The sequence below is a fragment of the Lissotriton vulgaris genome, chromosome 4_1, assembly GCF_964263255.1.
Source record: "Lissotriton vulgaris chromosome 4_1, aLisVul1.2, whole genome shotgun sequence".
NCBI lineage: Eukaryota > Metazoa > Chordata > Amphibia > Caudata > Salamandridae > Lissotriton > Lissotriton vulgaris.
In genome coordinates this window covers 555,597,941-555,742,119 of record NC_141691.1, presented here as the reverse complement: position 1 = coordinate 555,742,119, position 144,179 = coordinate 555,597,941, and positions in this window count along the sequence as shown.

Below are 144,179 nucleotides of genomic sequence, written 5' to 3'. Positions count from 1 at the left end.
TTCCATCCTGAGGGAAATGGGATTGTGGAAAGAAAAAACCGGGACATAAGCAATCTAAAACGGCGAGGGTATTAGGTTCGGGTGATGGGTGGGTCCAACATTTAACAAGTGTCCAACGTAGTCTTAATAATCTGCCAAGAAATTCTCTAAAAGGTTTCAGTCCGTACAAACTATTGTTCGGTACTAGAATGCATATTCAGGACTTAGATAGTCAGACTTCAGTGGTAGAAAAAAATGCTTTGATATCAAAGATCGTTTGGCTGTTTTACAGGACTTAAATGAAACAAGAAAGCCCTGAGCAACATAAAGTTAAAACAGCAGCCAACAGCCACTGAAGATAAACCACCTGTCCCAGCAAGGCATGTCTGGATTCCAAAGATTGGGGATCTGGTCAGAGAGAAGATCGCGGTGAAGAAGGAATTTGGGCCGTCTCACAGAAAAGCAGTACCTGTCTTAGCTGTCAGCGGAACAAGATCAGTTGTACTACTGCCCCTTGCTGGTAAAAAGGAGAACCGAGTTTTATCCATCGACCTGGTAAAACCACAATCATGTGGCCAATAATAAGTAGTAGGCCCAGTGGACTCCCAAGAAATAGCAGAATACCAAAATTTGCTTCAATCCAAGAGGTTCAAACTGAGAGACTAATCACATTTGATAAACCTGCAATGAATAAAAAAGGACTATGCAACAATGCCATGGAACTTGTGCCTCTTGAAACACAAATTGCAACAGTTCATCAAGAAACACCTGTCTACAACGATGTAGCCTCAGACTCTGCTAATGAAAGAAAGAATGAAAAAGCAAAGGAAAATTCGGAAGCAATTCCAAAAATTGACAGAACTGCATCTGGCTACTTCATCAATTTCGATAACTTTTCTGAAGATCCAAGCGAACCTGAAGAAACGCCAACAACAAAAACTTTCAAAGACAAATTAACTAAAGTCTTTCATCGACTCGAAGAAACATATCTGATTTCTCCATGGATTGAATTTTGGATTGTGTTAGGTGTACTTTTCCTCCTGCTTTGGCTCATCATGGTACTTTGTTTGGGAAAATTAATTAAGGGAAAATACAGTACAATGGACAGAGCAAGTCTAAACATCAACTTGGTCCTAAAGCCACACAAGTCATCTCACATCGAGAAAAGAGAACTATTATCAGTGAATGTCACAGCCATTCCAATACCCGGTGGGGTAGCTTGGGACAAAACGGATTACGAAATCTATGGCCCGGTTGTACTCTTGAAATATCCACATCAGTTCAAGGTTTCATTAAGTGATTTTGTAAAACCAAGTACATTCTCTGATGATTGGGACTTTGAAAGCATAAATAAAATGATATCAGATTTAGTAATGTCAGCAAAATTTACAGAACATGATTACTTACAGTGTTCGTCGAATTATGAACAAACGTACTGTTACAATCACTTTGCACATCACTATTTACATAAATCTGCTCAACCTAGAAATGTTTTTAAGTATAATCAATGGAAACATTGTGCAACTCCACCTAAAAGCAGTTCAAAAACATTTTATGAGAAATTCCCATACTTCTCAGGGTTTAACACAAGTGATGCAGAAACATTTTATTTTAAACTGTTAATTAAGACAGGGATAAAAACAATGTTGACAAATACTAAATTGATTTATTCTGAAACATTTTATGAAAAAATGATTACATTTGGTTTTGAATTCTGTAAAAACAACATTGAAACGAAAACCATTTGGGGTACAAAAAATTGGCAGGTCCAAGGTTTAGAAGCATTATTTAGAGCCTGCATGACCCCAGAACAAATAATTTTCTTGAATGACACTATTCAACAGACTACTTGTCTTGGCCTAGCTAAGATTAAAGACTTAGACAAACCGTCTATTCCAAAGCCAATACCTGATAGTAATGCCACTACAGATGTTGAGATAGACGTATCCCATATTTTATACCAAAACAGAACACATCCTGATTGGAAAAAGTGGTTGATCTGGCCAACAGACACAAATAACTGTCAAGATAGATTCCTGAACAAAATACAGGGGTTCAAAATGACCAGACCAGACCCTAGATACTCCCAGAGACAACATCCAGGGATAGTAACAACATACAGTGTAGGGAAACTATGTCTTGAGTGGCTACAGAAATCCACACTGGCTGAAATTAAGCAACACTTGACTTTACTTAAAGACGGTGCTGACTTGCGTGATTTCATAATGGGACCACGCAAATAGCGTCAAAACGTTTCATAGCGGCCGTTATGTGCGCTGCATACAACGAAGCTTGGAAAGTAACTCAAATTGAGACAGCAGAAAAAATACCAGAAATCGATCGTATTAATTTGGAAAAATCACTTTCTGTTGTGGACAATGGGTTAATGACTCTGTCCTCCAGAATATATTCACTGGACAGTATTGTATCATCTGCTATCAATATAATAGATCAGAACTTACTAATTTTACAACACGGTCAGTCCCAATTACGTTCTATTGTACAGCTCGGCTGGACGTTGCAAAATCTGCGTTCAGGCTACGTGCCATGGCGTTTGATAAACACAACGTCATTATTCTCCATCTGTAACCTTACTGATAAACAAATCAGTTTGGCACAAAAAGGAGCAGACTATACGATTCTGAGCATTGAAAACTTGAGAGATTACCATTGACAATGTCAGAAAGACCTGTCATTGAATTGATAATACACTGAATAATTACAATTCCAATAACAACTTTCCAATTTAAATACTGCCAAGAGTATATACCAGTGGGCCAGTATGAAAGGTTGGGTAAAGGGTACATTAAGTCATCATGGAAATTGCCTTACACACACACGTTATAGTGAAAAGAAACAGAATGTATTTCTTAATGGTAACAATTGTAAACAATCACTAAGCGGTATACTTCTGTGCCAAGGTATTAATTTGCATGGGGCCTGTGAGGGGACTTCAAATAACCTTTCATGTCACCAGCACGGCACACCTGCAACACAAATAGAGCCATTCTTTAGACGGCTTTTGTAACGGGAGCTATATTCTAATAGTGGACCACAGCTGTTGTGGCATGGTGCCAGGGAAAGCCTATCTACTAAGCATTAGTTCCATGGTCACTTGCTGTATGCAAGTATTGTATCCAAACAGCACTCCAGATACGGAGGCGACGATTTGGCCTTCTTTGAATATCTCTACTATTTAAATTATATCAGACATAGAAAAAGTAGAGCTGCACCACCTCATTGTTTTACGTCAGTTATTACCATAATACCACTCTCAAAGCCTCTCCTGACATCTTTAACCCCTTCCATGCTGATGACAGCCCAGAGCCGTCATGCATGACGGTGCTCGTGTGCGGATGACGGCTGGGGGCCGTCATGAACCTGCCCACTCTTAAAATCGGCCGCACAGGCGCAGAATCGCGGCCGCGCCCAAGGGGTTAAAGCAATGAGCCATTTAACTGGGCCATTTTACCTTTTTCTGAACCTTGTTGTAAATTATTTAGCTTTTCCAATAACAGCGGAATGCATACTTTTTTAGGATGCTGGGGCATGGATTCTTTAGAAAAAATTGTCAGGTACATTTGCTACACAGGAAGTCAGCAGTTTCTTTTCTTACTGCTGGCGGGCTGAAATCTTCTTGGGGAACCAGACAGAATTCCTTACATTATTAACTCCAATATATCATCTGTGGCAACAAAGCATATACTGTAATTATCTACAACAATTAAGGAGTATTTAGCATGACAAAACTCGCGCACATTTTCAATATTTTGATGAATCAAGTTTTAAGTCCTGAGTTGTTCTACAGTTTTCACGACCCTTGGGGCATTGTTTGCAGCAGGCGGGGCGCAAACAATGAAAATGGAATGGATGTGCTGCCCCCAGGACAGCTGCGAACTAATGCTGCCCCAAGGGCAACGTATTCATGTGAAAACACATATTTTCACAGTGCAGGTTGCAACCCGACTGCCCTTTTGAAGGGGATTAGAGATCCTCTTGCAGGTGGGTGCAGTCACTAATTTCCCCGCTCCTGCAGGGGGATGTCTGTGGGGTTTATCAGACTCCTTTTCTCTACTCCAGAGGACTGCTTTCAGGATGCGCACCATGAGTGTGTCCCCTTCGAATTTCTTTGCCTCTGTGCCCACGTCTGTAACATGGAGCAGGAGTAGAAGCACACGAATTCCCTCATTTGCACAGGGCAATGTTTTCACATAAATGCGTTGCCCTCAGGGCAGCACGAGTTTGCGGCTGTCCTGGGGACAGTGCATTCATCACATTTTCATTGTTTGCACCCAGCACAACTTTTAAAAGGTGCGCCCGCTGCAAACAATGCCCAAGAGTCGTGAAAACTGTAGAATAACTTAGGACTTAAAAGTGAGCTAGCGCTATCGGTATTACTGAAGTGGATGCACAGGTTTCTGCACCCCCTTTTGTGATACCAGAGTGCCCCAAGGGCATGCAAAGCGGGCGCAAATGCCGGTTGTGCCCCCAGGGCACTTACTGTAATACAGCCCTAGGAGCCAGTACTGTAGGGGATTTTAATTTGGTAATGATTCTGAATGATTCCTTTAGTATGTTGTTGACCTTGTCAATGTAAACCATAATCACTCAACAATTAATCAATTGATTTCTGCATCGTGCTGCTCTTGAGTAAAACTCTGCCTTTTGCAATACTGCCATTTCCTTTCTGCTTGTCAAAATACATTTTTTTAGATGGATGGAAACATTTTGGAACCATCTCAAATTTCTAATCAACTTAATATACCTCTTTTTAGTGGGATAATAGAGTTCAGTAGTTTATTTTTGCCTAATAAAGCGCTCTCATATCTTGTTGTTTTATTTTATATTGGGGTTGCACAAAGGTTTCCTGGTTTAACTTAGATTTTGGTAACAATATTCATTTCCAATACATAAACTGTAATTAGAGTTTGGTTAGCCGAGCAGATGTAAACAGTTGTTTAGGGTAACCGTGGCTTCTTGTGTTTGCCTTGCATAAGACTATAGATTAGTTTGGAGATACGAAAAATGCTGACTTTATTGGGATTTGACATGTCATTTTGTGGAGTTCGTAAACACAGCCCAAAAATGGAAACCTGACAAAGTGATGACCTTATCAGAGTCAAGGTAGCATGCACACATGCACTCCGTGAATTCTACTTCAGAACTCTGCCTTAAATCTGACGCTTGGTAGAGTGAAGCTATTAACAAACAGTAACGGTGGTCAAATGAGATATTGAGTGCAAGACACATGTTTTTAATCCAAAGTCTTCCACTGGTCCAGCAATCTTTTTACAAAGGAACATTCTTTCGTATTTGCTTGCCTTTCCTGTTTGTGTGAACAAGGAACACAGGTTGAAACCAGAAGAGGTAGTTTAGACTCAGGATATTTCGAGTGTGTCATAAATTTCAGCCAAGTATTTGTGACCACTGACATTCACAAATAAGTTATGTATGTGAATTGAATAGTATAGAAATCCAATGAGAGTAGTCAAGTCAAGTCAAGTCAAAAACCACTTTATTCGATTTTGTTAAAAATCATAAAAGCATGCTACCACAATTAAAAGACAATCCAGATGCATATAAAAAATTTCATACAATGTAATATCAATATCCAATATAAAAACAATAAAAATATCAGGTTTAAAAAAATCATCGTGTGCAAAAAGGCGAAGTATACCAACATTCATCACAGACCCCAATGTTAAACTTGTAATTTCCTCTTCCTAATCCTAACAGCAGCAACGAGGTAATTTGCCACACTGAACATCACCAAGGGCGATTCTAGCATTTGTAGGAACAAGAGAGCTGGTTTTGCCTGTGTAAAAGCTTTCCCTTTCAATAAAGGTACCAAATACTTCTGTCTAGGAACATTATAAAAGGGGCAGAACAACATAAGGTGCATATTATCTTGAATGGAGAAGTTATCACATTTGCATACAGGTGCGTCCTCGGGCTTAAACCAACCCTGTCTATCACAAAGTACCAAATAAATCTGGTTAAAATGAAATTTAATCAGAAGCCACCTGTGAAACGGAATATTAACTAAGGCAAGGTACGGCTGAATGGCTATGCAAGTAATTGTCATATAATGTGCTCTAACCGTTGGTTTAGTTAGCTGATGTTGCTCTCTCTCCAAGGTCTTAAGTTTGTAGAAGTTTTCCTTGACCCAGGCTAGGTCTGCTTTTTTCAGGTCAAGCGGAGAGGAAAAAATCTCCGGACGTTCAAGTTCTACTGAGCACTTATGAATATATGACAGCCAAGCAATGTCTTTATATTTATCAAGTTTTAAACAATACATCAAAATTTTATGATATGGACCTAAGTTGTTATTGATCCAGACCCTAATCCATAAAAGGATAGGTGCCATAGAGAGGATATCAGTAATATACCCTACTCCAAGCTCCTGATGGACAGAAAAGGTGGCTGTCGACGAAGGGAGTCCTAACATAGAGCAGAAAAACTTATTAACCTCTGTTTGAATCGTTTCAGTTTTTACATAGCCCCACAGTCCAGCTCCATACCTTGCAATAGCCAATGTTTTCGCCCTGTACAAAGCTAATAATGCACCACTTGGTTCCCTCCAAGTCTCCTTGAGAAGCTTAGGATAGCGTTTACAGAGCTCCTCACTGCTTTAGTTTTTGCTGTTATCTGTGGTATCCAACTGCCTTGGTATCGAAAATAACACCGAGGTAAGTGAAAGCTTTAACGTTAGTAATCACTTCCCCCTTACAATAAAAAGATTTAATATTATTTTTAGCAGCCCCAAAAACCATGACGTGCGATTTAGAATTATTAACCACTAGGTCAAGAGAAGACATAAAGTCACTAAATGCATTTAAAAGTCTCTGGAGGCCTAAATGTGTCCTAGCTATTAAAGCGGCATCATCCGCGTACAGGAGCACTAGGATATGAGTGTCTCCTGCACGCGGTGTGTCCACAGAAGCAGCCAAAAGGTTTTTTTCCAGAGAATTTATGTATAAAGTGAACAGCATAGGGGCAAGGATGCAGCCTTGCCGCACACCCCTGCCTGATTTAAACCATGCTGTACGATTCTTCTCTTGATCCATTCTAATAGAGGCCTTTAGATCCTTGTGGAGTTCAGCTAAAAAGTGGACCAAAGGAGGATCCAATCCCAATTTTAACAACATGGCCCACAGCTTTGCTCTGTTTACTAAATCAAATGCTGTGGATAAATCCATGTAAGAAACAAAGATTGCCCCCTTTTTTGCTTTTGTGTATTTTGAGATCATCATATGCAAATTTAGGCATTGGTCCTCTGTCCCTCTTCCTGACCGGAAACCATACTGGGCATTGGACAAGATGTCATTTTCTAGTGTCCACTTATTAATTTTAGCCAACAGTACTTTACCCAGGATCTTCATAGAAGAATCCAGCAAGGATATAGGGCGGTAGCATTTGGGGTCACTTCTTAGCCCTTTTTTAAAGATTGGGACTATGATTGAGCATGCCCAGGTATTTGGGAAACCCCCTACAAGTACATGGTTAAAAACATTCATTAATATCGTTGCCCACACCTCGGGGTTTGATTTATATAGATCCAGAGGGAACCCCGTCAGGTCCAGGGGCTTTATTCTTAGCAGAACAAATTATCGCGACCTTGACTTCGTTTTCACTGAAATCTAGATTGGGTTGCGTATCAGAATAACAAGGTATATGGAATATTTCATAATCTAGATTGCTCCCATATATGACTGAAAAATGATTAAGCCACTATGATTCTGGAATGTTTGCCTCAAGGTCAATATTACGTGATTGGGCAAATATGGGGTTATTTATTATGGACCAGAATTTAGAGCTATGTTTAAGGGTGGTCGAGTCCATTAAAGCGTCCCAGGCTTCTTCTTTAACAGCTTTTTTACGTGTCTTGACCGCCTCAGCATATTTTTTCCTTAGCTGCGCTACCAGTAACTTATTTCTGGGAGAGTGTTTGAGCGCTGCCATCAATGCAGAGTGAGCTTTAGAACAAGTATGGTCGAACCAACCAGAAACTGGAGCAGGTCCCCTCTTAGGGCTAAGTGTGAGCTCTTCTTCCACCTTAGAGCAGATAGCCTCAAAGGCAGCAACTATCTCTTTACCCCCCATGTCAGGGTCCCTACAAGTCTGAAGTTCCACCATCATATCTTGTTCAATAAGATTTAAAAAGTCCTCTGGGCAAACTTTACACCATTTTAGTCGCCTCCCTTGATCTTTGCTCTTTATATTCTTCACAGAAGTGGCCAACAGAGCCCCTTTGAGCAGTCCAGGCGACCCATCCATGATTAAAGACACCGGGTTGTGGTCACTAAATCCACTTTCAATGGCATTATAAAACCGGACAGAATGGAGGAGTCCTGGAGACAAGAAAATGTAATCAATAATAGATTCACTACCCCTCGCATTATATGTGACCACACAGTCATTTGGGTCAGAAAAGCCCGGTTCATATAAATCATTTGCTGATAACAGATCTTCCATAGCTGATCCCTTCAAACTATGCTCAAAATGGGGAGGAATCGTAAGATCAGGCCCATTAAAGTCTTTAATCTGACAATGTGAACCACACAAATGAACATTAAAATCACCCATTAAAATGGTTTGTACAAAAGTGGTTTGTTTTGACATATAATCAGTTAAAAACAAACGTAAACTTTCTAAAACAAAATTTGGGGGTCCGCCCTGCAAAGGGTTATAACAGTTAATAAGAACTGTCTTGTTTTTGTCCGGGTGGAGGATTTCTAGGAACTGAAAATGATGTGAGGAGCTAGAAATTTCCCTCACACTTCCAGCTATATTAACAGACACCAGTAACATCAGGCCACCTCTGTCCCTTCCCACCGGGGAACACTGTGCTTTAACAAAGAATGAAGAGTAACCATCCAACCAGAAAGAATTATCCCTTGACCATGTTTCCTGCATGGCAACTATATCATGTTCTTTTAACTTTGCCAGGCAAATTGGATCATTCTGTTTAGCACGTAAACCCGCAATATTCCAGGACAAAACCTTAACTTTTTTACTACCTTGCTCTGTTGAAACCTCCCCATCATTAGATGGAATATTACAGGGGGTAGGAATGTTAGCATTGTCATCCTGGTCATTAGCTATCAGATTTATTTGCTTGGGCTCTAGTCAGTCCATATCGGCCTGATTGGCGAGTGCCGCAAATCTGTTTGATAGGGTTAGGTCATCTATATGTGCATTCCTTGCAGAAGTGGCTGCCCCGCTGCCCCTAGGTTTCTTTGTCACCCAATCATTCCCTTGAGGGGGGAAACTTTGTCTACCCTCTACCCAGTGATTGTTATTTTGCTGCGGCCTACTATACCCGCCGCCAGCTGACATGGGTGCAGGTGGATAGAAAAAACCCAGAGGCATAGCGCGCACACCCTTACCTACTGGATCCAAGGGAGAAGCATCCCAGAAAAGTCGGCTAGTGACATCACGAGATTTAAAATTGACTATAACACAGTCTCCTGCCACACATTTCTTAGTTTTTCCCACCCAATTAACTCTTCTACACATCAGTATATTAGCTGCAATGTTACTTTCACCCGTGCAATTCGCATTGCACCATTTTTCCGTGTGGTTGAGAAGTGTTTCCTGATGTTCTACCTCCCCCGCGCCTAGTTTAGGCACATTTACCAATACTGCTACAAAAGGAGTTGCATCTGGGGGTAAGTGCACCGGAGGTACCCCACCCACCCGTTCTCCCAGTAGACCTCTGGGCTTTTCCAATAAAACAGGGTTAGGCATTGTTTGCGGAAGGGGCGTGTATCTACCATTTACAACTTTCCCTTTGTTAGGCACAGAGTTTTCTGCGGGCGGGTTTATTACTGAGTTATTCGGGGGGTCAATTTCTATAGGCGCAAAAACCTGTGGGACAAAGGGACATGTCAGATTATGTGATGGCAGTGCAGGGGCCTGATTATTTAGAAAAACATTAATGCATTCGCATTTTTTCAACAGGTCATTAACACAATCCTTCAGAGTCTCAGTTATGTCCGTTGCAATCCGGATTAAGGCGGCTTCAAGTTTATCAGAAAAAAGTTTTTCCAGTAAAGACGAGAGTCCCTCCTCGGTGATGTAAGTAGCGCGCTGATCCCCAGACAGAATATTTGCCATATTTTCTTTAACACCAGTGTCCACAGATGTGGGAGGTATAACAGTAACAGGCAGCTCAGGAAAGGGCAAAACTGTGGGAGACTGCGCCATGTTAGGTCTGCATGATTCAATAATGACCCTCGGCTCCAATGGTACACAGCTAATGGGAGAAGTGTTTGTGGTGCTTGAGCCCGCAGGAGTTGTTTCCAGGCCCAGCGCACGTTCTGAAACCGCAATCTGAGTGGATAATTCGTCCACTTTTGTGGTCCGATATGTGATTATACTAGTAGTATACTTGGGAACCTTGGCTTTAGCTTCTCCCAACACCGGTGTAACTAGTTTGCGCTTACCCATGCTGTTAAGGATGTGGCCCGTCCCGTCCCTGGTCGTCCTTGGACGGCCTTAGACGGCCCGCCCTCTGCCCGGGCTCCGCCCGGCGTCGCCCGCGCACGTCCCGCGAGGCGGAGGGATCGTCTGGGCTTTGTAGCGCCTCCGGGCGCGAAGACAGCGGGACACAGGAAGTGCACGCAAAGCCCGCTGGGAGCTGTAGTCTCCAGCCGCTTTGGATGGATGATGGCGGCGAGACCTACAGCGTTCCCCACCCAGGGGCTGAAGCTGCGTGCTGGCGTGCTGTCCGGATGGTGAGTGAGCTCGCTGCCGGTAGACCCCCGCTCCACCGAGGGATCGTCTGGGCTTTGTAGCGCCTCCGGGCGCGAAGACAGCGGGACACAGGAAGTGCACGCAAAGCCCGCTGGGAGCTGTAGTCTCCAGCCGCTTTGGATGGATGATGGCGGCGAGACCTACAGTGTTCCCCACCCAGGGGCTGAAGCTGCGTGCTGTCCGGATGGTGAGTGAGCTCGCTGCCTGGAGACAGTAACTTAAAGCATACACACAAATTATATAAATAAGAGAAATCATAAAACCATAAATCATCCTTTGAAAAATAAATAATCTGTAGCACTTTTAATCCACGCCTATCTAATCTTCATCTCAATAAAGGTTTACATAGTAAATGTTACTGTATATGTCTTTGTAGTAATGTATTTCTTGAAACAGCATAAAAGCTTTACTTTCAATGCACCCATTTGTTTGCTCCTAGCTATTGATGTTCTGATCTTCTGGTCACGTTGACGTGAAGACATTTTCTCTCTCCTAATCTTGTTTTGGGAGCAGGCTCCTATTTGCACCAAAATGCGATCGTGATCATGATTCGTATACAAATATAAGGTGTTACCTCCTGCAATTTGTGGAAGGTGCATACATTCAGGGGGTAACAGGCTCTATTAGAGTTACCGCATGACTTCTCACAAGGCCTTGAAGTTCTTTGGTGGCATTGTCTATTACCTCTCTGCAGTCTAGAATATGCCAAACGTGGTATCAGTGATGGGTCACCACTCAGGTACAAACCCTCAGCTAGGATTGCCTCATTCAACTCAGGAGTACGTGGATCACAGACCATAGCGCTCTGCCGAGGATGAATGTACTTACTGTAGAATACATTAATATTTGTCCCCTTCATTTTTTTACTTTGCCTCACAAAGCATACAAACGAAACCGTGTGAGTATGTAAACATCATCCATCCCACGTCATACGTATAGCGTGCGTGGTGGTGTGAAGTGGTCTTTATGAGACATGTGGCAGGTGCAACATGTACTCTTACCATTAAAAAATGGTTGTAAGCCAACTCTTACCTTGTATTTCTACCCTAAACGCACCACCACGCGCGCTATAGATATGACGCTGGATGGATGATGTTTATAAACTATTTGTTTACATACTCACACGGTTTGGTTTGTATGCTTTGTTTTTGTTTTCCTTTCTATACAGAGTTACTTTTAGTGGTACTACACCAAGAGGGAAATATCCATTTACATAGTATTTTTACCCACAAACCTCTCCCCTGATCTAGCGACAGGATTTTCCTTCCATTTTCACTAGTTAAAAGGAAGTGAACACAGAGGGTATACACCTCCTTCCATCCCCCCTTTTTTTTAGGTCCTGAAGAATGCTACGTACCCTTTGGGGACACCTCAGCAGAAACATGTTGACCGCATTTAATACGGTGAAGGGAGAATAATATCCCACTTAGCTTTTAACCACCATACATTTACCATTTGAATGAACATAGCACATGGACTAATGTAATGGTTTTTAAATCACGTATCACTCCCCCACGGCCATCACTTAGATTTAGAAGTGCATCCCTGTCTCCAGGTTTATGCCCACCCTCTAACAAACAAAGTTTTTAGAGGGCGAGGACAGCCGATGATGAAGCATGACACCGGGTGGTGTGTGAGGCCAGTCCGTAACTTTTTATGAGATGCCCCCACTGGTAGTGCATCTCTACAGAACTCTGTAGATACACATAGGATTTGATTCAAGGGGCTGCCCACTTTTGTGTATTCATGAGATAGTGGAGGCTGGCTCGCCCTGTGGCCCAGCGCCTCTGGTTTGTGGACTGAAGTGCTTTTAAATGCCAAGTCGAGGTGGCAGTAAACTGCACAGACAGACCCTGCAATGGCAGGCCTGAGCTAGGCTTGAAAGGCTACTTGTGTGGGTGGCACAACCAATCCTGCAGGTCCACTAGTAGTATTTAGATTACCGGCCGAGCATATATGGTATACCACTTTACAATGGACTTACATGTAAAATAAATATGCCAATCAGGTGTACACCAATGTTACCATGTTTAGGGTTAGAAGCACATGGTCAGCAATGGTAAAGTGATCAGAGTCCTAAGGCCAACAAAAAGATATAGCAAAAATTGGAGGTAAGCAGGCAACCGTTTGGGGGAAGACCACCCTACGGATTACAGGTCTAACAATTCCTTACATTTTTGCACATTGATGAGCACCATCAGGTATCATTTGAGAGACATTTGAGAGATTAGGACCAATTTGTCATTTTACATAGGAAGGTGGCCACTTATGGAACCCACTGAGTACATATACATTGTTTTCAGCTTATTAACCATACTACACATAATTTAATTTAATTACTTCATAGTTGCATATGTCCCTACATCCCTTATCTTCTGATGTATCCCAAAGAGGGATAAAACATCAACGGCCTACCATATACATCAAACCACACGACATACTTTATCAATGCACGAATGATAACTGGGAAGATGTTTGTTATGAACACATAAACATTTACTGTGTTTTCACTTTTTCTTTGAGTGTTTTGCGGTTGACATTTTTCTTTTTCTTCACTTTGGACAGACTACACAAAAACCTTTAAATCACACAACATCTTTGTGAATCTGGTCCATACATATTTAGGACCTAAGGGTTGGTTTTGAGTTACCAGGCAGACTTTATGAATTTGTGAGGGTTGTACCTAGATCTTCGACAAGACTACCTTTTAAGAAATTATGTTTCTGGTTAAAGGGGGTGAAAACCCTTCCCAAACAACAACCACAAACCCTGTCAGGGCACATCATCAAATTCACTAAAATTACCTGTATTTCACCATATGGTAGTTTAGCACAAACACAGTCAGGCTTACATTTGAGGCAATGTCTAAAGTATTTTTGCAGCATTCAGAAAAATCACATACCAATTTAGAAAAATATAAAACATTCTGATAAATGAAATGATACCAATAACAAATTAAATCTAATCAGAACAGCAAAAATTATGAATTGTAAAAAAGTTTGTGAAAAATAGCACATAAAAGAGCAAAGCTCGAACCGCGGACATCTAGTTGCTCGAGACTGGGCAAAGGCAAAAGTTGTGGCTGACTGCAATGGAGTGCAGTTCATATACACAAAGTAGATTGGGGCTGATCTCAGAGTCCCATCAGACTTAGAGTAAATTTCAAAGACTGTCTGAGAAGGTAAAGTTCAGCAGGCTAAGGCCGCTGGTGGTGTCTGAGGAGGTGGCATCGCCAGGGAGCCACTCGACGAAGTTGCGGTAAAGATTTCTTCATTCAAACTTGGTCACTATTTGGAAGTCACAAATCTTCAGCAAGACAAAGCTGCATGTTGTAGCCGACGTGGGCTCCACAAGGTCGGATACCCTCCAGAAGAGGTCCCGCTGATGAGGATTTGCTGCTGCAGAGAAGAATGTAGCGGGAGCTGCCGCAAAGTCAGGCCTACTAGCAATGCACATTGGGCAGATCAGCCAGCAGGAAGGTCTCAGTCTTCTAAAGCTTCACAGGCCACTTTTTAGTGGACATTGTTTTAAGTCCCACGTTGTGGATTCTGGATGTTTGGGCACCTTCAGCACCACCTTCAGGGCTCCAAGACTTGGTGGGCACCACTTGAAAGGCAGGACTCAATTCAGGCAGGGTCCAGGTGCAGGTTCAAGGATATTGAAGCTTGTTGTGTCCCTGTAGCACAGAAGAAGAGGCAAGCCAACTAGCCCTTGGAGTCACTCTGGTAGTCTTGGGATCAAGCAGTAAGGCAGGCCTCGGGTAGCAGGGCAGTCCACTGGGGATACAAGGCAGGCTTCAAGCAGCAGGGCACTCCTCTGGTAACAGCAGGGCAGTCCTCTGAAGTACAAGGCAGGGACAAGCAGCAGGGCAGTCCTCTGAAGTGCTAGGCAGTCCTTCTAGGAGTGAAATGAAGAATTGACATGAGGGTCCAATATTTATACCTGGTGCCAGCCTTTAAAGTGGGAGAAACATCTAGACTTCCCCCACATTTGGTTTAGGACATCTCCTTCCTCCTCTGCCCAGGCTCCAAAGGTCTATGGTAATAAGTTCTTTGAGAGTGTGCTGGAGACCGCCTCTTTGAAATGTAAGTGGACAGGGAACAGTTCTGTTCATACCATCCTGGCAGAATGGCCCATACTGCCAACATCTAGTCCCCCTTTGTCTCACTGTCCAAGAGGACTACCCAAAGGCCAACTGCTGCTCTATTTACAGTCATGCGGCCCAGGACAGAGGCTTTAGTTACCAAGTGGTGAGGACAAGAAAATGCAAACTTCCCAAAAGTGCAATTTTCAGACTTGTGACTTAAAATCCGACAATAATATTTCAGAGCATTTCATTTTGAAACCAAACATGGCATTTCTTCCTGTTCCCAATCAAAAGTTAGCATTTATTAAATGCAATAAGGTAACACAATGCTATCCTATCGGACAGGTGGCCTCAAGTTAGTGAAAAAAGAATTTGGGAGTTTTTCACTACCAGGAGACTCCTGATTAAATTTGTCTTATGGTACAACCTCATGTAGCTTTAATTCACCATTTCACTTACCCCACACACCCTCACTCACCATTGCGACTTTATTTAAAAGATCTCTGCCAAACATCCCTCTCGCAGGGCCCGTAGGGTTTTGCAGCACCAACACCACAAGGATCTAAGCTCGATGATGAAGCATGACACCCTCACGGGTGTGTGAGGTCACTACTTTCTAATAAGGAAGCCCCCCCTTTTACCATTATCCATCCTGATGCACTTTCTTCCTAAGGAACAGTTACCCAGACTTGGTCTTGGGAGCGAGGGTACTGGACCTTTTAATAGCTTCCCCTCCCCCTCTCTTCTGATTGATAATAAAGTATTTATGCACCACACAAACAGTAATTAAGTGAAAAGACAATACAATAAAATACCACACCAATTTAGAAAAATAGAGTAATTTTAATACATTATTTTACACTAAAACAACAACAATCGAATCAGTAGATCTGGAGTTAAGAACTGTTAAAGATTAAGGTACAAACTAGCACCTAAAAAAATCAAAGCACAAACTGTGGATATCCAGTCTCCTGCTAGGCCAGGTTGAAGCCATAAAATACGGCTGACTGCGATGGATTGTGGGTTGGATACAAAAACTGGATTGGGCCCAGTTGGTGCTCACCTTCAGGCTTAGAAGAAATGTCTGAGAAGGTAGAGTTCACCAAGGTAAGGCTGCAGGCGGTGTCTGAGGAGTAAGAGTCATCTTTAGGGAGCCGCTGAACCAAGTCAGGGTGGCGATTTCTACGTTTTGACTTAGGGTCCGATTACTAGTTTGACGGATGGGATACTACATCACAAACGTGACAGAAATCCCATCTGCCTTATTACAAGTTCCATAGGATATAATGGAGTTGTAATTTGGCAGATGGGATATGCATCACGTTTGTGATGGAGAAACCCTGTCCACCAAACTCGTATTCAGGCCCTTCTTTTTTTTTCTTGAAGTCGAAAATCTCCAGTGGGATAAAACTGGTGCAGATGAGGGCTCCATGGGGCCGGATGCCCCATCTGCGAACAACCGCTGAATAGGATTTGATGCTGCAGAGAAAACCATAGCGAAAGATGCTGCAAAGTCATGCAGGCCAGCAATGCACCTTGGGTCGCTCAACGAGCAGGTAGGTCCCATTAGGTCTCGGTTCTCACAGCACTTTTTAGACAAACATTTCTGAGGTCCCAAGTTTGGTATTTTGCTATCTGGGCACTTCCAAGGGTCCAGGACAGGAGAGGCACCACTTGAAGGGTCAGGATTCACTCAGGCTGGGCCCAGGTGTAGGTTCAAGATGGTTGGAGCTTTTTCAGTCCCTGAGGCTCTGATTATGAGACTAACCAACTAGCCCATGGAGTCACTCTGGTACTCCTCCCTTCAAGCAGTGGAAAAGGGCTAAAACAGCAGGGCAGTTCTCTGGGGGTTCGAGGCAGGCTTCAGGCAGGCTCAGACAAGCAGTCTTCTGAAGTACAAAAGAGGCCACAGCAGCAGGCAATCCTCTCAGAGTCCTTCTGCAGGTCCAGAAGGTGAACTGAATAGTGGGTCTTAGGGTCCTATTTTTATACCTGGAGCCTTCTTTTAAGTAGATATTTGTAGATAATGCTTTTTACATGTTTAAGATTTTCTGGAACACTGCCCTGGCTCCAGCCTGACTGCAGGAACAATGGGCTAGACCTTTGTGTGAAGGCAGAGCACAGTCTTTTGACTTGCAAGTGTGGCTGAGCCCAGCTCCACCTACTCCACATCCTGCCAGGGAAGGCCGACACAGGCACACCTAATCACTCTATTATGCGGTTATCTAGGAGTAATATACAATATTTAACTGCCAACCACACCCATTTCATGTGTCCTAGGAACAAGCTACAGGCACCACATAGTGCAGGAAAATGCCAACTTTCTAAAAGTGGTACAAAAGCGGGCGGTGATTGGCCTGAATCAATCAAACACTCACACCCAGTCAAAAGATCTGGGTTTAATCCATCACCGTTCTTTAGCCCACTCTGCCACCCCATGGGAACAGTCAAGCTCGAACTGCCAAGCCACGTCTTCCCTGGGCCAGAAACAAGCTTCCGATGACAGGTTTCAGGCATTCCCGCCATCTTCAGCCCGGCTTGCTTGAATCCAGTGGCAAAGTGAGCAAGGGACTCACTTCTGAGCATACCCTGCCACACTTATGGCGGCCAAAAGCGGTACAAAACGGGGTGGTGATGGACGGAGCATCTGAATCATCAAACACTCACACCCAGTCAAAAGATCTGGGTTTAATCCATCACCGTTCTTTAACCCACTCTGCCAACCCATTTCAGACGTGGCTATATGCAAATCAGTCTGACCCTGTGCCTCATGGGAACAACCCAGCCCGAACGGCCAAGCCATGTCTTCCCTGGACCGGAAACAAGCTTCAGAGGACCGGTTTCTGGCATTCCAGCCGTCTTCAGCCCGGCTTGCTTGAATCCAGTGGCAAAGTGAGCAAGGGACTCACGTCTGAGCATACCCTGCCACACTTATGGTGGCCAAAAGCGGTACAAAAGGGGGTGGTGATGGACGGAGCATCTGAATCAATCAAACACTCACACCCAGTCAAAAGATCTGGGTTTAATCCATCACCGTTCTTTAGCCCACTCTGCCACCCCAGTTCAGACGTGGCTATATGCAAATGAGTCTGACCCTGTGCCTCAAGGGAACAGTCCAGCCCGAACTGCCAAGCCACGTCTTACCTGGACCGGAAACAAGCTTCCGAGGACCGGTGTCTGGCATTCCAGCCGTCTTCAGCCCGGCTTGCTTGAGTCCCTTGCTCACTTTGCCACTGGGGTGGCAGAGTGGGCTAAAGAACGGTGATGGATTAAACCCAGATCTTTTGACTGGGTGTTAGTGTTTGATTGGTTCAGATGCTCCGTCCATTACCACACCCTTTTGTACAACTTTCTAAAAGTGGCATTCTCAAAGTTGTAATTTAAAATCCAACTTTACCATTGAAGAGTGTTTTGAATTAAAATTTCTCAGATACCAAATATAACTTTCCTACCTGTTTCCAACCTAACATTAGCACTTATTAAATACAATGAGGTGCCACAATTTTATCATATGGGAGAGGTAGACCTTATAGTAGTGAAAAATGAACTTTTGAGTTTTTCACTTCCATCACATGTCCAACCATTTATTTACAATGCACTCTGCCCTATTGGCTGCCTAGGTACTGCCTTAGGGTGAACTATATGTAATAAATGACAGTTTAAGGCTTGACAACTGGGTTATATTGTCAAGTTGAATTGGTAGTTTAAAATTGCATGTAGGCTGCAATGGCAGACCCGGGACAAGTTTTAAAGGGATAATAAGTGAGTTGTGCAATAAGTGCTGCAGGCCCACTAGTTGCATTTAATTTACAGGCCCTGGGTATACAGTATACCACTTTACTACAGACTAATAAGTACCTTAAATATGCCAATCACGTGTAGGCCACTTTTGCCAAGTTTTAGGGGGTGAACACAAGCATTTTACCACTGGTTAGCAGTGGTAATGTGCACAGAGTCCGAAGGCCAGCAAAAACGAATTCAGAAAAATAGGGGTAGTGAATGTAAAAAGTTTGGGGGTAACTCTGAAGGGACGTTCAGGTCCAACACAAGGCATCAAATGTAAGGAATTATTCAGTGACTGTTGGATCAGAGATTCATCATGGCTCAGAACCATTCAATTACAATACAAATTAATTGCATAAATATGTGAGCACAAAACCGATATTTAAGAAGAAATGCCAGAACATTCATGTCTTCAAGAAAGGGGTTGCGAATGAGAAGGAATTTCTCTAGAACGAAAGTGTTTGTGTGGCAGAATATTGAGCACCAAAAAATGTTATCACCAAAATGAGGTAGCTAAAATATTGCCAAAAGTAAGAAAAGATAGGTTAGCATAGATTTACTATTCTTATGTCTAACATCTGCATACCTTGAAGTTATTACTCTGGTGGTGATAGCACCAGAGTAGCTGTAGTCATGTCAGACTTTCCATAGAAAAAGCACTTATTTAACTTTTTAATAATTGTGGGTCCATTCAATGTATTTGCGCACAAACCCTTTCACAAAAAAAGTTCATCACACTGATCCATAAAACAAATCCCAAGAAAAGGTGGGGGGGTGATTAATTTCCCATTTTCATGCTTTCCAATACAGACAAAAAAGCTGAATGAAAGTAAATCAAATTTGACAGAAAGTTAAAACATTACTCAGAAAGCATGCATTTCATTATCTGGCCTATATCTGTTGAATAGTTTTTGAGAAATTAGCATTTAAAAATATGGTGGAGTAGGTATGAAGGGTTAACTACCAGAAAAAAAGTGACTGACGTCTGCACCGCTGTTGTCCAGATATGCTCTTATTGATCAGTTTCAAGCAAGTTGACCAATCCTGACAGGTTGGCCACAACATGAATAATATGTTGTGGCAGCCATTACAAAACTCAGAGACATGGTTGCTGCATCCTAAAAAGAATTGAACTTAAATGAATGGAACTTTTAAAATGTTAACATTGTAGATAGTGAATTTATCTTCCTGCATAGTGTGCCCTTAGAATGTTGTTGTTTAAGGTGAGCGACAACTGTCTGCTCATTTAGAAGCACTCAAACAGCAGTGGAGCAGAACCTACAGTAACCTGTTTCAGGCGACCAACAAGTGGCAGTTGGCATCTACGGGGAAGGGGTGGGCAAATGATAATATTAAAAAATAAAACACTTACCAACATAATGTCCTCCACTCAGGTACTACTCTTACCAACATAACGTCCTCTGCCTCAGGAACTGTAACTGAATGCTGCTGCCTGCTTTACCAATTCTACCATTGCTCACATGCTGTTAACCAGCATAAGAGCAGCGTCCTAATTGGAGGGAGCGGCTTGTTTTGGCGCACCAGAGCTCATTGTAGGCCTGCACTTACTCTCAACCCAGCTGTTTTAAGACAAATTGCATAGCTACTGACAAAAAAGTGTACTTACCTGTGCTAAAATATTAACACAATTTGATTGCACAGCCGAATGTATCTTAAGAGTAGATGCAAAGGTCCATACACTGTGAGTAATGTTATTGTAATTCAATGTTGGTATGTAATAGCCAGTAGCTTTTGCATCCAGATCTCTGCTTGTTTTCTGAGAGTAATTACCCTGTGCTAGGAAGGGAGGCTTTAGTAGCAGCAAAGGGTGTGGATATTTCTATACATACTTTGGAGGTGAACATTTAAAGTTGCAAACGGATCACAAACCATTGCTCGGGGAATTGCAACCGGGGGTGGGAGAGAAAACAAGGTCTCTGCAGGAATGACTAGGTTTCCTTCAATACTGCAGGAATATCAATACATAGTGGAGTTATATTGAAGGGTGGAAAAATGTACAGGCTATTGTCAGGATTGCCATTTTTTGTGGCAAGTATAGAAAACAGATTGCGAGGAGGGAATTGAACCATTACATGTGAGGTCTAGGTACAAGCTGCATGAGTTGACATGTTTTTCAAGAATTAGTAAGAAGTGTATGTGAAGGGTGAAAGAGAAAGCGTAATGTAATTTCCTCATTACGTTGTTCTTTAAATTGCGGAATAAGTTGAGCTTGAGGATGACTGATGGATTAGTTATAAAAGGAGAGAGACACGTACCCCTAGAGGGAGTGAAGGAGAAGTTAATGGGACAATCTTAAAAGGGACACCTAGGACAATCTTTGACTAAAGAAGTTTCTATGAGAAAGTTTGGTGGTCAGACATGGCTAACGATGTGAAGATTGGATAGAAAGGTGTGTACTCTGTAAGGAGAGCAAAACACATTTTTAAGGATGGTGGAGTATCAGTGGGCTCCTTGGGTGATTTGGAAGGTGTATGGAAGAAGGTGTATGTGGATTTTATTGGTCTCATGCATTATTTGAGCGAGTCAGATCAATTTGCCGCTGTCGCAGTGGATGTGATTTTGGGATAGATGGAAGAAGAGTGTATGAGAAACATTACTACAGAAAACATAATTAGTCTTTTCAGGAAAGTTTTCAGAATGGAGGGGTGGTCTGGGCTCATTGCTATGGACATAGGAGCTCAAACTCATGCCCGTATTAATACAAACATTTTGTAAGGAATCACAGTATCATAATCAGACAAGTGAGGACATCATTTTATGATCCTCATGGGAATGTCATAGCTGACCGAGTGAAACTCATAATCAAAGGCACGATAGAAATGGCTGTGAATGGCAGCCAGTAACTGAAAAAAGCTGTGGGGAATGTGGTTTGGGAGTATAATACTACCCAGAATGGTGTGACAGGTAAAATACGTTTTGTAATTACGAGGGGAGGAGAAGCCAAATCAAAAGTCACCCCGCACTGGATGACAGACTGCAACATTTTTGATGCTTTGGAGAGTGGTATCAAAGAGGCAAAGAATTAAAGAAGGTGAGTACAAGAAAATAAGGTTGCGTAGAAGGAGTGATGGACTTAATACATTTGTGGAACTTATTGAAGTCGGAAATGTGCATAAGTGGCATGTTGTGTTGAAAAAATGATCAAGGGTGGAATAAAAGGAGAGTGGCTTTGTACTGTAAAAAAATGGGATAAATGGAATAGTGAAAGTGCTGGAAGGGTGAGAAGTCAAAGTGTGCATGGTGAATGTAGTAGTTTCATGTTGATGACTGATGAGATGTTGCAGTATGGATGTTTTGGTGGTGGGGTGATTTAGTAGACCAAGATGGGTAAGAAAAAAGCAGGGGAGAGAGGAGAAGTATAGTGCATGTGGGGGAAAGGTTAGAGAGCAAAATTTGGGGAGAAGGACGCAGAAAGCACCATGCACTAGTGAGGTTTCAAAACACAGGACCTGTTTCACAAAGGTAACTTACACTTTTGAACAATTTACAGTTTGGAGTAGGTGTACTGTTTCATGTCTCCTCCCCCGGAGTGTATAAATTGGCTCACTATTGCATGGGTGGGTGGTATCCCTCCCTCAACCCCTCTCTGGTCCTCCCTAAACCCATTTAACTCATCCCTAATCTCACCCCCTTTTGGAGTACGTATCCCCCTTTAACCACCCACTCCCACCAGTCCCACCTACATATACTACTAAAACGTATACCTATGTGTGCAAAAACTCGGCAGTGGTGTCGGAAAACTCAGCACACAAAGGATAGGCAATTCCGGAGGCATAAACTCCACATTTAGTGCTTAATTCACAAACGGCCTCTGCAGTTGCAGTGGAGGATCGCAATTGCATCAGGGGTCCCGCACTCACTGCAGTGAGGCCCCCGCTGTGACCTCAGAGGCCATTTGTGAATTAAGCCTGCAGTTGGTGAATCTGCTCCCATATATTGATTTGAGATAAGCTTATTTCATATATTTGTCTGCACTTTGGCCATGCCCTTTCTTTGTATTATTTGTTTCTATTTCCTACTTTTTTTCTATGGTACTGAAACAAAATATGTCATAATAGTTTTTTTTTCAATGTATCATTTACTTAAAATGTTGTGCTCATTGCATAACGGGTTTATCTTCCTGCATTATTAAGGACTCTAGGGGGTTAATTTATGAGCGGCCAGAGTGTCACTTTTTTGGATGCTTTGGCGGCGCCAACCTCTCAAACATATCTATCATGCCGCGCAAAGCCACTCTGCGCGGACTTACTTGGTATCACAGATATTGAGTAGGACTAAACAGCCCAAACCGCTCCTTTGTCTTACTCTGCACTAGCAAGGAGTTCCATGGGCTTTGCAGGGGGATTTCCCATGCCCCATCCATGGATTTTGAAGCTGCCCCAGATTTACTCATTCACGTAAACCTCGGGCAGCGCTAAAAACTGACTCCAAGCCAGAGCAGGCATAAAGAGGAGACAGAATTTTATTTCTCTTCATTTATTCCTATTTCCATATGTGATGAATTTTTCAGCACACACAGAAAGAGCGAAATGCTTCTCTGGATTGTTTTCATGCAGGAAGGTGCCCCTTCCTGCACAAAAACAATCCAGGATGCAACACAGACACCCGTGCACTTTGATGCTAGGGCGCCTGCATTGTCGCTAGGCAGAACATTGTGCGCCAGTGCAGGGGGAAAGAACAGGAAAGCAGTGTATTTCATAAATGTGGGGCATTCCCGCCCTTTCACATTGGTGTAGGGCAGCACTGCAAGACACATGTGCTGGTGCCCTACGCCAATTACCCAAAAAAGGGTTGACGGAGTGATTACAGAGCAGGCAAGGGAGTCTCCATATATGCTGGTGCTCACGATAAAGTTCAAGTACTTACCTTGCTTATCTCTTTCCAGTGCCTAATCTGAGGCAGTGATTGCCGGTGTGGCTTTCCGGAAGTCTTTTTTGGGACCAGCGCTTATTTTTCCCAATTGGACATTTCCTGAGAGCAAGAGAAGGAAAAATAAACAAGGGGGAAAGGAGGAGAAAGACTGACAAAATGTCCCAAAGGGAGAAACCACAAACCTGTCAGAGTGAGGTAAGGGGCAGGAAGTGTCTGGTAGTGAATTATAGAGGCATGAGGCGGATTCAAGAGTATGCAACCTTGGTATTTAGCACACTGATATGTAATAGCCCCAGTCACAGGCTTCTAAGCAGTGCTTCAGGTGCTGGCACTCATTTTATCATAAATTAAGCACTGTCTGTTTCACAGCTTCACTTTAGGAAGCAGCAGGTTAAAAATGTAAGGAGAGATGTGGGTTTTTACTAATTTGAGGTATCCTGATAGGGGCTAACAATAGTTAAAGAGGGAGATGTCTGCATAAAAAAAGCATCCCCTTTCCACAACTGTTTACTCACTTTTTCCATCTTCTCGGTGGCTTAACAGCTCTCTAATTTTAAAATACAAAAACGTTTGATAGACAAACTTTTGCACAGTGGTGGTTGGGCACCAGCAGAGGGACAACCACTGATGACCAGCCACTGACCCAGTGTCCAGCCCCTGCTGCGCACAGCCAGAGTCTGTTCATGATCAGGCTTTGGCTGTCTGCTGAGAGTTAGGTGCTGGTCCTGGCCTTGAGGCCATCATGATCGTCATATCAACATATGTGTTGGGTTAAGTGTGTAGTAAATATTTACAAATCTAGATACACTTACCAATCTTCACAATGTTTGGTGAACAATATTTTTGCAGCGATATTTGAAGCTGATATTCCGATTGTATACCAGTTGGAAAATATCGATCTGAGAAAAACAATACAAAGAAAAAAGGCGTTTGCAACTTAATCATAACACAGTCTTTTGGATTGTCCAGTTGCAGAAATATTTCTAGCTTAGTGTTGGGCGTAAATATGAGAATACGGGCTGGGAACAGCCCTGCTCTGAATCCCACAGAAATTAATAACTTGACAGAACTGTTGAGGAAAGCCTGCTGTTCCCAAAGTTACTGATCTTTAGTGTGTATCAGACGCATGAACGTGAAACCAATAAGCAGGATCAAATGTACAACTGGGAGAAGATGGAGGAAAGAAGCTGGAAGAGGAATCTGCATTGACCCTCAACTCCCAATCATCCTCTTAATAAACTCTCGAAAAACATGCCAATTACCCATATATAGAACTCTGTTGCCTCTTGCATGTTTCCTGACAAGGACGCAATTGACTAATCCGTGCATGAAAAAACAATCCCAAATATTAGGACTGTTTTTAAACAGTTTCAAGTTAGGAAAACATATATGAGAACATGAGAACCCTGAAACAATAGAATCATTTTAAAAACAAGAAACACAAAAAAACACCTGCCCATGTTCTCACATCTTTTTACCAGTGCAGAAAAATATCATCAGTCAAAAGCTACAGCCGTGCTAAAAATATAACACGTTATCACAGGCTCTTGGGAAAGTACAGAGTGTCACAAAATGGATGTCTCAGATGCGTCTTTTCCCAAGTTTCCAGCATGCGAGGACTGAGTCTCCCCAGGGCTCTGCCATTTCAATCCGCCAAACGGAGTGTTATATTTTTAGTACACAGCCTTAAGAGGATTTTTTATATTAATGCACCATTAATTGCTCCTGTTTTTTTATTGCCATTTCTCTTGATAAAGAGAAAGTGAGAATTATGGAGAAAGAAAACGAAGATGTAGGAATGGGTGAATACGATGTCAATGAATACCATGATATGTGAAGGCCCGACAATGGCAATACTAATAAATGCAAAATCAAAGTATGCCATCACCTGTGCCCACATGGCCATGCCAATACTTGTCTATGCAAAATCAATGTATGACATAGCCTGTGCCCGCATAGCAGTGTCGACAATGACAGTAACAATGTGAATGTATTCCATAATCCATGTGCAAATGGCAATGTAGTGACCAGTTGAAACATTGTTGATGTACTTTATGACCTATGTAAGCATAACCATGTCAATACCAATAAGGACAATATCAATGTACGCTATGACAATTGTATATGCAATGTGTATATTATAATTTTACCAATAACTGCCATATTATTTTCCGGAGAATTAATGAACTCTCATCATTGCTGTTGAATACACCCAAGGTGACCTCCCCATCAACCCTGAGTCAGGGATATGGGGTTATGCAGGCCCTATGACACATGTCCATCAAATACCAGGTCACAGGTGGGGTCTCTCTTAACCCAAAGACAAACGCTCCCCTAGGGAAAACCCTGATCGATCCCACAGATAGATAGTCGCACCACAAAATGGTCTGATGCAAATGGCCCCAATAAAGCACATTTGGCCAAAGGCTTGCATTCTCCAGAAAGACCCCAAAGCTAGATACCACATGTAGATAGAAACACTTAGCCAATCAGAACACGACATGCACACCACAAGTAGTGATCACACACTCCTTGGCAGGACATATTGACACATAAACACTGGCCACACTAGCTCTCCCAGAGGTCAAGAGCCCTTTGTGTCCTTAGCAGATGCCTGCCATTGTTAATTTATGACTGAGATGCTCTTTTGGAATGTAGAAATTAATTTATTGTACCAATTGAAATGTGAAAAGCCTTTTATTGTTCGATTACTTAAAATCATTACAATATACTAACAGTATAAAATAATTGTTTAAAAACAAAACAGTTACATTCCCTACTTGTTCCTACAACCTAGTGGAGCATTAAAATAAAAACCTTAAAAACAGTATCACATTCTAGATAAACAGTATGAGTGCAAAGTGCCTTTTTGTTTAAGCGGGTAGTATATCCGCAGCTCCCATACTTCCGGGCCGACTGTTTTCTTTATGAGGCTCTATTTTTGCGGACAGTGCGTCTCAAATTAGTTCTATGAATTTTCTCAGCCGTGCTACTGTCTGGGTTGAGATCGAAGAATAGCACAAGTCCGAGACTTCACTACATCGTGTGAGGCCCAGAGCTCTGCAGATAGGGGTGACCAAACAATGCCTTTCACTAGCTAACTTTGGGTAACAGCACAACAAATGGAGCCAGGATTCCTGATGGTAGTTGCAAAGTCTACATGCAGCTAATTTCTCCGGGAGAGCCCAGCTTTGGTGAAAATCCACAAAGGGCAAAGCGAGTAGCCTCATTTAAGTGATCTTTTTACGAGTTTGAACTGATAGTTCCTGCTCAGGATAAGGCTGTGGTTTTCCCACTATATAGGAGGCGTCTGATGAAGAGAGATTTAGATGATAATGTAAACTTTCCAGGTCTCTTGCGTATGAAATGTTCTTGACCTGTCTGTTCACCGCTCTTTTCCATGCAGCTATTGGGATGTTTGAGTTGTCAAGGTTTTGCACCTCTATTTCTAGCAACTTTGTGGCCTCTGTCAATTGCGCATGCCAAGAAGAACCACTTTCTTCAAAGATTGTTTTAATTTGCGCTTTCAAGGCTGTTGCTGGAGCTCGCAGGGTACTAATATAGTATTTTATTGTGTCGCCAAGACAGGAAATGTCTGGGAGAATTAGACCCAGCTCCAGCCTTACTCTGGCTCTCCTTGCCTGTCGAGAGATGCCTAATACTTTCTTGTATACAGAGATTTGGTAGCTCATGAAAATGTTAGTGAGGGCGCCAGGAAAGATTAAATGGCCATAGTTGACTGAGGGCACTTCTTTTGCTTTTAGGACTTTCAGAATGGGTTCAGTTGAAGGGCTGTGTAGCCTTCGGTTGAGACTTCTCAAGCTACAGTTGATTCCGGCCCCTTTGTTTCTTAGATATTTCAAGTGAGCTGATGGTTTTGCCCCTTCCGTTAGCCTGAGACTCAAATAGTTATAGCTTTTACAAGTTCTGATTTGAGGGTCACCTAGGTGCCATTGAGCTGTCTTCTTTCAGTGGTATTTCCCAAAGATAAGGATCTTGGCCTTCTCCTGGTTTACCAGTAGATTATTCTTTTGATTGAATCTGTGTAGCGCTTCTAAGGCTTTCTGTAGACCTGACCTTGTATGGTCCAAGATTACAAGGTCGCCCGTGTATTGGAGGATTTGAAACCGCTCATTCCCCAACTTTGGTATTGTACCAATTGGAATGTATATAATGACAGCCAAAACATTGCACACAACAAGAGACTTTGAGCAGACGCTGATAGAGCATGGGCTCACCTGCTTGTTTTACCATACTCACCTGGGCCCATAAACAATACACACTTTGAACAGGTAAACCTACGCCTAATCAGATTTTACTTAGCCTTTTAGAACCTATACCATTGACTTACCAATCCGAGTCACTGGTACCTAGAACCAAGGGATTAAGGGTGTTAGAATACTAGGCAGTAATAAACATTTGCATTTATAAAATAACCACAGACTCAGGAAAGGTTTAAACACTTTAGCTATGTAAATTTTTAAATGTCAGAGTCCATACCAATTCAATGAAAGCTCGTTCAATTAGGAAGAAAATAATCAAAGCAAGATGAAGTGAAATTATTACAAGACTTTCTTTAAGCATTGAAACATAGGGAGGGTAAGAAAAGGGAAACAATACAATGACATACCCACACTAATTTATATTTACCTAGAATGGTGTGAAAACCAACCCTGGCCATGGGCTGGAATGAAGGACAGGACTCCCGATAGTTCAGGTGCCAACAGGACGGGACAGTGTAGACCAGAATAAGGACAAGTACGGACCAAATTGAATAAGGACAGGAACACCGCAGGTCAGGACCGGCACCCACAGCTAAAGTGCAACGCCAGCGTCACACCCTCTCTGCAACTAACAGTCGGACCCCAATTGGGTTATCGAACTCCTTCCCAGGACCCTGATTGATTTATCGAATATTCTGACAGAGTGCTCCGCCAGCATATCTGCTCTCGATCGCCTATTAAGTACGTTGGGTCAGTGACAGGTCAGCTATTCGGACAAGTCGGACAAACTAACTAGCTAAGCCTACCTTATTTATACAATTTTCCAGGGCAGTGTACCACCCCTCAATGTTGCAAGTTTGAGTATTCCCTCAATTTGATTGGTCAAAAGACGAGGAGAGGTCATCCCACTATACCAGTTATGAGGTCATTTCATTCATATATTCAAATTAATGTTCCCTCCCATAGCTTTATTTTCCCATGCACTTTTATTCCACCCAGCAATGGATGTTTCAATACAAATACAATGTATACAAAGATTTGAAAGTTGTCTTCCTTTTTGAGGGTAAAAGTTCATTTTCCCAGGCACATTGCAGGCAAGACTGTCACTGGCACAGGTTCAATGCCATGGCTTGTGGACCCGAGGGAATTCAGCACATGCACTTTGAGAGTCTTAAGATGGAGTTCAGCAATGGCATATCAGGCCCAAATACTAGCTAGTAGAAAAGTCAAAGAGAAACAATTTTAGTAGAAAGAATAAATGAATGCACTGTATACCACTTATCTCTGCTCAATTCCCCTTACTATATTTTAACTATAGCTGTAAGGATTAGGCAGAACGAACAGGGTTTAGTACGAGCAGCAGTGCAAGCATCAGCATGTGAAAAATAGAGCAGCCATCTTTAGTTCTAGTGCGCAGAAGCAAAGATTTCCCACCAAAGCAGAGAATACGTCATATCACGTGAGTGTGACAGACACATGCGCAGTAAATATCCGGCATTGCGACGGCCATTTTAGATCACTCGAGGTACTGTTAGTAAAAAGCACATACGAAAGCTTCCCCTTGATACTAGAAATGTTGTGTGGTGCATTATTAGTAATACGAAACATGTTTGTTAGTGCATTATGTGTTATTTCAAGAGGGTTGAATCCGAGCAAGTTTCTTTACGGGCGAAACCTTGCTCCATCAATCCCCTCTTAGATGATATTTTATATCATATCATCACACATTACTGAAACAGATTCCAACTTTCAACATTTACTCAGCTCTATTTCTTCAAACATTCTCTTAGGCTTTTCCCCATTATTTATGTGAAAGTTTTTCATGTTCTTATATAAATCCCCATTTAATTCTTCAAGTTCAATTTCATTGATGTTTCTTTTCTTTCCTTTCTTATTTACTGCATATTTCTTTTTATGCTTGCGACATTTGCAACAAATTATTATCTCTAAAATCAGTAGGGCTACTTCCACAATTGGCATCAGTATTTTACCTACAAAACTCTTTCCTACGTTAGAAAACCAACTACCTATAGAAGAGAGACCACTAAGTAGTCTCTTCCATGCACTGTCAACCTCCAGTGGTTTCAATTCTTCTCTTAAATGTGTAATGTTTCTTGCATATTTTCCAATTTCAACACTTTTGTCTGGAATGTAAGTGCAACAATGTTGCGTCTTCAGCATTCAACAGACTCCGCCCTCTTTTGCCAATAATATATCAAGAGCAAGACAATTTTGTAAAACCATTGATCTTACCGCAACTAGTTCGGTATTGATAATTAGAAATTCACTAGCAGTGTCAGTCGATAAGCATTCCAGCACTGTTGACAATTTGCAAATCCCTTGAGTGTTCAGAACCACTCCCACTGAAGGTATTATTGCACTAAATATATCACCTACAATTTCAGCAAACATTGCTCTTTTACTATGTGTTAGTCCATTAGTTTCTTCTTTGCTTCCAGTGATTTCTCTACATGGTATACCTTTTGGAATACTATTCCAAAATAGCAACTCCCATACCAATGGTCAGGCAATTTAAAATAGGTTTCTTTCCCACAAATATAATAAATTCCAGGAGATACAGGTTCAGTTCCGTCTTTGAAACTCCAACCCCCAATTACTTTGAAGTAATGTTCACACTCACTGGAACCAATGAATATATTATTATAATAATATGTTTTCTCCCTATGGAGACAGAGTTTCCCTTTCCTTTCGAAATCCAGCAACATAGCAGCTTGAGTCTTGCCATTAGAGGTAAACTCTTTATTTTCAGCCCATTTAGGAATCTTTCGTTTCTGATCAGAGACTTTTCTATGGAAATCCTGACTCCTTTTCTCTACTAAATCTAAAAAAATCTTTTCTTTCTCATGTAATGTGCATGTTAGATTGTCTTTGTGAGCTTTAGCTATATCTGTTGATCCTACTGTTAGACATTAATCACCCAAGAAGTGTGTAGAATTTCTAGTACTAGAAATAAGATTTACATTTCTACGTAAAGGAACTTCAGAAAAGATGACATAAAAATTAGAATAATAATACTGCAATTTTCCAGTTCTATAAAACAGACTAGCTAAAATGCTACATGAAATATCTAGGTCAGGGGTAAATGATGGTATGTGACCCCTTCAGCTACTGATGTGGGCAACTTCAGGCACACATAACAATCACTGATTTCCATAGCTTCTACATAATGTACTAACAGATTAGCAAATACATTCAAAATAGTTTTATTTCTAGCTCTTCTATAATGTAAATCTTCCTCATCTGGTGCTTCTAAATCTACCCCAGGCTGTTTAAGTCTAACTGTTTTCTCATGTGTATGTGTGTCTAACTTCTCAGGTGCATCTACTTGTTCAGGTATATTAGTGTTATTCTGCATATCTTTGCTCATCAAGTAAGGTATAGCTAATGTCAGTCCAAACCATACTATAACTACTATCAATATACTACATGTGCATACTCTACAACATGTCCTTGGACAATTTCTTTTCGGTTTTCCATTAACATTATAATCGCTATTTCTGACTAAGGAGACTTTATCCCCTCTTTGTAACTTTTCCACAGACTTTAACTTGTAAATCTTTTCTCAAGTTGGTCTCACTTCTTCGTCAGTCTGATCAAGAATCAGTTCGTCATCACTCTAGATTTTTGAAATCTTCAAGTATGTCGTAGGCCCACTCAGGTCCTTTGAACTTGCTATTCAGTCTTTTCAAACGTGGACTTCTTCTTCTTGGTTGCTCTGTGGATGGTCCAGCTTGACTTGATATTTCATTTACTTGTTCTGGTTCTTCATTTATTGTTTTAAGGTGAAATTTCAGCCTTTAGACAAAACCAGGCTACTTATCTCCCTTTCTGAGTCTTTTAGCTGGCACTGTGCTTTGACTTTCTTCAGATGCTCTTTTATTTTCATTCTGTTGTGGCACATCTGGTTCAATGTCGTCCTCTATATCCATCTCTATCTGACTTGGTCTAGGTCTTTTTTTTGTTTCTTCTGCCTGGATACTAATCTGGCCTTGTTCAGGAGTTTGCTGTATTTGACTTTGACTTTGATTTTGACTTTTAGTTTGACTTTTTTCGCCTTCTTCTTCCTGAACACGCTTTTCTACACCTATGTGGTCCTGCTCAGGTCTTTGGATTTCTTGATTGTCTTCTGCCTGAGCTTTTGCCCTAATACCTATCTGTCCCTCCTCAGACTCAGGAGTTCTGGCTGAAGTTTCAAATGTCTGAGTACATCGATCTTTCCTTATCTGGTCCTCCTCAGAATTACTGTTGGCTTGGATTTCTGTAATCTAAGTACACTCTTCTATTCCTGACTCATCCTCACTATTACTCTGTCTATCTAGATAGGTTTGACTTCTGGTTCTCACAAAGACTGCAGGTATGTCGACCACTGGAATCCATTCATCCTGACTGGTGCTTGGTTGCTGCTCATCAACTACTTTGGGATCAACTTCTTGAGACCCCTCAGCTGCGCAACCTTCAGCTTCTACTTCATCAGGTTCTGTCAACCTCTTGGTGTGGCTGGCATGGATCCAATTCCGAATTACCCTGTACTTCACAGCTGTGGTGGTAACCAATATCACTTGATGTGGCTCTCCCCACCTTGGTGCTAGGCAAGATTCTCGAGTATCACTACCCAGTCACCTGGATTCACGTCATGTGCTGGAGTTGATTGTCTTGCAACAGCGTCTTCCCCAACCTGGTGATAGATAGAACGTACTTGGTCAGCCAGTTCTTTGCAGTACTCGAGTACTAAATCATCAGTTATATTTATCAGCTTGTGTCCTGGTACCATGCTTGCCTCATTGCTCTTCCCATGAGTATCTCATGGGGACTCAAGCCTGTTTTTCTGTCTGGAATGCTTCTGAGTTCCATCAGAACAAGAGGTAGAGCATCAGGCCACTCCAATCGGGTAGATTCATACATCTTTCCCAATCAAGACATTATTGTGCCATTCAGTTGTTCTAGCACTCCAGTATCCTCTGGGCGGTATGCGCAGTGCAGCCTTTGCTCAATTTGTAATGGTTCACAGATCAGACAAATTATTTCATTAGTAAAATGAGACCCTCGGTCTGATTCAATTGTTACTGGAAAACCGAATCTAGGTATAAGTTCCCTAAGTAGAAGCTTGGCTACAGTGAGGCTATCATTCCTGGGGGTAGGGTAGGCTTTCACCCCTTTTGAAAACAGGCAGACAATGACAAGGACGTACTTCAGTCCTCGGCAAGGGGGTAACTGAATGAAATCAATCTGGTGTCATATGAAGAGACCTTCTACCTTTCCAATCTTTCCTGGCAACACTACAGCTCTGTTACCGGGATTCGTTCGTTGGCAGGTTATGCACCTCTGGCAAAGACTCGAAACAGTCTAATCATTGCATCCCTACCTATGTGTGAATCTCCATGTACATTCTAGCTATAGGAGAAAGCATACAATCTGGTAACACAGGTCTCCCATCAAGGTAAACAATAACACCATCTTCAACCCTTCTCCGACATCCTATTTTCTCCCACTCTTCCTTTTCCTTAATTTCTGCCTCATTTTGCAAATGTCTCACTTCCTCCCATGTTTTCACTCTTTCAAGCAACATAAGTTGGCAGCTGTTTCCACATGCATCAATTTTCTTATTTATTGCCATCTTATGTTTGGCACAATGCTGGGCTAGTTGGTCAGCATATCGGTTACCTGCTGTCACTTTGTCATTTCCCGATTTGTGAGCAACACACTTGACCACAGCCAAATCCTTGGGCAATTGAATTGCTTCCAGCATGTCTTTCACATAAAGTCCATTCTTAAGAGGAGTACCAGAAGAAGTCAGAAACTTCCTTTGCATCCAGAGTTGTCCAAAATCATGCACAACCCCATAACCATACTGACTGTCAGTGTATATGGTTACTCTCCAATTTTTCCCAAATTTGCAGGCTCTTGTCAATGCAACTAATTTGGCTATTTGTGCAGACTTGACTCCAGGTAAATAGGATGCTTCAACTGGACCCCACAACGTACAAACAGCAAAGGCAGCACTTAATCCTCATTCCTCGTGTCTCATGCATGAGCCATCTACAAATAGCTCATATTCTGATTTTAACAATGGCTCTTCTCCTATGTCTGGACAGGGCTTAGTACTGTATTCTGTGAGGTCGATTAAATCATGCTCAACTCCCCTCTTTCACTTCTTCAAAGTGTGAATCAGGTAATAGTGAAGCTGGATTTAGGCCAGTGCATCCGGCAATGGTCACATTCCCTGCACCGAGAAGGACTCTCTCATACTTAGTCAGCCGACTAGGAGTTAAATACTGAGTACGTGTTCTTGTTAATAGAATCGCCACTGCATGTGGGACATACACAGTTACAGGGTGTCCGATAATGATGGATTCACATTGCTCAAGACTTATGCAGGTTGCAGTTACTGCTTTCAGACATCCCGGCAATGCAGATGCCACTGAATCCAGTGTAACAGAAAAATATGCCACAGGACATCCCATTAAACCGTGTGTTTGGGTCAGAACTGAAAGTGCACAATTGTCACGTGCATCACTGAACAGTGCAAATTCCTTTAAAGAATCAGGCATCCCTAACGCTGGAGCTGAGCACAGACAGTCTCGCAGCTTCAAGAAGGCAGTCATGCTTTCGTCATCCCACTCTACTGGGTCTTTTGCTCTCTTTGTTGTCATCTGCATCAGGGGTTTAGCTAGGACTGCAAAACCCACAACCCACAACCCACTGCCTGAGGTAACCTACAACTCCAAGAAACATTCTGATTTCTTTCTGTGTTTGAGGTAGATTCTTGTTTCAGATTATTTTAATTCTTTCAGAAGTAACTCTTTTGACACCTCTCTCTATCTGGTGCCCCAGATATTTTACTGATATGGTGCAGAATTGTAACTTTTCAGGTGACACTTTGGGCCAGATGTAGGTAAGTAACATTTACCGATTTTTAATTACCGAAAATTTCCGAATTTTACTGATTCGGTAATTAAGAATCGGTAAATGTGAGGGGTGGGTATGTAGGGAATCCAGATGTTCCCTTTTACCGAATCGGTAAAAGTCGGTATTTACCGAATCGGTAAATACCGAATTTCACAAGGGTGCAGGGGGTGTCACTTTGACACCCCCTGGCGCCCTCTAAACAGGATTGGGTGCCATGTGGCAGGCATACAAGCCCTAGGGGCAGGTCTGCCTGCCACATGGCATAGGTGTGCATGCACACATGTGCATGCACACCGGAATCGGTATTTTACCATGAAGTTGGATTTCATGGTAAAATACAGATTCGTTAAGGCCTTAGGGACTCAGAAGAGTCCCACCTACATATGGAATTTACAGAATCGGTAAAATTACTGATTCAGTATTTTACCGAATCGGTAATTTTACCGATTCTGTAAATGTAGATTTACCTACATGTGGCCTTGGATTTAGGCCCCTACATACCGATTGGCCATTTACCGGTCGGTAACGGCTGAAACCGGCCGTTACCGGTCGGTAAATGGCCTGAAACGGACACCTACATCGGGCCCCTAATGCCCTCCTTCAGCCAAATGATTCATCAATGCAATGGTATCAACAACATAGTCATTTTGAGTGTTAGACGCCACCAACAGGTCGTCTATATACTGCACCAGGACAGACTGTCTGGGCAGGACCAGAGATTCAAGACATTTTTTCAATATCTGATTGAAAATTGATGGACTCTCTGTGTACCCCTGAGGGACACGATTCTAAACGTAAACATGGTCGTCGAATTTGAACGAGAAAATACATTTGCTATCTGGATGCATTGGTATGGAGAAAAATGCATGGCACAAATCAATTACCATGAAGCATCCGGCTCCCCATGGTATCTGATACCGAATCACTGCAGGAACTGGACAACATGGGACTAAAATTTTATTAACTTTGCAGAGGTCTTGCACGATCCTATATTTTCCGCTCAGTTTCTTTATGCCAATTATAGGTGAATCACATCAACAGCTCATAATTTCTTGTAAAATGCCTTGCTCAACCAAACGATTTATGTCTGCTGCAACACCTGCTTTTATTTCTGGGCTCATTTTGTATTGTCGAATGTTTTTGTAAACTGCACCTTCTTTCACTGTCACTTTTATCGGGTCAACATTTGCCATTAATCCTACATCTTTTCCAGTGAAATCCCACACTTCAGGATTCACTGTATGCTGTAATTCTTTTGGGAGATCTTCCACTATCATCTTCTTATTTTCAGTTTCTTGTTTGGCTAACATTAGTTTATAAACTCCATCTTCGTCTGGGGTTTGAATTTCAGCACCACTTGGTGTGCAAAAGATTGTCCAATTCATTTTACACAATAAGTCCCTACCTAATAGGTTCACAGGACTGGAGTCACAAACTACAAATTTGTGCATTTCTTTAAAATTACCTATTCTGATTTCCATAGGTTCTGTAACAGGGGTACTAATTTGTTTATTAGAAATGCCCACTACTTGGATCGATTCTCCTGAGAGGGGTAGGTTGGGAACGTCTGCTGTTCTTACAGTAGAACAGATAGTGCCAGTATCCAACAAAAAGGTAACATAATTTCCTTCAACTTTTCCCTCAATGTATGGACCTGACTGATCTACCGGCAAGGATGCGCCAAGTACGCACTCCTCGTCCTCCCCTCTCATGCACCGTCAGTAACTATTTCCTCAAAAAATGCGTCACTCAAAAGAAATTGCGACATCTCTGCGTCTCTCCTTTCACTTCCCTCCCAATTTGTGGTATCCGCACTGTATTTAACTTGGCTCCCAGAAGCTGACATAGGTGCAAGTGGTAACTGGTTGTGTATTACCTGTTGCTGTTGCTTCCTTGACACCCCATTCTGCGGCTGTGGATATAAATTGTCAGTTTGGACATTTTTATTCAATACCACCTTACACTCGTTCCTCCAATGCCCCATTTTTCCGCACCCATGACAATGACACTTTTTCTTTGCCTCCTCTCTGTTCATTCTTCCTCTCGGTTTACCTCCATTTCCATTTCCTTGATTCTGATTATTTTTCAATTGATTCAACTGGAGTTCCTGCTGTTCTGCTAACTTTACTTGTGCCCACATTACCTTTTCTTCTCAATTGTTTCGTCTATTGGCAATTTCATCCCCCCAATATTTTGCATTTTTGAGTATTTCATCAACAGACTTGGCTTGCAAGCAGATTTTATGATCTTTAATAATTAGCGAAATTTGTGGCCTTAATCCTGACACAACCCGATAAATAAAATGTGTCATGTGTTTCGTATCAATGTTTTCCAACCCACTGTACTGCTTTAATACCTGTAACAGGCGCTCATAATATGCATGTACTGATTCATCTTCATTTTGGGTAGTTCTGTCTATTCTTGTCCAATCTGTTTCTTTTGGGGGTACTTTCCCCTTCAGGAAGGTTATGACCTGATGGTATTTTTTCATTACTTCATATGATGGTGCTCCTGTCTTTGTATCTCTGGGGTATTCATCACTGAGCCAATCAATAGTAATTTTACATTCTGTCCATAAATCTGTGGGTACTAGGATATCAAACAACCCATCTAAATCTTTCAACAATACTTTTGAGACCTTTACAAATCTTTTGACTTGCGGGTACCACTCTACAGGTTTCTCTCTGAAGTTTCGGGAAATCATTTGTAAATGATATCCTGTCAGGACCATGGGACATGTACATACCCTACTCCTGGCACTTCTCTCATTGGACACAACCTTTCTAATTTTTCTGATGCTTTTAATTAATATTCAGTTGCTGACACATTCATGTTTTCTAAATCTTTGTCAGAAAATTCAGCTCGGTAAGGTTTCTGTAACACTTTAGATTTTCCAATATCAATTCCCATCTCCAAAGCCAAATTAATTAATTTTTCATGGAAAATTGTTGTATTTCGAGTAATACTTCGACATATAAACAACAATTCATCTTTACTGAATGTATTTAATCGATCTAACCCCACATTTCCCGCAAGCAATTCTTCCAATTCATCCCTTAATTTGAAAATATCCATTGCTTTTGTCTGTGATTTTGGCTTTTCTATATCTCAAGACCACCTTTCAATTTCTTCTGGGGTTACTACAGTAACACTTCCCGTACCTGAGGATGTTTCTATTCTTACTTCTCTATGGCTTCCGGGAGGGTTTTTCCTGTTTGAACTACTTCCGGGTTCTCTTTTAGGTAAATCCATTAGGGATACTACTGACTCGCACTCACTTGCTTTGTCATCAATAATGAAGGTTTACTTTCTAGGTTTTACTATAGGTTTGGTCAGAACAGGAGTTTTAGGACAGCTTTGTTTATCTCCATAGAAGGGAACAACAGGACCTACAGTTACTGGTATAGTCAAGGTTTCAGGGCTTGTATTTAACTGGGAAATTTTCTGAATTAATTTATTTCTCTGTTTATTTATTGCCTCTCTTTCTTTTTCCTGTAAGACTTTTTCTAGTGAAGGCTCATGTACCACTTTTGGAACCAAAGGTGGTGTTAAGAACGTGGCACTAGGGTTAGCTCTACTTGCTTCCTCATGGTAAGGTGGCAGATTTTTCATTAACAAATCCTCCAGATAATCATCATCAGAGTCACCACTAGTCATTAAGTTCTTCCTTTTCTCTGTGTAATTGCTTCCTGATGGTTCTTCTAACATTAGTATGGGATATAATCCTTCCACTAACATAGACTGTCTCCATTTCTTCATTTGCTCATCTCTTGTCTCTTTAGGAAATCTAGGATAAAATGTACTCCAATTTCTACCTCAGTTTCCCATTCTTCTAATGCTTCGTATTGGGTCAATCTAGGTCTGGGATCTAATTCATTCATGCGTGTTCTCAAATTATACAAAATTCTACCATTAAAAGCTCCATTTTCTAGAAATGCCAAAGCACCATCATCTTTAGTGTACTCCATCCAGTTCTCTAACCACACACAAGTGTGATAACCCCTTTCTGCCATCATGTATGATGTGGGCGTATTTGGTGGTGGAATAATATTCCCTTCTCTTGTTTTAATCGTTATATCTTTCTTGAAAAAAATCTTAATTCTATTCAAAAGCGACATTTTTCTCTTCCCTCCGTACATGATTTTAGGTCTTCCCCTTAAGTATTGCTCTTGCGCAAAACCTAAGTACCTCCTATCGGGTCTGTTTCCTATAACTGTTGGACCTAAATGCCACATATACTGAGGATTTTAATATGCAGCTACACTCAATTGTTTACTACATGCTTCACCAATACCAGCACGTTTCTTATTTTCATGAGCCTATCAGAGTTTTAGATTTCAAATAAATTTCGACTAGTAAATACCCTGCTTTTCTCGTAAGACAAGTTCTCACACTCCTGCACTCACCCCTCCTTTACAATTATTACCTCAGCTACACACCCGCTGTCTCAACCAATACCAGCGCGGCTCTAGGTGACGTTAGGTCAGCACCGCAACTGACTCCCTCCTTTGCAAGGTAATACAAAAACTTATGTCTTTTCACTTTTAAATGCAATATTTATTAATTGACAACGCAAAAACATTAGCCACTGTGCCTAAGTGACTAATTCGAAGGAAAGATAATTTTCACTCACTGCGAGTAAATCCCTTCTGCTTACTCTTTATACACTGCGAGTAAATCCCTTCCACTTACACTTCACACAAGCTTCAGAGAACCTGTTACTCACTCAGGCATACCCTTTCTAGGTGATATAAGGCCAAAGTTTCACCAGTGAACTCTATTGCTATCATTTATTCACACATTTATACAGAAAATCCCTAACCAGTGCTTCAAGTTCTACCTAACTTTATTCGCACTTAATTCCTTAGGCAAGTGACCTTACTGCAGTGTGGCTTCCATTTACCACCTGCTATTCTGCCCCCTGGGATTCCAAACAAACATAGAACAATACAAATAAGTTTTGGTTAATACATAAATCAGTACAAATCAAATAATCAATACATGACTAACTGCCTATCTTAACTAAACCCTAACCATCCTCTGCTACCAAAAGATTACTGATAGAGCGCGGGCTCACCTGCTCGCTTTACGTTACTCACCTGGGCCCATAAACAATACACACTTTGAACAGGTAAACCTACGCTTAATCAGATTCCACTTAGCCTTTTAGGACCTATACCATTGACTTACCTAGTCACTGGTACCTAAAGTCCCAAGGGATCAAGTGGGTTAAAATAATAGGCAGTAATAAACATTTGCATTTATAAAATAACCACAGACTCGGGAAAGGTTTAAACACTTTATCTATGTAAATTCTTAAATGTCAGAGTTCATACCAATTCAATTAAAGCTCGTTCAATTAGGAAGAAAATAATCAAAGTAAGGTGAAGTGAAATTATTACGAGACTTTTTTTAAGGATTGAAACATAGGAAGGGTAAGAAAAGGGAAACAATACAATGACATACCCACACTAATTTATATTTACCTAGAATGGTGTGAAAACCAACCCTGGCCATGGGCTGGGAAAAAGGATAGGACTCCTGATACTTCAGGTTCCAACAGGACAGGACAGGTGTAGACTAGAATCAGGACAAGTACGGACCAAATTGGATCAGGACAGGACCACCGCAGGTCAGGACCGGCACCCACAGCTAAAGTGCAACGCCAGCGTCACACCCTCTCTGCAACTCACAGTCGGACCCCGATTGGTTTATCAAACTCCTTCCAAGAACCCCGATTGGGTTATCAAATCTTCTGACAGAGTGCTCCGCCAGCACTTCTGCTCTTGATCGCCTATTGAGTACGTTGGGTCAGTGCCAGGTCAGCTATTCGGACAAGTCGGACAAACTAACTAGCTAAGCCTACCTTAGTTATACCATTTTCCAGGGCAGTGTACCACCCCCCAATGTTGCAAGTTTGTGTATTCCTTCAATTTGATTGGTCAAAAGATGAGGAGAGGTCATCACACCATACTAGTTATGAGGTCATTTCATTCATGTATTCAAATTAATGTTCCCTCACATAGTTTTATTTTCCCATGTACTTTTATTCCACCCAACAATGGGTGTTTCAATAACAAATACAATTTATACGAAGATTTGTAAGTTGTCTTCCTTTTGAGGGTAAAAGTTCATTTTCCCAGGCGCATTGCAGGCAAGACTGTCACTGGCACGGGTTCAATGCTATGGCTTGGGACTCGAGGGAATTCAGCACACGCGCGTTGAGAGTCTTAAGATGGAGTTCAGCATTGACACATCAGGCCCAAATACCAGCGAGTAGCAAAGTCAAAGAGAAACAATTTTAGTACAAAGAATAAATGAATGCGCTGTATACCACTTATCTCTACTCTATTCCCCTTACTATATTTTAACAATAGCGGTAATGATTAGGCAGAACGAACAGGGTTTACTACGAGCAGCAGTGCAAGCATCAGCATGTGAAACATAGAGCAGCCATCTTTAGTTCTAGTGCGCAGAAGCAAAGATTTCCCACCAAAGCAGAGAATACGTCATGTCACGTGAGTGTGACAGATGCATGCGCAGTAAAGATCCCACATTGTGACGGCCATATTAGATCACTCGAGTTACTGTTAGTAAAAAGCACATAGGAAAGCTTCCCCTAGATACTAGAAATGTTGTGTGGTGCATTATTAGTAATGCAAAACATGTTTATTAGTGCATTATGTGTTATTTCGAGAGGGTTGAATCCGAGCAAGTATCTTTACGGGCGAAACCTTGCTCCATCAACGCTGTCTGTCGAAGCTGTCCCAGCCGCAGCGTTTAATTGAACCAACATGTCCCTGTTTTGCCAAACACCTCTTGTCTTTTCATTTATTTGAGGTAAATTCATATCAGAGCAACAAGAGTTTGGGAGATGAATAGTTCCACCACTGTAGCTATGACACATCGCAGACAGGCTTAACTTAATATGTGCAAAGTATTCAGAAGTACCAAAACAGGTAAACCTTTCCACAATGCAACACAATAAACCTTTCAAAACAAATTTATAAAAAATGGAAAGTATTTTCATGAACAAATGACAAAAATTCAATAACAAGAACCTGAGATATTAACCCTTAAATAGTTAAATAGCACCAAAATCACAATGCACCAACTATGGTCAACTAGTTGCTCTAGAATGGTTCAAAGGCAAATATTATGGGTGACAGCAAAGGTTCAGTAGTTGGACCAGGGACCAGGTTTGTCCTGGTGAATAGTTTAGCTTCCAATTTAGAAATTTTCATAGAGAAAAAGTAGTCATCAGGGCAAGTTGCAAGCTGGTTCCGAAGCAGGGCTGGACTGCGGTGAGTTGCTGAAGAGCACATGGCAGAGGCTGCTCCGAGTTGGTCCCAGCTAAGCCCTCTACATTCGGACTTCAGCAGGGCAAACCAGCAAGTTGATGCTGAACAGCAATTCAAGTGCTTCCGCACCCCACATAGGGTGAGTAGGTGCTACATAAATGCTGCAATACAGTACAATACAACTCAACAGCTGTGGCTTCTATGGCGACCCTGGTCTCCATCAATTCTCTTAGCAGAAAGATGGGTAAAAGTTGGCAAAAAGCTGCTAAGTGCCAGGTTTTGGAGGTTTGGCAGGAGAAGTATACTCTAACACCCACCAAGGGTTGCAGTGTCTCAGGAACGGCATTCGCGAGGGGGAGGGTTAGGACTCATTCCAATAGATGCCAACAGCGGGGTCCAGGGCAAGTCCAGTTGAAATTGGTCAGCTTTGCTTTTGCAGGAAATTAGTCTTCTTGTAGCTTCTGTGTCCCTGTAGATTAACAGGAGGTCAGCCTACTAATCCTTGGAGTCCATTTCATTGTCCTTTGTACAAGTGGGAGTAGGTCCAGCCTCGCAGGACACCTCACAGGTCACAACAACAGGTGCAGGTCTTCCACAGTGTTATGAAGAGGTTTGCCTTTCACTTTCTACCTATGGGTGGGGTGACTCTCTAACCAATAAGGAAAAAACTCCCAGGGGTTTTCCTGCCCACATTTTCAGCAGTTCCTGTGTGCCCTACTGCAAATAATCCCAGAGTATGCCTCCGTACCTAAAACCGGGATGGGTGAATCTTTCTTCCCTTGTACAGAGCTCCTGTGCCCACACTCCTCCTACATGGACAGGGAAAGGAGCAAACACTCCCCTGTGGTAACTCAAAACTAGTTCTGGGGGCAGCTCCTCTACCACTGGGATTAATGCTTTGCTGGCTAGTTAGCCAAAAGAGAGTCAGACCCAGGTATGACCTACATCTCCAAGTGACAGCATAGGCATCCTTTGATGATGTGCATAGAGCTGAGCACAACCACTAGGCCATCCTGCTATCAAGGAGCTATTCAGCTCCTGGGTGACAGTTGGAAGCTCCAACAAATGGGCTTGTTGAATCTTTTGGCGGCATTGTCACTTTATTGGTGGCACAATATGTGTTGCAATCCGCTAGTGACATTCAATTTACATGCCCAGGACACCTTTTTTACCATATACTAGAGACTTATACGCAAGTTAAATATGCCAGTTAGGAGTTTAGCCATTTTCAACATGTTTTAGGGGTCAGAGCACATGCACTAGACAACAGTATCTTAGTGGGAACAGTAATAAGACACAGCAACAAAATATAGCAAATAATGGGGATGACCGCGCAAAAAGGGTCATTTTTTTACATAGGCTTGAAAAGTAAAGTTCAAATAATTTCATTTTAAAATACTTTAGATGGCAAGATGTCTTTTTTAATGAAATTTAAAACAAAGTGAAGCCTTGGGCTAATGTTACCTTTAGCTGACTGTTGGGGCACAAGTCTACCGTTAGTTCTATTTAGGGTAAGTGTTATCATTAGCTCAAACTGTAGGGTGAGCGTTAGTTCATTAAATTTAGGTTTAATTTTCCATTTCTGAGATTATACAATACTTCATCGTCCTCTTCATCAAAGGGTTTGTTCTTACCACGAAGTAACAAAGATTCTTGCACTTGCAAAACCACTACCCCCCCTAAAAAAAAACATTAGGGACCTACTATGGGATGATGAAGAAATTGGCAAGTAACCCTCAAAGATCCTCTTACATTCCCATCTTCAAAAAAAAATTGAAGATAGATTATGGCATGGCTGCACACTGCTCTAAAAAACAACAACCACCCCCATGAATACCAACCTTCCTGTAGAAAACCATTCCAATATAATTGTCACTGTTTTTTAGAATAAATGAAAATTTCCGACTCTAGCTCTTTATGATCTGGAATTTCTGATGGATCAGGCTAGTGAAAGGCCACTGACACATGGTTTATAATGGCCAGTCCTAAGATCACTAAAATGTGAGCATTTCATCCATGCATTTTTATGTAGAAAGTCCAAAATGTAATTTCTTAGGTGCGACGAGTATCGTTAGACGTGGGACCTGTGCTCACTGTGTTACTGGACTCATGCTTCATCTCACAGTTGAGGTCCAAAATGACCAGAATTGAATTGTGGTTACTTTTGCACCCAGGAAATGGGGACATAGTCTAGGAGTTTGGGCTGGTCTGTTCCTGTAGGAGTAGGACCAAATCTGATATGCAGAGGGCTAGTATCTATCAAGTGGCATAGTGTGCAAAAAACCTCCACACTTTTGCTTTACTCAAACCATGTTATAAGACAAAGGAGGTGAAGGAATCGCATTGTCGGCTCATAAGTGACCTGCATAATCCTGCATCTTGGAAATGTTAACTTACTTAAAATCACGCATTAGGTCCCAACAGATTTAATAGTTGGAACTCTTTTAGAAATGGCCAATGGCAGTGGTGCTCTATTTGCTTCCAATTACTCCACTAGCCTATGGAGTGGGGCTATGGATTTAGGCAGGAGGGATTGACAGATTTGTTCAATGCCATTAAAGCACTCTGAGGTTCCCCTGTGCCATGTGTTTACTATGTGGTTGTCAGACCGTCTGTATTCAAGCCTTTGGGTAATGATTATGTAAAAAAACAAGGGTTGAGGCAAAGAGAATGCACCTGCTTACACCTGTGGCTTGTAAATAGGAGTGATGGTGCTTGTGATTCCAAGGAACACAACCCTGTTTGTTCCTTCAAGGGCAAGGCACAAAAATTGCAATGAATGATAAGAAATCAGCACCCATCCAAAAGGTATTTTCTTTATAATTTCAAATGTCCACAGTACATATAAAATTGCACGATCTTGTAAAAAAAAGTCTGAATTCTTGCAGATTTTCTTATTCAAGTTCTTTATTATGGTGTTTCAACACAAGAAAAATCCAAGAACAATGAGACTTCTTCAGGGCTTCAACGTTAATTGGTAATCATAAATCAGTACATCATGGTAGATTTCCTCAATAACAGCATGTTATGGTAATTTCTCTTTATCCTGATGAGAAGTGTTCAAAGAGACAGAACCCATACACAATCAGGATTCCCTGTCTATAAGATAGTTGTGTTTCTCACACTGTTCTTGCCGTGCTTAATCTTGTTAGTCTTAGAAAGGTATGGTAACCAGCAGAAGTTCCACATCAACGGTAGGACAGCGTCCTACCATTGATGTGGAACTTCTGCTGGTTACTTCTCGTCAGGATAAAGAGAAATTACCATAACATGCTGTTTTTGAGGAAATCTACCATGATGTACTGATTTATGATTACCAATTAACGTTGAAGCCCTGAAGAAGTCTCATTGTCAGAGACGAAACGCGTTGGCTGGCTAAGAAGGAAATCCATTTGTGTTCTTGTATTTTTCTTGTGTTGAAACACCACAATAAAGAACTTGAATAAGAAAATCTGCAAGAATTCGGACTTTTTTTACAAGATCGTGCACTTTTATATGTACTGTGGACATTTGAAATTATAAAGAAAATACCTTTTGGGTGGGTGCTGATTTCTTATCATCCTTTGGGTAATGATGACTGCCCTCGTTACTCTCTCATAAATGAAGGTATTCGTGTTTTTCAGATCAAGTTAGCTTTGGCATAGTTGGAGGGATTTTTTTCCGTGCCCCACTGAGATCTTGGGGACATATTATCAAGAACGGCGTTAAAATGATCGCTGCTTTAGAGGCAGGAAACTGCTGCTGAAGCGGCAATATAGGGCTTGATAATATGCCCCTGAGAATTCCAATAGAACCCCATGTTCACAGCAGAACATGGGCTTCTATGGAAATTCACAAGGGCATATTACCAAGCCCATTATCACTGACTTAGCGACAGTTTCCTGCCATTAAAGCAGCGATAATTTTAACGCCGTTTCTTGATAATATGCCCCTTAGTTTTCAGTGACTTCACCTTTCTGTTGATTTACAAGGTGAAACTACTAAACACAGGAAGGGATTTAAAGACCACCAAGCATATACCTTTAACTCATAATGTCAACACTAAAATACCTGTGGCCTGGGAAATATGCAGCTAAATATGTCAGAGACACCTCACTATTTACTATGTCACTGAGTCCCTAAATACACTTTTTTGAAGAACGGAAACTCACACCCTCCCGAGGGTGGCATGCTTCCTCATAGAGTTTCTCCTCACTCCAGTGGTGTAAGCTCATGGTGTGGGTTTCAACCGTTCAACCCGTGCAGGCAAGCCCTGTCACCTCCTGGTCAGGGAACTTTGCTCTTCCCCTAGCGCAACTCCTTTGTTGCACAACTGCACCCAGCACCTCTCTTGTTGCAAATAGGTGTTCTCAGCCACCCTCTGTCTTTCAGGTTTTTTTGTTCGTTCTTTTCTGTCTGACCTGTTTATTGTGCCTGTTTTTCTGTCTGTCTGTTTTTAATATTTGTTGCTTTTTCTGTGCCTTGTGTCCTCTGTTGTATCCTGTTCCCATTTCCTCTACCCGTTTCCTGCCACTGCTACCCCCGCAGCCCCTACCCCCCGTGTTGCTTCTCACTCCCGCCTCCCAGCTGTGCTCCCTCCCTGTCCCCTACTTAATGGTGGACAAAGGCAACCCGTCTATGCCCGCCCGCAACCCGACCAGAACCCGCACCAGGAAACCTTGTTCTCCGACTCCCTATTGCTACGACTCAGCTGCCCTCCACACACTCAAACCAGGAAGAAACAATAACAGCCAACTGTCGACACCAGGCACCACCGACTGCCGGTTTCCCTGTCAACACTCCCAACGAACCTTCACCAACCTCCGAACCCCACAGCCACTGCCCACCCTCTGATGTCACCGCACCGAACCCCTGAGGTGCATCCTCTTCAACATGTGCTCCTTGGACTGACTCGCAGTAGAGATCTGGGACCTCCTCGACACACTCTCACCAGACGTCACCTTACTCATGGAAACCTGGACAAACTCCACCTCCGCCCCAGACATCACTACCACCATTCCTGATGGATACAGGATCCAGAGGACAGACCGCCCCAACCACCCAGGAGGAGGACTCGCCATCATGCACAAGAACTCCCTCCTATTCACCACCTCCAGCTCGAACAACTCCTTGTCCTCCACATAACACCTCCATTTCCAGATCCAGACCAGACCCAGAATGACCCTACAGAGTACCCTCGACTACAGACCTCCCAGACCACAAATCGCATTCACCACAACCATCACCAACCTTATCGCACCCCACGACATCTTCTCCATGGACTACTTACTGCTCAGAAACCTGATTTTCTACCTCGATAACCTCAGCGACCCCAACTCCACCACCCTCCAGGACAACCTTGCTAACATCGGACTGAAACAAGGCAGGATGCACCCTTGACCCCATCTTCGCAGGAGGAAACAACATCCACTTCAGCCACACCACGCCACCCCCTGAACAGACCACCACTGAGTACACTTCTCCTTCAAATAAACCACCGCCTCAAACCTACACCACACCATCTGCAAAGGAATTGGAGCAAGTTCACTGAGGAATACCTCAACTCCACCCTCAACCATGATCCCCCTCCCCCCATGACCAACGTCAACTCTGCAGTCAACGAACTAGACAGGTGGATCACCAACTGCTCAGACAAGCTCACCCTGCTCCATAACATCAACAAACAGCGCCTCACGAAAGCCACCTAATTCACCACGGACAACTTTAACGACCAGACACCAAAACCACATCTACCACCAGCAACACCAGCCAGCTTACCATCTCTGCCTGGACCCCTGTCACCACCTAAGACATGACCATGAAGAGCATTCACACAGGAGCCCCCACAGACCCCTGCCCGCCGTACATCTTCCACAAAGTTGCTGCCGCAATAGCACCTGAGCTACAGCGCGGATCACTGAAATAATATCGAGGGACAAAATTTCGACTTGCAAAAATATTGTGGACAAAATATCGACAGTCAAAATATCGAGTTTGTATCTACAAACAGGTAAGTACAAAAATATTGAGTACAAAATATCGTTTACAATATTATAGTTGTAAAAAATATCGACTTTATTAAAAACAGTGTTAAATTAAATTAATATTCAAATTGAATTACTAAAATATTCTTAAAAATACTTAAATGAACTTATAATAATTAAATAATAAATGAAAATAATAAAAATAATTTTTTTACAATCTTATTTGTTAAAACATATATATATAGTAACATACTATAATTAAATAAGATACTATTATATTACCGTACGATACCAGAAGTGTAAAAAATACTATTCCCACTACAAAGAGTGCAAGCGTAGGGAAAGCGTTGGATAGCGTAGGGGTTAAAATTACTATTCCCACTCCAGTGGGTGCAACAGTAAGGAAAACTGACCCTGAACCCAAAAAATACCCCTTTACCCAAGAACTGAAAACTGACCCTGAACCCTAAAAATACCCCTTTACCCAAAAACCCAAAACTGACCCTGAACCCTAAAAATACCCCTTTACCCAAAAACTGAAAACTGACCCTGAACCCAAAAAATACCCCTTTACCCAAGAACTGAAAACTGATCCTGAACCCTAAAAATACCCCTTTACCCAAAAACTGAAAACTGACCCTGAACCCTAAAAATACCCCTTTAGTCAAAAACTGAAAACTGACCCTGAACCCTAAAAATACCCCTTTACCCAAAAACTGAAAACTGACCCTGAACCCTAAAAATACCCCTTTACCCAAAAACTGAAAACTGACCCAGAACCCTAAAAATACCCCTTTACCCAAAAACTGAAAACTGACCCTGAACCCTAAAAATACCCCTTTACCCAAAAACTGAAAACTGACCCAGAACACTAAATATACCCCTTTACCCAAAAAACCAAAACTGACCCTGAACCCTAAAAATACCCCTTTACCCAAAAACCCCAAACTGACCCTGAACCCTAAAAATACTCCTTTACCCAAAATTAATTAATATTATTTAATTACCAATTAATTATTAATTAACAATAACAATAAAGTAAATATATTAGCACATTAGCTGTAATTAATTAAATTTAATAATTATTATTATTTTTTCCCAATTAATTAATTAACAATAACTAAAAATTATATATATAAATAAATTACTCTAATTAATGTAATTAACTAATTAATATTATTTAATTACCAATTAATTACTAATTAAAAATATGTACAAAATTATATTAATTAATTAACTAATTAATATTAATTAATTACTAATTAATTATTAATTAAAAATATTTACAAACATATATTAATTAATTAATTATTAATAAATTACTCCCCACCCTTATCCCCTATTAACCCAACATCCCGCTCCTAAACATTAACTACAATTTATATTACTATTAATAAAAAATAAAAAATAAATACCTTTTTTCTACATATTATCGATTTTTTTGAGTCGATATTTTTGTACTCGATATTTTTTTATCATTATTTTATTCGATATTTTGACCAACGATATTTTTGTTATCGATATTTTATTGTTGTCGATATTTTTAACTCGATATTTTGTCCATTTGATATTTTGGTGTCGATATTTTGTCTGTGCACCCTACAGTGCACATCAATGCCACATTCAAATCTATCACTTTCCCCAATGACTGGGAGCGCGCAGAAGTCAAGTCCCTCCTCAAGAAGAACTCCGCAGATACTATGGACCTCAAAAACTACAGACCCATCTCTCTCCTCGCCTTCGTGGCCAAAGTCACAGAGAAGATCGTCAACACTCCGCTCACAAACTTCATCGAAGCCATCTCCATCCTCGACTTTTCACAATCCAGATTTGGCAGCAACCACAGCACCAAGACTGCCCTCCTTGTCGCCACAAACAACACCCGTACCCTCCTCGACCAGGGTCACATGGTGGCCCTCATCCTTCTAGACCTCTCTGCAGCCTTCAACACTGTCTCCCAACCACTCTCACCACCAGATTCCATGACGCTGACATACAAGGAACTGCCCTCGACTGGATCAGTTCTTTCCTCGCAGGCCATACCCAAAGAATCAGACTCCCGCCTTTCCTCTCCAAACCCACAGAGATCATCCCTCAACCCCACGCTCTTCAACATCTACATTGCCCCCTCGCTGCCATCATCAGACAGCACGGCTCAGCATAGTATTCTATGCCGATGACACCCAGCACATCCTCTCCCTCACAAAGCAAACCAACATCACCAGCTTCCAGGAAGGAATGAAAGACGTTGCATCCTGGATGAGCAGCAGCTAATAGAAGCTCAACTCAGAGAAGATAGAAGTCCTTGTCCTCAGACCAACCCCCTCAGCATGGGACAACAACTGGTGGCCCACCGCCCTGGGCAACCCTCCCACTCCCACAGACCATGACAGGAACCTCTGCATCATACTCGACTCCCCCTCACCATGACCCGACAGATCAACGCTGTCTCCTCCATGTGTTTCAACATCCTCCACATCCCCTAAAAGACCTTCAAGTGGATCCCCCCCGAATCCAAAAATACCATTTCCACACACTCTTAACAAGCAGACTGCACTACGGAAATGCCCTTAATGCCGGAATCAACAAATCCATGCTCCAAAATATCCAGATCATCCAGAACACCGCTGCCAGACTCCTCCTCTGCATCCCACGACATGAACACATCACCCACCACCTACGAGACCTCCACTGGCTCCCCGTCGAGAAGAGAGTAACCTTCAAGCTATTCACACCTCACACACGCCTACAAATCCCTCCACAACACCGGACCCCAATACCTCAACGAAAGCGTCTCCTTCCACGTACCCAAGCCAAACCTCCACTCCACCGACCTCACCCTCTCCAAAACCCCACACATCTGCAGAGCCAGAGTGGGCAGAAAAGCCTACTCTGAAATTGCGCCAAAGACCTGGAACGAGCTCCTGCTCAACATCAGACGTTCCCCCAAGCTGCACACTCTCAGCAAGAGCCTCAAGACCTGGCTCTTTGGCTGAATCAAAGATGCACGCACCCTCAGCACCTTGAGACCCTCACTGGTGAGTAGCTCACTTCACAAATCACTGATTGATTGATTGATTGATTGATTGATTGATTGATTGATTGATTGATTGATTGATTGATTGAGTGATTGATTGATTGAGAGGATCGTCCAAGGGAAGTATGCCTCTGAGCAACAAGGTGTGGGTTTGTAGTGCAGAGTGCAAAACAAGGCAATATATTTCAATAAAACTCCTCCGGTTTGGGTTCAGCAAGGCATCTGAAGCAGTGGGAGTAAATCGCCAGTCTCAGATCAGGGTGTGGCTATGCACATACATCTCACCAGGCCTAATTTTTTAAAAACTGTATGATTTTCACACAGCTGCAAATGACCATCACTACCTGCTTTGCCATGGAGGATTATGGAAGACAAAAACACTACAATGGTAAACAAGCATTATGGATCCTGGGTTCTGATTATAAAACCACAACACTTTAATGCCAAATTCAGTCAGGTGATTCTCGGCGGGCAACACTCTGTATCAGTGGTGTTCTGTAAACATACACTGTAACACAAATGTTATTGTACAATGTTATTTGGAAAGGCTTCGAATGGGATTCAGTATCTCAGAATATGATTCAGAACACTTGTTTCCAACCGAATCATGCACATTTCCCAACAACCGATTACAATGCCCGGAAAGCGTTTGTGCTGTTCAAATCGGTTCAGGAAAAGTATTCAAACAGGCTGAGTATTTCAGAGCCAAATTGTACAGCTCTATGGACAGGGTTTCTGAGCGAGCAATTGTGATGACCTATCCGGACAATCATTCTGATTTGGTCCGCCTGACACAAAACAGCTGTCTTTGGGGGTCCGTTGCAGGCCTCCCTTTACCCGGAGGTGTCCAGTTGGGGCCCGTGGGGGTACCCAAGGGACCCCTCTTGCCAAACATACACAATGTGGCAGGCACCATTGGGTGCCTGCCAGAGGGTGCAAGGTTTTCCCCAACCACCCCTTTTTTAAATGGGAGGCTGAGTTCATGTTCTCGTTGGGAACTCAGGCTCCCATTGAAGTCCGACCGAACGATGTTGGGAAGCACCGTAATCGGTCGGTTGGAGTTGCACAACCCGATTCGGTAGAAAACAATTCCCGAACCGATTCAGTCAGAACACTTTCCGAATTACATCATCATCGGCCCCTAAGAATCAGACTGGCACATCAAAGAAGATGAAAATGTGTGAAATGTGAGGACATATGAATACATTGCTTGACTGGACCCAGAGAAATTAGTAAATAGCATCCAAATCCGTAAAACATCCACTGCACAGGCGGCTGTGCAGTGGCTGGATGGGTGGCTTTAGCTCCAAATAAGCCCCAAATGAGGTGGTGCTCCTTCCTGATTTTTGTGGTCCATGGGCATCTGAAATATACATATATATGAAGATGGTTCTTTGAGAAAGTGCTTGGCTGCTATATTGACACAAACTTTAAGAGCACTTGAATGCTTCTAATTGTCCTTGTCTGTCCCTGTAGAGCTACTAATTATAAATATTAATCCTGTGACTTAGATGGAGGTTTTTATTTTGGAATGGCAGAGAGCTGTCCTGAACAAGACCGTGCTATGCTTTGTAATGGCTCGGGTCTAGGTCATGGGTAGGTTGGGTTGGTGGGGAACCGAATGGCCAGAGGCAGTAAGAAGTAAGCCTTGGTGGATGGTTTGCATTACAAAAATTCCAAGAAATTGATAATACAGTAAAATAACGATACAGCCTTGTGGGAGCCCCCAAAGAAGAAGTATTTGTAGGCATGGAGCTTCTAAATCGAAAAGGACAGAAGGTGTTAGGCTCCCTGTGACAAAGAACAGAAACAGTAAACTAGAAGACTTGATGGCTGTCATGCAGATATGTAACTATCAACACATCAAGTATGATAATGAAGCCAGTCCAGATTAAAAATGAAGACTGTGAAGCTTGGTCAAGACCAAACAACGTGACAGTAATGGAAATTATTGAATTAACCCAGAGAGCAAAAATTGAGAACTTGGCGGAGAACTACTTTCAGACAATTAAAAACAAAATTCACAATACTCTCCAGAGTTGACTTGAGAGTGCTCCCATACTCGCTCCAACTGTTTGAAAAATCATACAAATGACAGAAAACATTTCAGGCCACAGAGAGCTAGGCTGTTTCATTACATAAATCATGTCTGACCATCCAACAGGTTAGTGAAGGACAAACACCAGAGCATCCGGGATCTGGGATTCAATTATTCTCAACTGTAATTTCTTAGTGTTAAATGCAAGGAACTCTCTTTCAGATATAATGAATATATTGAGAACAAAATGCAATAATGTCAAGCATTCGCTGAATTATCCTTCTTAGCAACCCCGCCATTCTGTAGAGATTGCAGAAAGGGATTTTCATGTCTGTTCTTTTATCAATTTAGTATTTAGACTGGAATCTTGTCCAGGTCCCATCACTGACACTGTGATGTGTACCAAATTTGTGTACCAAATTTAAACCGCCATGATAGTTGAGTGAGCCCACTATGCATAGGCTAACCCAAAGCGCTAAAGAAACGTGCAATTATTATTTGCAGCTGATCGGAAATCTAAAAAATTTGATACATGTGATACCTGTTTTGTTAAGACAAAAGAGATATGTTTTAAGTGGCGTTTTATTGTCACTACACCTTGGATGTAGTTCTCCTTGTTACATTGGGGGAGTTATCAGTTCAGGGTGAAATTTCCTAAGGTTGGGATAAACAGTGCTGAAAGGGGAGGCCACACTAAAAATCAGACTCAGTTGCTGTCACCATAAAAATAAAACTCATGCTATACACAGGCAGCAAAACATTTAAAGATCTCGTCAATGCCTCATTGCAGGAAGATGGTGAGGAATAGCAGCAAGGAAATTCTGCCAATCCATGGTTCAGTAGAACAAGTAGCAATCTGTTTGAGTCTTTAATACATGGATGTAAATTCACAAAAACACCCGGGTAGCAGAAGTGATTTCGCATGCCTAAATGACATCACAGGAGGTGACATCACATGACCTTGATCTTGATGGCAGCACACTAATTGACATCAATCAAGTCTAGTGTCTACTCCAAAAGGAAAATGCATTCATACAATTACATGCAGAAAAAAGAGATTTAAGAAATCCATAGTGTCCTTGACCACCAGTATATGGTCACTTAGGGACCATACATTGAACATACATTATGTTAACGGCTTAATTTACTCTTTAGCGTTTTGAATATGTTTCGATTTATGATCGCTTACAAGGCTCGACTAACAACAGAGCTGAAGATTTTGTGTAAAACACAATTTTTCACGAGAACATAACAATGAAACAAGGCAACAAGTTGAGTAAAAATGTGTATTTTTTGTGACTTCTATTTGTGGTGTATTCTATAGTGTGCAACACCCGGCTGATTGTTAAGTTTGTCAGAAATGATATGTTTAATATCAAGAAAGTTACATGACATTTAACTCCCCGAAACTGGAAGCTAGAAATGACTTTAGGTAAGGCCCAAGGTCACAATTTAAATTCTGGTACTAGCCAAAGACACGTAGCAACATGGGCAGAGAGAATGAAAGGGAGATAGCCGGGTGATTTCAACTCAGGAGATAAAGGAAAAATCACCAATTTTACAAAGGAGTATACACTACCATGGTTGTGAAATTCCAGTCAGGAACTGAGAAGTACGTCTAAGAAATTGGCCTGTCAGAAACAAGCAAATGTGTAGTGGCGATGTAGGAAGGCTGAAACAAGAAAAACATTTAAAAAAGAAACCGGAGTAAGGTTAAACACACCTATAACATACAACTGAAGTTGAGCTTGTAAATAGAGGTGAACATAAACTCATTTTGAAATAGAATTGCAAACTCGAAGCACCAAGCTCTTGAAAATATTGCTGGCGGAAGTTGTGTAGGTGTTAATTAACCCGCCTTATTTCTGCATATGTAGCTCTAAAGATAACTCAAGCTCTAAATTCTTGGAATCTTTCAATCTGATGCACGATATTGCTATTAATAACAATATAGGTTGTCAACACAAATAGCAGTTATTTCAAAGACAGCATGTTTTGGTTCCAGCTAGATTCGCATCAGTCACAGAACACAAGAATGGAAGAGTGGGATGTGGGATTCTGGGCCACAGACCAACACTAAGCGGTGATGAATCGCTCAATATACAGTATGGACTCACAGTGTGAAAATATTTATTTCTGGTATTGATCTCCTGCCTCGCTGTGTCATTGAGTGTAAGCGCTGTGGCACAGTGACAGTAGCAGATGGAATACGAGCTAGATGAAGGCTTTATTTTGCCAACCTGAGAAAAGATTGCCTGTGGTGTGTTTTATCATAACACCCTGCGCCAGAGCAATAAATATGTTGTGACCCATTTTTTTGCACAGGCACCCATTGTTGTCAACGCGCCGGACCTAACACCCACCCACCCCATGTGCTTTAAAACGTTTTTTCGACATGTTGTACATTTAAATAGCATCATAAACATAATTTATAACTTTGATTATACCCTTTTTTCACTCTCAAGTTAACTTTATGGCAGTTTGGTTAAACTCAACATGATTACAAAGGAATCACATACATCACATATATGATTGTATACAGACAAGTGAATTCACTATTCGCATTAGCCAAGTCATTTAATTTGAACAGTTTCAAAAAGATTGGCTGAAAGGAACATAATTTGGTATGTTATTCTAGTGTTTACAAAACAAAAGGAGATTAGCCAGCCAAAGATAATGTCTACCACTGTAAACATGGATTGGCCCCTTAGTTAACAATGCAATGAGTTGATACAAGGGGGATAAGAAATTGGGTTACTGGTTGAATGGGGTGTGAGCCCTGGTCAAGCAGCAACCACAATCCTTGCCAAGGTAAGGCACAAGCAAGCCCCAAATTAACCGGTGCTCAACCCCCTGGTAGCTTGGCACGGAGTAGTCAGGCCTAACTTAGAGGCAATGTTTAAAGTATTTGAGCAACACTTCAAACAGTAAAAGAGTAAAACACCTTACAAAAGGATCCCATGCCAGATTAGAAAAATAAAGCTTAAATTAATAAATAATGCAAGACCCAAACAACAAAAAATCCAATTGGTAGACCCAGAGATATAGAATTTTAGGGTTTTTAGAGGAAATAGCACCAAAAGGCACAAAGAGCCAACTGTGGATATCTGGGTGTAGCGTATGGGGACAAAGTCTCAACTTCAGGCCGGACAGGGACAAAGTCTCAAGTTTAGACCAACTGCAATGGAGCATTGCCACAGGGACCCAGTTAGGCCTGTTGAACAAAAGTACCTTAAATTCTGGGTTGCAGATCTCTGCGTAGATCTCCATCGAAGATGCACCAAGCAGTCCCAGCGATGCTTTGATTCCAAGACGAAGTGAGGTTGTGGTGTGAGTTCCTGCGTCCCCATTGAGGATCCTGTCGACTGGGCATGCAACACCAAGTCGGCGTCGGTGACGCGCCACACAGTCAGGGTGACGTGTTGGTTCCAAAGAGCTGCGAGGCTGAGATGCGGAGTCCATCTTCGTCATTGAGGCTGCCATTTATGTGAGGTGAGAGGGTCTGTGCCAAGGGTGTGTTGCCAGGTTGCCGCTTATAAGGTATTGAAGGTGCCAGCTGCAACCCCGGTTTTTGCGACGGGTATAATCTACTCCACAGCGAAAATACACCAGTTCTGCTCGGTGTTGCACCAAGAAGCAGAGGAGATGAGTCTGCTCTGCTGGGTTCACAGAGGCTGGTAAAGCACCTTAAGCTGACTTCCTAGGTCCAGGACCAGGGTGGCACCACTTGGCAGGGGAGGCTCTCATATGGCACAGTTCCGGTGCAGATTGAAGGTTGTTGGAAACCTGTTAGGTCCCTGAGACTTCATAGCAGCAGGCCAGCCAACTAGCCTTTGGAGTTACTCTGGGTTCTGGGTTCAAGAGATGCAGGCCGAGTCCTTCTCACCCAGGGAAAAAGGCAGCAGGCAGCAAGTAAGCACAGCAAAGCAGGAGTCCAGTAGACTGCAGTCCAGCAGAGTGGCAGTCCTTCAGCAGCAGAGCAGTCGTTCTTCCTGGTGGTGTATCCAGAGGTTCGAAAGTGTACTGAAGTGGTGGTGTCTGAGGACCAAGATTTATACCCAGAGGTGCCTTTGAAGTGGAAAGAAGCTTCTAGAGATTTCCTTTTGAAGTTCCCAGGCATCCGGCTTCCTCGTTCCTGGCTCCAGATTAACTACAGAAGAGAATCAGCACTTTGTGTGGAGGCAAGAAACATCCTGTTCAGGTGTTAATGAGGCTGTGTCCAGCTCCTCCATCCCATACTGCCAGTGATGGTCCACCCAGGCACACTCAAACACCCTATTGTGTGTGGCTGGCTAGAAGGAATACACAAAGCCGAATCGTCAGCTACACCTAGTCATATGATCAGAGACAGGCTAAGGCAGGAAAATGCCAACTTTCTAAAAGTCAATCATTGGTAAGAGTGCCTACAAGGTTTTCTTAACAAAAAAAATGTTCTGGAATCAAAAAAATGTATTTATGAAACCCTAATTAGTGGCTTATAGCAAAAAAAAACAACCAATTAATTATTTTCATTCAAGGCGTGTTTATCAACAACATGTAAAGAGAAACAGAAAAAATGCAAACAATACAAACTGGGTGTATACTTCTAAAGTACAAATTTATGTAGAAAATTCTATTACATAAAAGGGTACCAAATATAAGATACATAAATACAAGTGACTGAAATAAAATTTCTTCACAGCAACTGTTTTCGCATAAACACTTTTGTTATAGCCATTTCAAATATTTACAAATGAGGAAAACATAATTGAAGATACAATGAAAAATTCCAGAAGGTCATTTACAAATGAAAATGGGTTTGATTGGAGTGGTGTGGCTCACTGGTTAGAGGCGGCAGACCCAGAAGCAGAGGACGGCCTGGGACCAGGGTTCAATTCCCAACGCGGCAGGGTCGTGAACCAGGGTCAGCGGACTCGATAATTCTCGCCTCGGTGCCTACTCTAACCAGGGATCACACTCGGCAACTCTGGCAATTAGCTTGCCTCATCTTCGCAACGGCCCCCCACAAACGCCGGGGATGCCTGGTTTCACCTTGGAGATACCCAGGAGGGAACATCTCACAGGGAAAGCCAGGACGGGTTCCCCAGCGGTCTATAGCGCCAGGACGCCTCCGGGTAGCAGTGCGCTTTACAAGACACACACATAGGATGGTCGATGTTTCGGGTCTCTATCAATGACAGTCTCCCGACTTGGCAAAGGAATTCCTGATTAAATTGAAATTGTTTCAGTTCCGTTACTGCCCTTGGGAATTCAAATGTGGTGGCATGTTGTTTATTTGACTGCAGCTCTTAGGCAAGCATAAATATTTGGAAAGCTGTCACAGCAAAATTCTCGATTGTCGGAGGCCATTCTGCACTCCTTTTCTGTGAATCATCGTCCATATGCCTTGTACAAATGGTTAGATTTATTTTTTGCTCCAGGGTCTTCAGTCCACATAAGAACATTTCGTCCCGAAGATGGTCTTATAGACGTTAGCAAGAGACAAGACCGAAATGTCCACAATCCTGCCCATTTTCATCTGTAAATGTTTTTCTGGATTTTTTCCTTGTATCTTCAATGATGTTTTCCTCATTTGTAAATATTTGAAATAGGCTATAACAAAAGTGTTTATGAGAAAACAGTTGCTGTGCAGAAAATGTATCTTGTCACTTTTGTATTTATGTGTATTATATTTTGTACTCTTTTTTGTGATATAATTTTGTACATAAATTGTACTCCAAAACTATACACGCGGTTTGTATTTGCATTTTTTCTGTTTCCCTTTACCAGTTGTTAATAATGAATATAGCTAATTTTGTTAATTTACTTGCTATAAGCCACTAATTAGGGCTTCATAAAAAAAGTTTTTTGATTCTAGAAGATTTTTTTGTTTAAAAAAATCACTTATAGGCACTCTTACCAATTATCGATTTACCCAAGCCTCCAATGGACTATTGGGTTGCCCAATTTTTTGTTAGTAACTTTCTAAAAGTAGCATTTTTCAGAATTGCAATTTAAAATCCAACTTCACCATAAGTTAGGATTTTAAATGGTGATTCCAGAGACACCAAACATGAAATTGTATCTCTTCCTATTTGGAAATGACACTCATAAAATGTAATAAGGCAATGCCAATGTTAGCCTATGGGAGAGATAGGCCTTGAAGTATTGAAAAACAAATTGAAACATTTTTGACTACCACGACATATAAAACCTAAACGTTTTGTCCTCCTTACTAAATACTTTTCACCCTGCCCTCTGGGCCATCCAGGACCTACCCATGGGGTGACTTATAAGTATTAAAAAGCATTTGCAATGCAACAGGTCTAGCATTATTTAAGTTTGAGCTATTGGTATTGCTAAATAATGCAACACCAATAGCTCAAACTTTAATAATACAAGACCTATTGCATTGCAAGTGCTTGTTCTGGTATGCCCCCAGTCTGGCCGATCTGGGGGATCATTCAAAAGCAGGTGCGAGAGCCTACGCTGTTTTTTTTTGTAATCTTTCCAGTGATTTTGTGAATATCGCACATTCATGGCTATTTTTCTTTTTTTAAAGCTTTTAAGCCATGGCAGGGTTTCAGGGGAACTACAAGACCAAGGCTTAGGGGGCAGGGTATTTCTACTTTGCCCCATTTTCTTCTTGTTTTTCTTACATATTTTTTGGGGACTCAGCTGAAACAGAGTCCCAAGATGGCTGTCAACACTTTTGGGTTGAAGTGTTGGCAGCCAATCAGAGCTCTGCATTTCCATGCACGAGCTTGTTAGTTTTTGCAATGTCTTAGCAGCCATAAATATCACTAGCTGTATTTTTTAAATTTCTCAACAACTACTGAACTGAATAACAACAAATAAAATAAGCACAATCTCCATAACCATCTTTACCTTTCTGCCAAATTTGGTGTAATTCTGTCCAGCGGTTTAGGATGCAGGCATGTCCAAATGTCCCATTGGAATTAACATGGGAAAATGCACTTTTGTAACACCCCTTGTTTTCGGACCGCGCTTGACAGAGTGAAGATTTGTCTACCTGCGCCAAAGTTACAAGCAAATAAAAAAAATTCCTAAGGAAACATGGTCCTAACTGTACCTACTGGCGGTCGACAGTAGGATATATATATAGATCTATTGTATTGTATTGTAATTGCATTTATATAGCGCTTACTACCCCTGACGAAGGGTCAAAGTGCTTTTTTGGCGAGTAACACGCTACTCATACCTCCCCAGTTCATGGAAAGAAGGTTCAGCCACTCCGGTACTACAGAATAGTAGTACCATTTTATTGGCACACGAGGATAACTCGTTTCGACTCCAACGAGTCTAAATATTTTATATGATGTTTTGGGTCGGGGGTCTTCCAACTAAATAGGAAATAACATAAAAGCATAATCATATCCATGTGCAATACACAATAGCGATTGCAATGTTTGAAATGCACAAAACCATTCAAATAAATGTCTGTTCACCTCTGCTTTTTCATGGAAAGTCTTGTGCTGATCCATAATGCCAAGCCCAAGTATAAGATGGCAAGTCCCAAATGTCTGATTTTCCATGTTAATTCCCTTTGGAAACATTGCAGTCTGATACAGAAAAAATGGGTAAACTGCACCAAATTTGATGGAATTGCCCAAATTTGGTAAATGAATTTGCTCGAATCAGTTCAGCCCTTTGTGGGGTGTTGGTATTCAGATATGTTTTGATTGCTAAATTTAAAGTCCACTGGTCAGTCTTGACTGTCTGGCCATAACATGAACGATATGTTGTGTATGTCATTACAGGACTCAGCTACATGGTCCCCACCTCTGAAAAAGAACTAAAAATACCATGTAATGGGGCAGGGTGAGGACACCCTGACCCCCAGTGGCATGTGACAATGGGGATGCTCTAAAATAGAATCCCCCTTGAATGGCTGGCTACAGCATGGACAACATGTTGCGGCTGTTTTTACAGGACTTGTGGGCATGGTTGCCAATGAAATGTATTGTAATGAATTCCAGGTTTGGAGATTTACAAACAGGAGCACACATAAAGGGTGGTAACAGCTAGTGTTATAATAATTTTAGGAGTTCTGAGGAGATTTTACGCTATGGCAAATTCTGACCCTTTTCTGGCCCTTGATGAACTCTGTTTGAGAGGAAACTGTATTAACTCCTGTTTTTTTTTCATTGAGGTTATGAAAGTTGCTCCAGAAGCTAAAATGAGAACACATTTTCTATAAGTTCACACCTTATCCATGTGCAAATAAAGTTTATTCTGTGTAAAATAAGTGCTTCCAACAGCTGCAGTACCCTATCAGTTGATTCACCAGTATTTTACTGCAGCTTCCAACAGTGTTCTAATGCACAACTAGAGCGCTAACATACTGTATTTATGACATCGGGGTGTCACACCCGAATATCATCTTGATTAAATCAAAGCTGTAAAACTAAGGTTGTTCATTTGAACACTGTGGTGAAGCTACGGTAGAACACTAGGGAAACAACTGACAAGGTGCTGAAGTACATTTACTCAGAATTTCACACTTTTTTCTCACATGGCTGAGGAAGATAGAGTGAACTTGTAAAAATATGATCTGATAATACCTTCTACAGCACCTTCTACACTCTCTGAGGAAAAACAGCAGAGAAAATTGTTTTCTCTCAAACATAGTTCACCAGATCCAAGGGAGGATCAGGATTTTTACAGCGTAAAATCTCCATAGAACGCACTGCAATTCCTAAATTAGTATACTTCCTACAGGTACCCACAAATAATTATTTATATTGTGGATATATTCGGTTATCATCGGTCATATATTTTCCTATTTGGGAGCCTCAACAAAAGTCTTTAACCCCTTCGACACTGATGACGAGCTGGGCTCGTCATGGTGTAGCCCGCTCGCACACTGATGACGAGCCCAGCTCGTCACGCAAAGTGCGATTTTGAAAAACCCAGCGCGCTAGCGGAATTCCGCTAGCGCGCATGCGGTTAATTACAATGCATTTCAATTGGTACCATGACCTCCAGTCTTATAATATACTGTTCATGTTGTGGCCAGTCAATCGAAATTGCCCACTGTCGTTTAACTGGGCCAATCAGAGCATATGTGGACACCTGCAATCCAGATATCACTAACTTTTTCTGCAGTTTAAACCCTTCATGACTAACGTGAGCATCTCTTTAACACAAATTTCTCAAACTCTTTAACAGATTTACATAAAATATCCAAAGGCACGTTTTCGCAGAAAAGTTAATTGTTCCAAATGTTGTGTAATTCCGTTTAACCATGCACTTTCTCTGTATTGAAGAGCAAACAGTCCTATGGGAATTAAAATGGAAATTGATGTTTTGGAAACATCCCCCCCACCCCCCTCCCCCCCCCCCCACCCAGCTTTCTTGCTTCCACTTGACTGATCAGTGGAAAACTTTCCCTGCAGCAGCCAAAGTGGATGACTTTTGTTTGGAAAGTTTAGTGCAGATAAAGAAATACCTTTTCTATTGGAACTCAGACATAACTGTAACTACTCTGGCACAGTTGCCCCCAGAGTAGTGTTATATATATAATATTTTTACACAGCGCTGGTTGTCTCTTTGTAGTTAAAGTTAGGTCTGAGTTTCAATAGGAAGAGCATGTTATGTTTGCTAATAGGCACCATTTGAAGAATTTTCACAAAACTTTATCATTTTTTTACGGGGTAATATATATAGCTGGAGGACAGAGAAATGGTAAGGGGGGCACACAATACTTTTTCCCCATGCAATTTTACATATAGATTTTAAGAACTAGTTTATAAAAAATGGCTGAACAGAATTAGACTAAATTTGGCAGAAAGCTATATCTTTACTTGTAAAGCCTACCTTTTGTAATGTGGTGTAAGTTTTTTCAGTTGCTTTAGGAAAATTAAGCTTAAAAGATAGAGCTACTTGGACGGCTGGTCCCAGCATACACCCACAGTACATCAAATAATAAAATCAAGCATTCTGATTGGCCAAGAGGTTTATTTCCCATTTGCCACTCCCTCTGGCGGGTTCCCTTATCTCCAGCCTGCTTGCTTGACATCTCTAAGTTAACGTTCAAAACAATTGTTGCCATCCTGGTGGAATTGAGCCATATCTCATGTTTTGGTCGTCGAAAAGTGCTACTTGCAAACCATTTTTGAAATGTAGTTTGCACCCTGGTCTCAAGCATTCTGTTTTATCCATGTGATCTCATGGGGTGAGTGTGCTGAAGAGCAAAACGTAGTGCAGGGCGCAATTTGGATGCTTGTCATAGTAGATAAAGGGTGTACATTACATATGATAAAGAGATTACCATTTGCCCGCTACAGTTCTATGTTTCGTTCTACCGACAGGAAACCCTCCACATACTCAGTGCTTAATTTGAGCCGGAGGTTTCTGGTGCTCAGCACTGTCAATTAATTATCAATGTTAAGGACACATTCATTTATGGTAGGCACAGGGAGATTAAGTGATTTGCCCAGAATCACAGGATGTTGAGCCAACTCTGAAACATGGACCTGGTTCCTCAGCTCGGAAGTCAGCAGCTCTGGCCAAAACAACACATCTTCTCCCCAATGTCATGGTCAGTAGTTGGTTCTGTTTTAGGCGGCTCTAACAGGAGAAATGGGCTGGTGCAAGCTGTCTCCTGATGATAACCCCAGCAGTTTTTTTTACACTGCACATACTTAGATGAATGGCCAGTCTAGGGTGCCTGATTTACATTCACTGAACTTTCATTAAGTGTGACTTACTCCTGGAATTTCTAGAGTAAGTCTCACCCAAGCAGAGAGGTGATAATTAGCTCAGAAACAACTTGTTACTACATACATCCTTTCTGGAAGTCTTTTTAGAACTGGACATGCAGATGTCTGCCTCCTGTTATTCAAACTGTACTATTTTGAATCTAAGATTAACAAGAGTTTAAGCTGTTGGCTTTGTAAATGACAATGCATTTCATTTATATGTTTTGATAGTTAACACATGAATAAAATTCATTGTCATGTACAATGCCAATAGCTCAAATGCTTGTAAATGCGAGACGCTATTATCTTGTGCAGCTTAGAAAGTGAAAGAGTGCATGGCACGCTGAATGTTGCATGAAAGCATGTTGTGCCTGCAGTAGGAGAAACACATTAATGAAAATAGTGCTAATAGACTAAATAAGACATACTGCAAAGGCAGCCCCGGAAAGGCGTGCCAAGGTGCCATCTAACAGACGGCGAGCTATAGGTACATACTAATGGCAGACTGTGCACTATATACATGCACGGACATCAGCACAAGTAGTTACAAGTGTCACAAAATAGCTATCAAACGTAGACGCATTCAGATGGGAAATTGTCCAGTATGTTTAGGCTGAACTTTGCCTTTTGGTTAGGTAGCATGCTGAGTAAAATATAGTTTTAGTCCCTGCTGTGGCATGGGCTGAATTGCACATGGTTGGTCCTTGTCTCCAATGTTATAGACTAGCTAACGAAATGTGCGCCTGAATGTGTTGGAATAATTTCCAGTGTCTAGAAATGGTCCTAACTTTTACACCAATCAGTTTTTCCCAGCTTTATGGCTGTAGTGCATGCAGTTTCTCCATTACCATCAACACCAGGATGTACCCATCTTTCAAGCTAGACTTGAAGAGCCTTGTCACTCGAGGAGAGGTTTTGTAATTTCATCTTGGTCAGCCAAAACTGCGAACAATGAATGCAGTCACTTCCAAGGGTTGCCTGTGCCTTCCTTTCAAAATGCCACCCAGGCCTTGGCACGTTTCTCAGTGAAAATGTAGACTTGGGATCGATTCTAGAAATCTTTGGGATAAAGTGTATATGTGCACCCTGCTTTGTCTCAATTGCAGGTGTGAGGGGGATTCCCCATGTCATTGTCTCTGCTTCTTACAGACTCTTATTTTTGGAGTACATGTTATTTTATATCCACCCGAACCCTTGTAGTCAGAGTTGCCTTCAACATGCAGTATAAACCCCCATAGCAAAGCATACCAGAGTATAATTGAGACATCCAGACCCCTTTCAAATACTGCAGATGAAACCTGCACAGCTGCACACAATACTCCTGAGAGAGCGCAATTTGAGAAAAATGTATAAGTGCACCATATTTAAAATTTAGATGCACGAATTTAGTTAAAGCATTTAGAAGTGTGAAAATATATAGAATTACATACTTATGAGTGTTTAATCAATGTAGAATGCATATCTTAGAGTGTGAAGCTAATGTAGTAATGTTTAGAAATGCTAGAGTGCTGTTAAGACTCCATGTTATGTGGCTGTTGCAGAAGAGGATCTAATGCTGTTAAACGTAGAAATGTGCAGGCCTCATGGCAATGTATTGAAGAGTGAAAACATGCCTTTGCAGTTCACATCAGATGGATTATTATTATTACTATTATTTAAGAATATTATTGATCATATGTTAGAAATCATGTTTGTAGAAGTGTTTATATAATCAGAGTGTATTAGGTAGAATTTGTTTTAGTTTAAGAAATAAAGGTTCACAGAGTGCAAACTTCTTGCAAAGTAATTTAGTAGGCCTGGAAAGATAAAGTTGCTTCTTTGATCTGCATGTGCTAGTTAAAATCCAGGTCTCGTTAAGCATAAATTGCCGACTATGTTCGAAGTTTTACGACTTGAAAGATAAACTGGAGGTCGGAATTTGGGGCCCAATTCATGGGTGTCTGGTTGCAGGTGTGAGAGGGTTCCAATCAAGAGAGTGATGAATAGAGCTCTGTTCTGGGAGACAGGCACAGGCCTGGAGGAGGCTCCAGGAATTTACTGGGGGGTACCGGCAAGCCGAGAAGAAGCCTGGGAAGCAAGGTCAACGCTAACAAGAGGCCCAGAGGAGTATCAGTATGGAAAAAGCCAGAACCGAAACCACGTGAGAGGTGTACGTGAGGGGCGTCTCTGAGGGGCGTTTCGACTGTAACTATGATTTTGTATTAGGGACAGCACCCTGGGGTGGAGTTAGAGCAGATGGCCTGAGGACCCTTAGAGAGCGGATGGGTAGGCAGAGAGGGCATGACTGCAATGCACAGATTTACATCAGAGACTAAGGGAAAGTGAGTGAACTTCTTTGGAAGTCACCACGGCTGACACCTTTTTAGGTTAAGATTCTGTTAAGTAGGGATGTCACTTAGTCTAGTGTAGGGACAGTCTAACCTGATTCTTTTCTTTTTGTAAATGACGCTTAAGTTACATCTTGTGTCTATTCTTGCAAACCTGCTTATATTTGAATTGGCTTTAGTGGTATTTTTCTGTCGTTTAAGATCGTTCAGAGAATTGATGTTCGTGTTGGTGCCAGTATACCTTTTGAACCTTATATTGAGATGCTTGTATCTCCAGTTATCTTTGGCTTTGTAATAAAACTTTAAAACGTATTCGTGGTAAGTGGTTCTTCAGAGTCGTGCCAATTTTTGAGTTTGCTTAACCTAGTAGTGGATTGCTTTTTACTCTATGACAGGCTACAAAGATTCAGTGGACCTAAGTGGGGATTTAGATCAAGAGTAATCAAATGCAAGATCGAAAATCCTGCCTTCTCAGTTGGTAGCAGAATTAGGATGGTTGCCTTCTAGAGGAAGGTGACCTAGACTAGGTTAAGATTACCCCGAGGCCCCTAGAGATCAAGAGATGACCAGCAGAAGAATCACCTGCCGAAGAAGGTGCTGACGGTGCAAGAGAAGAGCAGCAGAGTCGGTCGAGAGTGAGTATAATAAAGGTCATGCGTTGTCAGATTGCGGTGTTTTGTGTTGTATTGTGTTGTAATGTCATGCGGAGTTGAATGCCTGTAGTGTGATTGAGGCAGGGTTGTGAGCGCGCGCAACCTGGTGAAAATCTTAAGTTCAGAGAAGAGCTTAAGTGGTTTGGGTGTATCGGACACCCAGAGTAATTGTCAACCGTTGTGAAGGGGGTCATGAGGTACCATTGATCGCCCGCAGGACCGTGATAGGGGGAATGCGAGAGTGAGTGCATGAGTAACGGACGCTGGTCGGAAGTTACTGTGTGTAAGTAACCTATCAGTTAAGGCGATTGTCTGGACGTTTACGGAAAGACATTTCGTCAGTTGTGGTGACAATTACAGTTAGACTGTGGGCGTACAGTCAAGAAAGGTGATCGCTTGGTCGGAAGTAATCATTTTTCAGAGTATGAATGGGACGCATGCATGACCGGGATACGAGCTGAGAAAGGAGGGGAACTGCTGCGAAGGGGAGACGAGTGACGTCAGAGAGAGCCGCGCTGTGATAGGCCGGTTGGTGTGAAACCGCACTGGGATAGGCCGGTTGGCAAGAGCCGCGCTGTGATAGGCCAGTTAGCAAGAACCGCGCCGGGATTGGCGGATTATCATCAGGAAGTATACAAACGCAGGGAATTAAGGAAACTGGTAGATTTGATCATGAAGTGTTTTAAATGCTTGAGAGTGATCTTTAAGAGAGACAGAAGGAACTCATATTACGGGGAAGAGGCCCCGCCAGAGGGTACACCAGCTCATTATATGGCCACGAATGTTGGGTTGCATACTATACTGTGGATTTCAGAGTGGAGTAAGATTACGGAGGGGAATGAGGAACTGACGTTTCCGAAATACGGAACGTTTAGATTAGAAGTATTGCACCAGTTGAAAGCAGTTATGACCTCAATAAGACCTCTGCCCAGACCAACACAGTTTGAAGCCCTTAATGCGTGGATTAGGGCGGCGCACGACAGGAACCAGAACAGGCGTCAAGAAAGAGTGAGACGATCGGTAAGAGCAGTGCAGGATGCCAAATGGGATGAGGAAGCTAAAAAGTGGAGAGTGCAGACTATTGAAGTAGATAAACTGTATCCAGTGATAGAAGTTGCAGGAGACAAGAGACCACCAGAGGAGGATGATGAGAGCGAGACAGAGGACAATCTGATAAATAGGTTGTTGATAGACAGACCGCCTCCATACAATAGAGGGATGGAAGGTGCCGAGCTCCAAAGGGGGGATGGGGCTGGTACAGGAGAGTATAGACCACCTCCTATAGCAGATAGAGTATACGCCAAAGGTGAGGAAACACCTCAGCCTAGTCCAGTAAAGAGAGTAGTCGGAAGGTTTGTGGTACAAAAGGTGCCAGAAATGGAGCGTGCCAAGTCCTATCAATTGCCAGACACTCTCCAAGTACCTGTTACTATAGGTCCTATAGTATCGATTTATGACCCAGAGAAAGCACGAGAGGAGGAACAGGTACGGCTAGACAGGGAGAGAGCAGAAATGGAGAACAGGAATAATATGATTAATTCTCGAAGGCAGTTGCCAGGACCAAGAAATTGGAGCACCCATTAAATCAAGCAGGCGATCCCATAATAGATCAGGGGGGTCTGAGAGGACTGATGAATCTGAGGGGACCACGGCCGAAGTCCTTTAAGGAATTGAGGGCTGACTTGAGAGAGTGGGATGCTAAAACGGGAACCCAGAGTAATAGGTCAGGAACGGAAGCCGAGTGGGGAAGTCGAGGTGATGGAACTTTGTCTCACTGCGGGGCTAGTGAAAGCGGTCAGGAGTGCGACGGCAAAAGTCAGGAGAATAGAGGGGCTATACGCCATTCCCTTAATGGAAATGGACAGGAGCAAGAGGATAAAAGTGCAGAGTGTGGAAGAGTGTCTCGTCTCATTTACAGCGAGGGAGACCGAAGGACGCAGGAGTACAGAGACAGTTTTAAGTGCACTCACCATGCACCTGGCGATAGCAGACAACACTGGGGTCGCGGGAACATGGGGAGTTGCGAAGGGTCTTACCATGTGTTGAGTGATACTAGACAGCAAGGGAACTGCGAAAGCGGGGGTAACGATGGAAGGTCCTATCATGCATTTAGGGAGACCGAGCAGAATAGACAGAGTGAGACTGTGGGAAATAGAGTATAATTTCATCACATGCCAAGAGGGGATGGAACTGCATGGGACCTCGAAAGATGGGAACATGGGAGGACTCCCCATAACTCGCCTGAGCCCAGGCATAGGGCTCGGAGCTGGGATGGGAGAGATGTTAATGGACCCTCTAAAAATCACTCATTGACAGCTGAGATAAAAGCCAGAAGGCTAGATGTGACCAGTTTAAAATCTGACTTGGATGAGATAATAGATGGCACGTTACCTTTAGAGAGAATTGACATGTACGAGCAAGATGAGGTACTGTTCATAGCAAAGGATATCACTCGGAAGGCGAGAGCAGTACATGAGAAGTTATCTGAATTGGCAGACAAGTACATGGTAGACTTGTCGAGAACAAAGGCATTACAGGGTAACCATAGGTTGCATTATTCAGATCAGGACCTCGAAGAGAGGAGAACAATTGGATTGAAAACACACATAAGAGAACTGATCACAGGAATAAGGACATGGAGAGATCTTGACAAGTGGGAAGAAAGGTGGTCCAAGAAAGGGACTGTCAGGCGGAGCACAATTGTGATGTCCCCGGAGGGAGGGCTACAGAGGATGGAAGCTTACCCTTTACGAGATATAGCGAATGGGAGCTATGTGCATGTGCCATGGAGTAGGGGAGATTTAGCTGCATTTACCAATTCCTTTCCTAAACTGAGAGAGAACCCCGTGGAGTGGTATAAGCAGGTAGAGAGGTTTGTAAAAATCTCTAAAGTACTGTGGATTGATTTGAACACCCTATTTGATATCGTAGTACCAGGAGACTTGTGGACAGCATGCAAGGTTAGCGTAGAATGGCCCACATCTGAACCAGAGAGGGATGCTCAGACTAATGGACCGTCTGAAAGAGTCATGGAGAAATATGAAAGAGTAATGACATGGCTGAAAGATAAGGTGCCACCGCAGGACATAGATTGGGTGAAGATAGATAGAACTAGGCAGGAACCCAAGGAGACAGTCCATGAATATTATGAGAGACTATTGAAAACATTCAAACAATACAGTGGACTAGATGTAATGGATCCCAAAGACATAGGACAGTTTGTGTCAAAATTCGTTTTGGGATTGAGGCCTGATATTTTCTTGATGATTCAGCAAGATTTAATTTGCTGGCAAAACAAACCGTTAGATGAAATTTTGAGGTATGCAAGGTACTGTAGTGATGAAATTGATTCTAAAGCAAAAAAACTTAAGGAAAAGCTGATGTTGGTTCAGATGCAGTCAGCTGGAAAGGGCGGACAGCAGCAACAGGGAACAGGGACCCTGGGAAGAAGGTCGAATAATCAGAATAGGAACAATGAGGAAAATCCTAGACCTAGAGTAGACATGGCTACCTTGAAAAAGACGACAAAGTGTCACCAGTGTCACCAGGTGGGACATTGGAAATGCGAGTGTCCCTATAACCCTGAAAATGGAGAACTAGAAATAGAAGAAGAGGAAGCTCAGAGCAACCCAGTAAAAGGGACGACAATACCCAAGGGAAAGGTGGTCAAAGGGGGGACTTCAGCTCCTCGAGCCCAGTTCCCTCAACCTCCCGCGACAGGGGGAAAGACCTATAGACAGATGCCACTTTTTGTAGGAGGAGAAGAATGTTACTATGTTGATCCGTTTACTGGACAGCGTGTGAGTAGAACGGAGGACTGTACCCTCGGGGCAGTCCTAGAGGTAGACCAAAGGGGACCGTATGTAGAGGCAGAAGTAGCAGGGTGTCCTACGACCTTCTTGGTGGATACGGGGGCCACTCGATCCACTCTGAGATCAGCAGTGGTTCCGGACCTGCCAATGTCAGGGGAAACCATTCAAGTGGTAGGAGTCGCAAATAGGAGAATGACTAGTCCGACGGAGCCAGTACTAGTGCGAATAGGAAAATACAGTGATGAACATCAGTTTGTTGTATGCGATTCTAGCCCTGTGTGTCTGTTAGGAAGAGACTTGCTGTGTAAATTAAATTGCACGATATATTGCACCCCTCAGGGAGTGGAAGTACAGACCAACGACGATGATACCACCTTTAAGGTTGCAAATTCAAAGGTATGCATAGAATTGTATCCTACCTTGACGGTGGAAGAGCTCCCTTGGGACTTAAGAGATACAGTGTCATCTGAAGTGTGGGATTTTACTGGGGAAGAGATAGGGCTGATCAAAGGAGTGGAGCCAGTGAAAATCATGATAAAACCAAATGTTGAATATCCGAGAACGCCTCAATACAAATTGACTCCGGAGACGATTGCAGGAATAAAGCCCGTGATTGACTCCATGATTAGACAGGGAATACTGAAAGAAATTGTGGGAAGTCCATGTAACTCCCCGATTATGGGTTTGCAGAAACCTAGTGGGAAATTCAGAATAGTGCAGGACCTCCGAAAGATTAATAACATAGTTGTTTCTTGTTGTCCAGTGGTACCGAATCCATCAGCGATATTGTTTCAGATACCATTCCAAGCTGAGTGGTTCACAGTGATAGACCTTTGCCAGGCCTTCTTTTCAATCCCATTAGATGAAGAGAGACAATTTCTTTTCGCATTTAAGCTGGAAAATCGCGTATTAACATGGTGTCGTATCCCACAGGGGTATACAGAAAGCCCATCGATTTTTAACCAGCTGCTGAAGAAAAATCTTGAAAGTCTAGTACTTCCACAGAACTCGGTTCTAGTCCAGTACATAGACGACCTACTTGTTGCGTCAGAAACAGAGGAAGCTTGTAAAATAGACACCATCACCTTGTTGAACCATTTAGCTGAGAATGGACACAAGGTGTCTCCGAGCAAGTTACAGTACTGTCTGACAGAAGTACAGTACTTGGGTCACAGAATTGAAAAAGGGAAACGGAAGGTTTCACCAGACAGGATAGAGGCGATCATGAAAATGAATTCGCCCACGACACAAAGAGAGGTTAGGATGTTTCTAGGAATGGTTGGTTATTGCCAACAGTGGATAGCTAACTTTTCCCTGAAAGCAAAGCCCTTACAAAAACTGACGCACAAGGAGGTGAGTGATCCGGTACCATGGGACAAGGACTGTTTGATGGCATTCTTGCAGCTGAGAGAGGACCTATGTCGTGCTCCTGCTCTGGGAATGCCGGATTACGAGAAACCATTCTTACTTTACTGCTGTGAAAGAGAAGGTTGTGCTTTGTCGGTACTAGCCCAGATTCATGGAAATGCCCGTAGACCAGTTGCGTACTTCTCGGCTACTTTAGATGCAGTAGCCGCAGCGTTGCCCGGATGTCTCAAATCCGTTGCTGCAACGGGTGCCAGCATTGAGAGGTGCGAGAGCATTGTACTGGGACACCAGTTAGTGGTGTATGTACCTCATTCTGTGGAACTGTTAATGACCAGGACCAAGACACAGCATTTGACAAATAACAGGCTCACGCGCTACGAGCAAGTCATTCTTGCTGCGGAGAACGTGACCCTTAAGAGATGCTCTGTTTTGAATCCTGCTACTTTGATGCCACTTCCAAATGACATAGAAGATGAAGAATGTGAAGATCACGATTGCCTTGATGTGACTGAACTATGCACCAAACCGAGACCAGATATTGTAGATGAGCCGTTGACTGACCCTGATGAAATTTTCTTTGTCGATGGCTCATGTGTAAGGGACAATATTGGTCAGTTGAGAGCAGCTTATGCTGTTTGCACCATTACTGGAGTTGTGGAAGCCGCGTGCCTGGAAGGAGTACACTCCGCTCAGGTAGCTGAAATCATTGCATTGACCCGCGCCTGTATAGCAGGCAGCAAAATTCGAGTCACCATTTACACTTACAGCCAATATGGTTTCAGGGTAGTTCATGATTATGGGCAATTGTGGTCTCAAAGAGGTTACTTGACTTCTTCAGGATCACCTATTCGAAATGGGGAATTTGTACGATTGTTGTTAGAAGCATTACAAGGTCCAGCTGCAATTGCCGTTGTTAAATGTGCAGCCCATACCAAAGGTACTGATTTTGTGTCCCAGGGAAACAGATACGCAGACGAGGTCGCACGTTACTGTGCAGAGCAAGGATACTCTTTCACAGAGGTAGAAGTGGGTGGGACACAGGAAAAGACAGAGTTAACTATGATGCTGGAAACTGTAGACACCTGGGATGATTTAAAAGGCATACAAGAAAACGCAACAGACTTTGAGAAAAAGATATGGGAAACCGCAGGTTGTGTAAAAAGCGAAATGGACTTTTGGGTTTCAGTAGATGGAAGGGCAGTGTTGCCGAATGAGTTAGTGAGTCCAATGGCAAGACAGATTCATGGCCCGGTACATCTAGGCAGGGATGCTATGCTTCGGGTATTTAGACAAACATGGTATAATCCCAAGTTTAGAGTAACCGCAGAAGCAGTGTGCCAGCGATGTGTAACCTGCCAACAGCTGAATGTAGGAAAGAGAACACCAGTCACGTTGAGTCACATAGGGAGGTCTGGGGGTCCGTTTAATCGGATGCAACTAGACTTCATTGAAATGCCAAAATGTAACCACCTCAGATATGTTCTGGTGGTTGTCTGTATATTTTCCAGATGGGTCGAGGCTTACCCTACACGCAGGTGTGACACACTCACAGTAGCAAAGTTATTGCTTAGGGAGTTAATACCGCGGTTCGGGGTGCCGGCCTCTTTGGAATCAGATAGGGGAACACATTTCAACAGCGAAATTGTGAAGATGCTCTGCTCAGCATTGAATATTGATCAGAAGCTGCACTGTAGCTATCGACCAGAAGCTTCAGGAATTGTGGAGCAGATCAATGGGACGATAAAGTCCCGAATTGCCAAAGTGTGTTCATCGACATCTTTAAGCTGGCCTGATGCACTACCATTAGTACTCATGAGCATACGTAGCACACCAGACAGGAGAACAGGTCTCTCTCCACATGAAGTTTTAATGGGGAGGGCAATGAGACTACCATCAGTTCCAACTGCAGCTTTATTGAATATCACAGATGATCTGATCCTGGATTATTGCAAGGGACTTTCTGATGCCATTCATTCTGTGTCTCTTCAGGTGCAGGCTGCTGAAATCCCATCGTCCCAAGACCTGGGCCACGACCTGTGCCCTGGTGATTGGGTTGTGGTGAAGAAGCACGTCAGAAAGAATTGCTTAGACGTGCGCTGGCGAGGACCCTACCAGATCATCTTAACATCGAATACTGCTGTTAAGGTCAGAGGGCTGCCCAATTGGATACACGCCTCCCATACGCGGTGAGTTCCAGCACCCCTGGAAGAAACAGCTCCTCTCTCAGATGGAAATCCAGCTGTGGACGAAGAATCGATAGAGGGGACCAGCCAAGCTGTGGGGGTGTCGGAGGAAGCTGGGAGCGTGTCAGACCAAGTGGAAGAAGGACAAGACGACAGTGAAACTGACGTTGCTACAGAAGGAGAAAGTAGCTGTGAGTAAGAAACAGACACTGATCAAGCCACAAGTGACCAAGAGTCGAGTGTGAGGACAAGAAGCAGGAGAACAAGGCGTGGAGAGACCAGTTGGCCTGAAAGAAGGAAGAGGCCGAGCTTGAAGTCCACTCCAGAGAGAACCCTTGCTCCTATATCCGAAGACTCAGACCTGGACGAAGGTGCACAGACTCCAGAAGCGGAGGGTCCAAGGAGATCAAGGAGAGCTTGTGTGCCCTGCAGAAGATACGCCACTCCTGAGTGGACCTACCTGGCAGCAGATGTCTTGTGCACAGAGATCCGGGAGGGTGAGGGAAGTGACAGTGACCAACACTGATCCCATCATAAAGCTAGAAGTGGCGTTGTTGGTGCCTGGAGTTGAAGCTGAAGGGTTGCTGACAGTCACTATTCCCAATCCCCCTTACCTGAGCAGAATAAGAGAACTGGTTTTAAACAGAGCAGAATTTCCGACTTTTGGCACAACAGTATCAGTACTCGAAGAGACCATTCTTCGCCTAGAACTGTTAGAATACGTGATTAGAGCTGCTGGAACGCGGGTGATCATAGACACCTAAAGACTTTTGTAAATAAGCAAGATTGAGAAGATAACCTAGCGCCAAGTGGAAGAAGAAAAAATTTAGGAACCTTTCCATTTAGTTGACGGAGAAGGGCTAGGGTTGTCTGTTGTTGCGGTTCAAAGGGCTGATTTCAAAAGAGATTGCCAGTTTCCTGAGGTGTAGTTCAAGAAAGACTGAATGAACAAAAAGAGACTGTTGAAGAAATAAAGAGAAAAGACTTTACATTGGAAAGGAGACTAAAAGCTACACTGTCTGGAGAACATGGAGGCCGGCAACTCGAACCGCAAAGCGAAATGCATAATAGGTACACTTTTAGCGGGAGTTATTTTTCTTATAGTTTTAGTAGTTACTGTATCATATATAGTGGGACATGAAAACGAAACAAAGGCAACAGAAGCAAAGGTTGTGGTAACATCGGAACCTACTACTGTTAGTAAAAAGGAGGACAATGCAGTGAAGGAAAAGGCTTTACTAGCAGCAGAAGCTCGTAGGTTACACGTAGATGAGTCACAGGGAAACTTTAAATCAAAAGCCTATGCCAAGCTGCTGTATGAATACATTGACGCCATGGAGGCGAAGGACTGCTACGTCTGTATGCAGTTACCAGTCTCTGTAGACGGAGGTATTAGGTATCATCATCTCCCATTGACTTATGGGATTACATGTAGTTTGTTGCTTAGTATATTCTATGGACGAGATAACTTTGAATACTATTTTTCAAATTTTGATGCTGTATTACCAGAAGTCCCAGCTTACAAGCATATGAATAAATGGGACTATTATAAGAGTGAGGATCGATTAGGGACATTTTTCATTCCTTGGAAAACTTTAGATACTTCATATGCCCGAAGAAATAATCTGACTTGCAAGGTATCAGAAATTAAGAAAAAGTTTATAGGGCAGGTGGATGATCGATACAGAAGGCAGAAGATTCTAAAGGCTTCTGGCCAATGGAAAAGAGATTGGACTGAGGAGGAAAAATCACACAAAAGAAAGGGTAGTAACGGTCCAATAGCTTTAGATCGAACTCAATTCAATTCAATAATAACTTTATTCGGTAGTTTTAAAAAAAACACCATAAAAGTTCACAATGAGCAAATTACAAGGTTTACAAAAGTTAAAAACCGATAAAAATACATTTGTTAAAAAAAGCATTTAAAAAGAACAACAGCGTCTCGATTTGTGTACATTTTCGACCTTGTGATAACATACAGTTTTCCTGTTGTCTAGCATTCTTTCATTTGTGCAAAGCTGCAGTGTAATTCGTACTCAAAGATTCGTACGATGGCGTATACAAAATTTGAGAAAAAGTACGATCGCTTTAGCATAGTTTTCATTTTCGAGATACTGAAGTGCCAGATATGCAGGACGGCACTGTCGAAGACCCCAGATCTTCAAGATGGGCAGTATCCAGCGTTTACGGGGTTCGATGAAAAACGTACAGAATAACATTGTATGTATTGTTGTTTGTGGGGACACTAGGTCACAGGGGCATATAGAAAATGTGGATGTCCAGACATTTTGCTTTGGAAATGCAACCAGTAAATGGAACAAATCAAATCTGAAGCGGCTGAGCAACATTTTTTCATACTGTGTTAATTTAAAGTTCAAGTAAGGTTCAACGGTGAACACAGTCTGCGCTAGTAAAGAGTGTTGAACAGATGGTTTGTGGATCTCAGATAGTAATCGTAACTGGCGCAGGTGTACAAGACACTCTCTTTTTAAGTTCTTTTTTGGGATTTCATTTATCAGTACCGGATGGTCAAAATACTTCCTGTAACCTAAATCTGTTAACAGCGCTTTTACATAGGATAACCATTTGATTTTCTTACAGTGATCAAGTGTTAAGATGTCTTGAATGATCGCCCTAGTTAGTTGGCATTGCTCGGTGACCCATATTCGGCGCCACAACATTATTGGTTGCAATTTTATATTGTCTGTAATGTAGTCAATGCCCAGCTCTGTGTGGCAGGCATAAGTGGAGCAGCTTTTTGGTACCGCCAGCAAGTATCTCAAAAAGGAGTTCTCGATTTTTTGTATTGAATACACATTTGCAAAGCCCCATATCCCCGCCCCATATGTTGCTGTGCTTACACATTTTGCGTTATATATTTGCAACAGTTCTTTGAGTGGTCGCTGCCCCAGTCTTTGTGAGAACATTTTTAGCGAAGATGTCTCTCGGAGAAATGAAAGTTTCCTTGCGTTGATAGCTGGGTTCCATTTGAATTTTTCGTCAATGACAATCCCTAAATAGGGATAGGTTGTATACCTATCCAGTTGTTCACCCTGTACAAATAATCTCTGTTTTTTTGCGTTTCTTTTCCCCCCCGCGTGCATTGTGTAGGTTTTCTTTGCATTTAGTTTCAGATTCAGACTTGCCATGAATGCACAATATCTGTTCAAGGCCAGCTGTAATTCAATTGGTGTTCTTGCTAAAATAACAGCGTCGTCAGCATATAGGAGCGCTGGTATCTGCCGACGAGCTATTAAAGGAAGATCTTTACTGCCTTGAACCAAGCCATTAGTATAAAGGGTGAATAGAAAGGGGGCCAGTACACACCCCTGCCTGACCCCCTTTTCCACCCTGAAAGTATCCGTGAGCTCACCTCTCACCCCGAATCTTACCCTGCCTGTAGTGCCTGTGTACAGTTCTCGGAGAAAGTCCACAATTGGAGGGGGAACTCCCATTTTCAAAATAATGCTCCACAACGTTGAGTGTGCCACGCAATCAAACGCTGCGGAGAGAACGACATATACCATATGGAGGGAAGACCCTTTAGCTTCCACGTATTTGCCCGCCAATAGGGACAGATTTAGGGCCTGGTCAACTGTTCCTAGCCCCTCCCGGAAACCATATTGTAAATCTGAAATAATGCTATGGTCGGTAGCCCACTCCTGGAGTCGCTCGAGGAGTATTCGTCCTGCCATCTTTCCTAGCGAGTCCAGGAGGGAGATCGGCCTATAGCATGATGGACTGTTTCGATCCCCTTTTTTGAATATGGGTACCAACGTCAATGTTCTCCAAGAGTCTAAAAGGCCCACTTCAATAGTGGCGTTCAGGACGTTGGTCAATAGGGGAGTCCATAGGTCCGGGAGGTGTTTAAAAATATCAACGGGAACACCGTCCGGGCCAGGAGCTTTGGATATTTTTGAGGATTTTAAGGCTTTTTGGACCTCTTCGTGAGAAAGCTGGAGGTTTATTGGATAGATGACATGTGACAAAGGTTCAGGTTGGTCAGTGTCTTCTGTAGGGTCTTTGGAAAAAACTTTTGTGAAGTGTCTCACCCATTCTCGTTCGCTTATGACGACATCAATTGAGGGAGAATCGTCTTTGTCAGTTAAAAATGGGGAGCGAACTACCTGCCAGAACATGGTGCTGTCTTTTAGTTCCGAGCTTTGGGTAAGACGTAGCCATAGTTCAGCTTTCATTTCTTTTTTCCTGTTGTTTAGGGCAACCGTGTACTCCTTTCTGAGTCTGCTGACTTCAGCTCTGTTCCTGTGATCGCTGTTTAGAGCTTCCTTTAAACATGTAGATGCTTTTGTACATGCTGAATTAAACCAACCTTTCTTTATGTGGGGCTTTTGTTTATGCGTCTTGGTTAGTTCTTTTTGTATGCTTTTTGTAATTGCCAGGAAGCTCTTTATGGCTTCCTTTGGTTGTGTAGTAGGGTCCAGACAGTTTATAATGTCAACTTGATTGTATGTGACTATTTTTCTGGTTGTTGTTTCCTTATCGATACTGCCCCACTTCAGTGTATAGCCGTTCAAGGAGCCTAGTGCTAGATCACGTTGGTTTAAGGCGGTCATGATATCATATGGTTTATTTGTTTTTATTTCAGCAAGAACCATAGTAATTGGAAAGTGGTCACTTAATGGATTTTTAAGAACCTCAAATTCTTCTATGGTAAATCCCATGGGTGTTGAGATTAATATAAAGTCAATTATTAAACCTCTTCCATTGAATGTGGGCTGAAAAGGGACAGATGGAGTCTTTATTTCATTAGCAAAACTTAGCTCTAATTCAGTCATGACTTCAGTCATTGTTTCTCCCACATTAGAGTGTGTAAAGTGCGTAAGATTTTTATCGACCTCATCGCTGATACCACACTTATTGTTGTTGCTGTTCCTGCATAGGTGAAGGTTAAAGTCTCCCCCCCAGATTATCGTACATGACTTTTTGATGTATTTTGTACGTTGATCTTGTAATATTGCAGAGATCTCTGGGAGAAGGGTAATCATGTCAGCCTGAGAGAGATTATTATAAAAGTTTACAATTAAATAAAGTCTTTGTTTAGTAATCTTTAGAACTATGATCTGGAAGTTCTCATCTAGTCTTAGGGGAAGTACCTCATCCACAGGAAGAGTGTTTGTAATGTAGGTGGCTAAGCCTCCGCTGTTTCTACCAGAGATTGATTTCTTTGCAGGTGACCAGAAAGTTTTAAAGTCCACTATATGTATTGGCCTAATAGCCCAGGTCTCCTGAAGGCAGATACTACCGCTCAAATTGATCTGACTCAGGAAACTGGGGTTTGTCTTTTTTGCAGAAAGACCTGCGATGTTCCAAAATGTGAAATAAATCTGCAAAGTGATTGAAGTGGGATCAACGGGGGTACTTGTATCAGATATCAGATCTACAGCTTCCAAGGTGGTGGGAGCCGATGTTACAGTCGCCAAAGCATCTGTCTTATGGTGTTTTATTATTGAACAATTAGCTGTACCAAGGGTTGGAATGGGCTGGGTTGCCTTTCTTTCAGAGATAGTACATGTAGTAGATAGTAAAGTCGTCCTTGTTTTGAGGGCTTGTGGAAGTTCCCAGTTAGAATGGAAGCTGGGAAGTCAATCGTTAAAATCTAGGCCAGAGAGAGCATTAAATCTGTTATAAGTCAGAATATTATAAGGAGTAGCTAATGGCAGGGCCGCTTGCCTCCATCGATTGTCTCCATTCTCTTGGTAAGAGGTTTCAGAGAGATAAGGATGAATAGCAGGAGGTATGAGTGTTTGACTCTGATGCCACTGTACCGAGCCTGTTGGGTAAAGAAACTTGGAATTCTGGAAGGATGTGGAAAGATAAGATTCGGAGGGAAAGGACCTTTCTGGAAATGCATTCATAGAGATAGGCGGAATATTGTTATTTGTATTTAATAAATGCCTCTAGAAATAGCCTAAAGGGAGAAGGGTTGTGTTGAATTCCCAAGTAGAAGGTGGAGGGGCCTTAGCTAGTGTCTTTTCGGCCCACTGAGGGTTCCTGAAGGTAATCGCTACGCAATCCCCCTCAAATTTTTTCCGTAAGGGGCCTATCCAACCTACTCTTTGGGTATGGGAAATTTCCCCGGCACATTCTATAGGAAAGTTACAGTTCAAACTTAACCAATGTAGTATCTTGTTTTTCAGGGACGATGTAGTTTCACTCTGTTCTTGTTTGAGTGTCGGTACATTTACCAGTACAAGTACATAGGCTACACATTCAGGGGGAGGGTGATGCGTGTAGGGATCTGTCGTGACCTATATGGTTGTTCATACGGTATCTTCGGCTGCTGGATTCTTGCAGCCATGTGATTAGATTGTGTGGGTGCCTGTGAGCCTTGTTGGGGTGGTGCGTGAGAGTTCCCTAACTGGTTAGTGGCTGATTGAATGTTCGTATTGGGAATGAGAGTAGAACTGTTAGATGATGAGGGTTTATTTACAGCGGTTGAATTATTGCTAGGAGTCTTCTGTTTCGGCATAGTTGCTGGGGTAAGAATAGGTTTTGGTTGAAGGATAGTTGTTTTTCTACTATTTGATTTAGGGTTTCGAGGTGCGGAAATATTTTGAGGAGCGGTAGGTGCTGGTTTTGTGTTTAGGGTTATTAATTCTTCAATTTGTTTTTCCAGTCGGGCAAGTCTAGTTTCGACTGGTGACAGATATATACTTAAAAGGTCCCCATTCGCTCAATCAACTGATCGCTGCCTGTAGTAGTTTCATACTTGTCCCTGTGTGCCTCCCCTATGTTTGTCCCCAGGGGTTGGTGTATTTCGTTAGATGTCTCCTTACTTTTCTGCTGTCGCACACGTTGGTGCTTCTTTGAGGCCCGAGGGACAGCTAAAGTCAGTTGCTTTGTTAGTTTCGGGATTGCGCCCCCTTGTGTATGAGTTGCTTCGTTCTCTTGTGTATCGTCCACAATTTCGGGTGTTAAGGCCACAATGAGGGCTGGGGATCTTTCAGTCAGTGCTTAAGTCACAGTTGGACGAGGTATCTGTCACTGATAGATCAACCTCGTTTGTTAGTATATGAGGGTCATTTTGAGTATCATGAGTGGTAGCTGAATGGGTTGTATTAGATTTGCCGGGAGTGGCAGCAAATTTGATGCTTCCTAAAGAAGAGCGTTTGGCAATGCTCAAGTCATGCGATACTCTTCGCTGTAATAATGAGATGCTGAGGTCGATAGCGTCATGTGTTCTAGTTATAAAGCTGTCTATAGGCCCTAGGACTGCCGCTGCTCCCGCAGCAGTCTTACTTCTGCTGCCTCTCGTGGTCATATTGCAATTTTTTTTCAGCAATTAGATAGAGTAACTTATTGATCTCAATGACCCACTGTGAGTGTCTATGACTACTCCCAAGATACACAGTAGCACAGAATAATTAATAAGCGATATCCTACTTGTTTAGCTGGCTGTGATGTTAGGGCAGTGGACCCAACCCGACCTCTACGTCCTCGGACGGCCACAGACGGCCCGCCCTTTGTCCGGGCTTCGTCCGGGCGTCCCGCTCGCGTCCCGTGTTGCGGGCGTGCCCCCGTTTTGTAGCGCCGCCTGGCGCTTGATGATGACGCGCTCCAATGCGCGCTGACACTGCCCCCTGGGAAGGCGAGTTCCTCTCTACTGCGGCCGCTGGTGTGATTGCGGTGCGGTGGCAGGAGGGCTCAGCCTGGGAACACCAGCAGGGCGGAAGTCTTCGCGGGTCTGCTCAGGTCCGTGGGAGGCAAAGTTGAGGTCAGGCAAGTCTCCTGGTTTGCTTAGGGATTTTATTCGCTATCCCTCTCTTTTAATCACAAGGTGCTCGAACTCAAAAAGGGAAGCTATGTATACATAGGGGTAAAACTTACTATGAAAACGTATTCGTGGGAGAAGTAAGTTGTGAACATGCCTTCCAATTAGAATACTACACGAAAGATTTTTTAAAGGAAATGCAGGTGATCCCAAATGTGTACTTTGTCTGTGGAAGGAATGCCTACGTGAAACTGCCAGACAATTGGTACGGTTCATGTTATTTGGCAATTGTCTTCCCCAAAATTTATCATGCTAAGGATTTAGAAATCATAGAGGGAAAAGCTCAAGCCAGAGGGAAAAGGGATGTAGGTGATGCCGAGGTAGTTGGAGATGTATTCGGCGCTATGTTCCCTCTTCTGGATTAATACTGAATGATGTCAAAATCAGGAGATTGGCAACAGTTGTAGATAGATTATCTGCCAGTACTGCTAGATCTTTAATGCTGGTGGAGGGAGAGATGCAATCGATAAGGGCAATGGTTCTTCAAAACCGACTTGCTCTAGACGTTCTGTTAGCCAAAGAGGGCGGAGTCTGTAAGGCTTTGAAGGTCCAGGAATGTTGCACTTACATTCCAGAAAATTCAAAACCTCTTGAGAAGTACATACGAAACATCACTGAGATACACCATGAGATTGAAGATCTGTCAAGGGTAAATGTGTGGGAAAAAGTGGGTCAAGGAATGGGTAAAGTTGGAGGTTGGTTCGCCAACCTAGGGAAAAGCTTTATATGGTACATTTTAAAGCCTATCATCATAATAGTGATCTGTGTAATCATATTGTGGGGGTTAGTGAGGCTGTACCAATGGTATAGAGCAAATAGGTTGCAAAGATCCATGAGAGAACAGGAGCAGAGACTAGCTGCAATGCAGGACAACCAATACAGGAGTCTGAGGGCTCTAGAAATGTTAAAACGAGGGAGCATTGCAACGAGTTCTGTCTGATTCAATTCAATGATGGTGTTGTGATGGTGATGACCCCTAGAGGTCATCAAAGGGGGGAAACGAGAGAGCGCAATTTGAGAAAAATGTATAAGTGCACCATATTCACAATTTAGATGCACAAATTTAGTTAAAGCATTTAGAAGTGTGAAAATATATAGAATTACATACTTATGAGTGTTTAATCAATGTAGAATGCATATCTTAGAGTGTGAAGCTAATGTAGTAATGTTTAGAAATGCTAGAGTGCTGTTAAGACTCCATGTTATGTGGCTGTTGCAGAAGAGGATCTAATGCTGTTAAACGTAGAAATGTGCAGGCCTCATGGCAATGTATTGAAGAGTGAAAACGTGCCTTTGCAGTTCACATCAGATGGATTATTATTATTACTATTATTTAGAATAATATTGATCATATGTTAGAAATCATGTTTGTAGAAGTGTTTATATAATCAGAGTGTATTAAGTAGAATTTGTTTTAGTTTAAGAAATAAAGGTTCACAGAGTGCAAACTTCTTCAATCAATCAATCAATCAGTGACACTTGTAAAGCGCGCTACATACCCGTAGGGTCTCAAGGCGCTTGGGGGGGGGGTGCCGCTACTGCTCGAACAGCCAGGTCTTCAGCTTCTTCCTGAAGGAGAGGTGGTCTTGGGTCAGGCGCAGGTCGGGCGGGAGGGAGTTCCAGGTCTTGGCGGCCAGGTAGGAGAAGGACCTTCCTCCTGTAGTCGCTCTTCGGATGCGGGGGACGGCGGCGAGGGCGTGGTTGGCTGATCGGAGGTGGCGTTTGGGAGCGTAGAAGTTGACTCGGCTGTTGAGGTAGCTCGGGCCTTGGTCGTGTAGGGCTTTGTGTGCGTGGGTGAGGAGGCGGAAGGTGATTCTCTTGTTGATGGGGAGCCAGTGGAGGTCTCTCAGATGTCCGGAGATGTGGCTGGATCGTGGGATGTCGAGGATGAGTCTGGCTGAGGCGTTTTGGATCCGCTGGAGCCTCTTCTGGAGCTTGGCGGTGGTCCCGGCGTAGAGGGCGTTGCCGTAGTCCAGTCGGCTGGTGACGAGGGCCTGGGTGACGGTCTTCCTGGTCTCTGTGGGGATCCACCAGAAGATCTTCCGTAGCATGCGTAGGATGTTGAAGCACGCCGAGGAGACGCTGTTGACTTGCCTGGTCATGGAGAGGGAGGAGTCCAGGATGAAACCCAGGTTTCGTGCATGGTCTGTCGGTTTGGGTGCGGTGCCCAGGGCGGGAGGCCACCAGGAGTCGTCCCAGGCGGAGGGTGAGGAGCCCAGGATGAGGACCTCCGTCTTGTCCGAGTTCAGTTTCAGGCGGCTGGTCGTCATCCACTCGGCAACCTCTCTCATCCCTTCGTGTAGGTTGGCTCTGGCGGTGGCGGGGTCGTTGGTCAGGGAGAGGATCAGCTGGGTGTCGTCGGCGTAGGAGATGATGCTGAGGTGGTGTTTGCGTACGATGGCCGCGAGGGGGCTCATGTAGACGTTGAAGAGGGTGGGGCTCAGGGATGAACCTTGGGGGACGCCGCAGATGACTTCGGAGGCCTCTGACTTGTGCGGTGGTAGGCGGACTCGCTGTGTTCTTCCGTCGAGGAAGGAGCTGATCCATTCCAGCGCCTTGTCCTGGATTCCGATGTTGCTGAGGCGCTGTATTAGGGTGCGGTGGCAGACCGTGTCGAATGCCGCGGAGAGGTCTAGGAGGATGAGGGCCACTGTTTCTCCGTTGTCCATCAGTAATTTAGTAGGCCTGGAAAGATAAAGTTGCTTCTTTGATCTGCATGTGCTAGTTAAAATCCAGGTCTCGTTAAGCATAAATTGACGACTATGTTCGAAGTTTTACGACTTGAAAGATAAACTGGAGGTCGGAATTTGGGGCCCAATTCATGGGTGTCTGTTTGCAGGTGTGAGAGGGTTCCAATCAAGAGAGTGATGAATAGAGCTCTGTTCTGGGAGACAGGCACAGGCCTGGAGGAGGCTCCAGGAATTTACTGGGGGGTACCGGCAAGCCGAGAAGAAGCCTGGGAAGCAAGGCCAACGCTAACAAGAGGCCCAGAGGAGTATCAGTATGGAAAAAGCCAGAACCGAAACCACGTGAGAGGTGTACGTGAGGGGCGTCTCTGAGGGGCGTTTCGACTGTAACTATGGTTTTGTATTAGGGACAGCACCCTGGGGTGGAGTTAGAGCAGATGGCCTGAGGACCCTTAGAGAGCGGATGGGTAGGCAGAGAGGGCATGACTGCAATGCACAGATTTACATCAGAGACTAAGGGAAAGTGAGTGAACTTCTTTGGAAGTCACCACGGCTGACACCTTTTTAGGTAAAGATTCTGTTAAGTAGGGATGTCACTTAGTCTAGTGTAGGGACAGTCTAACCTGATTCTTTTCTTTTTGTAAATGACGCTTAAGTTACATCTTGTGTCTATTCTTGCAAACCTGCTTATATTTGAATTGGCTTTAGTGGTATTTTTCTGTCGTTTAAGATCGTTCAGAGAATTTATGTTCGTGTTGGTGCCAGTATACCTTTTGAACCTTATATTGAGATGCTTGTATCTCCAGTTATCTTTGGCTTTGTAATAAAACTTTAAAACTTATTCGTGGTAAGTGGTTCTTCAGAGTCGTGCCAATTTTTGAGTTTGCTTAACCTAGTAGTGGATTGCTTTTTACTCTATGACAGGCAACAAAGATTCAGTCGACCTAAGTGGGGATTTAGATCTAGAGTAATCAAATGCAAGATCGAAAATCCCGCCTTCTCACTCCCCCTGAGACAGTGGCTCACTCTCAGTTGGGGTCACTAGTTCTGAAGAAGGCTGCAAATACTTTAGGCCAAGGAGTCACCCCTTCCAAAGTTGGGTCTATTTATTCGTCCACTTGAAGGGGGAATATATCATTTATGTATTTCAGCCTTCTCTTCCCCACTGTGAAACTCCAGGCCTGTATTTCCCCATTAAACCTGTGGTCCCACACCAGCCAACCCTATAAGCAACGACCTTAACTGGCCTCCTGCCTCACTGCGTCACTGCTCTGGAGCTCACGCCTCCGCACATTTCTAGAGTTTGTGAAAAAGTGAGAAGGCTGTCACTTGTCTCAGTACAAGGATCATCTCACAAGTACCCCCTCATGTTTTACGTAACTACCAACACTGCAGGTCACCCTACCTAGTTCATGAAAATTAGATTTTTCTTACATAGATATTAAAAACTCAAAGCACTGATGAGAATCGAACTCAGGATCTCAAGTTGGGTAGACGGGCGCTACGCCTGGGAAAAGAGTAAGCAGTCTGATCTGAGTTGCAGTATAGTGACATGACATTTATATAGTGTTTTGTAGCCCCGCCAGGTCTTAATTGCTTCCTAAAATTGTTATGCAAGCAGCAACGCTTTTACACATTTCTTCATATTCTTCACTATAAAGTGTTAGTGTTGTTTTTTTTTACAACAGCGGGGTGCATATGAGAATAAACTAACAGTTAAATAAGGGGAATTGCGAAACATAAAGGGAGGGGCAGGCGTAACTTCCGTGTGACACGAGTTGCCTCGTTCCCACCCTAAAAAGCAGAAAAGGACATCCTTTAGTACTAAAAAAAAGCATTGGAAATGCAATAGGTCTCGCATTAGCTTAAGTTAGAGCTATAGGCGTTTTAAATGACAATGTTTTTTAACCATGTGTTAGGGAGTGTATGTGGTATGTAGGTGTTGCTGTGTAAGCACCGTTAAATAAGGGGAAATGCGAAACATAAAGGGAGGGGCAGGCGTAACTTCCGTGTGACACGAGTTGCCTCGTTCCCACCCTAAAAAGCAGAAAAGGACATCCTTTAGTACTAAAAAAAGCATTGGAAATGCAATAGGTCTCGCATTAGCTTAAGTTAGAGCTATAGGCGTTTTAAATGACAATGTTTTTTAACCATGTGTTAGGGAGTGTATGTGGTGTGTAGGTGTTGCTGTGTAAGCACCGATCTCCCTTTTTTAAGTGGTTGCAGTTGTTAGTCTACAGGCAGTGACTGAGCGGGTTTGGAGTACCCTAGAGAGCATGTAGGCGGCACACTGGGGAAATTAAAAGATGTGTTTATTTAACTGTTAGTAATTTTACATCTTTTTTATGTAAGAGGAAAAATTTTGTGTATCTGAATGTGTAATAAAACGTATAAACTTCTAGGCCCACATGTATCAACAATGCTATTTGTGATTCCTTATTAGCGAAAAATAAGGATTCGCTAATAAGGAATTGCAAAAGGCTATGCATGAAGAAATCGCTAAAAAAATAGCGATTTCTTAAAATTCCTTAATTGCGAATCGCAATTAAGGAATACCTCCCCATTCATTCCTATGGGCCTAGAGGCCCATAGGAATCAATGGGAAGACATTCTCAATATGCGATACTCAATTAGAGAATCGCAAATTGAGAATGCAATTTTAAGGGTGCCAGGGTGTCAAAAGGACACCCTGTTGCACCCCTGAAATCTTCCTATAAGTACATCTTGCACACACACATGCCCAAGGGCATGTGTGTGTGTAAAATGAAACTTTGAAAAATGCACTTTAGTGCATTTTTCAAAGTTTTTGCAAATTACCATGAAGGTCAACTTCATGGTAATTTGCTCCCCCTATTAGCAAAATCGCCCTTGGGCATGTGTGTGTGTAAAATGAAACTTTGAAAAATGCACTTTAGTGCATTTTTCAAAGTTTTTGCAAATTACCATGAAGGTCAACTTCATGGTAATTTGCTCCCCCTATTAGCAAAATGGCTATTTTTTTAGTTTGATGCATTGCATTTAAAGAATCTCAATTTGAGATTCCTTGAATGCAATTGCAATTTAAGAAATAGCAATTTTGCGATTTCTTAAATTGCGAACAGTACAAAAATTGTGATGCATCCCAAATAATGAAATTGCATTCGCAAACAGCCAAATTTTGCGTTTCGCACCTTTTGCAAATGCAATTTTCAATGATGCAGGTGCCCCCTAGACTTTTACACATATGCAAGCCATTATTATGGACATGACATAACAACATGCTCCGTGTCGGTTCTCTGTTCCCATGCTGAATAAATAAATGACTGCTGTGCATATGTTTTCTTTGCAAACGTGCTCTCTTGCAGCCTGCCTTTTGCTGCTCGAGGAAGCCTCTCTGCGCCATTCCAAATGGCGAGCTGATTAAGAAAAACACACGTTCAATGTATTTTATTAAGCAAGTTTAGAAACACTTGTCAGATTGTACAGCCCATTATGCTCAGACTCTTGCGTTGAATCCACGGGGCAAGCTGGCTACAATACAAAGCACGGGAAGTGAAACCAAGCAGCCAGGAGGCAAGTGCTTCAGTGCGCCCTTCTAGGCACTAATGGGAGCCTAGCATTGTAACCAGCAAGCAAGGGCTGTCACATAAGAGCAAACAGAACTTAGCAAACGTTCTTCCTGTCCTGAAATGAAATGTAAACTAGTAGTGAGCTCCATCAGAAAGGAAAAACATACACTTCTCCCTGTACCTGAGCCTGAGCTGCCCCCAGCCTGTGTTAGCCTCTAGTATAATCCTTGGATGTCCCCTTCTACAGGCTCAGTGTCTGCGTATCCAAGGCTCACGCCATTGTCTTTTCAGTAGATGCTGATTAGATTTAGTACATTTCCATTTTTCTTGCCCACTGTTTATTTATTAGTTTAAAAACGGATAGCTAAAATTGTGTAAATAGATAGTTAGATCGACACGGACACTCCTTTCTAGCTTTCAAGTGAGGATAATTTTCAGCATCAGATGAATATTTACTTAATTTATTAATAAAGGAACTGCCAATTTTTGATCCAGTCGTTAAAAATAAATACAGTGTGTCCATGTACGTAGATTTATGACCAAATTTACCTCAAACACAAAGGAATTTTTGGCAGGTGCAAGACCATTTTCGTGTGCGGAGACCTCTGCACCTATAAATCCTATTCAAGGGGTGGTATTCAGGACATTACAAGGTGTGGTTTGCTTGGACGTTTGTGCACGGCCACAAACTCCTCACATATCCTTTTCTGTTTATTAAGGATCAGAGATATAGCCCAACTAACCCTTAGATGCATCATTGTAACATTTTGCAATTTCTTAATAGCGAAAATTAAGGAATCACAATTAAGAAATCGCAAAATGCTATGCATCAAAAAATCGCAAATAATTTTGCGATTCGGTAATTTTCCTTAATTGCGATTCACAATTTGCGAATCGCAATTAAGGAAAACCCTTCCCATTGATTCCTATGGGCCAAAAGGCCCATAGGAATCAATGGGAAGGCATTCACATTTTGCGAATTTCAAATTGCGATTCGCAAAATGTGAATGCAATTTCAAGGGTGCAGGGGGGTTCAAAGAACCCCTCCCTGCACCCCTGAAATTGAACTGTAAGTGCAATTTACACACACACATGACCCAAGGACATGTGTGTGTGTACATTAAAACTTTCAAATATGCAACTAGTCCATGTTTGAAAGTGTTCTATAAATTAGCATGAAGTTCAACTTCATGCTAATTTACCCCTTCCAAATTGCGAATTCGCAATTCTAAAGTAATCATGCATTGCATTTAAGAAATCGCAAAATTGTGATTTCCTAAATGCAATCGCAATTTTAGAAATCGCAACAAAATTGCGATTTCTTAAATTGCGAAAATACCAAAATGCTTGATGCATCCCAAAAACGGGATTTGCATTCGCAAACGGCCGAATTTTGCTATTCGCACCGTTTGCGAATGCAAAAACCCTTGATGCATCTAGGCATTAGTGTTGGGGCAAATACAGTTCCGAGCTAAGAAGGGAAATGGGTCGCCCACAAATTTGGTGGGGGGTCGAAGGTAGAGGGTGTTATCCACGGGGCAAAATATTTCGCAGAAGGACACAATATTTTATTTTTAAATGTTCATTGGTAGAGGAGATTTCATTCCTCCTAATGGAATTCTGTGACATGGAGAACTCAGCACAGAGGGAATTGATTCCAGATTGGGAATCACGGAGTTTCCCATAGAATATACATGGAAGCCTGCACCAGGTAGGTACAGCTTTTCGTGCAGATTCCAAACAGAAATCAACGATTCCAGAAATAGTAAAACTAGGCTTCTATGTAGATTTAAAAATCTGCGTGTAGTTTTAATATTCCCTTTTTTACTAGGGCCCAACATGCAGTTCAGTTTAGCACGAAGTCAGGACCTGAGTTCATAATACAGAAATGTGCTATTGGTGCAAAGCGATCACTCAAACAATAATCAAGGCAAAGCAACGTGGCGCCATCTTGCCGAGTTTGTAATTATGAATGTGACAGACAGATTTTGCTTCAAATAATGTCACCGACCAGGGGGCGTGGCTTGGACGGCAGCGGAGATGGCTGCCTGATCGCGTTGCTCTGTAGGCAGAGGAGCAATAAATCCCTCCTTCAGGCGTTAGACTAGTCCTGCTACGGCCGAATCATTATGCCCTAGCTTACTGTACCTGGCGTGCTCCTGGTGAAGGCAAATTGGGGCCACTATCGCATTCCAACCCTTTTTCCGAGCGAGACTCAGCGCTCCATGACACCGTGACGGAGCCTTAAGATGGCGGCGCTCCTCCGGCAGAGTCTCCTCCGTTCCTGATGCCACCCGGCCTCCTATGACCGGCTCTACAACAGAAGCGCTGTCCCTGCACCGCAACTTCCATTCATGAGGTGGGTGCCTAATATATCTGGAACTGGCGCTTCTACCGGGCGATCTCTATCGTGTGCCAGACCTCAAAATGGCGGATCTGAAGACTTTTCTCATCAGTGTCGATTCGCACTAATGTACATGCTGCAATTTACCTTATGCCCATTGTTACTGTTCTGATGAGCCACACTGCTCTTCATCACTGACCACCAGCAAGTCTTCCCTGGCCAGACTATGGACCCAGAGTTTCCCGGAACTGTGCTCCTCTATATTAACAAGGCGCTGCACTGCTGACTTTCTCCCATTCATAGCAACTTGCCTCTTGCTCTAGTTCTCAAGTACCACCCCGGCGGGATCTTCTCTGTACCTATAACATCCTGTGGGCCCTACAAGGCGTCTCTGATGGGACTTAATGCTCATTAGGGTGGCACACGATAACTGCCAGCTTTCACCATATTCCTCACCACGTTTCAGTATCTTAAAATGGCGTTGTGCTCTGTAGTGGCAGATCTGTCCCGTCGCACCTAGCCTGCGCACAACAACGGATCCAGAGACAACACGGGTAAACACTTTCAGACACCACCAAAAGCCGGCTGAAGACACGTCTGGGAGGGCTCACCTTGCTTCGCTGCTCCCACCTCAATTGTAACTGCAAAGCCAGTCTCTTTGACACTGTGTGGGGCATCCCGGTCTGCTCCGGTTCACATTAGACGACTAGTTGACTGCCCACCTGTTTGCTCACCTGCGACCTGTAACCTGGGGCTTATACCTTCCAGCAAGTGATACTCCAAGCTGCTGGGGACTTACCCGCTAACTTCAGCCACTGACAGATGCTGATAGCGCTGGCTGTTATGGCTTAATCTCTCCTCACCTCAATTCTTTAAAGCCATTCATCATGGTGTAGGGCCCACAGAGATCAGCTTGGCAGTCGACGCATCCTACATGTAGATCCTGTTTCCACAGAAACTCTGACTACTGTGAGCTCAAACCTCTGGATCACTCCCTCGTGTACATCAGAAGCTCCTTCTGCTACGGTGCCCGCCATATCCTGCCACCCACACACCTGCTTATTGTCCCAAAATGGCGGACAGAGAAGGCAGGAACAACACCAAAAAAGTGTGACCAGAACCTACAATCTCGGATTCCCCGATCAAAGCAAGAGCCGACATTTCAGCCACCATGGACATGATCCTCAAAAAACTTGCTGAAGTACATGATCTTGCCAAGTCCACCAAGAGCAACACAGACTCCATGCAGCTGTAACTCACAGCGATCAGGGCGGATATAAGTAGCATGAGTAAGAGTCTCAGCAAAGGGGAGCAACGCTTGAGTGACATGGAAAATCAAGCCTCACAATCCTCAACATTAATACAGCGCCTTCAAACCACTACCATTGACCTTATTCGTCAAAATGCTGAGTTGGAAGATCGCAATAGGAGGAGAATATTCGTATCTTTAGCGTACCAGAGAATTCTGAAACGGATGCAGGTTCATGCATTGCATTCCTAGAAGCATGGATTCCAATGATCAAAGGGATACAATTCCAGCATGGATTCGAGCTAGACAGAGCACATAGAATCCCTGCCTTCTACACCCAGGGTAGGAAGGGCCCACGCCCGCTAATTTGCAAACCTCTCAGATACCAACACGTCGAATCCATTTTGCAGTTTGTGAGGAAGAACCACCAGATTTCATGAGAAGGCCAGAAGATAATATTTACCCAGGACTTCTCCAAAGAAACAGTAGATCCACGGAAAGGATTTCTCCGACTCAGAGACAAACTGAAAGCGAAAAGTATCCTGTTCTCCTTTGCTGGCCCGTCTAAATTCAGAATCACTGACAATGGCAAACAGCTTTTCTTCTCTGATCCACATAAACAAGCACAATACTTGGACGGCTGTCTGACCCAGAACATGGACCTGTCAAGCGGTTCGTCCAATAAACGGAAAACGGACTCTCAAGACGCTCCGAATACCTGATGTGCCACACATCTGGTCGTGTCACATAATCGTAGGCCCAGCTAACTATAATGGCTATACATTTTGTCTGTTTTCTCTTCTTGACAATTAACCTGTTCGATTGCCATTAGTTTACAGCACTCAGTGTGCTTTTTGCCCCTGGAGGGCTTCCGGTTGTATCTTTGCATAACTCTGAGTGCACAAAACGCCATGTTAAATTTGTTGGAAATTATGCTGATGACGTCCGCAATTTATGTTGCTTGTACTGTTCGGACGTAAACACCCGTTGTTCTATGAAACATATTCATTACCTAGCTACTTCTTCAACAAGCACCTACTTTGTTAAAGCTATTATGGGCTTCTCATATAACCTACGTAACCTGAAGATCCATAACCCAATTTTGAAACCTCTGTTCTCCTAGCAGACGGTGTTGCCGTCGCACACTCCAACTTTCGTATTTTGGGGAGGGGGGAGGGGGAGGATGGAGGGAGTGTGGATTTGAAGAAGGGGGAGGGGGATAGAGGGGGTCAAACTCAAGGTTTCTCACCTCATCGGTCGTTTCAACTTACTTTGTTTTCTGTTTCTTCTTTTTTGTTGCGAAGGTTATTACTGCAATGACTGCTATGCCTATGAACACAATGCGCTCGCCCATATGCCCATCCACAGGGATAGTACTTGGTCACACCCAATTACCTTTTCTACAACTATCAACAACTGGTTTACAAGAGCTAACTCCCTCAGCGACATCGCCTATATAGATGGCTATGACTAACTCCATAACAGAGAACCTCACTGTAGTCTCCCTGAATGTTAAGGGTCTTAACCACCCTTTGAAAAGACGCAAGGTCTTCGAATACCTCTCTAAGTAGTCAAAGGGGGACGTCATTCTACTTCATGAGACTAAATTATCAGAGGATGACATACACTTTATCAACCTTAATTGGGTCTCTCACACTCTCTGCTCCTCTGCAATCCATAAGAAGGGAGGGATGCTAACTCTAATCTAAAAACAATCAAACCTAACGGTCACCTCGCACACGCACGACACGGAGGGTAGTCTACTAATTACCCATTTGCTAAGGGACGATGACCCAATGCATGTGGCGAATATTTATGGCCCCAACTCAGACTTACCTGACTTCTGGGAATCAGTTTCCCATGCCATTGAAAACATCCCTCAGGATGAACTCCTAGTGGTGGGTGGGGACTTCAACCTTCCCATGGACCCCCTGCTAGACCGCAAATCAAAGTGCCCATTCCAACCTACTAGATTCCATGACTCACTAGTGCGCCTTTGCAATAAATTCCTGCTAAAAGATTCCTGGCGACTCCAGAACCCTGACGACAAAGACTACACCTTCTATTCAGCCCCTCATAACTCATACTCCAGAAATGAATATATCCTGATATCTAGCCCCTTCACTCACCTCATTGAGGAAACTGATATTGCCCCAAAACTGATCTCTGATCATGGTTGTAATAGCGTTAAGCTCGCAGGTTCCCACTCTGTTGTGCCCCCAAGACGATGGCGCTTTAATGATGATATTCTATCAGCCCCCGCAAATAAGCAATTAATAGAAAACGCCATCACTGAATACATCACTGTTAGAACCGGCTGTCTCTAGTTGGCAGAGGTATACACTTCTGACAAATAGGGACACACCTTTTCTAGTCAGGGCAAGGGGATCACACCCTTTGATAACCCCTGCTCACCCCCTTGGTAGCTTGGCAGAGCAGACAGGCTTATCTCAGAGGCTGTGCGTTAAGCATTTATGACCACATACAGTAATAAAGTGAATACACTACAAATGGACACAACACAGTAGTATTATAAAAATAAGTATTTTTATATAAGGCTTAGCACAAGACCAAATAACGACAAAAATATACCACAGTCTTAATAAATACTCTTGGAAGGGAAAATAATAGTTCAAATGTAGTTTCTTCTTTAGCACAACGTCTTTAGTAACAAAAGCAACTCTTCTTTTTTAAGACACAGTTCTTGGCAACAATGTAACTCACAAGGGAGTCACACGACTTCGAGGTGAAGTTAATCCAAAGGTTCGGCGTCGACCGCGAGGAGCGCTACGTCGAGCCCGGAGTCACACGTACCCCCAACAACACAGTACCTTAGGAAAATGAAGCACACGATGATCAGCGGCGTCGAGCAATCCGGCGTCGCGTCTTCGGTGTCGATCGGGCCTCAGTAGTCGTCGATGTTGAGGATGCTGTGGCGGCGAGGAAGCGGGACACTGGAGCCGTTACTCACGATGTCGAGCTGGATTTGGCGACGTCCGTCGGCGTCGAGATTGCTGGTTCTTTCAGAGGTGCTGGACTCACAGGTTCCAGCAAATATAACTTTAAGCAGATGAAGTCCTTTAGCCCTGTGACTTCAACAGGAGACTGGCACTCTTCCAGTCCTTGGAGATTTTCTTAGCAAAGCGTGAGAGTACACACACAGTTCCTCTCTCCTGGTTCCTTGGCAAAAATAAAGAAGCAATGCAGGATTCCCCCCAGCAAACAGCACACTGGCAGAAGGGGTAGGCAAGTCCTTGGATCAGCAGGCTTCTTGTCCTTGGTTTCAGGGTTCCTTGTCAGAAGTGATCTAAATTCTTGGTTCAGGGGTCCTTCTCTTATACCCCTTTTTGGCTCTGATCCCTTTGTTCATGCAGGGGAATTTCCCAACATCCTGGGTCTGTTGTGGGTGGAGCCAGGCAGAAGCACCTGGCCTATTCACTGAGCAGGGCTGGGTCCTCAGACGCCCAGCAGGAGGTGGAGCCAGCATTGTCACTGGCAGGAGCAGAGCTATCGGCCTCCTGGTAGGAGGTGGGGCTAGGATCGTCCATGGCAGGCACAGAGCCATCAGCCGCTTGGCAGGAAGTGGAGCCAGCATTGTATCAGGCAGGGCAGGCTATCAGCAACTACTCTCCCCCTACTCTCAACGCAAATGTCCCACTCATCCCACACTGACTCATTCAGACCTCTGGAGCCACCCAGCTCCTGTCACACACACACCAAACCAGCAGAAACCAGAAATAGTTGGACAAGAAAATAGCCACTTTCTAAAAGTGCTATTTTCAAACCCAGAGTCCAAAAACCATCCACACAAACGGATGCGTAATTAAACCCCGAGTTCAGGGATACCAAACTCGACATTGCACCATGCTCCCCGAGCCAGCTAGGATTATAGCATTAATAATCCCGGCGGCCCATTCTAACTAATAGAGAGCAGGTTACGTTGCAATAGTGAAAAACGAAGATGGCTGTAATTCACTATTAGGACATGCCAACTTGGTCAGGCCTGTCCTACCTTATACTTACAACGCACCCTGCCCGTGGGCCTACAATAGGGGTGACTAACGTGAAGTTAAGGGAAGGTTTAGGGACTGGCAAGTAGGTGTACTTGCGCAGTCAGCGTGACAGTACTAGACTGCACGGGGGTCTGGCAATGGCAGACCCTCAGACATACTTTTACTAGGCCGCTCCTGTGGGTGGCACAACACGTGCTGCAAGCCCACGAGCAGCATTTGTATTTACAAGCCCTGGCACTCCTGGTGCACTAGACTAGGGACTGACAGTAAATAAAATAAGCCAAACATGTAATTCCATCGATACAGTAATTTAACATAGGGAGCACTTGCATTGTGGCACTGATCAGCAGTGGCACAGTGCCCAAAGCATATACCAGCAAAACATCGTAAAACAGGGGAGGCAAACAGAAAAAAATGGAGGAGAGACTCAAGCCAATGATGTCAGGTCTAACAATCACTATGAACAACTCCCCTGACATTCCCACCTCCACAGTCTGGGATGCATTGAAGGCCACAATTAGAGGGACGGTCATAGGCATTAGAGCGAAAACAAATAAGGAGTTAAATCAAGATCTAGATAGGCTTGAAAAAGACAATAAATCCCTGGAAACCTCCAATTCCGCTGACTTAGACAATAAACGGGTTCTAGAACAACTTGTCAGGAAAAAATACGAATATAACTCCATTGTCAGCAAACGTGCAGGTGTCTGGATCAATAAGTTCAAAGCTTTGAAACTGTGCAATGAGAATAGAGCTGGGAAACTTCTCGCATTCTGTCTCAAGCATAAGCAGAAACTGCTTACCATAAACTCGACTAAGGACTCATCTATTGTCACGCATACTAGACAAGGGAAGATCGTGGATACCTTTAAGTCCTTCTATGAGGACCTTTACAGGAATAAGACGTCCTTTGACCCAGCTGCCTGCACTGACTACCTAGGGTCCTTGAATTTACCCAAACTATCTGAAGAAGAGAACGCTGAGTTAGGGTCCCCCATTAAAGACACTGAAATACTATCCTCTATCAAATCACTTAAGAGCAATAAAGCCCCGGGCCCAGATGGCTTCTTTGTAAACTTGTACAAGGCCTTTGACAAATCACTAACTCCCATGCGCCATAAACTCTTCAATTCGATAACCCCTCAGGTAGTGTCTCGAAATTCATGAGCGAAGCCACCATAATTGTTATCCCGAAAGAAGGTAAAGACCCCCTCCTAACTAAAAATTATCACCCCCATCTCCCTTATAAATCTGGATTGCAAAATGAATGCAAAAATTCTAGTGAATACATTAAACGCCATCCTTCCTAAATTAATTGGTGACTCCCAAGTAGGGTTTTTGAAACATAGAATGTCCAACCATAACACACGACTCCTTTGCCATATTTTAGAGAAAGCAAAGTTAACGCCTGCCCCATTAGTAGCCATAACCCTCGACGTTAAAAAAGCAATTGATAGGGTTTCTTGGTCCTTCTTACACCACTGCATGACAGCTTTTAACCTAGGGAATTCCTTCATCAACATGGTTATGGCCCTTTACTCTTCTCCGTCTGCCAGAATGGCCATCAATGGTACCCTCTCAGACTCATTCTGCCTCCAACCGGGCACCAGACAAGGATGCCCTCTCTCTCAAGCCCGATTTTTGCTAGCCCTTGAACCCCTTTTATTAGACATAAAACAGAATGAGGACATACATAGCCGGAGACCAATTCGGAGACACTCAGGTGAAGCTAGCAGCTTACGCTGATGACATTCTAATTGCCACAGAGAAACCGGAGACCTCCATAGAAGCTCTTATGAATACCATTGACAGATACTCCCTTCATTCGGGTTACAAATTAAACCGCGATAAGTCTGAAGTAAAACCATTAAACATTCACGGCACTAGGGACATGCTGGGCTCTTCTGGCCTTACTTGGCAAACTGGGTTAATTAATTATCTGGGAATCGAATTTGGCAGTTCCCTGATGGAAACGCTTCACCACAACGAATCCATCACTCTAAACAAAATTAAAACACAACTGGATGGCTGGTCCCCCGTTTTATAACTCGGTAGGGTAGGGCCAAAACCATTAAAATGATGATCGCCCCCTAGTCAATTACCTCAACATGATGCTCCCTCTTACCCTAACCCAGGACTTCCACCATAAACTCGACATTCTTCTCTCTAAATTTTTGTGGAAAGGGAAGAAAGCCAGAATCAGCCTAAAAAACAGCGCCTAGATAAATCCATGGGTGGGATCAATTTAGCGAATTTCAAACTATATCAGATGGCATTCCTAGCGAAACAAGGCGCCTACTGGTTAGCGCCACCGGCCGATTACACTCCGGGTTGACTTACTATTGAGAGAGGCCTTCTTAAAAAACTCGCCCCAGCATCCCTCCTCCCGGCCAAAACAAATACGCTATGTTGTTCAATTCCCGTTTTTAAAAACACAAAACTTGCCCTGCTCAAAATTGACAAACTGCTGCCGAAACGGATACGAGGCTCTGAGTGGGAATCAGTATGGCACAACCTCTCAATAAAATACAGGGGGGTATCCCTCCAGAATGAGACCTGGATTAACAAGGGGGTATTTTCCCCTACCAACTGTTCTGTAACAACTATCCACTCTCATTCACAGAACGCCAAAATATATATGGTCTAGACTCTGCAGAATTTTATAATTTCTTAAATATTAAAACAGCAGTTACCACATTTTGGGCACACACAGTTTGCTGGCGCCGCTGTACCACAAGGGATCTGCGGCAAAATTAGCGGGACCCACCAAACCCACGGTAACGTTGTGGGATAGGGCACAGGCGAGACTGAAGTGGGGGGGAGTCATCACGAAGTTAACACCTTTATGGGACACAAAGGCTCTGGGACAATTACGACACACTAAAGGGTTCACCCAGTGGGATAACATAGGGATCTCCACAGTAGGGGACATGTGGTCGAGAGAAGGGGTGGTCCCATTTTCATATCTTCAGCAACACAACGACCTAGGTCCTACAGAAACATACAGATATGTTCAAATCAGGCACGCCCTGATGGCGGCTATCCCTGCAGGCACAACGGTCCCGGAATTCTCGCCGCTTGAGGATCGCCTGCTCACAGACTTTATGCAGGAGGGCGCTACCTCCCTTACTTATCGTAAACTGCTAAATAACCTGCCAGACCCACTAGAAAAGTTGAAGGAAAAATGGGTTGCGGAGATAGGAGATATGGATGGAACGGACTGGAATGCAGCCATGGCGTCCCCACGCGAGGCGGGCATTTCGGCTAGGTTACATCTGGTGCAGCTAAAAATTTTGCATAGGATATACTATACAAGAAATACAATACACAGACTGCACAGGGCAGCACGCCCACACTGTCTCTGGGGCTGTGGGGCGGAGGGTACCTTCATTCATACCATCTGGGAATGCCCAACCCTTGAGTGCACTGGCGGCAGGTGATGCGCACCATCTCACAAACACTAGAAATCTCCCTGGCGCCTGACCCCGTGTGTGCCTGCTGAATGTGTGGGGCCCTAGTGACCTAAAGCATCAAGGTAGGCTGTGGGCCACTGTGGGTATCATGACAGCAAAACGAGACATAGCACAGAGGTGGGGGGGCAGCGGAATTACCAACCTTGTCACAATGGTGCAGAAATATGGACACACTTATGGTAACAGAACGGGCGGTTTATATAATGAGAGCGAACCCTCGTAAATGGAATAAGGTATGGCAGCCTTGGAACACCTACAGAGGGGACATATGTGAACCTTTAGAGGAAGACGACACTGATAGCTCAGAGGACGAGATGGACAAAAGTTAACTGCCTGGGGCCACTGGCTAATGATGAAGCTGGCAGGATGAGTAAGTCCGGGAGGCATAATAGATTAAAAGTATGGGGCCGAATTGGGGGTGGGGGTGGAAGGGATAACGGTCTAGGATAATGTACATGTCACAGTGAAAGATAGATTACGGATGACAGGAGATGTTGTTCATTTAACTATTGAGTCAGAGGTTAAAGTTATGTTACTACAAAACACAAAAGCAGGATGACATCCAATTTGGAAGATAAAAGTGATTGTCAGTTGCTCATATATACTATTGACTGCGCTGCCGGACCGCTGGTTGTCGGCTGAATAGCTGTGTATTTTCTCTATTCATCAGGGGGGGTGACTATTTTAGCCGGCTCCAGGGTTGTAGGCGCACTATTGTACTTTACCGAAATTGTCAATAAAGTCTTGTCTTAAAAAAAAAACCGCAGTTACCAAAGCAAAACTGTCCAAGTATCCTCCTTCCCTTCCGAAGTATTTAGTCTCCCTTAATATGCTGGGTTACCAGGTCTCCAGACTCTATAAATTACTTTGCGCACAACACTCCAACCTCACTAAAGGACTCCAACAGTATTGGGCAGCTCGCATATCAATACCAATTTCAGAAGGGGAATGGTCCAAAATTTGGGAATCTGCCACAAGACATAAAATAAGCCCTACACTTTCCCAGACGAACTTTTGGCTGCTCCACAAAGCCTTCTGGACGCCAGTACGTCTCTATGCACATAACATCAGGGATAACGCCATGTGTTGGAACTGTAATGATAAAGATGGCAACCTTGAACACCTAATCCTAAGCTGTTCGTGTGTTACGACATTTTGTGACCAAATATTTGCTTTTGTCACAAAGGTCTTTTCCTACTCACCGCCCAGAGAGTTCTCCACTATAGTGTCTGGGTTTACACGCAGTAGGAATAGACAGACCCGCGCATGCGCCAACAGTCAGTGCCTGACTACCGCACATGAGCATACAGCCACCGGCACACACGGGGAAGTCTTTCTACCCTTACTCCCCGCTACAGGTGCCGATCGTTAACTCAATAAGCAGGCATATATAAAGAGCAAGAGATCCCAGCTCATTCTACCGGAGTACGAGGATGGCGCAACAGGTACAAGGCAGGCTCTGACCAGAAAGGCTGTGCGTATGAAAATCTCCAAGCAACCAGTTTGGGTAAGCGCTTTTTCCTCCTTACAGGTCTCTAATCCAAGTGGTCAACATTATTTCCCAACAGGGTCACTCCCTTACCGCTTCACTCCAGTAGGCATTGGCTGCTAAATCTCAGCGTAAGAACCATTACTTACGCCTCATGACACTATGTACCTTATTCATATGTGTGATACCCGTGTTTTAGCTACACCACGCCTCACTAGATGCGATTTTCACCATAATGGTACCACCAGTACCATTACACTTAAGCCGACTATAGTCTACCCACCTTGTACTTTAGATTTGGCATTTTTTGTGTATATGACTATGTGGCGAGACGCCAATTGACTCTCCTCTCCTTACATGTTTTGTCTATGTCTTAAAAGTTGTACATACAGGTATACATGAGAAGGGAATCCCCCTCTCACACTTAGAGAAACACCTTAGTGAGTGTAACACATAGTCTGGATTACACTCCCCAATCCTTTTTAACTTGCACTAACACTAGTTTTTAATAGGTCCTGAGGAAAGCCAGATTAATTCTAAGGCACTGGCTGAAACATGTCGACCAACTGTTGGATGTAGGGGGTAGTAACTCGCCACCCTAACATCCCCAAGCCTTATTTTAACCGCTGACGGCAGCCCAGTTATTAAAATGTAATTTACACTCGGGTAATGGGACCCTCGCCAAGCCATTCTAACTGACATTTCACTAAACACCCCACACTGCACTCTCAGTAATATACCAGCTCCGCTGTAATCAGGCGTCGTAGCACACCCGGGACACATTAGGTGTTACTGGGTGGGCCCGATGAGGAAGCATGCCACCAACTAGGTTGGTGGGTGAGGTCTTCATGAGCTCACCAACAAGGTGCCCATGACAAAACTAATCAGAGTCTTGACACTAATGGTCATATTGAGCTAATCTTCTTTGATAATACATATAATCCCGCGGGGAAACAGAGTAGCTTTCTATGCCTCTCTCTCTCTTGATAAACGCACGTTTACCAAAACCACCCCATTATCGGAGGATGATAAAGCCCTCTTTGACCTCATGTTCATGACCGGCGTAAAAATCATCCTCAATAATTGGAAGGACACCAGCAAGGCCTCCTTTAATTGTTGGCTAAACTGGCTCACATACCTGAGGGGTGCTGACAATATTTCTCTCCAGAACGCCCCCTGGACACCCCTACCGGCGATTGTGGACGTCTCTTGACAATTATTTCAGCCTGCATAAACCTCCATGATTCCTTGATTTGTAGCCCATGCCCTTTGGGCTCTTGAGACCGTGCACAATCATCTCCACACTTAGTCAGCAGTCGCTTATCAGCTCTCTTGTCAGCTTTGTGGGGCCGCCTCCGATGACGGATGGGGTGTGCTCACGCACAACACCCCTAGGATGTTGCCTAGTACACAACTAATGTTCGCTGCCATACCACCTTCGCTTTTAATACATATGTTTTGTTATTGCTTGTATATTCTTTCCCGTTGTCTGTATTGTTCTTCCCCCTCCCCATTTAATTTATTTACTGTACCAGGTAATATGAGGAAGTAATTTTCATTTTCATTGTCTTCCCTACCAAACTGTCACATTCAGTATGTCGCCATGATTCATTTTTATTGTTTGCTTTGGTATTTTATGCTTTGTTCTGGAAACTGCCAATAAAAATTTGTGAAATCTAAATAATGTCACTGAAGTATTTTTTGACCAGGCAAAAATGGAAGAAGCGGACAGCGAACTCATTATTAAAGGCTTTTATTGCTGTGGAATGACATGTGTGAAAGAGATTTTGACAACGTTTTTTAAGAAGAGAAAACAGTTTTTGCCTCTGTTTGCTACTTGTGTAATAAAAAGGAAACCAACTAAATTTGCTTAAAACCGTTTCTCTTCTTTCACAGTTGAAGTGGTGAAAATGTGGTTTACCCATTCTTATTTTATAAACATAAAAAAGTGCATGAAATCTCTTTGATCCATGGTTTGTATGGATCCAAAGTGGCGTTTGCTCAATTTCATATTACACGTTCAGCAAAAATGCTGCAAATGGATTTAACCTGTTTTTCTGGCCGGGGGTGGGAGGGGAACTCAGAAACAAGTTTCTGTAAAGTGGTCATTGGACTGGAAGAAATGTAAAATAAAGCCTCACTGCCTTGAGTAGTACAATGTTTCTGACCTTATGTGGTTATGGCGCGCAGTGTGGACTGGCAGGGTATAAGCATAGTTCTTTCAATTGCGACCATCTGCGCCCTTTGCGACCATCTGCGCCCTTCCTGTGGTGAAGCTATCTGTGCCAGCAAGGTGAGCTGCACCTCAGCAGAGCTCGCTGGAGGCGTCTTGGTGTTATGTCTCTCAGGCCCGAGTGCAAATAAGTCGGTAAACATGTTTTTAATGTAGGCCAACCACGGAATGTTAAGAACATGGTCTCAAGGGACGAGGTGGCAGCTTGTCCTGACCCCGCTTGGCGCCTGCAAGCTACTTAGAGCGGATGCTCTGTAAAATTATTGCTGATCCAGTACTTGAATGTTTTAACGCTTAATTTTAAAATTGATTACTAAATTTTAACAACATCATCTTAACTCACCCAGCACCTTGCACTTTGCACTAGCGGCGGATAGCTGTTGGAATTGATTGAATATTTTAACTGTGTTCACCTTTATTGTTATTTTGCACTGCGTGGGTTGCTGAGAGTCACATTTGAGCCTCAGTTACGCTGTTAGTCGTCTGCGCTCGATATTCCAGCCTGCCCGCCCCGGTCCGACTCGGTAGCCAATACCGTAGTGCGGAGGGCGGGGCAGGCAAGAGCCAGACGCCCACAGGAAGTCGAGCAGGCAGCGTTCTAGCTGTTCACTTCTGAGGGCTATTTAGGCGGCGAGGAGGCACGGATCACTGCGGTAAGGGACGAGGTGGCAGCTTGTCCTGACCCCGCTTGGCGCCTGCAAGCTACTTAGAGCGGATGCTCTGTAAAATTATTGCTGATCCAGTACTTGAATGTTTTAACGCTTAATTTTAAAATTGATTACTAAATTTTAACAACATCATCTTAACTCACCCAGCACCTTGCACTTTGCACTAGCGGCGGATAGCTGTTGGAATTGATTGAATATTTTAACTGTGTTCACCTTTATTGTTATTTTGCACTGCGTGGGTTGCTGAGAGTCACATTTGAGCCTCAGTTACGCTGTTAGTCGTCTGCGCTCGATATTCCAGCCTGCCCGCCCCGGTCCGACTCGGTAGCCAATACCGTAGTGCGGAGGGCGGGGCAGGCAAGAGCCAGACGCCCACAGGAAGTCGAGCAGGCAGCGTTCTAGCTGTTCACTTCTGAGGGCTATTTAGCCCCTCGTCGGGTCTAGCGCGCAGCGATTGCGCGCAGCAGGGCGCCCTTGACGGCGCCTAAGACAAGCCAAAGACCTGCCCGTCTGCGCCCGTCCGCGCCAGAACGGTGCCAGGGGCCATGTCCAGATATCCTGCCCCACAGAGTTCTATAAGGTATGCCGCCGCGGATTTGCTGGCCTTGCAACCAGCCTCGTCTCCATGCCGCGAGAATGAGAACTGGATATATCCTATTGGTCCTTTCTCCTGCAAACTATGTCATTACCAAGCTAATACTTCACCCCATCTAGATCTTAATATTCCCATAGCTAGTAAACATAAAAACACACTTCAATGTTTGCTGCTAAATGTCCGGTCCTTGCCTAAGAACCAAGTTCAGATATGGGATTTACTTCACTCCTCCCAGCCAGACCTATGTTTCCTGACAGAAACATGGCTCAAACCCCACACTACTCCATCTATTACCATTGCTATCCCCTCAGGATACAAGCTATTAAACATGGACCGCCCTATCAAGATAGGTGGCGGACTAGCGATTATTCACAAGGAACATCTGAAAGTCACTATTATAGAGAAACAATGCAGCTCCAGTCTGGAACTTATGTCTTTTAGGATTAATATCTCTTCCAGATTAGCTATGAAAGGGGCACTAATATACCGCCCACCAGGACCCAATGCTGGGTTCTCCCTCTCCCTCATGGAATTATTGGCACCCTACATTAGAGCCAAGGAAAACTTCATCCTTCTCGGCGATTTTAATACTCACATAGACAAACCAGAACTAAGTGAAACTAAAGCCTTGCTTGCTGATATGTCCGCTCTAGGGCTCCAACTCCATAATTCCGACCCAACCCATGAAGGGGGACATTTACTAGACTTACTTTTCTCTAACTGTCCCACCCTGTCCGGCATAGTCACCTCTCAGATGGACTGGACAGACCACCATCTATTAGAATTTGATCTTCCAATAGCCATCAAACCTCCACCCCAAAAAACTCCTCCCCCTATATGGCGGCGTCAGTGGCATAAAGTCACCGCTGAAGGACTACAGAAGGTTTGGGAAAATCCCTTATTCCTCACAACTGACAATGTAGAAGACACTCTATCCAGCTTCAAGGAATCTCTTTTGAAAGCCTTAGACAAAGTAGCCCCGCTAAAACTTCACAAACAATTCCCCACTCACAAAAAGGAAAATTGGTACACCGATACCTTAAGAACTGAGAAACAAGGGTGTAGAAGGTTGGAGAAAAAATGGCGGAGGTCGCATCTCCTAGAAGATAAGAATGCCTACTTAAAAGCACAATCCAAATACTATAAAAACATCAAAGCTGCGCGCAAATTTAGCCTGGCCCAGCAGATATCGGAGGCTGGTAACTCCTCAAAGGAATTATATAAGATTCTCGAATCCTTTGTGAAACCTACAGCATGTGTCAGCGTAGATGATTTCTCACTGCCACTTTGTGAAGAGATATCTCTGTTTTTTGAGAATAAAATCAACCTCATTTACGACAAAATCCTGAACAACACCTCAACCAATACTTGCAGCCCCATCCCCACTGTTAGTTCCGCTCACCCCACCTTTCAACAAAAAACAACTTCATTACTCTCCTTTCCCCCTATATCCGACACTGATCTCCACCATCTAACTAACCACATAAAATCCGGTTCCCCCAACGATCTTATACCCGCAAGAATGATGGCTCCTCTCATTTCATTTCTTGGCCCACTCCTACAAAATATAATAAATCAATCCCTCGGTGAAGGACGGGTGCCTTCCGAGTGGAAACGAGCAGTTGTAAATCCAATTCGGAAAAATACCACTCTGCCCTGGTCTGATTTATCCAACCTCAGGCCTATCTCCCTCCTACCATATCTTGGTAAACTTACAGAGAAGCATGTGAATACCCACCTGTCTAATTACATCGAGGCAGCGGAGGGCCTGGACCCTTCTCAATCTGGTTTCAGGCCCAACCACAGCACTGAATCAGCCCTCCTCTCCGTGACCGACAACATCAGGATGTCACTGGACAGGGGGGAATCAGTGATTCTAGTGCTGTTGGACTTGTCCGCTGCCTTCGACACGGTATCACATGCTCTCCTTCTCGAAAGACTAAGTAACGTAGGGGTAGGAGGAACAGCTTTATCGTGGCTGCACAGCTTTCTTTCTGATCGAACCCAAGGTGTCAGACTGGGCTCCCATTCATCACCATCAAGAAAGCTAACTAAGGGTGTGCCACAGGGCTCGTGTCTCAGCCCTACGCTGTTTAACATTTACGTGGCCCCCTTAGCTAATTTGATAAGATCTTTTGGATTTACTCCTGTATCATACGCTGACGACACCCAGCTGCTTTTCCCCTTCCAAACTTTCACGCCGGCAACTCAATCATCATTTGCTAGTGGGATGAGGGCGGTAGCACATTGGATGACTCAAAATTTTTTACAATGCAATGTATCCAAAACGGAGGTTATGCTGTTTGGAGGGGCCACTCTTCTCTGGTCCCCAGATTGGTGGCCTCTGGAACTTGGCCCCATCCCTAAGCCCAAACAAACAGCAAAAAATCTAGGTGTTAAACTAGACCAAGCGCTCCTTCTAAAGGAGCACACCACGCAAGTGGTAGGTGCCTGCCTCCATGTGGTGGGGCTTCTGAGACGAGCCTTCCCGTTCCTACCCCTTAACCATAGGAAGACTCTCATCCAGACCCTGATCATAAGCAGAATGGATTACTGCAATGGTTTATACATCTCAGCCAATGAAGCACAGGTGAACAAACTCCAGGTCGTACAGAATACGGCGGCCAGACTGGCCCTTAACGCCCCCCCCAGAACACCGTCCAGTCCCTTACTTCACCAACTCCATTGGCTACCCGTAAAGCAGCGCATCAAATTTAAAATATGCAACGTTATATACAGATGCCTGTTTAGCACAAGCCCCAGCTATCTAAAAGAAAAATTTCTGCCCTACATCCCTGCCCGCACACTACGGTCCAGCAACCTTCTCTTGCTTCAGGTCCCAAAAATCAGAAGGGCCAGACAGGGTGGTCGAGCACTGTCCTACAGAGGGCCAATTCTTTGGAACTCCCTGCCTACTGAACTAAAACAAATTAGGAGCCTGGAATTATTTAGAAAGAATTTAAAAACCTACCTGTTTACCATGCTTTAAAATTTCTCAGGTTTCTCCTCCTCAGCTCTAATCCCTACAGGAACCCTCTAATATGCGAGCACCAGCGCAGAGATATCCCTTCGGGAATTTATTCATGCGCTTAACAAGCAAATAAATAAATAAATAAAGTGATGCAATCTGAAAGAACGTAGTGGGGAATGTTGTAACGGTGAGCTACAAACCTTTACCCATAGTAACAAGCAATGGCCGCGGTGCTGGGCCGCAAAATCAAATAAAAAAAGCAAAAAAAACGCGAGTTGTGCGCACGCGCGTGCGAAAACGAAAATAAGTGCTGTGCACGTCGCGCACATGCTTGTGCGCGTGACGGTGAGATGATCGTCGCTTTGGAAGCACTTCCAAAAGCGGCTTCTAAATGTCTCGGCCGAGATCAGCGCATGCGCTGGATAAGTCCGAGACCTAAAAATGAAGGTTTGAGCCCGACAAAAGGTTTATTTTGCCGGGTCGAAATGGCAGTTTAAATGGCACACACACCCTCTGCAGTGGCAGGCCTGAGACATGTTTAAAGGGCTACTTAAGTGGGTGGCACACTCAGGACTTAGTATTATTTAGTTTACAGACCCTGGATACATGTAGTACCACTTTACTAGGGACTTATAAGTAAATTAAATATGACAATTTGGGATAAGCCAATATTACCGTGTTTAGAGGAGAGAGCACAAGCACTTTAGCACTGGTTAGCAATGGTAAAGTGCACAGAGTCCTAAGGCCAGCAAGAATGAGATCAGCACAAAAATGCAGGAAGACGGCAAAAGGTTGGGGAAAGACCACTCTAAGGCTGACAGTTCTTACAAGGGGTTGGATTATAGTTGTTTTGTTTTGTGCTTTCATTTATTTGTATTATATTGTGCTTGTTTTGTTGTGTTGTGGTCTGAAGCACTGCATTCTGCTGAGTATTTGCTGTGCAGTTACTGTGTTGTTTCATTATGCTCTGTTGTTATGTTATGCGTTTGCTGTGTGTTTTATTGTGCTGTTGTGCTATTCTGCTGTGGTGCACTTTGCTCTTGGGCACTATTGCTGCACTATGTAATGTTCTTTAAAGGTTTAGCAGATAATGCTAGGTTTCTGGCTAAATCATCAACTTTATTTAGTGCTGTGCCACTTCAAAGAAATACCAGTGACAAATCAACTAAACGCCGCAGCCCAAGTTGGTCATCTTTTTTTATAGTAGGCAATCTAAAATGTATCACATATTATTTCCCAACTTACTTTATGGGATCCGGCCGCAAATATCTGGTAGGAAATACAAGGGTTTATATTTCGAATAAACAATAGTATCTGGGAGTATGCCAGGGGTCCATATTATACAAAGTGCCCTGAGGCATAAGTGGTGTTTGTGTCCACTTTGTGCGCCCCCTGGGCACTTTGGTATTACAGAAGGGGAAGCAGACATTTGTGCGGCCCCTTCTCTAATACAGGTAGCGCTGGTGCACATATAGGGCCAGCGCTTTCAGATGAGGGAATCTCTTTCCCTCTGGGCTCACGCTGTTTTATAGATGTGGGCACAGAGGTAAAGAAGCTGTTTGGAGGCACATTGACAGTGTATCACCTAGAAGGTAGTGCAATGTCAATGTGTGCTCTGATGGTAGCCCTCTAAAGGGGGTGAAGCGGATCCTATGGACTACGTAGATATCCTTTGCAGGCGAGTGCAGTCACTCATTGCACCCACCTGTAAAGGCATTTCTAACCTCTCATAAAAGTGCAAGTGGTTTGCCACCTGTACAGTGAAACATGGAGTGCGGCTTTGAAGCCGCTCTGTATTTCACTTGAATGCACTGTCCCAGGGTAGCACACGTTTATGGCTGCCCTGGGGGCACTGTATTTAATCTAATATGGTGCCTCTCCTTGTGAGCCCCAGGTGTGCCCGGCACTAACAAGGAAAATGAGATGCATTGTATAATGGAGCGCCTGGGAAGTGGCGGCTGGCACAGATCATGGGTGGCGAAGCGGGGAGGGGTGAAACAAAATATTGAAATTTACCTCTTCTCATCCTCCGTCCCTCCTCTGTCATCTTTATACCGCTTCTCTTTCTGACGAGTCCCGGAAGCAAGAAGCACACAGGCTCGCCTAAGCCAATCACGACACGCTGTCCGCAGTGTCATGGTTGGTCTGAGCACTGTGTTTCAGCGCTCACACAGGTAGTGGGAGCCTGTGCATGTTCTCCACCCAGGCTGTGCAATACAACCTAGTTGAGAACATGCTAAGTGTGCATAACTATTAGGTCGGGCCAAGACTGCCAGGCAAGCCATCACTTAGAGAGTGCCCACCACTCCTCCCCTTGCTCTTCATTACCCAGCCCTCCCTGCCCTCCCTGCCCACCCTGCTCTGCATCTAGAAATGAGGCATTATGGACAAATAAAATAATACTAACATTGCATTTTTATAATTTTATTTTTTCATTTTTGCACTGCTGGAAAGCAGTAGGGAGATGCTCTTCTGCCTTAGCGGAGGAGCCGCTGCTGCCACTTGGGCTATTGTACATAAGTGCCCCAGAGGCACAACAGGCGTTTGCGCCCTCCTTATTATTCCCCGGGGCACATTGCTATTACAAAAGGATCCTCAAATGATTGTGTGCCCCTTTTGTAATGCAGATAGCACTGGCGCTCATATAGCGCCAGCACTATCATTCAAGGGTGTTCCCACATTTGCATGGGCGCATGGTCCCATGCAAATGAGGGAATAACTTTGCATTTGCGACTGCAAGTGTAACCAATGTGGGCTCAGAGGTAAAAATGCCTTTAGAAGGCGCGCTTTCAGTGTGCTTCTAAATGCAGACCGTTAAAGGGATGATAAGGGGTCCTAAGGACCCCCAGACATCCCCTTGCAGGTGGGTCACTCACTACACCCCCTGCAAGGGGATCTCTAAGTGCATGTGTCTGTTGCTGTCTGCACAGAGAAACGCAGAGCAGCTTTAAAACAGCTGCTCCGTATTTCTCTTGAATGCGCGCCGCTGCCCTGGGGGCAGTGCAAGTTCATGGTTGCCCGTAAGGCAGCACATTCTTCCTGATAGGGAGCAATTTCCATGTTAGCATCTGGTGCATCAGCTTTAAGGTGCGCCGTGGCACACACATGGAAAGTGCGCCCTATCTGTAATGCCGAACAGATCACCAATTATACAAAAAAATCTGGTTTACTTTGTAAACGCAATAACGTGCACCCAGCTGGAGCCACCCATTAATTCTATGCCATATAGTGTGCGGTCAGTTGTGGGGAATTATATTTCAAGTATACTTGAAATTTACATGACATTCTATATATTGCTTACCAAAATAACAATCTCCTTTTTGAAGAAGCGGTAAGTGCCTTTGGACTTAACAATACTTTTTCAGTGAATGATGTCTAATTTTTACAAACAGGCAGATATCTACATGTTCTGCACCCTGGCCATGTTTCCTCTGGGTCGAGGATGGGCGTACTGGAGCCACAGTCATCTTTTGATTATTGTTTTATTATCAGAAGTGCTGCAACAAACGCAGCAGAAGCTCCCACACAGTTATTCTTTCCACATAGTTTAAAATAAATTGGAACATGCAAGAGTTTGTTTCCTTCAACAAACACACTCCCTCAGTCCATCCATTAATTGGAATATTCATATTTTTTGGGTAGAAGTTTCTTTCTTTAAGGCTAAACAGCACTACACATAGATTTAGGGTGAGCACTTAGGGCCCGATGTAGGTAGGGCTTTACCGATCGGTATTGGCCGAAAATACCGATTTTTGGCCCTTACCGATCGGTAAACAGCCATCGAGATGTAGGGAACCAAAAACAGAACGAATCGGATAGAAAACCGATTCGGAATGAGTACCGAATGGGAAAGAATCCGATACGTACATACCGAAAATCGGATATGTAACGAATCGGAAAAACACCGATTCGGTTACAAAGACCGATTCGGTCCTTGTACCGATTCGTTAGTGACACCGAATCGGAAAATCACCGATTCGGTCCTTGTACCGATTCGTTGGTGACACCGAATCGGAAATTCACCGATTCGGTCCAAGAACCGAATCGTTAGTGACACCGAATCGGAAAATCACCGATTCGGTCCAAGAACCGAATCGTTAGTGACACCGAATCGGAAAATCACCGATTCGGTCCATGTACCGAATCGGAAAAAATACCGATTCGGACATGAGCCGAATCGGAAAACATGCCGATTCGTATGAATCTCCGATCGGGAAATTCCCCGATTCCGACAGTTGGGGAGATGTAGGGAGGCACAGAAACACCGAAATCGGCTCAAAATCGGTAGAATTCACTCGGTATTTACCATGGATTGCAATCAGGTGGTAACCAACTCCAACCCATATAAACAGTCCCAAAATGCATTGCAACTTGCAGGATGGCAGCTTTCTATGTCATTGCGAGGCGGCTACGGCTACAGCAGGAAGGACAGAGGGAATGGCTAAGAAATGAACAGGTCTACAGACAGAGGATAACCCTGTTCATGCTCACTGAGGCAGAGATCCTACAGAGATACAGGCTGGACTCTGACACCATACTTGAGCTCATCAGGGACCTTAAGCCATACTTGGACCACCACACCCCAAGGGCACACGCCATCCCTGCGCACGTCCAGGTGCTATGCAGCCTACACCTGGTAGCGTCTGGCAGCTATCAAAGTGGAGTAGCAGCAGCAGGAGGGGTGAGCCAGAGCTGCCTGTCAAGGTTCTTCCACATATTCCTTGACGCCATGATAGACAGGATGGACCAATACATCTCATTCCCTGCAACCCACGCAGAACTGCTACAAACCAAAGCTGACTTCTACCAGATGGCACAATTTCCCCAAATCATCGGTTGCATAGATGGCACGCATATTCCGATTTGCCCACCAGCGGACACCGAATACATATACCGCAATCGGAAATCTACACACACCATCAACGTGCAGGTGATCTGCAATGCCAAGTGCACCATCACAGACCTGGTAGCAAAATTTCCAGGAAGTACCCATGACTCCTATATATTCCAACAGAGCGGCATATATGCACGGCTGATGGCTGGCGATTTTGGAGAAGGATACCTCCTAGGTGAGCCACATCATCAGACCCCCATAACACATAGTAGGTAGGTGTAATACATGTATGCATGTGTCTAATGTGACCCCTTTCTCTTCCAGGCGACAGTGCATATGCCCTCCGCTCATTCATACTCACCCCCTACCTCAACCCCTCCACACCCAGCCAAAGGAGGTATAACCGGGCCCACATACGCACCAGGAATGTTGTTGAACGGACCTTTGGCATCTGGAAAAGTAGATTCAGATGCCTGCACAAGAGTGGAGGTGCAAGGCAGTATACCCCCATCACCTGCTGCAAGATCATAGCTGTATGTGCAATGTTACACAACCTTGCGGTCAAGAAGGGCACTGAGGTGGAGTTGTCTGACTACGAGGACTATGACGACGACGAAGCTGTGCCACTGACACAGCCAGCTGGGGTGTGTACGCCAAGTGATGGCAGATACAGACGTGAGGAGATCACTGAGAACTATTTCTGACTGAGTACAGATGCAAAGACAGCTAAATGTTGCTTGGAAAAAAAAAGTTTTAATAGTGATGCACCACAGTTACAGCACTGATGTGCATCAAAAAATGGAGAATGTAAACTCAAATAAAGTCCAGGGTTCTGGTTTGCTCATCCCCCCTTGCCAGGCTATTTTTTGGCCCGCTTTCCAGACCCACTGGGGTGTCCCTCGGCCCCCTCCGAATGCCCAGCAGCATCAGCGGATCGCCTGGTGCTCCTCCTTGGCTCTGATGCAGCGCTGGCCGGGCTGCTGCTGTCTCCAGCATCACCCAGGTCCAGGGCAGGATTGGAGGCGGCGTTTGATATTAACATGGCCTCCATGGCCGTGGTGATCCTGGCCATCCCCCTGGTGAGTTCAGCCGTATGCTGGCTGAGCACAGATTCTTGATTTGAGCTGCGATGGCACAGCTGTGCGGTCGCCGCTGCAAGGCGGGCCATGGCCCGGTTGAGCACCCGGGCATCCCTCCTGTGCGCAACCTCATGCTCCTCCTGCCTGGCAGATGAGTGGGTGATGGCAGTGGTCAGCCTGCCCAACCCTGCTGCCACCTCCTTGTTGCTGTCCACAACAGCCTGGAAACCCTTCACCAACTCCCCCATCTGCATGTTGTGCTGCAGGAGCTGGCGTTGGCAGGCCATGGTGGATCTGGCCTGTTGGCGCTGGATTTTAACCATCTGGCCCTCCAGGCCCAGGAACACACTGCCCTCCCGTGCTGGTGCAGCAGTGGTGGTGGTGGTGGCACGGCGTCTGGCACTGCTGCCTCCAGCCTGCTGAGTGGGCTGGGGTGCCACTGGTGGTGGTGTGGTGCTGGCCGGTCCCGGAGCCCCTGCTCCCAGGACAGGTTGGACGGGTGGCAAGGCCACGGTTGTGGCAGGAGCTGGTGTCGGCGGAATGGTCTGCCTTGTAGGGGAGTTGTCTGGTGAAAATTGCAAGGGGGGTGTGCTGGACAGTACTGGGGAGTGCACTGCCTGGAAATCAATCACCAGGACTCCCTCCATTCCAAGCCCTGGGGTGTCTCCTTCCTCATCCTCATCCTCCTCCTCCTGGCCAGCCTGGCTGGTGCTCGGCCCTGCGACTGCAGTGTTTGATGTTGATGCTCCCTCTGCTGTCACAGTGGTGCCGCCTGATGGTGCCCCTAGGTACAAAGAAGCATTTGTAAACTGAGTGCCGATGTATTACAGTCAGTACAATTATGGCATTCCACATGTCCTTGCATCTCCTTACACCGTGTCACACTGTTTCCTGTCTTGTGATTCTGCACTGACATATTTGGCTAACTTCTGCTGACTACATGTACCATGATGCTTGTCTCTTGTATGTTGGTGACAGTACAGTGCTGGTGTTTGCCTATGCATTGTGTCTAATGGGGAGGTGTCTGGTAGGGTGTGTCATGATGCGCATGCTTCTTACCTGTAGCTGTGGCTATCGTAGTGCTGTCCAGGGTCCCGATCCCTACGATGCTCTCCCTCTCGATGGTGCTGGAGACAATTTCCTCCAGCTCGGTGAGGGGTGGCGCCGGGTTCTTGCCTCCTCCGGTGTGTCCAGCCTGCCTTTGAAGGTCAGCCAGCTTCCTCTTCGTGAGGCTGCGGAGGTCGTAAAACCTTTTCTTCAGTTCCTCAATGGACCTGGGGGTGACACCAGCAGCATTGACCTTCTGGGCGATGTCGGCCCACAATCTCCTCTTGGTGCTGTCTGGCACGTTGAGGGACAGCTTGCCAAAGAGCTGGCGGTGCACCCTCACCACCTCCTCAACCAGCACCTGAAGTTCGGTGGTGGTGAACTTGGGCTTCCTCTTTTGGGAGGACTTCTGGCTTCCTGCCTGATCTGCCATTTTCTCCTGCTCAGTTTGCAACCTCCTTCTCCCACTGCTGCTAACTGTGTGTGTTGGGCTCAGGCAGGCTTTCCAGAAACTTCTAGAAACTTCTTAATTAGCTGCACCTGCCAGGGTTGCCACTCCCTGTTTGGGTGAGGGAGGGGGAGCCACCTCATTGGCTGAATCGCCTATTGCCGAATCGGCTTTTACCGATTCGGTAATATCCGATTCGGTAAAATCCGATTCGGTATTATCCGATTCGGTAAAAGCCGAATCGGGTCATTCAATGCATTCCTATGGGCTTTTTCGCCATGGGTCTATGATTGCCGAATCGGTTTTTACCGATTCGGCTTTTACCGAATCGGTATTCGCCGAATCGGAAATATCCGAATCGGTGGTAGCCGATTCGGTGATTTCCGATTCGTTGTTGGCCGATTCGGTAATTTCCGATTCGGACCGAGCAGAATCGGAACGTACCGAATCTCATTACCGATGCCGACCGAATCGGTATTCATTCGGTATTTTTTTCCTACATCTCGTTTTCCGATTTCAGAATACCGATTCGGCCCGCCTCGGTATTTTGAAATCGGAAAATCGCGTTTACCTACATCGGGCCCTAAATCTTTAGAAAGTGTACCTCTGCGCACAAGGACAGCGTCTCTAGAAACGCATCTGGTTCAGCTCAGATCTACAGATTATGCAATACATGGTGGATTATGTCAAAGTGCCCAAACCCTCCTGCAATTTAGAAATAAAAAGAAGACTTATCTTTTAAGCAACCTTAACCCTCCGCTGAGAAGGCCTCCTGCCTCTCTGCAAATGACCTTGAATCACACCCATTGGCTAAGCCCCATGTTAAGATTTGTTTCCCTCCTTCCTAGGTTCCTAGTATACTAACACTCTTATATATATATAAACATACATACAAATATGTATATTCACTGAAAAAACAACAGGGAAGTTATAGCAAGTTGGACATTTCACTCATACAAAACCAGAGAAATTTGGCTGTTATAGTTAGTTGAGCTTACTATAACTCGCGTCCCTGCAATGCACTGCTGATGACGTCACATATTACATCATTCATGACATGGTCAGTGACATCACTGATGACATCTCAAATGACATCACTGATGACATCATCCAGTGACTGTGTGTTTCTGTAAAGTTTAAATATGTTTTATATATATATATATATATAAATATATATATATATATATATATATATATATATATATATATATATATATATATATATATATATATATATATATATATATATATATATATATATATATATATATATATATATATCCCAAAGAGTTGCCTGTGTATAGAGAGCCCACGAACAGGTAATTTCTTTCGCCACTTTTATTCATGAAGGGAGCCTCAAAGACCAGCCGCCATGCCTCACATCATTGTTCCAATTCAGCCGACGCGTTTCTTGTAAAGCACACTTCTTCAAAGGCCAGGAAACTGCTGAGAGAGCAGCGCAGCAAATGCCTTATGGCACTGTTGTATTTCATACTCCGCCCCAATGGGGGCGTGGCCACAGCTGCGGCCCGATGGTCGTTGTAGTGCCCACAATGTTTCTGCAGTGAGCAGCCACGCTTGTTCTCCCTATGTGAGCTTGCATTTTCCCCAAGTGGGTCGTAGGGCATAGCTTGAGTCCTCGCTGCCCATTATTGTCCTTCAAAAATCGGCATTCTGTTCCAATTCAGCCGACGCGTTTCGTGTAACAGTGCCATAAGGCATTTGCTGCGCTGCTCTCTCAGCAGTTTCCTGGCCTTTGAAGAAGTGTGCTTTACACGAAACGCGTCGGCTGAATTGGAACAATGATGTGAGGCATGGCGGCTGGTCTTTGAGGCTCCCTTCATGAATAAAAGTGGCGAAAGAAATTACCTGTTCGTGGGCTCTCTATACACAGGCAACTCTTTGGGATGTTGTGCGGCTGGCCTGGGCCGGCAACTCTTTGGGATGTTGTGCGGCTGGCCTGGGCCGTGGAGTAGCTCCGGTGTTGTGGAAACACCCATGCGGTGACGCCAACCGGCGCCACCGTTTATGGAACAGAATGCCGATTTTTGAAGGACAATAATGGGCAGCGAGGACTCAAGCTATGCCCTACGACCCACTTGGGGAAAATGCAAGCTCACATAGGGTGAACAAGCGTGGCTGCTCACTGCAGAAACATTGTGGGCACTACAACGACCATCGGGCCGCAGCTGTGGCCACGCCCCCATTGGGGCGGAGTATGAAATACAACAGTGCCATAAGGCATTTGCTGCGCTGCTCTCTCAGCAGTTTCCTGGCCTTTGAAGAAGTGTGCTTTACACGAAACGCGTCGGCTGAATTGGAACAATGATGTGAGGCATGGCGGCTGGTCTTTGAGGCTCCCTTCATGAATAAAAGTGGCGAAAGAAATTACCTGTTCGTGGGCTCTTTATACACAGGCAACTCTTTGGGATGTTGTGCGGCTGGCCTGGGCCATGGAGTAGCTCCGGTGTTGTGGAAACACCCATGCGGTGACGCCAACCGGCGCCACCGTTTATGGAACAGAATGCCGATTTTTGAAGGACAATAATGGGCAGCGAGGACTCAAGCTATGCCCTACGACCCACTTGGGGAAAATGCAAGCTCACATAGGGTGAACAAGCGTGGCTGCTCACTGCAGAAACATTGTGGGCACTACAACGACCATCGGGCCGCAGCTGTGGCCACGCCCCCATTGGGGCGGAGTATGAAATACAACAGTGCAATAAGGCATTTGCTGCGCTGCTCTCTCAGCAGTTTCCTGGCCTTTGAAGAAGTGTACTTTACACGAAACGCGTCGGCTGAATTGGAACAATGATGTGAGGCATGGCGGCTGGTCTTTGAGGCTCCCTTCATGAATAAAAGTGGCGAAAGAAATTACCTGTTCGTGGGCTCTCTATACACAGGCAACTCTTTGGGATGTTGTGCGGCTGGCCTGGGCCGTGGAGTAGCTCCGGTGTTGTGGAAACACCCATGCGGTGACGCCAACCGGCGCCACCGTTTATGGAACAGAATGCCGATTTTTGAAGGACAATAATGGGCAGCGAGGACTCAAGCTATGCCCTACGACCCACTTGGGGAAAATGCAAGCTCACATAGGGTGAACAAGCGTGGCTGCTCACTGCAGAAACATTGTGGGCACTACAACGACCATCGGGCCGCAGCTGTGGCCACGCCCCCATTGGGGCGGAGTATGAAATACAACAGTGCCATAAGGCATTTGCTGCGCTGCTCTCTCAGCAGTTTCCTGGCCTTTGAAGAAGTGTGCTTTACACGAAACGCGTCGGCTGAATTGGAACAATGATGTGAGGCATGGCGGCTGGTCTTTGAGGCTCCCTTCATGAATAAAAGTGGCGAAAGAAATTACCTGTTCGTGGGCTCTCTATACACAGGCAACTCTTTGGGATGTTGTGCGGCTGGCCTGGGCCGTGGAGTAGCTCCGGTGTTGTGGAAACACCCATGCGGTGACGCCAACCGGCGCCACCGTTTATGGAACAGAATGCCGATTTTTGAAGGACAATAATGGGCAGCGAGGACTCAAGCTATGCCCTACGACCCACTTGGGGAAAATGCAAGCTCACATAGGGTGAACAAGCGTGGCTGCTCACTGCAGAAACATTGTGGGCACTACAACGACCATCGGGCCGCAGCTGTGGCCACGCCCCCATTGGGGCGGAGTATGAAATACAACAGTGCCATAAGGCATTTGCTGCGCTGCTCTCTCAGCAGTTTCCTGGCCTTTGAAGAAGTGTGCTTTACAAGAAACGCGTCGGCTGAATTGGAACAATGATGTGAGGCATGGCGGCTGGTCTTTGAGGCTCCCTTCATGAATAAAAGTGGCGAAAGAAATTACCTGTTCGTGGGCTCTCTATACACAGGCAACTCTTTGGGATGTTGTGCGCCTGGCCTGGGCCGTGGAGTAGCTCCGGTGTTGTGGAAACACCCATGCAGTGACGCCAACCGGCGCCACCGTTTATGGAACAGAATGCCGATTTTTGAAGGACAATAATGGGCAGCGAGGACTCAAGCTATGCCCTACGACCCACTTGGGGAAAATGCAAGCTCACATAGGGTGAACAAGCGTGGCTGCTCACTGCAGAAACATTGTGGGCACTACAACGACCATCGGGCCGCAGCTGTGGCCACGCCCCCATTGGGGCGGAGTATGAAATACAACAGTGCCATAAGGCATTTGCTGCGCTGCTCTCTCAGCAGTTTCCTGGCCTTTGAAGAAGTGTGCTTTACACGAAACGCGTCGGCTGAATTGGAACAATGATGTGAGGCATGGCGGCTGGTCTTTGAGGCTCCCTTCATGAATAAAAGTGGCGAAAGAAATTACCTGTTCGTGGGCTCTCTATACACAGGCAACTCTTTGGGATGTTGTGCGGCTGGCCTGGGCCGGCAACTCTTTGGGATGTTGTGCGGCTGGCCTGGGCCGTGGAGTAGCTCCGGTGTTGTGGAAACACCCATGCGGTGACGCCAACCGGCGCCACCGTTTATGGAACAGAATGCCGATTTTTGAAGGACAATAATGGGCAGCGAGGACTCAAGCTATGCCCTACGACCCACTTGGGGAAAATGCAAGCTCACATAGGGTGAACAAGCGTGGCTGCTCACTGCAGAAACATTGTGGGCACTACAACGACCATCGGGCCGCAGCTGTGGCCACGCCCCCATTGGGGCGGAGTATGAAATACAACAGTGCCATAAGGCATTTGCTGCGCTGCTCTCTCAGCAGTTTCCTGGCCTTTGAAGAAGTGTGCTTTACACGAAACGCGTCGGCTGAATTGGAACAATGATGTGAGGCATGGCGGCTGGTCTTTGAGGCTCCCTTCATGAATAAAAGTGGCGAAAGAAATTACCTGTTCGTGGGCTCTCTATACACAGGCAACTCTTTGGGATGTTGTGCGGCTGGCCTGGGCCATGGAGTAGCTCCGGTGTTGTGGAAACACCCATGCGGTGACGCCAACCGGCGCCACCGTTTATGGAACAGAATGCCGATTTTTGAAGGACAATAATGGGCAGCGAGGACTCAAGCTATGCCCTACGACCCACTTGGGGAAAATGCAAGCTCACATAGGGTGAACAAGCGTGGCTGCTCACTGCAGAAACATTGTGGGCACTACAACGACCATCGGGCCGCAGCTGTGGCCACGCCCCCATTGGGGCGGAGTATGAAATACAACAGTGCCATAAGGCATTTGCTGCGCTGCTCTCTCAGCAGTTTCCTGGCCTTTGAAGAAGTGTGCTTTACACGAAACGCGTCGGCTGAATTGGAACAATGATGTGAGGCATGGCGGCTGGTCTTTGAGGCTCCCTTCATGAATAAAAGTGGCGAAAGAAATTACCTGTTCGTGGGCTCTCTATACACAGGCAACTCTTTGGGATGTTGTGCGGCTGGCCTGGGCCGTGGAGTAGCTCCGGTGTTGTGGAAACACCCATGCGGTGACGCCAACCGGCGCCACCGTTTATGGAACAGAATGCCGATTTTTGAAGGACAATAATGGGCAGCGAGGACTCAAGCTATGCCCTACGACCCACTTGGGGAAAATGCAAGCTCACATAGGGTGAACAAGCGTGGCTGCTCACTGCAGAAACATTGTGGGCACTACAACGACCATCGGGCCGCAGCTGTGGCCACGCCCCCATTGGGGCGGAGTATGAAATACAACAGTGCCATAAGGCATTTGCTGCGCTGCTCTCTCAGCAGTTTCCTGGCCTTTGAAGAAGTGTGCTTTACACGAAACGCGTCGGCTGAATTGGAACAATGATGTGAGGCATGGCGGCTGGTCTTTGAGGCTCCCTTCATGAATAAAAGTGGCGAAAGAAATTACCTGTTCGTGGGCTCTCTATACACAGGCAACTCTTTGGGATGTTGTGCGGCTGGCCTGGGCCGTGGAGTAGCTCCGGTGTTGTGGAAACACCCATGCGGTGACGCCAACCGGCGCCACCGTTTATGGAACAGAATGCCGATTTTTGAAGGACAATAATGGGCAGCGAGGACTCAAGCTATGCCCTACGACCCACTTGGGGAAAATGCAAGCTCACATAGGGTGAACAAGCGTGGCTGCTCACTGCAGAAACATTGTGGGCACTACAACGACCATCGGGCCGCAGCTGTGGCCACGCCCCCATTGGGGCGGAGTATGAAATACAACAGTGCCATAAGGCATTTGCTGCGCTGCTCTCTCAGCAGTTTCCTGGCCTTTGAAGAAGTGTGCTTTACACGAAACGCGTCGGCTGAATTGGAACAATGATGTGAGGCATGGCGGCTGCTCTTTGAGGCTCCCTTCATGAATATAAGTGGCGAAAGAAATTACCTGTTCGTGGGCTCTCTATACACAGGCAACTCTTTGGGATATATATATATATATATATATATATATATATATATATATATATATATATATATATATATATATATATATTCACTGAAAAAACCATTGGTTATAGACCATATATAGTTAGGGATTAGCATTTACAAAACCTTAATTTACTCGCACAAACCCATAGAAATTCGCATACATAGTTAGTTGCAATAACTATATATCACGCACCCGCAATCCACTGCTGATGATGTCACATATTACATCATTCATGACATGGTCAGTGACATCACTGATGACATCACTGATGACATCTCAAATGACATCACTGATAACAACATCCAGTGACTGTATGTTTCTGTAAAGTTAAAATATGTCTTACATGTTGACGAATGAGTGGATGTATAAGTGTCTGGATGAAGGATTTAGTAGGTGCATGACTGACTGTATGAGTGAGTGATTAAATGTGTCTCACTGAGTGCATGGGTTAGTGACTAAACTGTCTTAATTTGTGCATCATTATGTCTGTTGTTCTGTAAACTGCTGCATGTGTTGATCAGTAGCTATATGAGTAACTATATGGGTTATTAATTGGTTGCCCAAGTATTTGTATGGGAGACTGTGTGTGTGTGTGGGTGGCTGGGAGGTGTGTGACTCTGTGCATAGATGTGTGAGAAGTTGATTCACTAGATGTATGGGTTCAGAAGTGCATGTGGAAACAGCTGTATGGGCGGTTGACAGTGTGCATGAGTGTATTGGTGAGTGAATGGATATCTCAGTGCTACATGTCAAAGTAAGTACATATGTAAAACACAGTACATGTGAGAGTTGACATATATAAATAACTGTGCATAAGAGCCAGTGAATGTGTGAGTGGCTGTTTGGATCATTGTGAATTTGCATCAGTGATTGTATAAGAGAGTAAATATGTGTTACAATATGTTTGATTAAGAAAGGTGTGTATAACTGTATAGTTGAGGAAATGGAGGTGTGATTGATTCTTTGCATGACTGACTAGGTGTGTGAGTAACTCCATGGATGAGTGGCAGTCTGTGAGTGTCTGTTTACACTGATTGTATCTAAGGTTATATTAGAGTCTGAAGAGGTTCATCGTATTATCACATGAATGATATCATCAGTGATGTGATCAGTAATGTCAAATGAGATGTTATCAGTGATTTCATCAGTGATGTCATTTGAGATGTCATCAGTGATGTCATCAGTGATGTCATTTGAGATGTCATCAGTGATGTCATTTGAGATGTCATCAGTGATGTCATCAGTGATGTCACTGACCATGTCATGAATGATGTAATATGTGACATCATCAGCAGTGGATTGCGGGTGCGCGATATATAGTTATTGCAACTAACTATATATGCGAATTTCTATGGTTTTGTGTGAGTAAATTAAGGTTTTGTAAATGCTAATCCCTAACTATATATGGTCTATAACCAATGGTTTTTTCAGTGAATTTTCATGGTTTTGTAAATGCAAATTCCTAACTATATATGGTCTATAACCTATGGTTTTTTACGTGAATTTCATTGGTTTTTAAAAGCTAATATCTATAGCTGTAAAATATATTCTTTATTACGTGACGTATCACGTAGCCACGTGAGACGCCTCATGACGCGTCACATAAACGTGACGTATCGTCTCTGCAGCGCAAACAAAACCCGTAACGTAAGCGCGCCAGAGCACGCTTACAGAAATATATATTTTTTTTAACCTTAATTAGACAAAATCCACACGTGCACATATCTTGAGGCCTTGCAAAGGCACAACAAACAAACAGTCCCTACAATTTTGCCAAGTTTGGTGGAAATCTATTCCTTTAAATTTTATTTTACTGTTTCTCTTGGTTTTCCCCTTGTTACGCTTACCGGAACGCTACCTGGTACGCAAACCGGACGCTCCAAAAACACAAGATGTCGGACTCCCGTTACGCTGCCGGTTAGCTGCCCGGTTGGCGTACCGGGAAGCACCTCTACCGCGAAAAATCGCAATTTTCTTTTTTTTTCTTTTGCCCCGCGGGGCACTTTAATATCCCCCTCATCAATCCTAGGGGGTCAGGAGGGGTCTACCTTGCCCCCTTTCCTTCATTTCCCCCTTCGTTTTTCACCACCTCTCGTCTCTCGATCCTACCGAGAGACAAGATGGCGGCGGCTCCGGACTGTTTACAATGTTGACAGCCAATCAGCTTCTCCTCAGACTCCCGTTACGCTGCCGGTTAGCTGCCCAGTTAGCTGCCCGGTTCGCGTACCGGGACGCGCCTCTACGGCGAAAAATCGCAATTTTTTTTTTTTTTGCCCCGCGGGCCACTTTAATATCCCCCTCATCAATCCTAGGGGGTCAGGAGGGGTCTACCTTGCCCCCTTTCCTTCATTTCCCCCTTCGTTTTTCACCACCTCTTGTCTCTCGATCCTACCAAGAGACAAGATGGTGGCTGCTCCAGACTGTTTACAATGTTGACAGCCAATCAGCTTCTCCTCAGACTCCCGTTACGCTGCCGGTTAGCTGCCCGGTTCACGTACCGATTTGCGCCTCTACGACAAAAAGCCAATTTTTTATTTTTTTTGGCCCCGCGGGGCACTTTAATATCCCCCTCATCAATCCTAGGGGGTCAGAAGAGGTCTACCTTGCCCCCTTTCCTTCATTTCCCCCTTCGTTTTGGCCTCCTCTTGTCTCTCGATCCTACCGAGAGACAAGATGGCAGCCGCTCCGGACTGTTTAGAATGTTGACAGACACCGGAGAGCCAATCAGCTTCGCTTCGCAAAGCTCTGTTACGCGAAAAGTACGCGAACTGGTGCGCTATCGGGTACGCTGTCACAGATATATCTGTTTTTTTAAACGTTAATTTCTCAAAATCCACTGGAGCACATATATTGAGACCCAGCAAAGGCACATCGGGCTAACAGTCCCTACAATTTTGCCAAGTTTCGTGCAAATCCATTCAGCCGTTCGAGCTAAAAGTGAGGCCAAACGCCCTATGGAAAAATGAATGGGAAAAACGCGTTTTGGGACCCCCCCAAATTTCCAGGGGCTGCTCAGAAACAAAATGTGCCATTTCCCTGAAAATTTCAGCCGATTCCGTCCACAAACGCCAAAGTTATTAGACATAGAATTTTCAAAAGTTCCATAGAGAAAAAATCCTAACTATATATACCTACTGGCTATCGCCAGTAGGTAATATAAATATATATATATATATCAAGGTGTATTGAAGAATGAGTGGGTGTATAAGTGCCTGAATGGATGATTTATTAGGTGTGTCACTGACTGTATAAGTGAGTGATTAATCATGTCTTACTGAATGCTTGGGTTAGTGACTAAACTGTGTGAATGTCTGTATTAGTCTACCAGTTGGTATGTAAGCGGCTGCATCGTTGGTGAGTAGCTACATGCGTTTCCATATGGGTTATTGAGTGGTTGTCTGAGTATCTGTGTGGGTACCTGAGTGTCTCTGTGGGTAGATGGGGATTTGAGTCTGTGCATAGATGTGTGAGTAGGTGATTCGCTGGGTATATGGGTTCAAGAGTACTGTGAAGGGCTGTATGGGTGGGTGAGTGTGTGTATGAGTGTGTTGGTGACTGAATGGATGTCTCAGTGGTACATGTGTGAGTAACTACATATGTGAAAGACAGTATATGTGAGTGTTGGAGTACTAAATGACTATATGTGAGAGTGTGTGATTGTGAGAGTAGCTGTATAGAGGAGTGAGCGCTTGTGTCAGTGATTGTAGAAGAGAGTAAGTATGTGTTAGTATCTGTATGAATAAGTGAAGTGGTGTGTGTATAACTGTATAGGTAAGTAAATGGAACTGTGATTGATTCTTTGCATGACTGACTAGGTATGTGAGTAACTCTATGGGTGAGTGGTGGTGTGTGAGTATCTTTACAGGTGTATGAGTGCATATTTCTGTGTCTATATTGATGAGTGACTGCATGTATGAGTGACTGTATAGGTGAGTAAATATGTGTGTAGGCCTATGAATCAGTGAGTGGGTATGTACTAACTGGAATTGGTGTGCCTATGGTCTCGAGAATAGTAGACTGTATTTTAGAGGAGAGTATCAAAGGTTATATTAGGGTGTGAGGAGGTGATCACGTGGATGATGTCATCAGTGATGTCATTTGAGATGTCTTCAGTGATGTCACTGACCATGTCATGAGTGCTGTAATATTCGACGTCATCAGCCGTGCATTCCACGGGCCGAGTTATAGTTAGCACAACTAACTATAACGGCCGAATTTCTCTGGTTTTGTACCAGTAAAATGGCCTACTAACTATAACGTCCCTGAAACCTGTGGTTTTTTCTGTGAATTTCTGAAATTTTTTAAATGCTCATTTCTAACTATACCGTCCCTGAAACCTCAGGTTTTGTCAGTGAATTTCAAAGTGTTTTAAATGATTATTCCTAACTATAACGCCCTTGAAACCTATGGTGTTAATATACACACACTATACCTAACTAAAGTTCTAGTGATTATAGTTCCATTCCATTCACAGCTCATTTTAGATGTCATGAGTGATGTAACTGACCCTGTCATGAATGATGTAATGTCTGATGCCATAAGCAGTACATTGCGGGAGCGTAAGTTATAGTTAGCTCAGGTAACTATAACTGCTGAATTTCACTGGTTGTGTATGATTGAAATGTGAATCTAACTATAACGTCCCTGTGATCTTTGTTTTTTTAAGCGAATGTCTGAGTTTTCTAACATTAAGTAAGATGCATATCACAAAGGATGGTGGGGAGTTGGAAGGAGGGCTGGCCTGGCATTGTGCTGCCCCCACCCAAGCTTGCTGCTCCTGCCTCCCCTCTTCCTAGCCATCCATTTTCCAAGTCCATGTTCCTGCTCCCTTATTACAGCCCTGTGTTGCTGTTGTTCTGCCACTGGCATTCCCGCCTTCTCCGAAGAGTTAGCTTGCTGCCCCATCCACCTCCTCCCTATCCTCTATTGTCTGAATCCATGCACTAGCCTCCTCCTTCCAGCCATGCGTGGTCTGATGTGCCCCCACTGCCCTCCATTTAGCATGATGTCCCAGTCCACTCCTCCTGCCCTCCATTGCCCAATTCTATGCCCCGTCATTGACCTCCTGCTTAGCCTCCGTGCTTAGCTTGCTGCCCCTACTCTCCTTCCCCCTGCCCTCTGATGTCTGTGTGCATGCCCATGCTCCATCCTTTTTGCCCACCATGTTCCATGGACCTAACCCTCCTATCTACTCTGAGTGTTCTGTTGAGATGCCACTCCCGTCCCACCTGCCTAGCATTGTCAGATGACTGTAACCTGTCCCTGCCACCTCCGCCCTGCCTGTCCATATACCATGCCCCTATCCTCTTCCTCCTGTCCTCTATGGTCCATTTTACTGTCACCCCCTTCTGCCCTCCCTGGTCTGTTGGGCTGCAACTACTCCTCCTGCCTGCCCCGCGTGGTCTGTTGTGAGGCCCCTTCCCCTGAACTCTCTTGTCTGTGCTCAGCTCCTACCCTTCCCTTCTATATTCTATGGTCCTTGTGCATGCCCCTAACCCCTCCTTCTTGCTCATCATGGCCATTGTGCTGCCACTTACCCTCCCGCTTGCCATGCATGGTCTTCTGTGCTGCCATGGCCCCTCCCACCTTCCCTGTGTGGTCAGCCTGCTGCCCCTGACCCCCCCCCCACCTTCCCTCCATGGTCTGTGTTTATGCCATTATAGTCTCACTGTTGATCTCCATGGTGTGTCTTGCTTCCAGTACCCATCCTGCCTCAACTCCATGGTCAGCATGTTGCTCTTAACATAACATAACACGTGTATTTGTAAAGCTCACGTTCACCCCAGCGACGGGGCATCTTGACGCTGCAATAACAGATGTATATTGTTACCCAACTCAATTGTACTCATTTTATCAACCTCAAATGGATGAAAGGCTGAGTGGACCCGCCGGGATTTGAACCTGTGACCATGAGGTAGAACACAGGCCTCCGCAGAGGATGCATTAGTCCACTGAACCACCAGACCCTGCCACCTTGCCCCCTGCCTTCTGTTTTCCATGTGCAGACCCCTATTCCCTCCATTCTGGCTTGCCTGTTCCATTGTAATTCCCCTGATCCCTCCCTCCTGCCCTGTATGGTACGTTATGTTGCAGCTTTCTCTCCTGTATGTCCATCATGGTCAGCTAGCTGCCATTGCCTCTTTCCCCTCTGTTCTCTGTTGTCCATGTGCATGGTCCTGTCCCCTCCTTATTGCTTTCTATGGATTGTTGTGCTGCACCTTCCCGCATGCCCTGTGTGGTGTATTGTGCTGCTGCAAACCCTGATGCCTGCCCTGTATGGTCAGGTTGGTGCACCTCTCTATGTCCCTCCTGTCCTCTTTATCCGAATCCATGTCCCTACCACAATTCCTCCTACCTTTCATGATCCAATGTACCATACTTGCTAACATTTTGAACTTGGTAAGAGGGAGATTTTGAAAAAAACTGAGGTATTGATTTACCCCTTTGACTTACATTGAAAAAGAGGAGATTGTAGACAGGAGACAGATCAAATAAAGCCCATTTGGGCTTAAAAACAATGGACAATTCCTGGCTGAATCAGGTCTGTTGGCATGTATGGTTGTACTACCACTGCCTCTTCCTTCTGCCCACAATGGTCTATTATATTGTCACAGCCTCTCTTGCCAGTCATGTATTGTTGGCTTGTTGCCCCTGCCCCCCTTTCCACTGCCCTCCATAGTCTGTTGTGCTGCCACTGCCCTTCCTGCCTGCCCAGTGTGGTCCAATTGTTGCCTCTGCACCCTCCTACCTGCCTTCAATTTTCAGAGTCCGTGCCCCTAGCCTCTGCCTCTCTACAGTATCCTAATGAACAACTAGATTGCTAACATTCTATATTTATTACAAAAGTGTGGAAAGTCTGGCGTCATCTTGATGTAATCAAAACTGTAATACCTAGAGCATTTCCTTTAGAAATTACAAAGATGAGAGGGTCTTATTTGCATCAAAATTATGGTTAGTGCTCTAAAAAACTAAAATGAGGACATATTTTCTGAGTTTTCAAATAGCGACAAAGCACTTTTAAATTATTTATTATCTTTATGTTTTTTTATCCGATTGACCACTTGATGAAATGTTAGGGAAGAGGATATTGTGTTACTTCCAGAGCGGCAGTTTCTGCTTCAGCTCGCCATTCTGTGATTCTGGTCAAATCACTTAATCTCCCCATGCCGACAACCAAAATGAATTTGTCCTTGTGTGATGTAACCAATGTTCATGTAAAGCACTCTAATACCTGACCAGTCAACACTATATAAAACTGCTAAAGCACAAAATATAAAAAGTGTTTTGCACACTTCTGTCATTGGGCTACAAGTGGGCTACATCTGGGTGATATTTGTGCTACATTTGGACTCTTTTGTCTCTGGTGGCCATCTTGGGAGATTTATTTGTCATAATGTTTCCTAATTTCCTCATTTACTGCAGTCCCTTCCATAGGAAATGCTTTCAGTTTTTTCATTGGTTCCATCAAGAAGGCATTCAGATTGTCACACATTTTGATTAGATCACAGTAGTAAAGCTACTGCTCACCAGGGAAGTTTGCTGCTGGTATTGAAAGTGCATGTTTCAGTCTGCATGTCAGAATTTTTTAATGAAATAGAAGAGGATTTGAGAAGTCACTCAAAATGTGCCTAATGTTTCTTTCTTCAGCACTAATCATACTTTCTATGTCAAAATGAACCCCCTCATTGTGTTCCTTTTTAAATTAAATGTTTTAAGTGTTACCAGTTTATTCCAATCAAGATGGCTTCAGGTGTGTCATACTTTTGTCATAAGTAAGACTGTTGGCGCACTAGTCTTTAGAACACTCTGGGACATTCTGTCTTTGGGCTATACGTTGGCTACATCTGGGTGATATTTGTGCTACATTTGGGCTCTTTTGTCTCTGGTGGCCATCTTGGGAGACTTATTTCTTATGAAGTTTCCTAATTTCCTCATTTACTACAGTCTCCTCAATAGGAAATACTTTCAGTTTTTTACTTTGATTCCATCAAGAAGGCATTCAGATGTGTCACACATTTGCCATAATTTCAGGATGTTAGCACTCTAGTTGCTCATTAGATCACTGTAGTAAGGCTACTACTCACCAGGGAAGTCTGCTGCTGGTATTGAAAGTGCATGTTTCAGTGTGTAAGTCAGAATTCTTTTATGAAATAGAAGAGGATTTGAGAAGTAACTCAACATGTGATCTAATGTTTCTTTATGCAGCACTAATCATAATTTCCACTTTATTCCAATCAAGATGGCTTCAGGTGTGCAATACTTCTGTCATAAGTAAGACTATTAGCATTCTAGTTGTTCTTTAAAACACTCTGGGAAGATGCAGTAGAACACAAAGGAATCAACTGACAGTCCCTGCTCTTGTTGGATGTACATGTTGTACTGAGAATGTCAGACTTCACTCTCACATGACTGAGAAAGATAATGTGAATTTACAGAAAATATGCTCCATTTTAACTTCTAGATCACCTTCTAAAACTCTGTGGAAAAAAGTATGAGAAAATAGTTTTTTCTCAAACATGTTTCATGATATCCCAGCAGACGGCTTTTTCACAGGGTAAAATCACCTTAGAACACACCGCAATTCCTAAAATCAGTATGGTACCATCAACAAATGATTTATAATGTAACTAAAGTCTTATCACCCTTTATACGTTCTCCTTTTGGTGACCTTCAAAACCTTCCATTCACTGCAATGCATTTTAATGAGGTACTATCATGTATAATGGGCCCAAGATGGCTGCCAACGCTTCTTGGATGAAATGCTGACAGCTAATCAGATCTCATGATGAGGTGTGTGGTTAGGCTCTGCCCAGATAAATAAAGTTATTTTTCCTTTAATATTTTAAAAACTACTGAACAGATTTACACCATTTAACAAAAAAGGCTCTTTCTGAAACAAGACCTACCCTTTTGCCAAATTTGGTGTAATTCCGTTCAGCAGTTTGGGATGTAGCTGTGTCTAAAGTTTCCTATGAAAAATTACATGGGGAGAAAACGTTTTGGGCCCCCCTTTTATTCTCAGTCCCCGCTTGTTGAATCACACTGAAACTTTCAAGACAGGAGCTGACCGGAGCGGGTCACTAGTTTTGAAATTTTCGCGAAGATTCGTCAACGGGCGCCAAAGATACTGAGAAAACAAAAAATGCTTTTCCTATGGAAACTAGGTTCCAACTATAACTACCTAGGTAATGTGTGTATATATAAATATATACACACACACTCGTCCCACTCGAACCAGCGTACCCACGTAGCCACCAGGTACCGCCGGTCCAGAAAATGAAAGGCTGAGGTGAATAAATATTTATTTAAAGTCAAAAATCGCCACCAGCATAACGTTTTGGCCTTCTCAGAGGCCTTGATCACATGACGTTAAGGGAGGGACACATACTTTTTAAAGTGCAAGTGCAACGAATAGTGAGACATGATTGGTGGTTCCCAATGCAAGGTAATAGAGATAGCAAACAGTTTTTGTGTCAATATACGAGCAATATTTACAATAGAAAAACACCGACATTACATTAAGGGAATATTTGATTTCATAATCATTAAAATTATTCATAAAAACCCTTAAAGAAGTTGGCGGAAACAATAATGGTGATGATGAGACAAAAACAATACTGTACAATGTCAAATACTCTATAATGAAGTTACACCGTGTTTCCGCTATTTGATTAATGTCATGGTGATATCTGTGTAAAAACAATAAGGATAAAACCCAAGTGGGTAAAGTTGCATGCTCATATCTATTTTGTACTTGACACAAGACTATGAACTATTTAGACTCTTGTAGTAACCAGGGGGCTTAAATACCCATCTTAAATAACACAAAAGAAGAAGGTGTAAGTGTAAAAAGTGTGAACACATGAACTTAGAGTGTTGTAATAAAAAAACCCTACGATGGAAAACATGGGGTATACTTTCATGATTTAATGAACTAATCTTAACAACCACGGGTCAAATGCAACAGTTAGCCAGCTGGAATTTTCAGTTACTCAGAACGGCTTAACTTTGCCTATGCTGATTGCTGGGAGCCTTACAAACAGGGTCCTGTTTATATATATATATATATATATATATATATATATATATATATATATATATATATATATATATATATATATATATATATATATATATATATATATATATATATATATATATAGATATCAAAACAAAACCCTTTCAGGCATAGAGTGACGCATAAATTATGCAAAAAAGAAGGGGAGAACTCTGGGTAGTTCTCCAGTTTAGTTGGAAAGCAGCTCCTGTTAGAGTACTCTCAACACCAGCGACACTCTAGATCTGCTCACCTCAATGTCTGTTTTTCTATCAAAGTTTTTAAGCATAGGATTAGCACAGTGCTATCCACGCCGAGATAGAAAATGACAAAGTCTTTTGCCATTTATACAGCAAAGTCTTTAAGCATAGGACTAGCACAGTGCTGTCCTTGCCGAGCTGTAAAATGACGAAAGTCATTTTTCACTCCAGGCACAATATTACAGCTTTGAATTGGTAAAATACCAACCCAAGCCCAGGTTGGTATTGGGTTGGCTTAATAGATGGCCTAATGGGGCTCTGAACAATGTAGGGTTTGGAGGGAACGTTCTGCAGGGCACTGTGAGTTGACGGCTCTTCTACCTAAATCACAATTGGATAGTGTATAATTAAGTTTGTTGTGTATAATTGTGATTATTAATAACGTTCTTCACAGTTGTGTCACCATGTTGGCAGAACTCCCTCCACATAGCCTCTTACTGATGGGCAAGAGTGACCTTCACCCCTGTTAACAACCTAATTAAGGTAAGGAGATTACTACATTAATTAAGGGCGATAAAGGGTCGAAACATGTTGACTACAGCAGTAAAGGAGGGGTACTAGGGGGTCCTAACATCCTTCGCTAGTACCACCATCCAGTCCTTTTTAACCCTGACCTTGGAACCTACCAATAAAATTCATATCGGGTATCCAGGAGGCAGTTTTAATCACTCTCTACTGCATTTTCTTGTTTTTAACTGTACTCAGTCTTGCTCTGTTGGTTTTTGTTTGTCATAACTGTTGTCACTTTCAGTTGTCTGTTACATGTTGTCCTTGTGTATTTACAAAAAAAATTTTTGTTCCCCCTCCCTATGCTCCGCCCGGAGTGTGGCTACACCCGGGCGTTTTGGCAGACCCGATGATGAAGCATGTCACACACATTGCGTGTGAGTGAGGGCAGTTTTTCAACACTCATGAATGTGCCAATGTTTGCACACTCGTGATCTTTGTTTGTAACTATCTTTATTGTTCATGCTTTGTTATTCTCCACCCCTCTTTTGTGTGTACCTGTAAGAATGTTAACATGCAGAGTATCAGTCCATAACTCCTGATATGCACTAAATAAAAAGGAGACAAGAAATGTTGCTTTATCAGCTAATTACTGTCAAAGAATGGAAGTCCATATCAAAGGGTTCTGATAACAGGTCATACATTTAATTGTTTAAAGGGCACTGGCTTAGAATATGGATTTAACTAGCACATCTAGCAGCAGGGAGTCTGACTCAGAGTTCAACTATAATAGGTGATGACAGTAGATTGTGATATCTTTTTCTTACTATAGATGAATAGTAAAGTCACACCGAACCCTTAATTAGAGAAACATGGACAGGCTCTTGCAGAGAGATTGCAGTTCTCTTATTTATAATAACTGTATTGTATATGATAGTATCATACTTAACTAATTCCCATTACAGTCAGTGGGGGTGCGCTCGTATGGGTTTTGGAGCTTCACTCACTTTGTTTTCTGAACAAGTTTTATTATACCAACAATGAATAATAACCAATTGGAATAATACAAAAGATGCTCAGCCTTGGGCCAGGCATCAGCCTAAGACAGTGGCACCCACATCATGGCTGTCACAGACACATGAAGGCGCCCTTACCAGCCATCTGAGAAATGGTTAAGTCCCAGCTTGGCCTCAGTAGCCTGGAATACCTCAATGCCTCCTCATCTGTGATGTGCTGAAGCCTCACTGCTACAGGTAGCCAAGGCTGCTTTATGGTTAAGCTCTGCAATGCCTACAGCTGCAACCCAATCAGACGGTCACCAACACTTTCCTAACTCACCACAGAGTTGCAAAAGGGGTGGAATGAAAAAGCAAGAGTCTAAAACCTGTAAGCTACGACAGCTCAGGTTTAAGGTTTCGGGTTCATGCTGCAATGCTACCTGAGGCAGGAAGGAACTATGGGGCATATTTACAAGCCCGTATCACCACAGGAATGTCACTTTTTCAAACGTTCCTGTAGCGATAGGGGCTTCACCTTATTCACCGCCTTTCACGGTACACTTAGCGTGAAAGGGATGGGCAATGGGTGTTGTGGTGGACATTCCACCAAAACACCCATTGATATTGACATGCCCCATATTTACAAGGGTGGCGTAAATAAGGGGCAGGGCCAAAATCAAGATCAGGGAAAACTTGGTCTTAACCTGGCAAAATGAGGAAAAATGTTTTATTTCTCCTCATTTTTGCTGTTTCTATGTGTGCGGCATTATGCAGCACACATAGAAACAGCAAAAAGCCATTGATTACTTATGTGCAAGAAGGTATTCCTTCCTGCACATAAACAATCATTAAAAAAATACGAGTTGCAACTTCTATGTGTCCTGCATTCAGCAGCACACATACAGGTTACAAAATATCATTACTGATTGTTTATATACAGGAAGGGGCACCTTCCTGCACATATGTGCCCCTATGTGGTTCCTATGTTGCTGCTACAAGGGTAAGCCCAAACGGGACCTGCGTAGATAGTGACCTAAGTAAACTAAATGGCTTTAAATGTTGTGTGTGTGTGAGTGCATCTGTGGGAAAGAGCAGGTTTATGTGTGAGTATTTCTGTGTGTCTATGTGTTTGCATCTGTATGTGAGTGCAACTCAGAGAGTGAGTGATAGTAAGTGACAGTAGACATAAGCCAGAGTGAGAATGAGTGAACGAAAGTAAGAGTGAATGTAAATGAGTGAGAATGAATAGTTGAGAATTAGTACATCAAAAAACAAAGTAATGGATGGAATGCTTAAATTAATCTCAGCCACTGTCAATCCATATTTTTTCGCCCAACATTTCACCTTGGTTTGGACACAGCAATATACAAATCACACCTGACCCTGCTCCAATGGCAACAGTACAGCCCGAAATGCCAAATATTTTCAGTTGCCAACCAGGACTGGTTTTGCCCTTATTATGGGCTCATCACACAGGTAAAGCTTGATTCCATAGGCACAGTGAGTGCTGATGTTGAGAATTAGCAACACAGTTTTCATTTGTATGAATGTATTTATGTTTAAGAAATTTCCTATAGAAGTACTAAACTTAATTTACAAACCATTCATTTCAGATACACAAACTTAAAACAATTGATAGAAAACATATGTGGCAACACAATCGTAAACAAGACTTCCTCTGTAGTAACCCAATTAATCAGGCAATAGTCACAACAATATCAAAGTTTTTAATAAGTATAAAACACCTATCATAAAAGGCGACCATCTCATAGCAGATTACAAATAGCGATCATTATTTCATTATTGTGCACTGTTAGACCTGTCAGCCTTAGGGCAGTCTTCCCTAAACATTTTGCCTTTCTCCTCCTTTTTTACTGATCTTGTTTTTTCGGTCCCTAGGACTCTCAGCACCTTACCATTGCTAACCAGTGCTAAAGTGCTTGTACTCTCAACTTAAAACATTGTAGAATTGGCTTATACCCACTAGGCCTATTTATTTACTTGTAAGGCCCTAGTACAGTGGTACTACATGAATAAAAGGCCTGTAAAATAAATCCTACTAGTGGACCTGCAGCACTGATTATGCCACCCACATAAGTAGCACTTTAAACATGTCTCAGCCTGTGTGTCCAGTTTTGAACCACCATTCCAACCTGGCAATAGACCCTTTTGCCAAGCCCGACCTTCTTTTTTAATACATATAAGTTCCCCCGAGGGTAGGCCCTTGACAGCCCAGAGGGCCGGGTGCAATGTATTTAAAAAGTAGGACATGTACCTTTATGTTTTACATATCCTGGTGGTACTTTTCGCTACTGCAAGGTTACCTCTCCCATCGGATAACATCCGAGTTACCTTATTTCATTTTTCGGTGCCTCTGGAGTTGGAATTTAAAATCCTAATTTATGGTGAAGTAGGATTTAAAATTAAAATTTTTGAAATGCCACTTTTCGAAAGTTTGATAAAGAAGAAAGTGCCAGAACTCGATTTTAACAGACCAGAACTGGTTTATTCAGCTGGTGTGTGCCTTCTATTATTTATTTAAAGAAGGTATGCATTTGTCATAAATCATGCATTTCAGAAACAATTTTCAAATTTCACAATATACAGAGGCTGAAAATATCCCTTTTACTGGGGATACGAATAAACGCAATATTTCGTACATTTCAATACATTTCAAAACAATGTGTACAAACAAGAACAAATGAAAAATAATTCATGAACGATTACGCTTTCATCATTTTTTTCATAAAAACAGGCATTAAATCCTGTACACCAAAACTCATTCAGGTACATTCATTATTGTGTCGCTGTGTTGTATGCCTACAGCCAGATGGCCGACGCGTTTCCAAACCCTTCTGTTATTCTAATGGGTTCTTCCTCAGGGCCGGGCTGTGTACCTATGGTGTGAAATTGGGGACATTTAATATCTCCTATTTTCCTAAGTTCTTTACTTAGCTTCATATATAGGCTGAGCCTATAGAATTTTACCTTGTGTGACAGGTTTATTGACTGCTGCTTTCAAGCACGGGGTATCAGGTGGCCTTGACTTTTCACCATTACCTAGATGTGGTTACGGATGGGTGAATTTAGTAAATATATTAATTTTCACGTTTCTTTATGCTAAAAGGTATCTATGTAAGGACTGCGCTAACACTTACTTGTTTTATTTCGGTTACTCTCTCAGAGTGAAGTTGTTGTTAAAATGTGTGTCGTGTTCCGTGGTGACTCCGATCTGTGTGTTTAAAAATTCGAAATCAGTTTCAAAATGAAAATGAAACATTAGGTCGAGTTCTGTTTTTGTTTGTGATTTTCGCCTACCTGCGTGTAGCGCGGCTGGCGACCCAAGCTCTTCACATGGTTTAAATGAGCGTTCGCGTTTCTTAATCAGGTTCTGTGGAAGGAATCAAGCCGATATTGGAGTTTACTTGGCATTGATTCTATTTTGTTGCTGCGCTTTTGGAAAGACATTCGCGATGTTTCCTTACCTCCGTTTATGGGTCTCTCGCTGCGCTGGGGGTTCTAGGCGGCCGCTTCTCGCTCCGAATGCTGCTAGTCTAATTTGGATTGAACACCGAAAGGAACACGGTTTCCTGTTTAAGTATGCTGCTAGGGATTGTGGGATTTGTAGTTTTTGAAGAAAAAGGGGTTTTGATGTGATTAAGTGTTAACTTAAGCGCAGCGCAATGACTCAGTACCTTTAAATGGATCATTCTTTAGTGGTGGTGGGGTTCACATTGGACTCAATAGTTAGTTCTTTGTAGTTCCGACATCTCGTTCAAGCCATCCATCACGCAATTAAATTTTAGTATTAGATAAGCCTCTTTTTTTAATAACATGGCATCGATGTTTCCTCCTTTCGGAGGAACCTTCATGGCTTGTAGTATTGTCCATTTAAAATCGTTTTCATTGTGTTTCTGTTCAACAAAGTGCTGTACCATGGGTGCAGACAGTACTTTGTTCTTGATCCTAGATCTATGTTGGGATATTCGTTGGTTGGCTTTTTGGGTGGTTTTTCCTATATACAATTTGGGACACGGGCACATGACTGCATATATTACATTTGATGTTTTGCAGTTCGAGAATTCTTTGTGTGTCCATTTTATTGTCTTAAATGAAAATTCTTCACCTTCAATTGTATTGGGGCAGGAAGCACACGATCCACACTTGTGGTGGCCTGTTACAGGTGGTAATTTCCACAGTGTGCGTAAGTCAGTTTTGGCTTTGCTTACTTCCAGATCGGCCCTTACAATCTGCTGGGCTATGCTTCTGTTTTTCTTTAGGGCAAACAGAGGTTGCTCCATCGGGACTTCTGAATTTTTAATCATAAGTAAGATTGTATTCTTATCAGTGTCTTTGCGATGTAAGGTGGTAGTCAATTCGTTTTCGTGAGGAAAAACCACAACATCTAGGAAGGTAAGTGATGTTCTGCTGAATGTCATTGTAAATTTTATATCTGGGTGTCTGGTATTAAGCCACTGATGGAACTGGGTGAGCGTTTCTTCTGACCCATTCCATTGGCACCAGATATCATCAATGAAACGATACCATTTAGTTATGTTTTGAAGGAATGGATTGTTACGGTAGATGAAGACATAACTAAATGGTATCGTTTCATTGATGATATCTGGTGCCAATGGAATGGGTCAGAAGAAACGCTCACCCAGTTCCATCAGTGGCTTAATACAATCTTACATTATGCCAGTTACCACCCCAAAAGCCTAAAATCCAACTTGCCGTACGGACAAATGCTGAGAATCCGACGGAATTGTTTGAGAAAAGAAGACTTTCTGATCCATTCACAAATACTGAGTGATCAATTACAGCGGAGGGGTTATCCCCACAAATTATTGAAACATTCAACTACTAGGGCATGGCACACTCCACGAGATGAGTTATTGAGAACCAACAAAGAAATCAAACCATTGGAGAGGCCGGTATGTGTTACCACTTTCGGACCATACACAAACAAGCTGAAATCGATCATTCTAAAGAATTGGCATCTGATTAAAAATTCAGAAGTCCCGATGGAGCAACCTCTGTTTGCCCTAAAGAAAAACAGAAGCATAGCCCAGCAGATTGTAAGGGCCGATCTGGGAGTAAGCAAAGCCAAAACTGACTTACGCACACTGTGGAAATTACCACCTGTAACAGGCCACCACAAGTGTGGATCGTGTGCTTCCTGCCCCAATACAATTGAAGGTGAAGAATTTTCATTTAAGACAATAAAATGGACACACAAAGAATTCTCGAACTGCAAAACATCAAATGTAATATATGCAGTCATGAGCCCGTGTCCCAAATTGTATATAGGAAAAACCACCCAAAAAGCCAACCAACGAATATCCCAACATAGATCTAGGATCAAGAACAAAGTACTGTCCGCACCCATGGTACAGCACTTTGTTGAACAGAAACACAATGAAAACGATTTTAAATGGACAATACTACAAGCCATGAAGGTTCCTCCGAGAGGAGGAAACATCGATGCCATGTTATTAAAAAAAGAGGCTTATCTAATACTAAAATTTAATTGCGTGATGGATGGCTTGAACGAGATGTCGGAACTACAAAGAACTAACTATTGAGTCCAATGTGAACCCCACCACCACTAAAGAATGATCCATTTAAAGGTACTGAGTCAATGCGCTGCGCTTAAGTTAACACTTAATCACATCAAAACCCCTTTTTCTTCAAAAACTACAAATCCCACAATCCCTAGCAGCGTACTTAAACAGGAAACCGTGTTCCTTTCGGTGTTCAATCCAAATTAGACTAGCAGCATTCGGAGCGAGAAGCGGCCGCCTAGAACCCCCAGCGCAGCGAGAGACCCATAAACGGAGGTAAGGAAACATCGCGAATGTCTTTCCAAAAGCGCAGCAACAAAATAGAATCAATGCCAAGTAAACTCCAATATCGGCTTGATTCCTTCCACAGAACCTGATTAAGAAACGCGAACGCTCATTTAAACCATGTGAAGAGCTTGGGTCGCCAGCCGCGCTACACGCAGGTAGGCGAAAATCACAAACAAAAACAGAACTCGACCTAATGTTTCATTTTCATTTTGAAACTGATTTCGAATTTTTAAACACACAGATCGGAGTCACCGCGGAACACGACACACATTTTAACAACAACTTCACTCTGAGAGAGTAACCGAAAGAAAACAAGTAAGTGTTAGCGCAGCCCTTACATAGATACCTTTTAGCATAAAGAAACGTGAAAATTAATATATTTACTAAATTCACCCATCCTTAACCACATCTAGGTAATGGTGAAAAGTCAAGGCCACCTGATACCCCGTGCTTGAAAGCAGCAGTCAATAAACCTGTCACACAAGGTAAAATTCTATAGGCTCAGCCTATATATGAAGCTAAGTAAAGAACTTAGGAAAATAGGAGATATTAAATGTCCCCAATTTCACACCATAGGTACACAGCCCGGCCCTGAGGAAGAACCCATTAGAATAACAGAAGGGTTTGGAAACGCGTCGGCCATCTGGCTGTAGGCATACAACACAGCGACACAATAATGAATGTACCTGAATGAGTTTTGGTGTACAGGATTTAATGCCTGTTTTTATGAAAAAAATGATGAAAGCGTAATCGTTCATGAATTATTTTTCATTTGTTCTTGTTTGTACACATTGTTTTGAAATGTATTGAAATGCACGAAATATTGCGTTTATTCGTATCCCCAGTAAAAGGGATATTTTCAGCCTCTGTATATTGTGAAATTTGAAAATTGTTTCTGAAATGCATGATTTATGACAAATGCATACCTTCTTTAAATAAATAATAGAAGGCACACACCAGCTGAATAAACCAGTTCTGGTCTGTTAAAATCGAGTTCTGGCACTTTCTTCTTTATCAAATGTAACTTGTCCAGCCAGGACCCGTAGGACAAAACCCCTCCATTTAGAAATACTTTTCGAAAGTTGGCATTATCTTGCCTTAGCCATGTGGTGCCAGCAGACTGTACTTGGATCACATGACTGGGTGTAGCTGACAGATGAGTTTTCTGTATTTCTCCTAGACAGCCACATGCAAAACAGAGATTAGGTGTGCCAGGATGGGCCATCACCGGCAGGATGGGAGGTAATCACAGGGCACAGCCCCACTCACACTTGAATAGGCTGTCCTGCCTTCACACAAAGGCTGCATACTCCCTGTAGTTAGTCTGGAGCCAGGGCAGAGGAGGCAGGATACATGGGGACTTCAAAGGGAAACTTCAAGATCTTTCTCCCCTACTTTAAAGGTACAACTACTATCACTACCACTTCAGTACACTTCTGGACCTGTGGATACGCTGCCAGGAAGAAGGACTGCTGAGCTGCTGAAGGAATGCCACTCCGCTAGACTTATGCCCTACTGGACTACTTTCTTGCTGTGCTAACCTGCTGCTTGTTGCCCTCTTGCCAGGGTGAGAAGCACTGGACTAGTTGGCTGGCATCCTGATCTGAAGCCTCAGGGACATAAAAGGGCTCCAACAACCTTGGTACAACTCTTCTCAAGCAGCAACCACAATTCTTCTCAGGGTGAATTCACAGGCAACCCTAAATTAACCTGTGCTCCCCCTTGGGGTAGCTTAGCAAAGAGCAATCAGGCGTATCTAAGAGGCATTGTGTAAATTATTTCTGCAACACCTCAAAAGTAACACAGTAAAACAAACCACAAAAGGAGTTAGAACAATAGAGTATTTTTTAATAAACAAAACAAGACCAAAACAACAAAAATCCAATCAATAGACCCTGAGTTATTCAATTTTTGAGATTTTAGTAAAAAATAATGCCAAAAGGCATAAAGTGACAACTGTGAATATCTGGTTGCGTTGGACCAGGACAAAGTCACAAGTTCAGGCTGACCACAACAGAGCATAGGCTGGCTTCCAATTATGATTAGCGATCAGTAACCTGCTATTTGTTAGTAAAACGGTGAGAGCATTTTGTAGACTAGTCAGAAATAATTATCAGTTGCAATTGCATATATATACATAGGCAGATAAGCAGGCGTTTATCAAGGCAGTAAATGTGTGAGAAGTGGTATGCTCCCAGCCTTGTTGATAAGCTGTGTGAATCCAATTATAACAAAAGCAAAAACACCTGACAAGGTGAAGCTGGAAGATGTAAATTCGGCAATTTTCAGCAAATGTGATAAACTCACTCTGTTTACTAACAGATACAGTACAAATGGAGCAGTGAAAAGTCAAATAGGTCTGGCTTTTTTCATAGCGCATGCACACATGAGCAGCAGCATACAGCGACACCTGAGAACTCCCATGCACACACAGATGCACATAGGCACCTACATACAGAGCAACATTAATCCTGCTTCTACTCAATTAAGGACTTATTTACAAGTAATTAGCATAGGGCAGTGCCGCAAGTCATTTTGCTGTGCTGCCATACGCCAATTTAAAAGGGCAAGAATGCACTGTATCTTAAAAATAGAGGGCCTTCAAGTCCTTTCAGCAGGCGCAAAATTAGTAGCTGTGCGCCAATGCAACACCCTTGCACCATAATGCAAGTGTGTCTGCGGTGTTGGCATGATTGTTTATGTCCAGGAAGGGACACCTTCATGCACATAGACAATAACTGGAGGTTGTAGGAAGCTGGTTCTGTATATACTCTACCAAAATTAGGTATAGTGTGCACAGAGTCCAGTGGAACACCAAAGGTAGGCAGAGGTAAAAGTAGATAGCACCTTACTCTCTATTTGTGGTAGTGTGGGCGAGAAGGAAGGCTTTATCAGAGGGTAGTGTTAAGCATTTGTTGTACACATTCAGGCAAGCCATGATGTCACCCACTCAAAGACTGAACGCAGACTAATTTGTTTGTAAAAAAAATTATTTTGTTATTTTATTTCTGGAACCAAGACAGAACTGGGGCAGGTTAAGTGAAATAATACTTTGCAAAATCTTAAGCAGTGTATTACAGTTAAATGCAGGTGCAAATGCAGTTGGTTGAATTACAGGTAAGTCAACAATTCAAAATTACTTTTCAGTTACTTTACATATTAATGTGCACGTTACTTTTTAAATTACTTTTTAAGTTACTTTTGCTAATCAGTGTGATATGCCTAGATATCACACTGAGACATCTCCTACACAAAAGGTAAGTAATTAACTTTTAGTACATTTGAAGTTTTTCAAGTTTTTATACAAACCTCCTCCACACAACAATTTTCAAGAAAAGCAGTGAATGCAATCCTGTGGGAGGTTGAGTTATCGGTTTACAGGAAAGTAGTTATTTGTGGAAGTTGGTATTCTGGGGTTAGAACCAGGGTTTCTCCAGGGTCAAGGATGCACTTTTGAAACAGGGGTGTCTTTAGGCATGTGGTTTTTCTTACCAGCTCCAGTCGTGGTCGGGTGGATCCTCCAGGAGGGGCTGCACGCGTTTATTGGAGATTTGAGGCAAGTCAAAGATCACCAGTTCTTAGATCAGGATCACCAGGGAGACCTCCTCATGGTGTTCAGTCACTCAAACTCGGGACGTGGAGTCGGGTGCAGAGCGGTGCAGACACGCGGTTTTGGCTAGAGCTAGAGTCAGTGGGTGAGCAAATCTGGTGCTCATTGGAGACAACGTCTTGGGTTTGAAAAGCAGGGCAGGTACATCGGATTCTTGAGGGCTGCTGGCTGCATGACACACCGGGATTTCACTTGAGCAGGTTCAAAGTGTGGAGAGGCCAAAAGGGCTGGGGCCAAGTCAGTGGGCATACTCCTCTTAGTTCAGCATGGCTTCTTCTGTCTTTCTTCTTCTCTTCTTCTGGTCGGTTCCTGTCTTCTTGGCCCAGGGCTGCCCCCTAAATACTGTGTTTAGGTGGCATTTTAGGGGTCTCAAGGTTCAAGGTCAGTAGCCAATGGACTACTGTCCTTAGGGTGACTGTACCCTTGGTGTGCTCACCCCACATGAGGGAGTGGGCACAATCACTAATCCTGATTGGAGAGTGCCTGCCATCTGCAAGATGGTGGGCACTGAAGAGTGAGTGTCACCTCACCTCCCCCACCTGAGGGGGGTAGTTGGCAGAGGTGGGCACACTTTCTGGGCTGCTTTAACTTTTCCTGCGACTCCAGAAACATGTCTTGTGGTGGCAGGCTGGTGTGTACCAATCAGGGAACCCACCAAAGGCTGGTTGTTTTTCAGGGGGCATCTCTAAGATGCCCCCTGAGTGCATTTTTCATTAAATCCCAGACTGGCATCAGTGTGGGTTTAATGTGCTGAGAAGTTTGATACCAAACTTCCCAGTTTTCAGTAAAGCCATTATGGTGCTGTGGATTTCGTAATGACAAACTCCCAGCACCATATACTCTTAATGGCATTACTGCACTTAGAATGTCTAAGAATTGGTCAAGTCACTGTCAGGGTAAAGGGCTCATGCATCTGTACCCTCACTACTGGTATAGTGCACCCAGCTAAAGGGGTGTCTGACCTATGCCAGGGCAGTGGGTTGTAGGCATGGCACAGCACAAAGGGATGTGTGTCATGTTGACTCTTCACTTTGTTCTGCACCACAACACACAGCCTGCACTGGCTGTGTGTGTGTGTGGGGGGGGGTGTGTGGGGGTGTGTGGGTGTGTGTGTGTGTGTGTGTGTGTGTGTGCGTATGTGTAATGGTACAGGGCCTCTAATGGTGGCACAATAAGTGCTGCAGCCCTTAGAGGCCTTCCCTAGCCACAGTGCCCTTGGTACCCATTGTACCTTTTACAAGGGACTGACATGTGGAAAGAGAGGTGCCAATTGGGGACAAGGTACAGTTTTGGGATAGGCAGATAGGCAGAGACCCAGGGCACATCAATTCAAAGTGCATCAGTAGTCTGGAAAAAATGGAGGGGTTACTGCAACATAAATCTAGCTTCCTACAGAGGTGTTTACCTCTTTCTATGTGTGCTGCAAAGAAAACAACAAGTAGAATTGAAAATATTTCTCCTCATTACACCTCCTCTGGGGAGGCGCATAGTTTTAACACATTCACTGATTCACACCTTGTTGTGAATCTGGGAATGTGGCAAAACCTATGGGCATTGCATGGTAACACCCACTGGGACGCCTGTGGAATGACTTTTCTGCACAGCGCGAGACAATGCAGCAACTTGTGATGCATTGCCTCCTTCCATATCTACAAGGCCATGAAAAGCCAAGCAGGGTGGCTCTATGTGGCCTTGAAGATGTGGCTAAGCCCTGTGCACCACCGGAACATCACACAACGTTGCATTCCGGTGGCACACAGAGCTTGTAAATTATCCCCTACATTTCTACTTGTCCCTCTTGATGGAGATTCAGCACTAAATAGAACAAGACTGTGAAAAATTCTTATTCTTGCTCACAGGTGTTTTTTAAAGTAATGTACAGTGGATCTCTCTTGTTGCTCTCCTAGTGTAAACAGAAAAAAGTAGAAATAGTATTTTTCCTGTATTATTGAACCCTGTGTAGTACACATTTACTCTCACTTTAATCTACTAGTACTGATATAATTTTCATCCAAGATCAAGAAGGGGGAAAATTAAAGAAATGTATTTTGATAAAAACAAGTGGCAATTTCAAATAAGCATTTCAGG